We start from the raw sequence: 121896 nt of genomic DNA on the forward strand, positions 1-121896 counted from the left end.
AGTGGAGTTGTCTGGGTGGGGGATGAGGGCTGTGGGTTTCCCTAGGCTAGGGCGAGTTCCGTAGGCTAGGCCCCTCCGTAAGGCATGGCCCTGTGGCCCCCCACCCCACCTCGGTAGAGTGCCAAGTACAGCTATTCATGCCCCTGTGTCATCTATGTGTGCAGATGTCGTCCATAGCCTTGTAGGCCATTTTCCAGGAATTGCACTGTAGAGCCCAAGAGCGCGGCGTAGTGCAGGGGGCTTCTGTGTCTGTCTTGTCCGCCAACGGTAGCGGTAATCCATGTCATCATGTCTTTATTCTGTCCCCCCCCCCTTTTTGTGGTCTCCCTGTTCTTGTGTGCATTAGCATCATCAGGCAGAGGAGCAGTGTCACCGGAGCACGAGGGAGCTGCATCCCACATGGCCATGGAGGGCCACACTACGGACTCTGAATTCACCAGTGGGACGGAGGGCGAGGGGAGTTCTACGGCGGGGACAGGAGCTGAGACCAGGGACACGGACTCGTCCTCTGATTGGAGCTCCCTTGTGGTACAGCCGCCACCCCCCCCCTACTAGCACCGCCCTCGCAGCAGCCCCTCAGCCTTCGCCCTGCGCCCGCTCACCCAGGAGGGTGGGCATCACCTTCGCCCCAGGCACCTCAGGCCCTGCCCCAGTCACCCCTGCTGCCCTCAGTGAGGAGGCCATTGAGCTCCTAAGGTCCCTCACTATTGGGCAGTCTACCATTTTGAATGCCATCCAGGGTGTAGAAAGGCAGTTGCAACCAACTAATGCATTCCTGGAGGGCATTCATTCTGGTCAGGCGGCCCTTTACCGAGCCTTTCAAACTCTGGCCTCAGCACTGATTGAAGCCATTGTCCCTGTGTCTAGCCTCCCCCTCCAACTTCCTCCACCCAGACCCAATCCCCTGTACTTCTGCCTATCCCAAGCACACCATCAGACCAGCCTGCACACACCTCACCACACAAGGGAAGCTCAGGCAAACATAAGCACCACACATCCCACAGGCACTCACGCAAGCATCAGACACATGCAGACACACCAACATCCACTGCCTCCACTGTGTCCCCCTCCTCGTCGTCTCCCTCCTCCCTCCCAGTCTCGTCTACACACACCTGCATGCACTACCTCTACAGCCACTACGTCCCTCACCAGCACACCCACCAGCACACCCCACTCACGTGCAGTCACCACCCCCACTACCATTCACACGTCCCCTGTGTCCTCTCCCAGTGTGTCTGTGACGCCCCCTCCCAAGATACACAAACGCAGGCACACACCCACCCAACAGCCATCCACCTCACAACAGCCTCCAGCGCATGCACCTGCACCCAAAGTCACCAAACGTACACCTCCTACTACCACCACCTCTTCCTCCACTCCCAAACCCCCTCCAGCTACCCGTCCCAGTGTGTCCAAAAAACTTTTCCTGTCCAGCCTTGACCTTTTTCCCACACCTCCCCCCCCCCGTCCATCTCATAGGTCCCGAACTAGCACCTCAGCCACAACATCTCCGGGACCAGTGGTGCCTGTAGTCATAGGTATGTGGAGTGCTCCGGCCACCAGGACAGCCAGTGCGGCACGGAGCCACAGCACAGCCAGTCCCCCCCCTGTGAAGCATCAGAAGTTGGCCAGTGCCCGGCGGGAGAGGGGGAAAACTCCAGCCACCAAATCCGCGCCCAGCTGCCCAGTAGGCCACCGCCAGCACAAGCCCCGCTGGCCCATGAAGGACCGCCAGCACAAGCCCCGCTGGGCCATGAAGGACCGCCAGCACAAGACCTGCTGGGCCATGAAGGACCGCCACCTCAAGCACCGCTGAACAGGGCACCGCCAACTCAAGCACCGCGGAACAGGGCACCGCCAACTCAAGCACCGCTGAACAGGGCACCGCCAAATCAAGCACCGCTAGCCCCTAAGCGGCAGGGGCACTGACGCAACTGGGACCGTCACAGGATGAGTGATGCACTCTGGGCACCAGTCCCCCTCCAGAACCAGTGGAGAGATCCATCCACTACCTCTGTCCTTCACAGGACGAAGCACTCTGGGCACCAGTCCCCCTCCAGAACCAGTGGAAAGATCCATCCACTACCTCTGTCCTTCACAGGATGAAGCACTCTGGGCACCAGTCCCCCTCCAGAACCAGTGGAGACATCCATCCACTACCTCTGTCCTTCACAGGATGAAGCACTCTGGGCATCAGTCCCCCTCCAGAACCAGTGGAGACATCCATCCACTACCTCTGTCCTTCACAGGATGAAGCACTCTGGGCACCAGTCCCCTACCAGAACCAGTGGAGACATCCATCCACTACCTCTGTCCTTCACAGGATTAAGCACTCTGGGCACCAGCCCCCCCCCCCCCCCCCCCCAGAACCAGTGGAGACTGTTATCAACTTGAGAGACTTTGGCTTTGCACTCCCCAGGATTGAACAGTGGGCAAACCACCCACTGGAGAGACTTGAGAGACTGTGGCTTTGCACTCCCCAGGATGGAACAGTGGGCAAACCACCCACTGTAGAGACTTGAGAGACTGTGGCTTTGCACTCCCCAGGATTGAACAGTGGGCAAACCACCCACTGTAGAGACTTGAGAGACTGTGGCTTTGCACTCCCCAGGATTGAACAGTGGGCAAACCACCCACTGTAGAGACTTGAGAGACTGTGGCTTTGCACTCCCCAGGATTGAACAGTGGGCAAACCACCCACTGTAGAGACTTGAGAGACTGTGGCTTTGCACTCCCCAGGATTGAACAGTGGGCATGGAGCCCTCTCGTGGATCTGGCGTCATGCACTCATCCGGCTGAGGTGCCCCCCTTTTCCTTCCCCCTGAGGTCCCTGTTGTATTTCTATCTGATGCCCCTGCAGTGTTCTCTCTGTTTTGATCTGGTATCGAGTGTGGGCCTCGCCCATGCATTTTGGGCCCAGTGGTCCACGGACTATAAATGGTGCAATACCTGGACTTGTATTATTGGTGTATATATTTGTTTATAGTGTATATATATTTTATAGTACTGTATTTTAATAGATTACAATGGTTACAATCATTTCCTTTGGTCTTTGCATTCTTTCGGGGGTTTGGGGTGTGTAACTATAATATATAGCTATGTATTAGTGTGTGTGTTGTAGTGGGTGAGGGTGGGGGTGAGGGTGTTGCGTGTGTGTGTCCTTGTATTTTGCCTCCCCCTCCCCTGTGTCGTAGGTGCAGTGCTCACCGTGGTCTTCGCCGCCGGCGTTCGTGCTCCTGGTACAGTAGCAGGAAGACTATCGCAGGTAGAATTTGGAGTTCCAAGTCCATGGTGTCCTCGTTCCTCGTGGAGTGTGTAGAGGTGAGCGTTTTCCCTTCGAAATTCCTGTTTCCGCTGTGTTTTTATCCGCGGTGAATCCGTCCCGGAAAAGGTGGCGGATTGGCCTGTCATAATAGTGTGGGCGGTACATTGTCTTCCGCCTGTCTGTTGGCGGTGACCGCCGCGCTGTTTGTTTGTACCGCCGTGGCGGTCGGAGTGTTAAAGTGGCTGTCTTTGTTGGCGGTTTCCGCCACGGTCGTAATTGCAAATTTGTTACCGCCGGCCTGTTGGCGGTCTTACCGCCACTTTAACACCATCCGCCAGGGTTGTAATGAGGGCCTTAATTTTAATATTTTTTTTAGTTCAACTTTTACTTTCTATGGGAAAACCTTGAAGGATCTACACAAATGACCGCTTGCTGAATTCAGAATTTTCTCTACTCCTCAGAAATGCATATCCATTATTAGTTTCACACCCATTTCTGCCACTAACTGGAAGGAGGTTGAAAGCACAAAAAACAGAAAAAATTGACAATGCCCCCGTAAAATGCCAAAACTGTGTTGAAAAAGTCTGCCTGTTCCTGAAGCTATACTTTGTCCATTTTCTCGGTCCCCTCCACAGGACTCCACAAACCATGTGTACCTTTCGAATCTCCAGGAAGTTGGAAAGAAAGGACACAAATTTGGCGTGTATGCCTTATATGGACAAAAAGTTATAGGGGCCTAAGAGTGAACCACCCCAAATAGCCAAAAAAAAGGCCTAGCACAGGGGGGACAAGGCCTAGCAGTGACGAGGTCAATACTCTGTTGTGTATTTCTCATAAGAGTTTCAATGTCTGCAAAGTGTGATACAACTTATCACCCTCGGGGAGTGATGCGGCCTGTCTGTGGTTGAGAGAGAGTGTATTCATATCCGGGCAGCGAGGTAGAAGGATCTTCCTCCAGCTGTGCTTTTCTTGATTCTGGGGATGGCGGCAAGGGCGAGATAGGAGGATCGGAGTTGCCTGGCGGGGGTGTAGAAGGTCAGCCCATGGTTGAGGTAGTCTGTTTTGATGTTGTGAAGTGCCTTATAAGTGTGAGTTAATAGCCTGAAGGTAATGCGTTTGTTGACCAGTGCAAGTCTCTGAGGTGGGTGGAAATGTGGCTGTGGATGTCCAGGATGCGACTAGCTGCTGCGGTATGGATTTTTTGTAGTTTTGCTTTAAGCTCTTTGTGATGCTGGCGCAGAGTGCGATGCCGTAGTCCATTTGCTGATGACCAGGCGTGGGTCACTGTCCTAGTGTCAGTGTGAATCCACTTGAAGATCTTTTGAAGGAGAAGCACGGTGTGGATGCAGGCAGAAGAGACAGTATTGACTTGACGGGTCATGGAGAACGTTAAGTCCAGGATGATGCCCAGGTTGTGTGCGTGGTCAGTTGTGGCGTTTCCTAGGGCGGCTGGCCACCAGGAGTTGTCCCAGGCAGAGGGGGTGGAGCCGAGTATGAGGATCTTTGTGTTGTTCAAGTTGAGCGTGCGGGAAACTGGCTTCCATCCAGGTGGTGACTGCTCCTTGGCTGTGGAAATTTCTCTTAGTTGTTGATGGGTCGTTGGTCAGGGAGAGGATCAGCTGGGTGTCATCAGCGTAGGAGACGATGTTTAGTTTGTGCTGTCTGATGATCTTAGCAAGCAGGCCATGTAGATGTTGAAGAGGGTCGGGTTAGTGAGGATCCCAGGGGCACTCCACAGCATGTTTCTTTGAGCACTGAAGAGTACGGTAGGAGTCTGAGACTCTGAGTTCTTCCGGTCTGGAAGGATCAAATCCATTCCAGTGCTTTGCAGTGGATGCCGGGGTCTTGGAGTTTGGAGCAGAGGGTGGAGTGGGAGACGGTCTAACGCGTCGGACAGGTCGAGGAGGATGAGGGCGGCCATGTCTCCGTGGTCCAGTATGGTGTGGATGTTGTCTGTTGCTGCGAGGAGGGCTGTCTCAGTGCTGTGGTTGCTCCTGAATCTGGACTGTGAGGGGTCCAGATTGTGGTTTGATTCAAGAAACTCCATCAGTTGCATGTTGATGGCATTTTCAGTTACCTTGGCTGGGAAGGGGAGAAGCAAGATGGGTCAGTAGTTTTTCATCTCCCTTGGGTCGGCAAAGGGTTTCTTCAGGAGTGGGTTCATTTCTGCGTGTTCCCAGTCAGATGGGAAGGTGCTTTCAACAGAGTGGTTGGTAGTCCAGTAGAGCTCTGGTGCGATGGTGGTGCAGGCCAGGTTGAAGATGTGATGTGGGCACGGGTCTGAGGGTGCCCCTGAGTGGATGGAGTTCATGAATTTCCAGGGGTCTTCTGTGGAGATAGGGGTCCAGAGGTTCATGATCTGTGTAGTGGGGTCCTTGATGATGCTGGTGGGAGAGGGTTTTGGTTTTTGAATCCTTTCTATAGGTCCTGGGTTTTTCTGGTGAAAAAAGGTGGTAAGGTTGTTGCAGAGGTCTTGAGGGAGGGGATGTCTGAGGTGCCTGATCCTGGGTTCATGAATTCCTTGACTATTGTGACTAGCTCCCTGCTGTTGTTTGGCTTGGTGTTGATACGTTCTTGAGTGACAACTTCTTGGAGGCTCTGATGCGGTGGTGGTGTGCGGTGATTGCGTCTTTGAAGGCTGTGCGATCTGCAGTTGCTTTGCTGTTCCTCCATTTTTGTTCCAGTCATCTGCAGGTGCGTTTGGATTCTTAGAGTTCTGTCGTCAATCAATTTGGTTTCCTCCGCTGCTGGTTTCCGGCAGGTTTTCTGAGAGGGGCTATGGTGTTGCCCATTCTGTAATCAAATGGTGCAGGTTGTGTGGCGAGTTGTTCGCGTTTATGGAGGCCGGTGGGGGGGGGAGTGGTTGAGGGCATTGGTGAGCAGGTTTCGGTGACTTTGCTCCAGTTTCTACCTGGGGGGTGGGGTCGTGGTGGCGTGCAGTGGTCTTCGTAAAGGTGATTGGACGCATTGGTGGTCGGTCCAATGGTGTTCGAAGGTGTGTGAGATGGAGATGTTGTTTCCAGCCGAGAAGACGGGGTCGAGGGTGGGGCCTGCTGTGTGGGTTGGGAGGTTGGCAAGTTGCTTAAGACCGAGGGTGGCGAGGTTGTCCAGGAGGGATGAGGTGTCAGGGTTGTTGCGGTTTTCAAGGTGGAAGTTGAGGTCGCCGAGTAGGATGTAGTAGGTGGGTGTGAAAGCGTGTGGGCGTTGAGGTCGGTGAAGGTTTCGCTGAACTGGGGCCGTGGTCCGGGTGGTCTGTAGACGACCGTGCCATGAAGGGAGGTGTTCTGGTTGGTCTAAATTTGGAAGTGTAGGTGTTCGGTGGTGGTTGGCTGGTTTGACGTCTCAATGGTGGTTGATAGGTGGAGGATGTTCACGTAGACTATGGTGACGCCTCCTCCCGGTCCATTGATTCTGTCTTTGTGGGTGATTTTGTAGCCGTCAAGAAGGGCAGTGGCGAAAGTTTCAGTCCAGAAAGTTTCGGGGCAATTCGTCAAGCCGGCCGAGAAAAAGGGGGGAGGGGTCCCTAAAGAAAGTGCTTTCCCCATGCAATTTCCCATAGGGATTTTAGACATGACTGCAACCAGATCCACTAAACAGAATTACACCAAATTTGGCAGAAGGCTAGATCTTGGTCCAGAAAGATCTCTTTTAGTAATGTGGTGTATATCTGTTCAGTATTTCTGGAGTTATTAAAGAAAAAAGATTTATGTAAATCTAGAGGTGCAAATCAACCGCAGTGGATCCGTGGATCCACACGCCAATAGCAATGCTGTGATTGATTAGCCGAAACCTGAGAGAAAAGTTGTGGCCGCCATTTTGGCAATTGGGACACAGTTCATGGTAGATGGGTGTTTGGGGGGAAATAAAGCAGAAATAGGATATAAGAGGTCAAGATAGAGGTATACTGACCCCATGGGACTGATGGGGAGATCTCTGAGGGACCCCCCATGGGGGAAAGAATTGCAGAAAAATATTTTTTTGTACGGGTGAGGATCTGCAGATCCATCATGGTACTCAGCACGGCCCCCCAGTGTTAAATCACACGACAGATCCACAGATCCAGACCCAATCATTAAAAAAAAATACACCCACTCACAGACCAACTCATACACTCTCTCACACACCCACTTAGACACAACCACTCACATGTCCATACAGCCACTCACACACCCAGAGACCCAGAACAACACTCACAGAACCATACAGACACTCACTCACCCACTCACACAACCACTCACAGAGGCATTCACAAACCCACGTACACACCCATACAGCCACTCAGAGACCCAGAATAACACTAGCACACCCACTCACACAACCACACAGACACTTACACACCCACTCAGAAAAACTCTCCCTCAACCACGCACAGACCCACAGAGGCATTCACACAACCACGTATACACCCATACAGCCACTCACACACCCACTCACACACCCACAGTCACTCACAGACCCAGCCAGTCACACACGCACCCACACACCCAACACACACCCACAAACCCAATTACATACACCACTCACACACGACATACACACCCATCCAGCCACTCACAGACCCACACAGCCACTCATACACTCACCATTATACTCACAGACCGCCAAAGCCACTCACACAGCCATGTATACACCATTACAGCCACTTACACACCTAATCACAGACCCATACAGCCACTTACACATAAATGAGAGACCCACACATCCACTCATACTTCCACCGACCACACACTCACACGTCCACTTACATACCGACACAACCACTCACACACCCACTCAGAGACCCAGCAGGCCTTGCGGGCAAATCCCGGCAGAGCACAGCATAGGGTTGGCTGCATGCAAGGGTTGGCTTAAGGACCTGGCCACAAGCCAAGCCCTGTGGTCAAACATCACCCCCCACCGTGCACACCCAAAGGCCGTGCGCAGCAGTGGTTGGATTAACATATGGTAATTAAATATTATTTCACGTAAAAAAAGAACTAGAAAGTCACTGAAAAAGAACAAAGATTACAGGCAATTATAGTTAGGATACAGCATTACAAAAACACAGCAGTTCACTGAAAAAAACAAAGGTTACAGGAACATTATAGGTAGGAAATAGAGGTGCGCGTCCCCATCCCCATAACCTTTAATCGCCCTGGGGATCCCATTTCCAGAGGCCGGCTCACCTACTGTGTCCCAGGGAGCCCACCCCGGGACACAGTAGTTTTCCTGCTCACACCAGCATGGGCAAGGAAACGTGTTTGCTCCAGTTTGGCAGGAACATTTTTAAATCTCCCACCTACTGAGAGCAAACAAAAAGTGTGCTTCCAGCTGGAAGGAGACTTACGAATGCGCCATCCGGCTGGGAGCAGACTTGTGTTCTTTTTCCCTGCTCAAACTGAGGAGGAGAGGGAAATAAAAAGCATATTGCTCTAGACAGGAGACAACATGAAAAAAGCAGGTGCTCCCTGCGGGCAGGCGCAATGCTGGCTCCCGAACCATGCGGGAAGCCAGCTGCTGCTGCGGGGCCCTAGTAGGGTGATCAGACTTCCAGGATTTTCCCAGATGGTCCAGGTTTTTGGAGAAGTGTCTTGGTGTCCCGACACTTTCCGCCAAATGAAAGAAAATGTCCCTGTTTTTGGGTAGTGTCTGGGGTGAGCAAAGAAATAAACAGGTTTTTGGATAGTGTCTGGGTTGAGCATGCACAATGGTGTAAAATAGATGTGCGCATGCTCACTTTCCACTGCTGGAGAAGTTATGGCATGATGTCACTTACGTGAGTGTTGTAGCAGAAAGGGAAATCCTTTAAAGGGGGACATTTTCTCTCTGGATTTACCTTCTCTTTCTACAACACAGCAACAAGGTTGTTGTGCCAGCCTTTGGGACAAGAACTAATTGGAACCATCAGTGACCAGCACAACACTGCTCTGCCCACAGGAGTCAGATGTCACAGCCTGCTGCAAGGTCCAGCCATCCAGCCAGCCAGCCAGCTCCTAATTAGGCTCATGGAGAGGACCACATGCCCACTCCCTCTATTAATTACTCGGACTTGGTGGATGGGGTAACTGAGGCCTATAAAGACTCAGAAAGGTTGTGTGTGGCCCGCCCCTTTTATTTACCTTAGTTGTTGGGGCTTAGTTAGGCTCACGGCAGGGGGCCTGCACTCCTTTACTTTAGTTATTATTCATCCCTGGGGGATGTGGTCCCTGAGGCCTAATTAGACTCAGGGGAGGGCCACCTTCTCTTTTATTATATTTAGCCCCAGGGGATGGGGGAGCTTCAAGAAGGTGGGTGTCCCTCACCCTGTTTAATGACATCCCCAGACCCTATAAAGGCTTTTGGGAGAGGGGCTGCACACAAATACCCCCCCTAATATATATGGAATGTTGGTCGCAGGGCCTGGCCACCCCCCGCCACACATACAGCTGAAGGCCCTGCAAAGCATGGGGTTGGCAGCCTTTATGGTGGCGAGCTTCACGTATGGCAATAAAAAGAACTCCAAAATGTTTCTTGGTATGAACTAGTTTAGAGAAGCAAGATCACTTAGAACAATAAGGCATATTGGAATATTGTCGTAATTGTAGTGTCGGAAGCTCACCGTTCTTGAATGCCTCGCGCTGGGAATTCTGTACGCGTACCGAGGCATTCGAGAACGGTGTGGGGATAAACGGTTATTGGGATGGACAGGGCATCTGCACGTCTCCCTTCTGCGGCATACCTTAAATAAAGTAATTAGCAAGTCTGTCTAGTGTCGGCAGTTCCTTACAATTGGCGACGAGCGGAGAATCGACCCTACCGCGTTGTTGAGCGACGCTGCATGGTGAAGAGCAGCAGATCGTGTCAGTTAAGTGCTGGGAAGCACTCACGCTGCAGCCGAAGAACGTCTTTCCTGTAAGCTGTTGTGAGTTAGATGCTGGGCAACATTTACTGGCCAGCTGATGATCGTCTACATTGTGTGGGTGTGTACTACTACTGGTACTGCCTCTAACGTCATTCAATCTCAGCGGCCATTTTGGATTGGTGATGATCGGTCACACGTCACTTGAGAGCGGCAGCCATTTTAAGTTGGGACAGTTCTGCTGACAGAGGGGCAGCCATTTTAAGTCACACGTGAACAATTTGGAAGACATCTTAAATTGGGACAGTTCATTTGAATTTGTGAATTGGTTTATTAGTAGTTTCACACATCATTTAAACCATCTTTAATACTTTTAACAGTTACATTAGTCTTTAGAAGGGAGACAGTGCAAATACATGGCGGCGAACAACCCTTGGAACCTATCACCTCCACAATCATTTATTCCTGTTCCTGGTTCACCAATATTAAAATGGGAAGAATGGAGCGAATATTTCAAGAATTATATTTCTGCCATTGAGGAGGAGGAAGAACTTCCTGCTGAAAAAAAATATAGAATTCTTTTGCATTGTTTAGGACCAGGTGGTCTGAATTTTTAAAAAAATATTAATAAGAAACCTAGGCAAGCTGGTGATGGCGACCTGTATAAGAATGCACTTGAAGACTTGGATAACTATTACAGACCTAGAGTTTGCATAGCTGTGGATTGCTATAAGTTTTTTCATTGGAAACAAGGGAAGGAGGAACCAGTTGAGGATTACGTGTCTGCCTTAAAGAATTTAGCAATTAATTGCAGATTTGGCGATTTACATGACGAGCTTATTCGTGACCAGATTGTTATGTAATCGTCAAACTCGAACATTCAAGACAATCTGTGGGCCAAAGGAGAAAGCTCTTTGCAGGAAGTCATTGATATTGTAAAAAGGGCAGAATTGACGGGAAGGTGTGCGAAAGAAGTTTTAAATGAAAATAAAAGAGAGGAGACCATAATTGCAAGAGTGAAAGGAAAAAAATATAATAAAGATTCTAAAAAGAGAAGTACAGGAAGAATAGGAATAGAATCTAAGAATTATAAGTCGAATGATAAAAAGAAGTGTTATAGATGTGGCAGTTGTGACCACTTGGCAAATGATAAATTGTGTCCGGCAAAGAAACAGAAATGTTTAAAATGTGGAATTGTAGGTCATTTCCAAAAAGTGTGTCAGAGAAAGGGTGGAGGTAGCAAGATCCTAGATCTTGAAGACACAAACTCTTCAGAGGATGATGATGATTTGAACATGTGTATTTTGTGTGTAAATTCTTCTGATGAAGACACTATTCTTTGCATGAAACAAGAAGAGAAAAATAGAATGAAAAAACCAAGCTGTGAGATTATGCTGGGAGGTGTGACTATGCGCATTGTAGTAGATTCAGGGTCTCCATATACTATTATTAATCAAAATGTGTGGGAGAGGTGTCTCAAGCATATTGTAGGTGAAAAGTTACGCTCACCGGACATAACAATCAAGACTTTTACCGGTGAAATTATCGAATTGTTAGGCTACAAGGAATTGGAATTCCAGTATAAGGACAGACAAATGACTGGAAAATTGTATATTTCAGTCACAGGTCCTTCCGTTTTGGGATGGATTGATCAGAGGAAATTGGGCATAATATTGGACCCCAATAATCCTGAACCAGTTTTGTCCATAGAAACAGGGTCAGGAATTGGTCAACTAGTTCTGCAGAGATTCTCTAAAGTTTTCACGGGGAAGATTGGAAAAATGAAAGGCTTTATGCACCTTATTCATTTAAAAAAGGATGCGGTACCACAGGTGCGTAAAGTAAGAAATATTCTGATTCCCCTAAAAGAAGATGTTAAACTGCAATTGGATAAATTACAAGAAGAGAAAATTATAGAACCCATTGAATCTTCTGAGTGGGTGGCCCCATTGGTCGTGGTAAAAAAAAGCCAATGGGAGTTTAAGATTATGCATCGACTTGAGAGATCTTAATAAGAATATACAAGTTGATCAATTTCCCCTACCACATATTAGTGAAATGTTATCACGCACTAGAGGAATTAAATGGTTTTCCACTATTGATTTAAAAGCGGCCTATCATCAGGTACGGTTACATTCCAGTAGTAGGGGCTTAACTGCTTTCATCACACCCTTTGGGTGTTACAGGTTTCGGCGAGTACCATTTGGCTTGGTGTCTGCAGCAGCCATGTTCCAAAGGTTGATGAACTCAATTCTTGCAGGAATAGATAATACTATGGTCTTCCAAGATGATATCCTGGTGATGGGCAGGTCAAGGGATGATCATGATCAAACTTTATTTAAAGTATTGAATACATTGGATGAAAAGGGCCTGACGGCAGAATTTAGTAAATGCAAATTTGCTTGTGATCATGTCAATTATTTAGGGCATGTTGTATCTGCTCAGGGAATTAAACCCAAAGAAGAGTTATTATCTGCAATAAGCAAAGCACCTAATCCTCACAATAAGGATGAGGTCCGTGCTTTTTTGGGTTTAGTGGAATTCTATTCCAAATTTGTTAATAACTTTTCTACGAAAACGTATGATCTAAGGCAACTGCTTAAAGCAAAAAAACAAGTTTTTGTGGACAGACGCATGTCAAAATGCGTTTGACATGTTGAAAAATGATATTTGCAAAGCTCCACCATTGCAAGGCTTTGATTCAAGTCTTAAGTGTGTTATTACAACTGATGCTAGTTGCAAGGGAATAGGAGCAGTTCTCACTCAAATTAATAAGGAGGGAATTGAAGATACTATTGCTTTTGCCTCACGTTCATTAACTCCTCCAGAGGAGAAGTATTCAGTTATTGAGCGTGAGGCGCTTGCATGTGAATGGGCATTGGAACATTTTAGACAGTATGTGTGGGGTACTACAGTCATATTAAGATGTGACCACAAACCACTGGTGAAAGTTTTAACCACAAAGGGATTGTATAAAGCTTCTCCTAGGATTGCCAGAATGTCTGTGCGTTTGTTTGATTATAACTATGTGGTACAATACTTACCTGGAGTGAAGAATACGGTTGCAGACTTCTTAAGCTGCATGCCTTTGCCATCCAGCAACAGTGAAGAGTTTCAGAATACCGATGAAAATGGTAAAGATGACATGTGGGTGGCTGTTGTGGAGGAAGGTTTATGCAAAGGTATCATGCGAGATGAGTGGAATACAGAGCAGAATTTGGACGAGGTAATGGAAGAATTGAGTGTCATGATAACTAAAGGGTGGCCGTTAAATAAAATGATTAATAAAAATTTGTTACCTTTTTGGGAAGTAAGGGACAAATTAACCATAGAAGAAGGTCTATTTTTAAGGAATGGAAAGGTAATACCTCCCTTCACCTTAAGAAGGAAGATTCTTGAGATTTGTCATGAAGGCCATCTAGGCATTGGTAAAACTAAGAATAGAGTGAAACAGTGGTACTGGTGGCCGGGGATAGATAAGGAGGTAGAAAAGATGGTGAGGGATTGCCATGTTTGTGATAATGCAGATAAAACGCATGTAATGTTGAAACCGCCTTTACATCCCATTCCTTCTCCCAACATGTCATGGGAAAGAGTAGGAATTGATGTCATGGGTCCAATTGGTGAAGGTGAAGAGCAGACTTTCCTGTTGGTGCTTGTAGATCACTTTTCCAAGTGGCCAGAGGTTGGTATTGTAAGGAAGGCTGATGCAAGTAGTATCATCAAATTTATGGATAACATTTTTGTAAGAGAGGGTTTACCAAAATGTATTGTGTCGGACAATGGGACACAATTTACATCCTCTGCTTTCCAAGATTATGTGGGAAGAAATGGAATAAAACATCATACTACATCAATTTACCATCCTGCAGGTAATGGTTCTGTAGAAAGGTTTAACCGTGTACTTAAAGGAATGATTCAATGGTCTAATTGCAATAATTTAGTTTGGAAAACAGAGTTATGGAAAACCTTGTGGGCTTTTAGAATTACTGCATGTAACAGTACTAATGCTAGTCCGTTTGAACTCATGAGGGGTAGAACTCCCATGTCAAAAGATAATTTTGGTTGGCTCAAAGCTGCAAAAAGAGTAGAATGGAGTCCGGAGGAGGTGAAGACAAATATTGAGAAAGCTCAGGATAAATATAAGAGGTATTATGATGACATACACAAGTGTAAGGAGGTGAAATTGTGTGTTGGAGATGTGGTGAGAGTCAAGAGCTATAAACACACTATTAAAGGACAAAGTAAGTTTTCTTTCCCCATGAGAGTAATTGCTGTGTACAATAATTCAGCGCGACTCGATGATGGTAAAGTGTGGCATGTATCGGCTTTGTCACTGTGTAAGAGTACCAGAGTTGTCTCGGGAACGGACTCAAGAACGGAGATTCCGAGGAGTCATATGTGGAAAGAATGGTTAGAAGAGAAGAATGAGGGAAGAGAAGAACTTGTTCATCAATGTCAACATAGAGTGGATTCAGGGAGTACTGATGATCGCCATCTTCCATCAAATGACTTGAGGTCATCTAACAGTTCCAGAGACTTTAGTGACCCGGAGGGAATCTGCTGTAGGAGTGGAAGATGGAGTAGATTTGGCAGGAGAATTGTAAAACCAAAGAAGTTAAAAGACTATTATTCATAGTAATGTTCTATAGGAATGGGTTATTGGAATGTCCAACTGTTTTATTTGTAGGTAACTGTTTTATTTATAGGAATATATAAATATAGTGTTTTTTCTTATATGTATTGTTTGTGAAAAGAGAGAAGATATGTAGTGTCGGAAGCTCACCGTTCTTGAATGCCTCGCGCTGGGAATTCTGTACGCGTACCGAGGCATTCGAGAACGGTGTGGGGATAAACGGTTATTAGGACGGACAGGGCATCTGCACGTCTCCCTTCTGCGGCATAACTTAAATAAATTAATTAGCAAGTCTCTCTAGTGTCTGCAGTTCCTTACAGTAATCAATGAACCTTACTTTGTGATTAGGAGTCAGGTAGCCAGTTCACGTAGGAAAGAGGTTGTGGATTTATTTACAAGGTTACAGGATAAGTTACAAAGAGCAGCATCCTCTCTGGTCAGCCCACTCCTCCAGTCACTCACCAACATTCCATGACGTCACATACTGACTGAACAAAGCAGAGCAGAGAACAATGGAGGTGTGTACTGAATGCATTACAAGATTAGTAGATTATAACTTCATTTAGAAAATAATAAAAAGCAAACAGGAAACGTAAGAGAGAAAAATAAAATACAAGCAGAAAACGTAAGAGGTTCTAGCTTCAATAAGTCCTATAAATTATTCAACCCTATAATGTTATTCACACAGTGGTAGCATCCGAACCCATCCACACAAAACCAAAAGTAAATCCATGTTCATGTCCACTGGACCCATAACACACCACCTATTACTTAACCAGGCAAAAACAAACAAATGAAACACTAAACCACAAAATGGGTATCTTTAAACCCTCACTCAACCCAGAAAATGGCAATCTGTGCATAACACAATGGTGTCTTTCAAAACTTACTATAGCAGTAGACAAAGGTGTCTTTCAACCCTCATTCTAGAAATTCACAATGGGTATCTTTTGACCCTCATTCAATCTGTGGCAAAAGAGAAACTCATGAATATAGCAAAATGGGTCTTTTTCAACCTACACTCTACCCAAAACAGTAGGTATCTTGTGAACTTAGCAATGGGTCTGTTTCAGCTCACACTCATCCCAACCAACAGGGCATATTGTGAATTTAACAATGGGTCTCTTTCAACCCATACATCTCAAAACAACAGGGCATCTTGGGAATTTAACAACAGGTCTCTTTCAACCCACACTTATCCTAAACAACAGGGCATATTATAAACTATTAAGGTGCACTTTAGCAGGACCATGGTCACATTTCATACACTCACCCTCTACTGTGTAACCACCCACAAAACCATGGACACAAAACACAGACTCAACCATAGCCTCTTGCACTCACCAAAACTCCTGCACACTCTTACAGGAGCACAAACTCAAAACTAAAAAATAGTTTGGGCAACTGACATCATCAGTAAAACTTCAGCCTATCATTGCAGGAAATTGTCACAATACGACTAACCGTAATATGTAACCATTCAGCATTACATTGCATGCAACACATATTTAAAACATTCTCCTGACAACTGCACTCAAAGTGGCACAAATGAAAACATTTCCTGTGGCAGCAAAATCAGCATGACCTGTTTTAGAAAACAAATGTCAAACCCAAAGTTCTCCACTCCTGTGAGCAACATCTCACCCGGACTACACACAACACCCTGGGTGTAGATGTAAGAGTCCTTCCTAAGGGGATAAGGATTGTCATGGCTGAGATGCATCTGGTCTGTGGGATCATGTTGTGTTGCACCCTAAGTTTGCAGAGTCTTTCATCAGTGGTTAAGGAATGTTATGATTGCGAGGGACATGCTGTGTTGCACCCTGGTTTGTGAGACCCCTTCTTAAGGGGTTAAGGATTGTCATGGTTGAAATGCATGGTTGAGATGCATCCGGCCTGTCATGTTGTGTTGCACCCTACGTTTGTAGAGTCCTTCCTCAGTGGTTAAGGAATGCTATGGTTGAGAGGGTCATGTTGTGTTGCGCCCTAAATTTGCAACCGTCCTTCCTCAATGGTTAAGGATTGTTAGGTTTGTGTTGTGCTGCAGCCTGAGCTTGCTACACCCTTCCTCAGTGGTTAAGGATAGGCAGGTTTCCATGTTGAGCTGCAGTCCATCTTTGTTTCCTCTTTCAGTGGTTGAGGAATCATACATATTGTATTGGGGTCCATCTTTGTTTCCTCCCCCAGTGGTTAAGGAACCATCTTTCCATGTGGTATTATGTGTGGCTACCATATACTGTGTAATCACATATTTGTGTGTGAAGGTGTTTTTATTGGGACCTGTCGGAATTTTTGTTAGGGTTGAATAATTTTATAGGCTTTATTGATTATTTTATTTTCCATCGTCCATCCTGTTGTAATTGCATTTGTTTTTCAAGGGGAAGAGAGGTGTTGTAACCTGATGTTCGTATAATGCATCCTCTCCGTGGTCTATCAGTCCCCTGACGCTCAGCCAAGGTGTGTGTGATGTCTTGAATATTGATGAGTGCCTGAGCTGGAGGAGTGTCAGTTGGAGAGAGTGGGCTGAGCAGTGAGGATGCTGCTCCAGGTGGGGCATTTATATATAACATTTAACCTAAGAGATATCGTCAATAATAAATCCACATCTGTAACCTAGATGAACCTGCTACCTTAATTACTACAAATATGTTTTCTGATAGGAGGGAACTGGGCCCCCTCAAGTGATAGAAATACCAATACAGATATAACCACTCTAAGATTCCAGCGTTATATTTAATTCCTAAAATTCATAAGGATACCAAAAGAATCTCAGCCAGGTGAACTATATCTTCAATCGGGTACCTATTGGAGACTATATCCAAATATACGGTCTAGTCCCTTTGCCCCTTTGTACAGATTCTACTCTCATATTGTAGGGATAGTAGTGTCCTTTGAACAGAGAATAAGAAAAGGATTATCACCTCATGGCCATGGATGTAAGCAGTCTATACACCAACATAAAACATCAGCCAGGTGTAGCAGCTGATCGATACTTCATTAGAGCAAGGTCCTTGTCATTCCTACTACACACAGAAATGCTACTAGACATGATCAATTTCTTCATCTTTGATGGCAAACTTTGCAGGCAGACCCAGGGCACTGCAGTGGGGACCAGCTTTGCCTCCAACTACACCAACTTGTTGATGGGCTGGTGAAAGGAGCAGGCCGCCAGTATCAATGAGAATTACATTGAACACCTAGTGCTTTGGGTTAGTAACAGAGATGATTTATTTCAATCTGATATTTACTAGCAACATTGATGCACATAATGTGGAGTTTTTAGTAGATCTGAAGGTCCAGTTTGTGCCAAAAAGCTGAATACTATCCTGTATCAAAAGAAACCTGCAGGCAACAGTATCCTGCATGCTTCTCGTGATTATCTTAGGACTTTAATAAATAGTATCCCATATGAAGAACTATTATGTGCTATAATGAATTGCAGTTGTGATAAATCAATTCAAAGAGAAAATAAGGTAATGCTGAAGAGATTTTGGGAAAGAGGATATGGTGGAAAAGTATAGAAAGAGGTGGAAAAGATAGTTGATACTGTCAGAAGAGATGACATTTTAGTCAGTGAGTGATGTTAGCAAGACAGAGGAGTCAGAATAAATCAGATTTATCACCAATGTTGTAGTAATCCCAACAAGGCCAGGCAAGTCATGCACAAACATTTGCACGCATTACATGCTTATGATATAGTCTCTGAGAACATTGAAGATTTCCCAAAAATAACATTTTGGAAACACAAATCCTTCAAGGATATCCTTACGTAGTGATGTAGCTCTTGGTGATAGCAGCAAGGGTAACTTACAAAAAGGAGCAAACGTGTTTACATTTGTGCCAACAGCTCTTCCCATAGAGATACCACTGTTTTTAGCTAACAAATTGCTGGAATGAACAGAGCAAGAAAATGATGACAACATGCAGCATTTCAGCATATATTGCACACACTGTCAAAGTTCTGACCTGTGGTTACGTTAATAAAGGAATATATAAAAGGGCCATGGAACAGCATTGTCAAACAGAACACAAGGACTTGGGTAAAATATTGTAATAAAATAGGTTAATGTAAGTCTAAAAACTTTATCAAGAATTTTATTAAAACATTTGTTAAAAAAACAGTAAAAACATTTTTTAAAAACAACATATAAAACAAAAAATGGTATTGGCTCTTCCACACACAATTAGACATTGTCTGTAAACGGGGACTAGTTGCATTAAATGGCAATGTACATGAGTCGGTTAGCTTCCCATAGGGTGCTGGACAAAAAGCTCAACTGGACACCAAGCTGTGCTGTTAACCCCTCCGCCCTGCACAGCTGAAAGCTATGCACAGCTTTGAATTGGCTGCATATGTTAAAATAACAGAAATTCACTAAAACAAAGGTTAACTAACTTTACAGTTAGGTATAGAAAAAAGACCTTAAATTGTGTTTTAAAAAAATAACAAATTCACTAAAAGAAATCTAAAGGTTAAAGTGATATTATAGTCAGGTATGTAAAAAGCACCTTAATTTGCATTTGAAAAAAACCTTTGGAAACTAATGGTTAAAGTGGCATTATAGTTAGATGGAAAATGTCACACAGAAGTAATGTTTAGGATTTTTAAAAAAAAATTAATTATGCAAGTTCTAGTTCAGTGAACTAACTATAACTTGCACCATGACACAAACAATGTCATTTGAGATGTTTTTTAACATTTCATGAGTGATGCAATATTCAAGGTCATTAGCCGTGCATGGTGGGGTTGCAAGTTAGCTCACTGAACTTTAACTGGTGAATTGCAATGTTTTTTTTGGTTTTCCAACATTACATTGTGTTTAATATTTTCACTTAATTATAGTGTCAGATTCACCTTTGATTTCTTTAGTGAATTTCTGGATGTGTTTTCCATGTTAAGAGTTTTTTGTACATACCATTCACATTTGTTTTGTTCTGTGTGTGTGTATATATATATATTCACTAAAACACAAAGGTTACAGGAACGTTAAAGTTAGGTTCTGAATTTACACACCCAAAACCACAGAAATTCAGCTGTTCGAGTTGTTTCAAGTAACTATAACTCATGCCCTAAGGTAACTGTAACGTGCCCCCCCCATGTAGTTTTCTCATCAATAATTGTATTGCAAATGTTGCAGTGATATTATCAGTGACGCAATAGAAGATGTCATCAATGATGTAATATGTGGGGTAATTAGCTGTGCATGGCAAGGACGTGAGTTATAGTTACCTTAGGGCACAAGCAATTTGTAATGCAGGAAGGGGGTCTGCCCGGCCCCTCTCCTATTTCTGAGCCAAGACCCAGGAAGGTGTTGGTCCCTGGGGCCTTTAAAGACCTACGGAGGGGAGCAACGCAGCCCCCTTCCTGTTATTTTATTACATAATGCCCTGAGGAGGTGACAGTCCTCAGGGCTTAAACTGGCCTTGGGGAGGGGGGCTGCATGTGCCTTCCTCTCCATTTCTTAAATTTACATATGTCTCCGGAACCTGGCTCACCTGGGGGCTGAAAGAGAAACAAGTGCTTTTTTTCATTTTTCCCCAAATCTTCAGATCCTCTGTGGTTTTTCAGGAAAAAATGAAAAACAAAATGCTTTTTTAGCCCTGGTGGAGTCCCTGGGGGCACCAGCACCGGGCCTAGGAGGTCAGGGCATTCCTACCCTGCCCCCTTTCCTTTCTTTTTAAGTTTATTTTTGGGACTCAGCTAAGTCAGAGTTCCAGAATTGCTGCTAACACTTCCTGGTTTAAGTGTTGGCAGCCAATCAGATATCAGCAGGGGAGTGTTGGATCTGCAGATGTATACTTTACCTTTAAATTGCTCCAAAACTACCTAAATGATTTACACCAAATAACAAAAAGGGTGCTTTCTGGACCAATATCTACCTTTCTGCCAAATTTGGTGTAATTCCGTCCAGTCATTCGGGCTGTAGTTGGGTCTGAAAATACCTATGGAAAGTGCAAGGGGAAAAAAGCATTCTACTTTATATATATATATATAGTACAATGTTTTTATATATATATATATATATATATATATATACATATTTTAACACTTGCGAGACCAGCGTTACTATAGTTGTAGTTAGAAGTGACTTTCCATTTTTATTACTTTGCTGCCGTTTGAAGCATCTGCACAAAACTTTCCTGAAAACTGTTTATCCACGTTCATCAAGTTTCCTCCACTTTGGATGTCATGCAGGTCACTTCTGATTGGCTATGGGAGCTGAAACAATCTGATTTTCTGGCTGAAACATCAGAACAATTGTTGATGCCACCATTAAAAATGTATAAAGGGCAAGTGTATGTTGGGGGAGAGGGGCTCATAGAGACCCTCCCTTAGGTTAAATTAAAAAACTATACATATTGTTTTCGCAGGAATTGCGGTACCCAGCAAGGCCCTACTATGTGATACCAACCCAGCACCGCCGTACCAAAAAAGATAAAAAATATGGAAGTGTCAGCTGGCCATAGGGCAGACCCTGCGGCCAACCTCCATTGTGCAGGCCATAGGCCATGCATAGTGGTGCATGGCCACCTGTAGTGGGTTGTGTGCAGGGCCACCCCACATCTCTACATGGCTGAAGGCTATGTGCAACGGGGTTCAGCCATCTGCAAGGAGCACTGAGTTCGTACGACCTTGTGGCCAACCCCCTGATGCACATAGCCGAAGGCCATGTGCAGTGGCCAGTTAGCCTCCAGGGAGGGTGGCACAGGGCCTGGCCACAGAAGAGACCCTTTTCCCATTCCCCGCACGGGTTGGCTGTCTTCCTGGGGAGGACTGAGTGCAGGTCAGGCGCTGCAACAAACCCCCACTGCGCACAGTTGAAGGCTATAAGCAGCGGATGGGTTGGCCACAGGTTGCTTTGAGGGGGTGGGATGTATGGTCAACTTAGAATATGAACAAAAGAAATGTATGCTAACAGAAACAGAAATTCATATGAAAAAACTAAGTACAGTATAGAGTGATGTTAAGGCTAGCTATTAAAATTAAAAACTGAAAAAATACTGAAATTCACCAGTTAGAGTTTAGTGCACTATGTTTACCTTGTCCACGTTCAGACATGAAGGCATGTATGGTTATCGTTGATACCCTGGTAAAAATCATTTGGTTAACAGAGGGTCCTCCCAGTAGGCATCCTCCATAGAGCACTTATGCTGCTGCCATAAAGTAACTGAGAATGGAGACCTGCCCTAACAGGACAAGATGAGCCAATTGTCTCTTGATGGTAGGAGGAGTCTGGCACCTAGGTCTCCGCTGCAGAACGTGATTGATCACCTAAATGAAGAATACATGGAGGAAAAAGATACAACCACAAAGCCAGGACAAGAACCATCATGTGTGAGTAATATGTGTGACAACCAGAAAACACACTTTGAAAGCTGCCCCCTCCTTTCCCAGTTACTGCTTGGCCACCCATGAGTTCCCCCCCAATTAGGGTGGCAGACGTATATGGATAAACTGTTTCCTAACACTTCTCTTGTTTGTTTGAGTGCTCCATCTCCCCCTCTGAGAGGAAACCAGATAGAAGAGTTTTTAGGACACAGTGGGCAGAGATCTGTGTAAGGTTCCAGATTACACCTTAGGCAGAACCCAGTGTAAGGCCTAAGAGGGTAGCGCACACAAAGACTGGTTTAACATCATTAGGGATATAAGGCATTCTATAGATCAATTTGCCAGGTTGCCTTGGGATGTTCCCCAGACACAGCCTTTGTGCAAGATGATGGTTCTTACACCAAATAGCAATGAGACAGGTTCAAAGCAGAAGTATAAAAAACAAAGTCATAATGAAGTGTGGGATCTCAGCACCTGGCTCTCAGCCTTCCTGAAGCAGTAATCAGGAACACAAAAACAGGACAGACCCTGCCTAGAAACCAACAACAGAAACTGTTGTGCACCCCTTCACCCTTACCATTTTCCGAACTGCAGTGATCATGAAGAATTAATCAGCAGCCCTTTGCTATCAAGAGCCTTCTTCACTTCAGGAAATGCAGTCAATATATTTCCATTGTCTAGGGAAGCTGTTTACTGCATCCCTATTGTGTCATGTTAAACTGGCCCATATGAAATGATCCCACTAGTCCCAGTCTGCCAACACACAGAGAGCACTGCTACTCTATATGTGCCACATGCTCACTGCACACACAAGCACAATGAATGTCCACACACTGATCTTTTTACAGAGCATAAGGTCTGGTCACAATAACGATGAGCAAAAACGTGATTTAGGGAACTCAGACCAGGCAGGGACAATAACAGCAGTCCTACGCTCTTTGTGAGGATGCACTGTGTACTGTAAACCTGGGTGGAATTTCAATTACCAATAACTATGCAATTACTCCTTTTCAAGTAGAAGGGTAATTTCTGGGGGGAAAATCCTGCCGAAAGAGCACATTTAGCAAGCAGCTACTCATACTCACTCTTCCTGTTCTGCTGCGTTTAGCACTGTTTCTTAGCGCAAAATGCATCCTCACGTCCATTTTGAATGTGAGGGTGCATTTTGCAGTAAGAAAATATAACAAAATGCCAGTAAGAAGTTGTTAAAAAATTGCACCCCAGCAGAACATTTAGCAAGCCTGAGTGGATGCTGACGCTCACTATTTCTGTTCTGGTGCATTTAGTGCTATTTCTTAGCTCAAAATGTATCCTCGCCCCATTATGAACGCAAGGGTGCTTTTGCACAATGAAAATACCACTATATGCCAGTAGTAAGTTGGGGAAAAATCATACCCCTAGAGAACATTTAGCGAGTGCAGGGGGCCACTCGTGCTCACTATTCGTGTGATGTTGCATTTAGCACTATTTCTTTGAGCAAACTGCATCCTTATGTACATTTAGAATTTTTGCACTAAGAAATAACGCTAACCACAGAGGGCCACATGTACAAAGGATTTTTGTAGTCGTAAACGGGCCGATTCTGCGCATTGGCCCGTTTGTGACTAGAAAACTGCTTTTTGGAATGTACAAAGCCCAAATTGCGATTCAGGAACTTGTTACCGAATCGCAACTTGGAATTTGTGATTCGGTATTAGGAAGGGGCGTGCTCAGGGTGTCCCTTCCTAATACCAAATCTGAATGGTATGTATGATTGTTTTGTGACCGTGAATGCTGTTCCAAAACAATCTCAGTTAGCACCAGTTTCAAATTGATGTTAACCCATTTGCAAAGGGGAAGGGATCCACAAGTGACCCCTTCCCCTTTGTAAATGCATGCAAAACTGTTTTAAAGAGCAGACAGTGGTCCCACGGACTACTGCCTACTCTTAAACAAGCATTTGCAATGCAATGGGTCTCGCATTTGCTCAACTTAGAACGATTAGCATTGTAAAGTCTTAACCAGACTTTTATTGTCACATAAAATTAAAATGAAAAGTAATACAGTTTTACATAAGCGAGCCGATTTAAAGCGCAATGCCATGAGCGTGCAGGAGCACACAAAATGAAACAAAAGTTTGCTCGCAGTCAAACGTATTGGCAAATGTGCAGCAAAATTGCACTGCGTAGTAAATAAAAAGAAAAAGTAGTCCAGAAACCATGCTGAAAACATGGAGCCTCGTATGTGTTCAGTAGTTGGCTGGGGCACTCGAGGAGGGCTAAACACCGGAAAAGGCATGACGTATGCATGCCTTTCAGAAATAAAATTGTGATTTTTAAGAGGCAAGCCCATGAACTAACAAAACTGATTGGCACGTGGTGGGCGTGGTTAAAAGACCACAGAGAGATTACAGCAGGCTAGAGTGCTTTCGCACTCGACCCTAAAAATGAAACTAAAACATTTCATTTTTTTTCTTTTTAAATGCATCCCGATTTCCTTTAAGCAAAACGGGATGTGTTTAAAAAAAAAAAAAAAAAGAAAGATTGCTTTATTTAAAATCAACCACAGGCATGGTGGTCTGCTGACCCCAGCAAGCCACCATCTCTGTGATTTTAGCTATTCCCAGTGGGTCGCAAATTGGGACCTACCTCATTACTAATGGAATCGCAATTAGGCAATTGCAATTCCAAATGTTCGTACATGTGGCCTAGAATAACTCTTTTTGTGTAATTCAAGGGAAATCTTGCGGAATTCTTAGGTAATTTTGTATTATTACACTACACAGAATTAGTAAATTACACCTGCCCCTAGTGTATTTCTCAGTGGCGTAACAAAACTTGAGGGGGCCCCCCTGCACAGTACACAGAGGGGGCACCGCTCCAGACTCACACAGGAGCTCTCAGGTGAGGGCTTTATGCTAAAGGGGCCCACTGGAATTCTGCCACTCGCCGCACTATGGGGCTTGTGGGGCAGTGGCGCAACAATAGCGCCTGCAGTGCGGAGGCCCCCTGAGCTCCAGTTGGCCCCCAGGCACTGGACACGGGCCCCTGGCCTGAGAGCTGCTGACTGGGTCAAGGGTGTTGGGGCAGGGCTGGCTTAAGGGTGGTGTGACCGGTGCATTGACTTTGGTGTGGGCGCTGTATTTAAAAATAACTTATGAGTTTAGAAGCACTGAACTTGCTTGTGCCTCCAGCAGTTTTCAGGCAGTAATAAAAATGTCAGGATAACTTTGGTGATTAATGTTACTGCTGGTGAGAGATCCGAATTTGGACTAGTGGCAGTGGCGATTCCTTCACAGGAGTGCAGGGGCATTGACCCCACTACTGCTGTTAGCCACTACATATCAGGTTCATTGGTTTAACAGTTAATGTAAATATTGTCATACCTACATTGTTTTTTCTTCCTTAAGGGGCAGGGCTGGTGTTCTCACAAAAACCGTAGTTGAGTGGGATGAGCAGCTGAGGCTGAAACTCAGCTGCGCATGTCAGATTGGCCGGTGTTTTTACGGTGGCCAACCTGCCATGCGCAGTTTAGGCTTCCACACTGACAGCTAGGATGGAGCTGTGTCAGCAGACACAGCCCCATCGGTCTTCTGTGGGGCGTTGTGTCTGCATGCCTCAGCCAATCCAAGCACTGCTGTTATGCTTAGTTTTATAAGCAGCATAAGTGCAGTGATTGCATTGGTTGGGGAGCTCAGGTTTATTTTTCTGCGGTCAGAAAACAGATTAACATGTAGGGAATGCGACTCTGCATGGCGGGAGAATTAAACCTTGAGACTCGGAGTCAAACGGTTGTAAGTGTGGTAAATCGCATATTTCCGAGCTCCTTTCCAAGGGTAATATTTGCTTGTCACAGAAGTATCAGGAGAAAAATTGAAATTTACCAAATCCTGTTTCTGGCAAAATCTGATAACCTAAAACTGGTAACTAGTGCCTAAATCAACGTAGCAAATGCAAAAAGAACAGTTGATGGACGGAATGAAGACCAAATCAAACATTCACCCATAGTCACAGATCTGGGTTTAATCCATCAGTTTTTTTGCTCACCATGCCATTCCAGTTTGGACCCAGCCATATGCAAATCAGTCTTGACCCTGTTCCCCATGGGAACAGTCCAGCCCGAACTGCCAGGCCAGGTCCTCCCTGGACCAGAAACAAGCATCCTGGGACAGGTTTCGGGGTATCACCCATCTTCAGCCAGGTTAGCTTGAATCTGATGGCATAGTGAGCACGGGACCCACGTCTGGGCATACCCTTCCCACTTGGGGTGACAAATGCAAAAAGAACAGTTGATGGACGGAATGAAGACCAAATCAAACATTCACCCCCAGTCACAGAGCTGGGTTTAATCCATCAGTTTTTTTGCTCACCATGCCATTCCAGTTTGGACCCAGCCATATACAAATCACTCTTGACCCTGTTCCCCATGGGAACAGTCCAGCCTGAACTGCCAGGCCAGGTCCTCCCTGGACCAGAAACAAGCATCCTGGGACCGGTTTCGGGGTATCACCCCTCTTCAGCCAGGCTAGCTTGAATCTGGTGGCATATTGAGCACGGGACCCAGGTCTGGGCATACCCTTCCCACTTGGGGCGACAAATGCAAAAAGAACAGTTGATGGACGGAATGAAGACCAAATCAAACATTCACCCCCAGTCACAGATCTGGGTTTAATCCATCATTTTTTTTGCTCACCATGCCATTCCAGTTTGGACCCAGCCATAGGCCCAGATCTCTGTACTGGGGGTGAATGTTTGACATTGTTCAGCATTCCGACCATCAGTTGTTCTTTTTGCATTTGTCGCCCTAAGTGGGAAGGGTATGCCCAGACGTGGGTCCCGTGCGTCCCATGCCACTGGATTCAAGCTAGCCTGGCTGATGAGGGGTGAAACCCCGAAACCGGGCCCAGGATGCTTGTTTCCAGTCCAGGGAAGACCTGGCCTGGCAGTTCGGGCTGGACTGTTCCCTTGGGGAACATGGTCAAGACTGATTTGCATATGGCTGGGTCCAAACTGGAATGGCATGGGCAGCAAAAAAAACGATGGATTTAGGCCCAGATCTCCATACTGGGGGTGAATGTTTGACATTGTTCAGCATTCCGTACATCACTTGTTCTTTTTGCAATTGTCGCCCTAAGTGGGAAGGGTATGCCCAGACAGGGGTCCTGTGCTTCCCATGCCACTGGATTCAAGCTAGCCTGGCTGATGAGGGGTGAAACCCCGAAACCGGTCCCAGGAAGCTTGTTTCCAGTCCAGGGAAGACCTGGCCTGGCAGTTCAGGCTGGACTGTTCCCATGGGGAACAGCGTCAGGACTGATTTGCATATGGCTGGGTCCAAACTGGAATGGCATGGGCAGCAAAAAAACGATGGATTTAGGCCCAGATCTCTGTACTGGGAGTGAATGTTTGACATTGTTCAGCATTCCGTCCATCACTTGTTCTTTTTGCATAAATCAATGTAGCAGCACGAACTTTCCTTACCCTCTTGAACATTCTAACGTTGTTTCTGATGGATACAACTACCTGTGGATTCCTCACTTAAAGAATGTTCCCCTCGCGCCAGCTTTCAACGGAAATTTTCTTCTAGCTCTGCACGTCGACGATGACGTCACAATCGCCCGACTCCACGCGACGCTGTATGATGTCATCCAGGCAATAAGAAGCCCTCGTCGACATGCAGACGTCAGTTATCACAATTGTGTACGTGCCTTTGAGGCAAACAGGTTAACATTGACATTACAGAAGTGTTATAAGTACATCAATCAAACGTATATACCCACTTTTATTTCAACAATATGAAACTAAACTAATTGAAACAACACAAATTATGCATATAAATATATATACATGTCTACACATGTTTCCTTTTATATATTTAAATATATATACAAAGAAATACATATACATCGCATCATCATATACATATGTACAATATACAGGTGCTCACCCAAGGAATTTGTGTTAAGACCAGTCAGGCAACGGGGAGGCGGGTGGGACCGTGAGGAATCCACAGGTAGCAAGTGTATCCACCAGAAAAGGCGTTACCAAAGGTAGGTAACTTGTTCTTCTGATGGATACAACTACCTGTGGATTCCTCACTTAAAGAATAGAGTCCCAAAGCAGTACCACCTCAGGAGGTGGGTGCCTGAATTGTCAAACCAAGAAATCCTGCAGCACTGAGCGGGCAAAATGGCCATCCCTCCTGACCTCAGAATCCAAACAATAATGTTTGACAAAAGTATAGAGGGATGCCCAAGTTGCCGCTTTGTCAACCACAGGAACACCCCTAGCCAAGGCCAAAGAAGCAGCCTTAGCCCTAGTGGAATGGCCACGAAGCCCTACAGGAGGTTCTTTCTTTGCTAAAGAGTAACATAGCTTGATGCAAAGAATGACCCACCTGGATAGCGTTTTCTTGTGGACAGCTCTGCCTCTCCTCTTCAACACGTAACCAACAAAGAGTTGATCGTCTTGACTGAACTCCCTCGTCCTGTCGACAAAGAATCTCAACGCTCTTCGTGGATCCAATCGATGAAGTCTCTCTTCCTCCTTGGATGGATGAGGTGGAGGATAAAAGGAAGAGAGAGTAATAGACTGTCCCAAATGAAAGGGTGTAACAACTATCGGGAGGAAAGCCGCCTTGGTTCTTAACACCACCTTGTCCTTGTAAAAAGAAATATATGGGGATTCTACGCTAAGAGCCTGAAGCTCACTCACTCTTCTAGCAGATGTTATGGCCACTAGAAAAACAGTCTTAAAAACTAAAAATCTCAGGGAACAAGAGTGCATCGGCTCAAATGGCGATCCCATAAGAAAGGTCAATACTAAGTTCAGATCCCACTGTGGCAGAACAAACGGAGTGGGCAGAAACTTATTAGTGAGACCCTTAATGAACCTCAACACAAGAAGCGATTTAAACAAGGAGGGTTGGTCTGGAAGGCACAGAAAAGCCAACAGCGCTGATAAATAACCCTTAACTGTGGCAACTGCACAACCCTTCTGTGCCAAGGATAAAGCAAATAACAATATCTCAGACAAATGGGCCTTCAAGAGATCAATTTGGTTCTCTCCACACCAGCTGACAAATCTGGCCCACCTACTTGCATAGATCGATTTGGTGGAGTGTTGCCTGGCTGATAAAATAACTTCCACCACCTCCGGCGGGAGAGAAAAGGAACTCAGATTGCCCTGTTCAAACTCCAGGCATGAAGGTGCAGGCTCTGGAGAAGGGGGTGTAGAACCTGCCCCTGCGACTGCGAGAGGAGGTCTGCCCTGTACGGGAGATGGAGCGGAGGGCACAAAGAGAGTTGGAGAAGATCTGAGTACTATACTCATCTTGGCCAATCTGGGGCTATTAAGATCACTTGTGCCCAGTCTTGGCAGATCTTCCTCAAGACCTGAGGAATCAAGGGTATGGGAGGAAACGCGTAAAGAACCTGACCCTTCCAGGACACCTGAAACGCATCTCCCAAAGCTTCTTGCAACGGATACTGGAGGCTGCAAAATGACAGGCAGTGTGCATTCTCTCGAGTGGCGAACAGATCTATCTGAGGATACCCCCACCTCTGGAAGACGTAAAGGACCAGATCTGGATGAAGATACCACTTGTGATCGGTCGAGATGAGCCGACAGACTGTCCGCATGCACGTTCAGAACTGCGGCCAAATGGTTTGCTACCAAGCAAATCCGGTGGTCCTGAAGCCAGGACCAGAGCCGAAGAGCTTCTCTGCAGAGAAGATACGACCCCACTCCTCCCTGCTTGTTTATATACCACATCGCAGTAGTATTGTCCGTCAGGACCTGAACCAACTGACCGTGAAGGGACGGGAGGAAGGCCTTGAGAGCCAGACGTATCACCCGCAATTCCAACAGATTGATGTGAAATCTCTGTTCTTCAGGAGACCAACAACCTTTGATCTCCAGGTCCCCCAGATGAGCTCCCCACCCTAGAGTGGAAGCATCTGTAACAACTATGGCCACTGGCGGAGGTAGCGAGAACAGCCTTCCTTGCGACAGGTTGCCGACTGCAGCACACCATCGAAGATCCGCTCCAGCGTCTCTGGAGATCCTTATCGAGTCCTCGAGATCTCCTTTGTTTTGAAACCACTGCCTGCGGACGCACCACTGAAGAGCCCTCATGTGCCAGCGTGGATGAGTGACCAGCAGAATGCAAGAAGCGAACAGACCAAGCAGACGAAGGACCCTGAAGACTGGAACTACCGCTCCATTTTGAAACATTGGAATCAACGCATGAATGTCCTGAACCCGCTGTGGCGGAGGAAAGGCCCGATTCAATGTTGTGTCCAGTAGTGCCCCTATGAACAGGAGACGTTGGGATTTGGGCACGTTCACTGAAAAGCCCAGATCGAACAACAACTGAGTTGTCGACTGCAGGTGATGCCGCAAGAGCTCCGGAGACTTGGCTTTGATCAACCAATCGTCCAGATAAGGAAATACTGCTATCTCCTTTCTTCTTAGCTCCGCCGCAACCACCGTCATCACCCTCGTGAAGATTCGAGGTGCCAAAGTAAGACCAAACAGAAGGACCGCAAACTGATAGTGTTGCGACCCCACCACAAACCGGAGATATTTCCTGTGCGACTTGAGGATCGGAATATGGAAGTACGCATCCTGCAAGTCGCCGGACACCATCCAATCTCCTTCGTTCAACGCCAAAAGAACCTGTGACAGAGTCAGCATCTTGAACTTTTCCTGCTTGAGGAACCAATTCAAAATTCTCAGGTCCAGGATTGGCCTCAACCGACCATCCTTTTGGGGATCAGGAAGTATCTTGAATAACAGCCCTGACCCCTCTCCTGCTCCGGGACCAACTCCACTGCGCCCTTTGACAAAAGGGATAACACCTCCTGTTGTAGTAACAGAAGATGGTCGTCCGAACAGAAGGATGGGCAGGGAGGGATTAGAGGAGGGAACTCCCGAAAGGGAAGAGCATACCCTTTCCCCACAATATCGGTGACCCAGGAGTCTGATGTTATTGACTCCCACTTGTGAAGAAAGTGAGTTAGTCTCCCCCCCTACAGGAGATGTGTGAACAGGGAGTGAGGGAGAACTAAGGTTGCTTTCTCTGTTGCACCCCTCCGGAGGAAGAGGAAGAGGCAGAGTGCTGCTAGGCGGCCCCTCTAATGCGTACTCTACCCCTGCCCCTGAAGGACCTATAAGGGAGAGTTCCTGACGATTGCTGTCCTGGCGCATGGAGCCTGCCCCGAAAGGAAGCACCACGACCAAATCCTCTAAACCTTCTAAATGTTCTAAAAGAAGAGGATGCGGCTGCTTGCAGTCCCAAGGATCTCGCCGTGGCTCTACTCTCCTTAAATCGTTCCAAATCAGAGTCGGCTTTCGATCCAAAAAGTTTGTCTCCATCAAATGGCAGGTCCAGCAGAGTGGTCTGAACATCAGGGGAGAACCCCGACGATCGCAGCCAGGCATGCCACCTCATCGCTATGGAGGTGCCCATAGCCCTGACCACCGAGTCAGTGGTGTCCAGCCCAGATTGAATCACCTGGGTCGCCGCCGCCTGAGCATCCAACGAAAGGTTCAGTACCTCCTGCGACAATCCCGGGTGCCCCTTAGCCTCATCCATAAGGGCATAAATGTAACGTCCCTAAATGCAAGTAGCATTGGTGGATTTCAAGGCCATGCTACATGACGAGAAGGCCTTTTTAGCTTGCTGGTCCATTCTCTTAGACTCCCTATCTGCTGGAACTCCGGGGAACGATCCAGGAGCAGAACGGGAGGAGCACGACGCTTTCACATCCAAACGCTCCAGAGTCGGGTGCTTAGACAAAAAGTCTGGATCACCTGGGGCCACTCGATAGCGTCTCGCCACCGCCCTGTTAACGGCAGCCGAAGTCACTGGCTTCTTCCAAACTTCCCTAATAGGGTCCATAAGAGCCTCATTAAAAAGAAGAAGAGGCTGGGTGCAACACCTCAGTAAGGATGTTGGTCTTCACATCCGCAGCAGGAAGTCCAAAAAGTCTGCTGCCTTCTGCACCACAGCATGAAAAGAGGCCTCCTCTGTATACTCCCCCGGAGAAGCCAAGTCCCATTCCGGGGAAGTGTCTAGGCCGCTGGCAGTGTCCAAGCCTTGCAGATCCCCTAAAGGCACCATGATCTCTCCTTCCTCCAAGTGGTGCTTCTCATATTCTTGTTCCTCCAGCAGCCTCCGAGACAACCTCCTGGAGCGGACTCTGGACCCGAGCCCCGGCGTCGATAAGGCGTCAGCTGACGCCGAAGATCTCTGACGGCATCGATCCTCGGAGCCGTCTGATGTGGGATCCCCCGGCGCCACAGGAATCTTTAAAGTCGACTGGATCTGTGGTGAATCCATCGGCCCCGGGACGGTGGACGTCGTCGGCGTCACCGGTCTTCTGGGCGACGCCAAAGGCATTGGCACCGAAGCGGTACTTCCCGAAGGAAGAAAGGGCATAAAGGGTGTCGGCCTGTAAGGAGCCGGAGCACCCATGTCAAAGGCCAAAGGACCTGATGGCCCCGCATGCACGCCTCCAGGCTCCATGGTGGCAAAAATATTAAACATAGCATGAAGAAATGCTTCCGGGTCCGTGCCCGGTGCCTGGAAAGCCAGATAACCTGGAGGAGCCGGTGCCTGAGGTGAAGCCGATGACGGCCCAGGCATCTCATGCTCCGGAGAAGCCCTCGGCTCCTGATGCGGATCCACTTCATACACAGACAGCGGCGACATCAGTGAAGCCGGAGTTGTCGTCGGAGGAGGCCTCACAGTTGGGCTGATCCCCCACGTTGGTCGGCGCCGAGATGATGGTGACCCCGAACGGGGGCGGTCTCTGCTCGATTGGCGCCGTGATCCATGTCGGCGCCGATGAGACTTTGAAGATTTTGAAGAAGACTCTCTATGGTGATGCTTGTCCTTCTGGTTGGATCGAGCAAGGAACAACTTAGCCTCCCGTTCTTTCAGGGCCTTAGGATTCATGCGTTGGCATGAACGCACGACTCGACTTTATGGTCGGAACTAAGGCACCACAAGCAACTGTCATGTGGGTCTGTGACCGATATGCGACCTCCGCACTGCTTACAGGGTTTAAAACCCGACTTCCTCGGCTGCAACATAGTTACACCGAAGTGAAACTGTAGCTCCCTGGTAGCCTCGAAGAAAAAACGCTACTCAAAGGCACGGAAAAAAGGGAACTGACGTCTGCACGTTGACGAGGGCTTCTTATTGCCTGGATGACGTCATACAGTGTCGCGTGGAGTCGGGCAATTGTGACGTCATCGTCAACATGCAGAGCTAGAATAAAATTTCTCTCTAAAGCTGGCGCAGGGGGAAAATTCTTTAAGTGCGGAATCCACAGGTAGCTAGTGTATCCACCAGGAAAGGCGTTACCGAAGGTAAGTAACTTGTTTGTTACGTAGGAAAGAATTTCAGTGCCAAGGCAGCACGGTGGGTAATGTTGCCATGGCTCGTACACGGCCTGGCCACACCCGGGAGTACCTCGGATGCATGGGCCACGGCCAGGACTGACTTCTGAGGTCCTGGCCAAATAAAGCTCCGGATCTGGGTTGTACATCATCACAGCACGGCCCGCTACTAATGAAAATGCCGCTCAGGTAGGCACCCCATGTTTAAATCATTACTGACATTTTCAATTGCCCAGACTTTAGCACCCTGTTGTTTGGGAGCTGTCGGCCTTGCACAGCGCATTAAAGCGTGCCGAGAATTAAAAAATGTGGGAAATAATTGCATATGTTACCTGCAGGAGTTTAACAAGAAAACATTTATTTGTGTTATTGCTGCGGATGTTATCAAGAGAATTAAGATTTCGATCCGTGGTGTATTGAGTAGGTTTGTGAACTGGGGAGACCGGCAGATATGCTGTTAAAGTACTTTTACAGCTGGCCCAGAAAATCTGCTTTTTATGTAATATATTTATATTATTCTCGACATGTAATGTTTAGGCGCTAAAGGCCGAACGCCGCTCTCTTGTGTGCATTTCTGCTCTAAAAGCTTTCAGTCTCTGGCTGATGTTGGGGGCTTGTGTGGCGCGGGTAAGCGAGGAGTGATAAAGGGGACGTATTGACACATAGGCTATTTAATAAGCACTCCTATTGCAAACATTCAGGCACACATCGCACGGTCTCAGGCTATACTCTTGTTTTTCGTCACACTTGCTCTCTAGTTCACGTTGTTGACATTTTTATTTTTTTCCATATTTTTGTACCCATTTCTTCTGCCGGAAAGCAAAAAATAAGCACGTTTCGAAATGCTGGTGAGGTTGTTTTTGTCATCCTTTTCCAAATTAAGTTCATCTTCGCCAGTGCGAAGTTTTTCTGGGCATTGCAAGATAATTTCCACCTCACAGCAGAATCGTTTTTATTTTAATAAATCCCAGCCGAAGTGGGTCAATGTATGCAGACTTTTTTCACAGCAAGTTGTTCACATAACCATACCTGGAGTGCATTTTATTGAGTTGAATGAGTAAGGCATGGCAGTTACGAGACCTACACAGTCCACGCTCTTCTATTATTCACCCGGTATTCACCTTTTGCCCCACCACGTTCAAAGTCAGCAGCCACTACCGTCCAGTGGCAGTTTTCACTCATCATAAAGTAGCGCGGAGGGATTATGTACCTGCTGCAGAGAATGTGTAACATGCAAATCACAAAACTGTGAGTGAACTCTGAGAAGCGCTTCAAAAAAGAAAAAGACATGTATGTCAGAGAGGCGCTATGGAGAGGTGAGGAGACACTGTTGGGGCGTGGTAGTGAGATAATTTGTGGAGGAGGTCGAGGGGGGGGGGGGGGCGGGTGCCAAAAAAGACTACTGCACAAGGTGCCACCAGCGCTAAAGCCACCCAGGCGCTTCATGTATTTTGCAAGGCGGGGGTCCTTAATTTTGTTACACCACTGCTGCAGGGGCCTTTGTTACGCCAGTGGTATTACTCTAGATCACAGAACTGGCTCTGAACCTCGCATTAACAGGGACTTGGGCTTCTGCACACTAGTTAACATTAGCATGGTGCCAGGGGAAACCAAAGGTCAGGATATCAGTTTCACAAGCAGTTGGGAATATAGGGCCAGGATGCACGCCCCTTGATCGTTCCCATCAGAAACTGGTTTGCTGTTCTCCTATACCAGGTCATGAACCAGAGTGCTATTGTAATCCAGGTTACCAAGTAATAAAGGAATCAGGCAGAGCCAGGTGTAAGTTTCTACACTGGCTACAGGCACTAGCCCGCCAAGAACTATTCTACACCAAACACACAAGTACGCACAATTGCATACACGTATCGTTCCAGCACATTATTATAACGCTATTGCATGCGTGACGCTACCTTTTCGTGCGAGAAAACAGCTGTCATTATAATATTCACACAATGCTCCCACCGGCTGCAAGGATGGCTGGAGTACAATATTGCTCACATACGGCGCCATTCACTTGAGACAAAATGACTAAACTCGCAGCCCCGCCGCCCCGACTTTACATCACAGACACGGTGAGATGTAAGTTAAATGTCTCTTGCAAATATGAGGGGAAATGGAAATGTATCTGAAGGCTCTGCAATGTTAACCATGAACATATCAATTAGTTCCCCCCTGAAAGTTATATGTTGCTTGTCAGAGGCAGGCTTGGACACGAGATGGCATGAGAGAGAGAGCATCAACGCCCCCAGTGCATCTAGTACATACGAAGGTAAGTACCAGAGGGTTTCTCGGAGTGTTTGGCACACCCAGAGCACTCGCCCTATGCTACAGCAGCATTTCTTTTAGAAGGCAGCGGCTGACAGATGTGCGGTGACACAGTCACAACACTCAGCCCCTCGGTCCTGCTTGCAGAGCAAGTCACTTTACCATGAGGCCTTTGTGCCACGTTATCACTAGATACGGATGGATTTAATCAAGGCTTTTACAACTTCAGATCTTTTAGATTTTTTTTTTTTTTTAACTATATCTCTGATGCTTCATCCATGCACTTCTCCCTGGGGAACTCTCATCAGGGTAAGCTGGCATTACCAGCATGTTCCTGGTGCGCAGCCCGCTGGTGAGAGACATTGTTAGACAGACTATTTTATTTCTTATTTTTTGGGCAATTTGTTATTTTCTCTCCTTGCACACGCAGCTTCTTTAAACTCCCCATTGTAGTAATCCAGGTTACCAAGTGACACCAGAAACACGAAGCGCCATGCTCTCCTAGGACTCACAGGACATGTAAAACATATTAGTATATGTCCTACCTTAAACATACACTGCACCCTGCCCATAGAGCTACGCAGGGCCTACCTTGGGTATGTCTTACATGTAATGAAAGGTAAGCAGTGGCAGTGGCATTATCCAAGGAAGTTAAAAACCTAGGAATCACCATGGATTCCAAGTTAACTATGAATGCCCAAGTAGACAAATTAGCACGCACAAGCTTCATCACCTTAAAGACTTTACAACGCATCTTCCCCCACCTCGGATTTCCACACAAGGTGCAAGCTACTATCTCACTTGTACTATCCAAACTGGATTATGCCAATAGCCTCTACCATTGATCATCTCTATCTGTTATGAAAAAACGACAACGTATCCAGAATTACGCAGCCAGGCTACTACTACATATAATGCCGCAAGCCCACATCTCCCCTGCCTTGAGAGCACTACACTGGTTACCCGTTGCCAGAAGATGCACTTTAAAGCTGCTTTGTATCACCCACAAAGCTATACATGGAACAGGACCGCTTTTTATCAGAAAGAAAATGACCAAATACATCCAACAAAGAACCCTCCGCTCAAGACTGGCACCCCGCCTTAGAACACCACCATACAAGAAAAAGACTATAGGTGGTACATCCTTCTCCGTCCAAGCAGCCAAACTATGGAATTCATTACCCCCAACTATAAGAGCCACAGATAACTTTCTGGTCTTCAGAAAACTACTCAAGAGTTGGCTCTTTCCTTCATAACCACCTTTTTCAAACAACTATGAACTGCATATGCCTATGTGGATAAATATTTTTTTCAGATTATGTGTATATTTCTATTTATTTATAGTTTCTTTGGAAAATACGTATTGCTACTATGTCATAACAATAAAATACACACACACTCTTTAAACCTGTCTGACTAAGTATTTTTTACCCATGATTCTAATTATGTATTGTATGTGCATATGTGTGTGTGTGTGTGTGTGTGTGTGTGTATATATATATATATATATATGTATATATATGTATATATATATGTGTGTATATATATATATGTGTATATATGTTGTTTCTGTGCTTGGCATGTTCGTGGATCATTGCATGGCTCCTGGTTTTTTTGGGTTGTTATACTAGATATCTATGAATTCCTGCTCTCATCTTATCACACTTATCCACTCATCACTCTTATGTCATGTCTCTATCAAACTATCCTCCATTCTCACTCTGCCTCATCCCAAATCCCTTCTACCACTTTCATCTCCTAAATATCTCTGCCTAAGCTCTTCCCTCCACATCTAACTCACCAAACCTCACTCTACCTCTGTGACCTCCCACACAACCCTAATAAATTCTCCTGCATTCATCTCACCCTGCTACTATGCTCTCCCTAACCCTTCCACATACTCTTCCCCCTCCACCCCCTTTACTCATCCCAAGCCTTTGGGTTGAGTAAATGAAGGATATACTCCCAATTAACACCTCTGGATTTATTTCCACCTCCACCCCTCCATTACTCCAGTCTAACTAACAAACTCTCATATCCGCGGCTCAAATTAACTCATAATAATACTAAAACTGTACTCATTATTTAACGATACTAATCCATCACTAATTCTTGTTGGGTTCCGGAGTAGCGTGCTACTCATTGAAAAGCGCTTCGACGCCTCGTCAGGGGTAGTAAGCGCTATATAAATACGATTACAATACAATACAATACAATACATTCACTGGTGAAACCAAACACTGACTCACACTATCCACGCAGAATAAAATGCCACGCATTTGTACCCAGATCACAGCCTTCCTTGTTGAGTTACCAGGGCCGGAAAAGGCACAAAACAATATGTTCACTAGATTTTTATTTTCATGTAGAAAAAAATGACAGTACAGAGATGCAAACATCTTACATACAGTACATTAAATATTACAGGATCCTCGGAAGGCTCTTGTGCTATATTTTAACATGTTCGACAAAGCAACAGTAATACTGAGAAATGAAGAGCAAGGGATAAGAAACACACAATGTCTGTCTTGCACTCACAATGTGAAGTGATTCACCATTTACCACCTGCCTTGGTAAATTTGGCCATTCTCGAACACTGCACGCGGACACTTAGACATGGAAGCCAAGAGTTGATACATTATGTCCATGCAACTGTTGGCCTCGTTGCTGAGTGATACCAGAGGCTTCATTTTTTTTTTAACTCATTGTCATGGTGTTTTGGGGGATGAATACGCCTCTTCCCATAGGCTGATCAGTTCACCCAGTACAAGAGCCTCTGTGCATTGGGTTTATTCTACCTCTCATGCCAATTAGCCGGGCAGGGGCTGCTTTGATTCTAGACAGCTTGGCGAAAGTGCAGAGGAGAAAAGGCAAGTGCACAAAGATCCAGGATGGATTAACAATGTTTATGCAGCGTTGTGTCTCAATGCACCACGGGCTTCAAAATGGCGAGAGGATGAATGGTCATGCCTGAAGCTGAACTGACTGTAAAAAACTGGTTTTCATGGACGCAACACTGGGCAATATGAAAATGAAAACAATTTGAGGACCCAATACTAGATGCCAACGGCATGTACAACAACATCTTTCAACTCTGCACTCAAAACTAGATGGCAGGAGAATGCACAGTGTGTGATTCTATAACAGACAAGAGATGCAAACCTATGGGGCAAGAGAGAACGAGGGCATCTCTTGATGGAACTATGGACTGCTTGTAGCTGGTGGGCAGGTAGACAGCACAGGCTGCATAAACGAGTCCAGCCAAAGAAAGACAGAAGTGAGGAAAATTATGTGACTAAATGTTTTATTTCCATAGACATGCACTGTAAGAGCTCGTAGGTTCTGGGCCACCATGCTGACTCACACACCCTACATATGACTAACAGTGAAGTATAAAAGGCCAGAAAACTTTCCTTTTCGGCTTTTGTGGTTTTACTGTATTTCTTACTTTTAAAAACTAGTAAGTGAAGCTGTTTTTTCACAATTCCAGAATTCACGATAACAAACGCCACCTCAATTGTTCTACGTGTGTACCTCAATAACGTGGAACTAAAAATTCCAGAGCTTGACTCCTCCAAAAAAACAAAAACAAAAAAAAAAACTCACATATTCCAAATCCAAGAATTACAATGATCACAGACAGTGGAACTAGACCGTCCTATGAACTGTGGCACTGTTCTGCCAGCCATGTTACCTTGATGTGTACTTATACAGCTCTTGGTGCCTGGTTTGACATGGTTTGTGATAAACCAGCCACTGAAATGAAGTTTACTCTGAGAAAAGTCATACTTGTGAGCAAGCAGGGGCATTGGTGATTTCTGTACGTAGGGCAAGCAACAAAGGGCCTGATTTATATCCTGGCAAAGGGGTTATTCAGTCACAAATGTGACGGATATCCTGTCTGCCATATTACGTTCTCCACAGGCTATCATGGGATCGTAATACAGGGGGGAGGATATCTATCACATTTGTGACAAAGCAACCCCCTCCACCAGGATATAAATCAGGCCCAAAGTTTCTATTTGGTAAAGTTATCAAATACCTGTACCTAAAAATGCCATTGATAGAGAAGATCTGACGTGATCCAGAACACTTTCTTTTGTTAAAGCAGACCACAGTTGTCATTTCCTTTTATCTGTCTGCCTTTTCAGATCATAAAGTGGGCGGATCTTACCTGCTTGACAGCATCGTGGCAAGTACCAGCATGCATGTCATGAGTGATGTCTCAAGACGCTAGAGTTCTGAGCCTTCAGCAGCTCTGGTGAGATTAAACAAAGAGCACACACCTTGCTGCCCCCCACTTCAGTGTTCAACGTTCCTGCAGTCCTGGGACATCTACTGTAAATTATATGATTATAACAGAGTGTACCGGCATAATCCACAAGACACCGGATGAACACATGGCAGGAAAGTGCACAGTAGGTGATTTACAAAACAAGACACACATCTTTCATATAACAGCGTTTTTCAATGCCCGGAGTGTTTCAACTGGTAAAATGCATTAAACATGAAGCAAATTTGTGGTCTTCTGCGTGGACGTAGAGCTGCCACTGCCCCAGGTAGTGCATGTTTCACTAGTACGTGAGTTAGGTCTTAACGTCGAGGATTGCAGATATAACTACCCATCTCCCTCCACCTACCAGTAGATGCTCCCAAGGCTTGGAAGCACACCACCTGTATTAACCACAAGAGGTTCCTATGCAGTGTGTTGGGCAGTTGTCCGGTAATGATGCCCAACAGCTCACAAACTGCCTTTCAACCAGAGGAGGTCCTGCTTTGTGCCTCAGCTAAGGAAACCAAGCTAGTGTAGATCAGTGCGGTACTGACACAGAGTGGACAGTCAGTGTGCAACACTAACCAAGATCCTGAGGGAGGTAGTCAGACAGGGCAGTGGCAGGTCAAAGAATGGCAAAGATAAGAGATGCAGTGATACCTAGTGGTGAACACAGCACTAGCGGGGGCCGTGCAATCTTCCAGTCACCTATAGAGTGCATCTGCTCTAGGTCCTAATAATGCGGCAAGATGAAATGTGCTATAGAGTGGAGTGGGTTAATAAGAGCGGATCACCAAAAGCTTCAAATTCCCAATCATAATGAACAACCACTACAGACTTGCTCGCAGAGCACAACTACTGGTCAGAGGGAAACCTATGTCTCTGAGAATGGACACAAACACCTTCCCCCACCAAAAATAGGTTGGAAAATGTCATGCATAGGAAACAGTGTTAGATAAATTCCTCAGCTACCAATTGCATGGAATTTAAGAGATCCATAAGTCATGCCCCTTCCTATTTGTTTGTACCATCTGGTTCGCTGCCTCAAAGTCTGGGGCCCTTTGTCCAGTTCTGTGACAAGCGGGTTGTAAGAAAGGAGGTACAAGGTGTCATGCAGAGCAAGCTGGCCTCCATCAACAAGTATGTGCCACTGGATACAGGTGTAGCACAGGCTGGCTGTCCCAGTCCTACGCTCAAGATTCCAGGTACCACAGTGGAGGCTACACTGTCAGAGCTTCTCTTGAAGCATATCCTCGATCTCCTTCTCCCAGGCTTCGTTCACCTTTCCGCCATCCTCCTGGGTTCCAAACTCCTGGAGTTCCCGCTGCAGTTCCTTCTCCCACTCAGGCAAATCATCTGTAGACAGATATCAAAATGAAAATGGAGGAAATCACTCTTAATGCAAAGAAACGCATAAACCAAACATAGCCCCTGTCCGATTTTGTCTGTGCATTTGTTTAATCAGGTGACAGCAACCCTTCTGGTGAAACGAAGAGCCAGCGTCATGGACACTGTTTTTAAACATATTAAGCACAATGCTCACATATAGTCCCTGAAACTAATGTCACTTAACCCTGCATACCACAGGGATGGCCAAAAGGGCTACTGTACACCTGTCAAAGCATAAGGGTTTGACTTTATATATAATTTAATACTAAACATTTGCATTTAAAGTGCAGAAATGAATAGGTGCTCTCTTAACCAATTTAATGATACTCAATTTACTGACATCTACAGAAAGAAATGCTGCCCAGGCATGGTCAACATTTGAACTCCTAATCTGCAGCTCATAATAGAAGTCAGCAGTGAGCAAACAGGAAAATGAGTCACCTCACAGGATATATGGTTCCAGCAGATCTCATCTTGTAGCTCCCTGTAAGTGCAGTGGCACGTGGTCCAAATATCCCTTTACATGCTAAATATTTTGCAAGCAATAAGATCTTTAAACATGCAAGACATAATATTCACCCTTTTAGGCACTTGCAGATGAGCAACAGGATCTCCTCCCCTCCCTGCAGCCACTGTTGCTGTTGATTTCATTATCATATACTTTCTCCAGATCTTTCATATTTTAGTTCCATACGTTTTACAAACTTTACTCTCTCTCCTTCACAGTCACCAAACCATCCTTTAGGAAGGTAAAGTGTGGTCTGGGTGTGTTGCAGGCAAAGTGGAAGTGTACTGCATTTGATGAGCCAGTCGTCCGGGTATTGCAAAACATGAATATTCTGTCTGCGCAGACGTGCTACAACTACCACCAGACATTTGGTAAAGACCCAAGGTGCAGTAGTGTCCCTGAAAGGTAGCATCTTGAACTGGTAATGTTTTCCCTGAATAACGAACCTGAGGTATTTGCGGTGAGCTGGATAGAATGGGATGTGAAAGCAAAAGTCCTTTAAGTCTAGGTCAGACAAAGTCGCTTTGCTGTAGAAAAGGCATCACATCCTGGAGAGGTACCATATGAAAGTGTTTTGATTGGATGTAACAACTTAGTGGCCGGAGGTCTAAAATAGTGCAAAGTGATCCATATTTTGTGGGAATGAAAAAGAATTGGGAGTATAATCCTATTTCTTTCTGATGAAGATGGACTGGCTCTATGGCCCCTTTGTCAAGGAGAGCCTGTACTTCTTGATTTAGCAAATTTAAATGTTCTACAGAAAGTTTGTGAGGTGGGATGTTTGGAGGCGTTCTGATGAGCTCCAGACAATAACCATGTTGGATAATGTCTGTTGTTACGATTTTCCAAGTAGGAAAGAAATGCTGTAGATGTCCCCCAACAGGTATTAGATGGTCGGGGGGAATGAGAAGACAGTCACTGTTTAGAGGTGGAAGGGGTGGCGTGAGTGGAGGCACTCTTTCCACAACCCTTGGAGTTGTTTCCCCTACATGAACCTCTGTACTATCCCCTTGAAAGGAGGTTTGATGCCCGTAGGGCGTAGAGGCATTTGATGCTGTTGTATTGGTGTCCTGTTTGTACGTCGGTCATCGAAAGAAGCCATGAGGAGTGGGAGTTTGAAGTACCACCATGGATTTGGCAACTTCTGTGTCTTTTTCATTTTCTCAAAAGTTTGATCCACCTGGGGACCAAGGAGATGCTGTTGGTCAAAGGGGGCATTTAAAAGTGTCTGCTGTACTTCAGGCTTAAAACCAGATATGCGCAGCCAGGTGCATCTACGCAACAGTATACTTGGTTTATGCTCTTGGCAGTAGTGTCTGCTGCATCCACAGCATATGTAATCGAGTTGTTGGAGATCAGTTTGCCCTCTTGAATGATTTGGTGACCTTTTTTCTCAAACTCCTCAGAGAGATATTGGGGGAGCTCCTCCATTTCATCCCATTTGGCTCGGTCATATCTTGCCAAAATCCCTCGAGTGTTGGCAATTCACCAATGGTTAACTGCTTTTACTGCTACCCTTTTATCTGATGCATCAATGAGTTTATACTCGTTATCTGGTGGAGGGGAATCTGCTGTTTGGGAATTAGCCCTCATGCAAGCATCACATACTACTAGGGAGTCTGGAGGGAGGTGACCCCTAATGTAAAGAGGATATGAAGGTGCTGCTTTATATTTTTTTGTACATATCTTTAAAGATCTTATCTGTGTGATGACTCATCCCTTTTAACATGGGCAAGTACTGGCATGCCCTAGTGGTGGAAGAAAGTCTCAGAGAGGTAATCATCCTCTTAGGGTATTTGTGTAAGGGAACCTAATGATATGCAGCTGCGCTAGCTATAAGTTCCTGGAATGATGTGGTATCATCTGGAGGTGATGGTTTAGCTGTGTAAAGGTCTGGGTCAGTATCTCCTGGGGGATCAATTTGTCCCAGGGATCTGTAGGTGGCTGATCTAGGTTATTTCCCCCTTCTTGATCCCCTGTGTAAGATTATGGGGAGCCTTGTGGAGTAAAATCAGTTATATCAGTGAGTTAGTGGTGTGGTGAAGGAGGTTGAGGTAGTGAGGTGGGTAGAGGAGGTGATGGAGGAGAGGCAGGCAAAGGTGGCTGTAAAGGACTGGTGGCAATGTCCTTCTTCTTCCTTTTAAGAGGTACAGGCAAATCAATGGCCTCCTCAAATGAAAGCTGTTGCTTCGCTGGAGTAGGCGTCATCTTCACTACTTTTGCCGGAATTCGACTGGTAGAGGGCTGAATGTGGATTTTCTTTTGCTTCGGATTGAGCCTTTCTTTCCTAGTCTCTAGGATCTGTTCCAGAACTGAAGTGGAAGGTTTCAGTGCCAAAGTAGATTTTTGTTTTGGCGCTGAAGTGGTTGGAGCTGGGCGGCTGGGAGCCGAGGGGGTATATGGTCAGCTCAGCACTAAAAGTGTTCAGCTCGGTTCTGGTAGCTGGAGGTTTTGGCTTGACTTTCGGTGCCAGACCCGAGGGCAGGGCATCCTTAGCAAATGGCCGTGCCTGTTATAGCCTGTCGGCAGTGGTAGCACAGAAGCCACATTTTCGGTCAGTACCGAATGTTTTTTGGTGGGTTGGACAGGCACAATACGACTAGATGTTACCTCCTCTGTGTATTTGCCTAATGGAAAAGAGACAGGCCACAAGGCAATATGATGGTGCATAGGCCTGCAATTACCCTCACAGTCTACAAGTAAACCAATGGCTATTGAACACTAAATAAATGTTAACTGGCTTAAAGAAGAGAGAAGGCTAGGTGCAGACCAAGCGTGCATTCTCCTACAGAATTCTTGTTGGCTTTTAACAGAACACACTATCAAGTCTGGCATGGCCAGTGTTGCTGCTACCAAAGTCTCCATAGTTAATTTCCTCTCAAGACTGTCCACATACGAGGCACTTGTGAGTTGCAGCTACCGGATATTCTTCCACCCCTCCAGGTCCTGCTGGAGTTGCTACTCCATGCAGCCACCTTCACAGCTCACTTATATGCACTGCTTCTATCAAGTCTAGCTTCAGTCTTTATAAATCAAGCCAGGCTCTGCAATTTTTCCCTCAGTAACCACATACTTCTCTCTTTAGTACCCACCGTCCTCCGAAAGGGCAGCGTCGTCTAGCCTGCCCATACCCAGCTGCTCCATGCCCTGGGAGATATCCTCGCTGCTTAGGGATGACAGGATATAGGCGTCACTCACAAACTCACTGACAGGGGGGCTGGCAGAGTCATCCTGCAAAAAGAAAATATGAAATTCAAAGGTGGAGCTTGTTCTCTCTAACCGGTGACCCGTGGCAATTATTCTTAGTCGAACTGCCCAACGGTTTCCGTTATCATTATCTTAAGGAGGATCTGACCACGATGTTTATTAACCAAAGACTTGTGCTTAAAGTTTACCCTCCTGGGAAACAGCACGTTCTGCAAGAGTCAGGAATACTGTAGTAGGAGGAGAGTGTTGTCCAAGATAGGAATTCCAATTATTAAAGTACCAATGCTTGCAATGCATCTCCTTTTTGAACAGGTAACCCAGTATCACTGGACTCAGCTACAAGTGGCAGGTTGCATGCATGGAGTTCATCTTATTGGCAGTCAGTAGTCTCAAAGCACTGAATTACCTTATCACTCCACATCTGTAAGTGTGCATATCTTTGAGTGGACATCCTGAAGCATGTGATTGGCTATTCAGCAATTAGATCACACATGAAAATGCAAGCAGGTGCTCAGCGATTCGCAACACTCTAGACTGCTCAGCTGAGCTCCTATACAGAACAGCACCTTACTTTGACATTTGAATGTTTCCAGGCACAAACATAGTCTTGATGGTATAAGACAGGCAAGGCTACTGCATCTTAGCACAAAGAAGGCAAAAAGTCTCACCTCTACTGCACTGTCACGACTTTCAATTGGAATCGGTGGCGTCCTTGATGAACCCAAACCTAAAACGAGGCAAGCAACAGGGTCAGACATTTCACCTCAGCCCTGCTTCTGAATAATTAGTCAAGTTAACCGCCTAGGTTAGTTTGTGCTTTTGAAAAAGAGAGAGAGAGAGAGAAAGAGAGTGTTACTTGTAACAACAGCATGTATATCTCCTTAAAAAGCGTGTGGTAAAAATGTTATTGGCTGCTTGTGTCTGAATATGCAATATTGTGTATCTGCAAGTGGTTTTAAGGTTGTGTGAAAGTTAATGAAATAAATCAGATAAAAAAAGGTCGTCTTGTGATATCAAGTCAATTTAAAAAAAGGGGAAGCTAGTACCCAGGAGAAAAACCAACATGCATTTAGTCACTGGCAAAATCACTATCCACTGTAGTTTTGGAGAGTTATTAGATGTATTGTCCTATCCTGTAAATATTCCTTTAAATTACTTGAGTTTGTATTATCCCAGAGATCGGTCATCCTGACAAAAAATAGTAGTGTATTCGGTAAAGGGAGTGGGCAGGCAGGTGGAGAAAACCTCATTACAACTGCCAGTGTCCTCTGGGAATAAACTTTAAAAAAATTATTTACTACAAGTGCCTGTAACCTAGTTTTCGGCTTGCATTAAATAGTGTGTGTTAAATCTTACCTCCCGCGCATTAGAAAAAAAATCACTCTATGGAAGGTAATACGAACATCTGGGAACTGCTGCTTCTGTACAAATATCTTTCAACTCAGAAAAACAAGATTTACATGGAGGGCAAAGAAGGGAAACTGTGTTAAAGGCGAATTTGGGGCCTTGAGCCCTTTAGTGGTTTAGTGGATTAAAGTACATTCAGCACACTAAGATGAAGCACATGTCCGCAAACGACTGGTTCTCTGAATGCAAATTTTTGAGGGGAGAACAAGTCACAAAACCCCTCTAACTCATCGCAATTTTGTAGACAATGTCAGAGCCTTGGCTGAAATCAGACAAATGCACCCACAAAATACGCCATTATAATGGTCAACTAGCATATGTTACTTTCCATACCACATAGCTTGTTCCATTTATTTATTCGATCGAGGTATGACTTCCAGATGGTCCGGAAGGAATCAAAAAGTTCTCCCAATGATGTCCCTTTTGAAAGAGGGATCGTTTGGTACTTAAGCGAGACATGCAGCAAGGTACATGCCTTTTTTGTACCTGGGAGAGGCAAATAAACATCAACATTCAACAATAATCAGTCAAAACCCTCCTTTGCAGTAGGACAAGAGAACTATTCCAAAAGGTGCAGCTGTTCTTCCCGTGGTACCGGGACAATTGTCAATGTGGAGGTGTCAGGCAGCTGGTTGCGCTTGCTAACAAAGGAGTGTAACAAAGGATCAAATCACCTGCAACAGGAGAGCGGGGCAGGGCCCTCCCGTCCACCTTTGAAACAATGGGACAAGCCCTTTATTCTGAAGCACATGTTTCTAATGTAGGGGTCCTTCATATACACACAGGATGGTACATTGATGCTTGTATGTACACTGGTATTTTTGACTAAATATTCTTCACCTGATTGACTACTATCCTGACAACAAAACCGGTGTAAAATGGCTCGTCCCGTTCTGCCTTCTTTTTGCCCCTGTGTAACAATTCTGCATGAATGTTTATGTATGTATATAAAAGTCAAAATGTTTGATAAAACAAAGAAAGCATTATTGCTCCAAGCATATAAATGTTATAATTTTGTTGAAAAACATTATAACCCAGGTGGAACCGTAGGTTCAGATTATTATCATATCCAAACTCGTGCAGAAGTAGCTGTAGGAAACACCCAAACAGTTCATTTAGTCTTGTTTACATTACAGGAGGTAAAAGTACAATCCATCATCGAGTTAATAGGGGCCTCCTTTGCAGTTACAACTTTCCTTTAATGTTCTGAAATATGTGTAAATGTTGAAAGGTAGCAACTCCTTTTTAGGTTGTCTGCCACACAGCACAAGCTGTCTGGCTGCAAAAGACAAAGGCTTATCAAAGAACATACAGGGGCTTTCAGACTGCCCATTGGTTATCAATAGTTAGCTCTACTATCATTCTTACTCGCTTGCTTTCTATCAGGCGGCTTTCCTTGTTTCACCCTGTCCACCTAGTGATTGTCCCTTTCCTGGTGCACAGCATCCTTACCATCTCTTTGGCTTGCTGGCTTCTATGCTTCTTTTACTTACTTTTATAGATATTCTATTTATTTAAGCAATCTATGAGAGAGCATGCGTTTTTTCAGCTGTCTCCCTCCAATGCCACCACCCCCCCCCCCCACAGCTGCTCTCTGTAGGAAAGTACTCTCTTTTTGCCACGGTTCCCCACTTTTTACCTGCTGTCAGTGTGTTTTGACTGTGTTTACTGGGATCCTGCTAACCAGGACCCCAGTGACTGTGCTCTCTCCCTCTAAATTTGGTTGTCCCTACCTTAGTACACCCCACAATTGTCATACTGGTGCCCCCATGTAAGTCCCTAATATATGGTACCTGGGCACCCAGGGCATTGGGGCATCAGGGGTTCCCCATGGCCTGCAGCATTTATTATGCCACCAATGGGAGCCCAAGAAAAGTGTGTCTGCAGGCCTGCCATTGCAGCCTGCGTGAAAAGGTGCATGCACCCTTTCACTACAGGTCACTGCACCAGGTCACTGTAAGTCACCCCTATGGTAGGCCCTCTCAGCCCAGAGGGCAGGATGCAAGTACCTGTGTGTGAGGGCACCCCTGCATGAGCAGAGGTGCCCCTACAAACTCCAGCTCCATTTTCCTGGGCTTTGTAAGTGCGGGAAAGCCACTTTGCCCGTGTACTAGACACAGGTTACTACTACCTGTGTCCAGCTGCATAATGTTAACTCCGAACCTAGGCATGATTGGTATCAAACATGTCGGAATCATACCCCAATACTGTTGCCAGTATTTGTTGTATGATTCCATGAACTCTGGGGGCCTCATAGAGGACCCCCAGCTCTGATCCTACAAGTTTGCTGGGTTTTCCCAGGCAGCCCGCGTGGCTGCCATCCTACAGACAGGTTTCTGCCCTACTACTGCTTGACCAGCTGAAGCCCAGGAAGGCAGAACAGAGGATTTCCTTTGGGACTGGGAGAAAACACCCTCTCCCTTTGGAAATAGGTATTACATGGCTTGGAAGGGGTAGCCTCCCCAAGTCACTGGTATGCTTTAAAGGACACATTTGGTGCCCTCCTTGCATAAACCAGTTTGCCCCCGGTCCTTGCTCGTGACCACTCCCCTGTTCATCACCACCCCAGGGGTGGTACCCAGAGCTCCTCCAGATGGCCACTTAATTCCGCCATCTTGAATCTAACATGGGCAGAGGATCCTGGGAGCATCTGAGTAGCCAGGTCAGGCAGGTGATGTCACAGCCTTCTCCTGATAGGTGGTCACCATGCTAGGTGACCAATCCCTCTTCCCAGGGCTATTTAGTGTCTCCTCTTGGGTAGGTCCTCAGATTCGACGTGCAAGATTCCAGCAGGACTCCTCTACATCATTTACTTCATCTTCTGGCCACCGGGACTGCAACTGGACCCTCGAGGAACCAACAATCTGCAACTCCAACAACGACACTGCTTTGCAACATTTTTTCCCTGGCTTCTTCCAGCAACTGCAACATTTCTTTGGCTATGCATCCTCTGAGGGTGACGAGTCTTCAGCTTGCACAAGAAGCAGGAAGGAATCTCCCTTTGAGTGAAGGAGTTACTCCCCTGCATCTGCTGCAACGAGGACTGGCTGCGTGGATCTTCTCTCCTGCAAAACTGCGTGGATCCTGCATCATACGTGGTGGTCTGGAGTGGTCCCCTTGGTCTTCTCTATCAGCTGTCCAACTTGGGAGATTGTAAGCCCTTGCCTCTCCTTGCAGGACAGTACCCCTGTGCACCTCGACTCTTGCAGCTACCAAGGCTTGTTGGCTTTTCTTCCAAGGGATCTTTGAGCTCCGTGTAGCCCCGGCCTCCAGCACTTGTCCCTGCAAAGCATGGTCTCTTGCCTGCTGCTCCAGCGACGTAGGACTCACGGCGACTCCTATGCCTGCTTTGCCTGTGGGGGCTGTATCCCCGACTTCCACCTCTCCTCACTGCTGAGTGTCACCTGGGACTCCCCTCCTTGGGTTGACCCCTCCCCCCCAGGCCTTCCTGGTCCCCAGAAGCTCTGGAACTCTTTTTCTGCAACTGCTGCCTTTGCCAAGGCATGTTGGTGGTTTTTGAACAATACTGACTGCAACTCTTCTTCTAATGTTCCATCGACTGAATCACTTCTGGAACTCGTCTCCTGCTCCTGTGCTGCATAGCCGACTCCTGGTCTTCACCGTCGACCTGGTCCTGCATCTCCAGAACGGTGGGTAGTGGCTCCTGCCCCAACTGGAACTGGACTCGGTCCCCTTCATTAACAGGTCTTCTTCCGTCAGGATCCATCTTCGGTTTCTTCCAATCTTGCTTGGGTCTTTTACAGTCCTTTTACAAAATGTACCTGTGGGTTTGGGAAAACAGGTACTTACCTCTTCTCTCCTGATCGCTGGGGGGCACTCTGGTTCTTACCTTTTGGGGCTCCTAGTTCCTTCAGCTCCCTCTCGACAGATTCCACTTCCTTGGGTGGGGACCTGCCTCACGCATTCTATTTATTTAGTATATGGTTTGGTCTCCGCCTAGGGTCTCCATTCTTTTCTGTTATTTCACTGTTTTTATTGCTTTCTATGCCAATTCCTGATTACTAATGTGTCAATAGTAGTGTGTTTACTCACCTGCTAGTAGAGTATGTATTGCCTATACAGTGTTTTAGTATTTGTGTTTGTAAAACTGTTGGTTCTTTCATGGGAGGCAGCCTAAACGACAATGGCTGAACAACGACGGGCGTTGTCCACAAAAGCAGAACAACGCTTTCCTGAACATCGACCCTGTTTTCCTCTGCCTTAACCACGCATGTCTGAACAACAAACATGCGTGGTTAAGGCAGAGGAAAACAGACTCAGGATCGGAGAGGACGCGGTCAGGTAAGTGGGGCTGGCGTAGGGTTGAGGGGTAGTTTTAGGGGGCGGGGGTAGTTTTAGTTTTTAAGGGTGGGGGCGGGGTAATTTTAGGTTTCAATGGTGGGGTGGTCGTGGTAATTTTAGTTTTTAGGGAAGTGGTGCGGGGTTGTGTAGTTTTAGGGGCGGGGTCACAGTAGTTTTAGTTTTAGGGGCGGGGTGGGAGGTTGGGTAGTTTTAGGGGCAAGGGGTCTCAGTAGTTTTAGGGGCGGGGGTCGGGGGAGTTTTAGGGGTGGGTTGGGGGGGTCGGGTAGTTTTCGGGGTGGGGAGTTGGGGTAGTTTAGGTTGTAGGGGCAGGGTCAGGTAGTTTTAGGTATGAGGGGTGGGGGTCAGGGTAGTTTTAGGGACAGGGGTGTGGGGTTGGGGTAGTTTAGGATTTAGAGGTAGGGTCACGGCAGTTTTAGGGGCAGGGGTGGGGGGGGGTCGGGGTATTTTTTGTTTTATGGGGCGGGCTGGGTAGTTTAGGTTTTAGGGGTCAGGGTAGTTTTAGGGGAGGGGGCTGCGGCAGTTTTAGGGGTGGTGGTGAGGGGGGTCAGTGTAATTTTAGCTTTTAGGGGCGGGGTTGTTTTAGAGGCGGGTGGGGTGGTCAGGGTAGTTTTAGCTTTTAGGGGTGGGAGTCAAGGTAGTTTTAGTGGCGGGTGAGAGGTAAGGGGGGGGTTGCATGCTGGAACCATGCATGCCATTCCACGCATGCCTTTACCAGGAATGCCTTTGCAACGAAAAATCGTTAAGGCATTTGTGGTACAGGCATTAGTGGCAACAACGTGGTCGTTGTTCCGACCACGTTGTTCAAGCATGCGTGGTTCCAGCATGCGTCAATCCGACGTATATTCTTCTTTCATGTGTGCAAGTGCTATGTGACTATAGTGGTATTGCACAAGCTTTGCATGTCTCCTAGATAAGTCTTGGCTGCTGTAAGGAAATGCCTCCTTGGCATGGTTGCCCCCTGACTTTTTGCCTTTGCTGATGCTATGTTTACAATTGAAAGTGTGCTGAGGCCTGCTAACCAGGCCCCAGCACCAGTGTTCTTTCCCTAACCTGTACTTTTGTATCCACAATTGGCAGACCCTGGCATCCAGATAAGTCCCTTGTAACTGGTACTTCTAGTACCAAGGGCCCTGATGCCAAGGAAGGTCTCTAAGGGCTGCAGCATGTCTTATGCCACCCTGGAGACCTCTCACTCAGCACAGACACACTGCTTGCCAGCTTGTGTGTGCTAGTGAGGACAAAACGAGTAAGTCGACATGGCACTCCCCTCAGGGTGCCATGCCAGCCTCTCACTGCCTAAGCAGTATAGGTAAGACACCCCTCTAGCAGGCCTTACAGCCCTAAGGCAGGGTGCACTATACCATAGGTGAGGGTACCAGTGCATGAGCATGGTACCCCTACAGTGTCTAAATAAAACCTTAGACATTGTAAGTGCAGGGTAGCCATAAGAGTATATGGTCTGGGAGTCTGTCAAACACGAACTCCACAGCACCATAATGGCTACACTGAAAACTGGGAAGTTTGGTATCAAACTTCTCAGCACAATAAATGCACACTGATGCCAGTGTACATTTTATTGTAAAATACACCACAGAGGGCACCTTAGAGGTGCCCCCTGAAACTTAACCGACTATCTGTGTAGGCTGACTAGTTTTAGCAGCCTGCCCCAAACCGAGACATGTTGCTGGCCCCATGGGGAGAGTGCCTTTGTCACTCTGAGGCCAGTAACAAAGCCTGCACTGGGTGGAGATGCTAACACCTCTCCCAGGCAGGAATTGTCACACCTGGCGGTGAGCCTCAAAGGCTCACCTCCTTTGTGCCAACCCAGCAGGACACTCCAGCTAGTGGAGTTGCCCGCCCCCTCCGGCCAGGCCCCACTTTTGGCGGCAAGGCCGGAGAAAATAATGAGAATAACAAGGAGGAGTCACTGGCCAGTCAGGACAGCCCCTAAGGTGTCCTGAGCTGAGGTGACTCTAACTTTTAGAAATCCTCCATCTTGCAGATGGAGGATTCCCCCAATAGGGTTAGGATTGTGACCCCCTCCCCTTGGGAGGAGGCACAAAGAGGGTGTACCCACCCTCAGGGCTAGTAGCCATTGGCTACTAACCCCCCAGACCTAAACACGCCCTTAAATTTAGTATTTAAGGGCTACCCTGAACCCTAGAAAATTAGATTCCTGCAACTACAAGAAGAAGGACTGCCTAGCTGAAAACCCCTGCAGCGGAAGACCAGAAGACGACAACTGCCTTGGCTCCAGAAACTCACCGGCCTGTCTCCTGCCTTCCAAAGATCCTGCTCCAGCGACGCCTTCCAAAGGGACCAGCGACCTCGACATCCTCTGAGGACTGCCCCTGCTTCGAAAAGACAAGAAACTCCCGAGGACAGCGGACCTGCTCCAAGAAAAGCTGCAACTTTGTTTCCAGCAGCTCCAAAGAACCCTGCAAGCTCCCCGCAAGAAGCGTGAGACTTGCAACACTGCACCCGGCGACCCCGACTCGGCTGGTGGCGATCCAACACCTCAGGAGGGACCCCAGGACTACTCTGATACTGTGAGTACCAAAACCTGTCCCCCCTGAGCCCCCACAGCGCCGCCTGCAGAGGGAATCCCGAGGCTTCCCCTGACCGCGACTCTTTGAACCTAAAGTCCCGACGCCTGGGAGAGACCCTGCACCCGCAGCCCCCAGGACCTGAAGGACCGGACTTTCACTGGAGGAGTGACCCCCAGGAGTCCCTCTCCCTCGCCCAAGTGGAGGTTTCCCCGAGGAATCCCCCCCTTGCCTGCCTGCAGCGCTGAAGAGATCCCGAGATCTCTCATAGACTAACATTGAAAACCCGACGCTTGTTTCTACACTGCACCCGGCCGCCCCCGCGCCGCTGAGGGTGAAGTTTCTGTGTGGGCTTGTGTCCCCCCCGGTGCCCTACAAAACCCCCCTGGTCTGCCCTCCGAAGACGCGGGTACTTACCTGCAAGCAGACCGGAACCGGGGCACCCCCTTCTCTCCATTCTAGCCTATGTGTTTTGGGCACCACTTTGAACTCTGCACCTGACCGGCCCTGAGCTGCTGGTGTGGTGACTTTGGGGTTGCTCGGAACCCCCAACGGTGGGCTACCTTGGACCAAGAACTGAACCCTGTAAGCGTCTTACTTACCGGGTAAAACTAATCAAAACTTACCTCCCCTAGGAACTGTGAAAATTGCACTAAGTGTCCACTTTTAAAACAGCTATTTGTCAATAACTTGAAAAGTATACATGCAATTTTGATGATTTGAAGTTCCTAAAGTACTTACCTGCAATACCTTTCGAATGAGCTATTACATGTAGAATTTGAACCTGTGGTTCTTAAAATAAACTAAGAAAAGATATTTTTTCTATATAAAAACCTATTGGCTGGATTTGTCTCTGAGTGTGTGTACCTCATTTATTGTCTATGTGTATGTACAACAAATGCTTAACACTACTCCTTGGATAAGCCTACTGCTCGACCACACTACCACAAAATAGAGCATTAGTATTATCTATTTTTACCACTATTTTACCTCTAAGGGGAACCCTTGGACTCTGTGCATGCTATTCCTTACTTTGAAATAGCACATACAGAGCCAACTTCCTACATTGGTGGATCAGCGGTGGGGTACAAGACTTTGCATTTGCTGGACTACTCAGCCAATACCTGATCACACGACAAATTCCAAAATTGTCATTAGAAATTGATTTTTGCAATTTGAAAAGTTTTCTAAATTCTTAAAAGACCTGCTAGGGCCTTGTGTTAGATCCTGTTTAGCATTTCTTTTAGAGTTTAAAAGTTTGGTAAAAGTGAATTAGATTCTAGAACCAGTTTTAGTTTCTTAAAAAGTATTCCAACTTTTAGAAGCATAATGTCTAGCACAGATGTGAATGTGGTGGAACTCGACACCACACCTTACCTCCATCTACAGATGAGAGAGCTAAGGTCACTCTGTAAACTAAAGAAAATAGCAATGGGCCCCAAACCTACCAAAGTACAGCTCCAGGAGCTTTTGGCAGAGTTTGAAAAGGCCAACCCCTCTGAGGATGGCAACTCAGAGGATGAAGATAGTGACTTGGAGGGAAATTCCCCCCCTCCAGTCCTACTTAGGGAGAGCAGGGCTTCTCAAGCCCTGACTCCACAAATAATAGTCAGAGATGCTGGTTCCCTCACAGGAGGGACCAACAACTCTGAAATCACTGAGGATAACTCCAGTGAAGAGGACATCCAGTTAGCCAGGATGGCCAAAAGATTGGCTTTGGAAAGACAGATCCTAGCCATAGAGAGGGAAAGACAAGAGATGGGCCTAGGACCCATCAATGGTGGCAGCAACATAAATAGGGTCAGAGATTCTCCTGACATGTTGAAAATCCCCAAAGGGATTGTAACTAAATATGAAGATGGTGATGACATCACCAAATGGTTCACAGCTTTTGAGAGGGCTTGTGTAACCAGAAAAGTGAACAGATCTCACTGGGGTGCTCTCCTTTGGGAAATGTTCACAGGAAAGTGTAGGGATAGACTCCTCACACTCTCTGGACAAGATGCAGAATCTTATGACCTCATGAAGGGTACCCTGATTGAGGGCTTTGGATTCTCCACTGAGGAGTACAGGATTAGGTTCAGGGGGGCTCAAAAATCCTCGAGCCAGACCTGGGTTGACTTTGTTGACTACTCAGTGAAAACACTAGATGGTTGGATTCAAGGCAGTGGTGTAAGTAATTATGATGGGCTGTACAATTTATTTGTGAAAGAACACCTGTTAAGTAATTGTTTCAATGATAAACTGCATCAGCATCTGGTAGACCTAGGACCAATTTCTCCCCAAGAATTGGGAAAGAAGGCGGACCATTGGGTCAAGACAAGGGTGTCCAAGACTTCAACAGGGGGTGACCAAAAGAAAGGGGTCACAAAGACTCCCCAGCAGAAGGGTGATGAGACAACCAAAACTAAAAATAGTAAAGAGTCTTCTACAGGCCCCCAAAAACCTGCACAGGAGGGTGGGCCCAGAGCCTCTTCACAAAACAATGGGTACAAGGGTAAAAACTTTGATCCCAAAAAGGCCTGGTGTCATAGCTGTAAACAGCATGGACACCAAACTGGAGACAAGGCCTGTCCCAAGAAAGGTTCCACTCCAAACTCCCATCCAGGTAACACTGGTATGGCTAGTCTCCAAGTGGGATCAACAGTGTGCCCAGAGCAAATCAGGGTCCACACTGAAGCTACTCTAGTTTCTGAGGGTGGGGTGGATTTAGCCACACTAGCTGTCTGGCCGCCTAACATGCAAAAATACAGACAGCAACTCTTAATTAATGGGACTAGAATAGAGGGCCTGAGGGATACAGGTGCCAGTGTCACCATGGTGACAGAGAAACTGGTTTCCCCTGGCCAATACCTGACTGGAAAAACTTACACAGTCACCAACGCTGACAATCAGAGAAAAGTACATCCCATGGCAATGGTTACTTTAGAATGGGGAGGGGTCAATGGCCTGAAGCAGGTGGTGGTCTCCTCAAATATCCCAGTGGACTGTCTGCTTGGAAATGACCTGGAGTCCTCAGCATGGGCTGAGGTAGAGCTAAAAACCCATGCAGCAATGCTGGGTATCCCTGAACTGGTGTGTGTGAAAACGAGAGCACAATGCAAGGCACAGGGTGAAAAAGTAGAGCTGGAGTCTGGAAAAATGGCCCAGCCTACCAAGAGAACAGGAAAGTCAGTTGGGAAACCAACTGCAACACAGCAAAAGAAAGGGAACCTCTCTTCTCAGGAAGAAGTTCTGCCCTCTGAGGGAACTGAGCCTTTGGAGCTTGAACCTTATCAGGTTGAGCTCTTAGGCCCAGGGGGACCCTCAAGGGAGGAGCTGTGTAAGGGACAAGAAACCTGTCCCTCTCTTGAAGGCCTTAGGCAGCAAGCTGCTGAAGAGTCCAAAGGCAAGAAAAATGGAACACATAGGGTCTATTGGGAAGATGGGCTCCTGTACACTGAGGCCAGAGACCCCAAACCTGGTGCCACTAGGAGAGTGGTAGTGCCTCAGCTGTTCAGAGAGTTCATCCTAACATTGGCCCATGACATTCCCCTTGCTGGACATTTGGGACAAACCAAGACGTGGGAGAGGTTAGTCAACCACTTCTACTGGCCCAATATGTCCAACATGGTTAAGGAGTTTTGCCTCTCCTGCCCCACCTGTCAAGCCAGTGGTAAGACAGGTGGGCACCCAAAGGCCCCCCTCATTCCACTTCCAGTGGTGGGGGTGCCCTTTGAAAGAGTGGGTGTGGACATAGTTGGTCCACTGGAACCTCCCACAGCCTCAGGAAATATGTATATCCTGGTAGTAGTGGATCATGCTACCAGGTATCCTGAAGCTATTCCCCTTAGGTCGACTACTGCCCCTGCAGTAGCCAAGGCCCTCATTGGTATCTTTACCAGAGTGGGTTTCCCTAAGGAGGTGGTGTCTGACAGAGGTACCAACTTCATGTCAGCATACCTAAAGCACATGTGGAATGAGTGTGGAGTGACTTATAAATTCACTACACCTTACCATCCCCAAACTAATGGCTTAGTTGAGAGATTCAACAAGACATTAAAGGGCATGATCATGGGGCTCCCAGAAAAACTCAAAAGGAGATGGGATGTCCTCCTGCCATGTCTGCTTTTCGCTTACAGGGAGGTACCACAGAAGGGAGTAGGGTTCTCACCCTTTGAACTTCTGTTTGGTCATCCTGTAAGGGGACCACTTGCCCTTGTTAAAGAAGGCTGGGAGAGACCTCTCCATGAGCCTAAACAGGACATAGTGGACTATGTACTTGGCCTTCGCTCTAGAATGGCAGAGTACATGGAAAAGGCAACCAAAAACCTTGAGGCCAGCCAACAGCTCCAGAAGTTTTGGTATGACCAAAAGGCTGCACTGGTTGAGTTCCAACCAGGGCAGAAAGTCTGGGTTCTGGAGCCTGTGGCTCCCAGGGCACTCCAGGACAAATGGAGTGGCCCTTACCCAGTACTAGAGAGGAAGAGTCAGGTCACCTACTTGGTGGACCTGGGCACAAGCAGGAGCCCCAAAAGGGTGATCCATGTAAACCGCCTTAAGCTCTTCCACGACAGGGCTGATGTCAATCTGTTGATGGTAACAGATGAGGATCAGGAGGCAGAGAGTGAACCTCTCCCTGATCTTCTGTCATCAGACCCAAAAGATGGTACAGTAGATGGAGTGATCTACTCAGACACCCTCTCTGGCCAACAGCAAGCTGATTGTAGGAGAGTCCTACAACAGTTTCCTGAACTCTTCTCCTTAACCCCTGGTCAGACACACCTGTGTACCCATGATGTGGACACAGGAGACAGCATGCCTGTCAAGAACAAAATCTTTAGACAGTCTGACCATGTTAAGGAAAGCATCAAGGTGGAAGTCCACAAGATGCTGGAATTGGGAGTCATTGAGCGCTCTGACAGCCCCTGGGCTAGCCCAGTGGTCTTGGTCCCCAAACCTCACACCACAGATGGAAAGAAAGAGATGAGGTTTTGTGTGGACTACAGAGGGCTCAATTCTGTCACCAAGACAGATGCTCATCCAATTCCAAGAGCTGATGAGCTCATTGATAAATTGGGTGCTGCCAAATTTCTAAGTACCTTTGACTTGACAGCAGGGTACTGGCAAATAAAAATGGCACCTGGAGCAAAAGAAAAGACAGCATTCTCCACACCTGATGGGCATTATCAGTTTACTGTTATGCCCTTTGGTTTAAAGAATGCCCCTGCCACCTTCCAAAGGTTGGTGAATCAAGTCCTTGCTGGCTTGGAGTCCTTTAGCACAGCTTATCTTGATGATATTGCTGTCTTTAGCTCCACCTGGCAGGATCACCTGGTCCACCTGAGGAAGGTTTTGAAGGCTCTGCAATCTGCAGGCCTCTCTATCAAGGCATCCAAATGCCAGATAGGGCAGGGAACTGTGGTTTACTTGGGACACCTTGTAGGTGGAGGCCAAGTTCAGCCACTCCAACCCAAGATCCAGACTATTCTGGACTGGGTAGCTCCAAAAACCCAGACTCAAGTCAGGGCATTCCTTGGCTTGACTGGGTACTACAGGAGGTTTGTGAAGGGGTATGGATCCATTGTGACAGCCCTCACTGAGCTCACCTCCAAGAAAATGCCCAAGAAAGTGAACTGGACTGTGGACTGCCAACAGGCCTTTGACACCCTGAAACAGGCAATGTGCTCAGCACCAGTTCTCAAAGCTCCAGATTATTCTAAGCAGTTCATTGTGCAGACTGATGCCTCTGAACATGGGATAGGGGCAGTTTTGTCCCAAACAAATGATGATGGCCTTGACCAGCCTGTTGCTTTCATTAGCAGGAGGTTACTCCCCAGGGAGCAGCGTTGGAGTGCCATTGAGAGGGAGGCCTTTGCTGTGGTCTGGTCCCTGAAGAAGCTGAGACCATACCTCTTTGGGACTCACTTCCTAGTTCAAACTGACCACAGACCTCTCAAATGGCTGATGCAAATGAAAGGTGAAAATCCTAAACTGTTGAGGTGGTCCATCTCCCTACAGGGAATGGACTTTATAGTGGAACACAGACCTGGGACTGCCCATGCCAATGCAGATGGCCTTTCCAGGTTCTTCCACTTAGAAAATGAAGACTCTCTTGGGAAAGGTTAGTCTCATCCTCTTTCGTTTGGGGGGGGGTTGTGTAAGGAAATGCCTCCTTGGCATGGTTGCCCCCTGACTTTTTGCCTTTGCTGATGCTATGTTTACAATTGAAAGTGTGCTGAGGCCTGCTAACCAGGCCCCAGCACCAGTGTTCTTTCCCTAACCTGTACTTTTGTATCCACAATTGGCAGACCCTGGCATCCAGATAAGTCCCTTGTAACTGGTACTTCTAGTACCAAGGGCCCTGATGCCAAGGAAGGTCTCTAAGGGCTGCAGCATGTCTTATGCCACCCTGGAGACCTCTCACTCAGCACAGACACACTGCTTGCCAGCTTGTGTGTGCTAGTGAGGACAAAACGAGTAAGTCGACATGGCACTCCCCTCAGGGTGCCATGCCAGCCTCTCACTGCCTAAGCAGTATAGGTAAGACACCCCTCTAGCAGGCCTTACAGCCCTAAGGCAGGGTGCACTATACCATAGGTGAGGGTACCAGTGCATGAGCATGGTACCCCTACAGTGTCTAAATAAAACCTTAGACATTGTAAGTGCAGGGTAGCCATAAGAGTATATGGTCTGGGAGTCTGTCAAACACGAACTCCACAGCACCATAATGGCTACACTGAAAACTGGGAAGTTTGGTATCAAACTTCTCAGCACAATAAATGCACACTGATGCCAGTGTACATTTTATTGTAAAATACACCACAGAGGGCACCTTAGAGGTGCCCCCTGAAACTTAACCGACTATCTGTGTAGGCTGACTAGTTTTAGCAGCCTGCCCCAAACCGAGACATGTTGCTGGCCCCATGGGGAGAGTGCCTTTGTCACTCTGAGGCCAGTAACAAAGCCTGCACTGGGTGGAGATGCTAACACCTCTCCCAGGCAGGAATTGTCACACCTGGCGGTGAGCCTCAAAGGCTCACCTCCTTTGTGCCAACCCAGCAGGACACTCCAGCTAGTGGAGTTGCCCGCCCCCTCCGGCCAGGCCCCACTTTTGGCGGCAAGGCCGGAGAAAATAATGAGAATAACAAGGAGGAGTCACTGGCCAGTCAGGACAGCCCCTAAGGTGTCCTGAGCTGAGGTGACTCTAACTTTTAGAAATCCTCCATCTTGCAGATGGAGGATTCCCCCAATAGGGTTAGGATTGTGACCCCCTCCCCTTGGGAGGAGGCACAAAGAGGGTGTACCCACCCTCAGGGCTAGTAGCCATTGGCTACTAACCCCCCAGACCTAAACACGCCCTTAAATTTAGTATTTAAGGGCTACCCTGAACCCTAGAAAATTAGATTCCTGCAACTACAAGAAGAAGGACTGCCTAGCTGAAAACCCCTGCAGCGGAAGACCAGAAGACGACAACTGCCTTGGCTCCAGAAACTCACCGGCCTGTCTCCTGCCTTCCAAAGATCCTGCTCCAGCGACGCCTTCCAAAGGGACCAGCGACCTCGACATCCTCTGAGGACTGCCCCTGCTTCGAAAAGACAAGAAACTCCCGAGGACAGCGGACCTGCTCCAAGAAAAGCTGCAACTTTGTTTCCAGCAGCTCCAAAGAACCCTGCAAGCTCCCCGCAAGAAGCGTGAGACTTGCAACACTGCACCCGGCGACCCCGACTCGGCTGGTGGCGATCCAACACCTCAGGAGGGACCCCAGGACTACTCTGATACTGTGAGTACCAAAACCTGTCCCCCCTGAGCCCCCACAGCGCCGCCTGCAGAGGGAATCCCGAGGCTTCCCCTGACCGCGACTCTTTGAACCTAAAGTCCCGACGCCTGGGAGAGACCCTGCACCCGCAGCCCCCAGGACCTGAAGGACCGGACTTTCACTGGAGGAGTGACCCCCAGGAGTCCCTCTCCCTCGCCCAAGTGGAGGTTTCCCCGAGGAATCCCCCCCTTGCCTGCCTGCAGCGCTGAAGAGATCCCGAGATCTCTCATAGACTAACATTGAAAACCCGACGCTTGTTTCTACACTGCACCCGGCCGCCCCCGCGCCGCTGAGGGTGAAGTTTCTGTGTGGGCTTGTGTCCCCCCCGGTGCCCTACAAAACCCCCCTGGTCTGCCCTCCGAAGACGCGGGTACTTACCTGCAAGCAGACCGGAACCGGGGCACCCCCTTCTCTCCATTCTAGCCTATGTGTTTTGGGCACCACTTTGAACTCTGCACCTGACCGGCCCTGAGCTGCTGGTGTGGTGACTTTGGGGTTGCTCGGAACCCCCAACGGTGGGCTACCTTGGACCAAGAACTGAACCCTGTAAGCGTCTTACTTACCGGGTAAAACTAATCAAAACTTACCTCCCCTAGGAACTGTGAAAATTGCACTAAGTGTCCACTTTTAAAACAGCTATTTGTCAATAACTTGAAAAGTATACATGCAATTTTGATGATTTGAAGTTCCTAAAGTACTTACCTGCAATACCTTTCGAATGAGCTATTACATGTAGAATTTGAACCTGTGGTTCTTAAAATAAACTAAGAAAAGATATTTTTTCTATATAAAAACCTATTGGCTGGATTTGTCTCTGAGTGTGTGTACCTCATTTATTGTCTATGTGTATGTACAACAAATGCTTAACACTACTCCTTGGATAAGCCTACTGCTCGACCACACTACCACAAAATAGAGCATTAGTATTATCTATTTTTACCACTATTTTACCTCTAAGGGGAACCCTTGGACTCTGTGCATGCTATTCCTTACTTTGAAATAGCACATACAGAGCCAACTTCCTACATTGGTGGATCAGCGGTGGGGTACAAGACTTTGCATTTGCTGGACTACTCAGCCAATACCTGATCACACGACAAATTCCAAAATTGTCATTAGAAATTGATTTTTGCAATTTGAAAAGTTTTCTAAATTCTTAAAAGACCTGCTAGGGCCTTGTGTTAGATCCTGTTTAGCATTTCTTTTAGAGTTTAAAAGTTTGGTAAAAGTGAATTAGATTCTAGAACCAGTTTTAGTTTCTTAAAAAGTATTCCAACTTTTAGAAGCATAATGTCTAGCACAGATGTGAATGTGGTGGAACTCGACACCACACCTTACCTCCATCTACAGATGAGAGAGCTAAGGTCACTCTGTAAACTAAAGAAAATAGCAATGGGCCCCAAACCTACCAAAGTACAGCTCCAGGAGCTTTTGGCAGAGTTTGAAAAGGCCAACCCCTCTGAGGATGGCAACTCAGAGGATGAAGATAGTGACTTGGAGGGAAATTCCCCCCCTCCAGTCCTACTTAGGGAGAGCAGGGCTTCTCAAGCCCTGACTCCACAAATAATAGTCAGAGATGCTGGTTCCCTCACAGGAGGGACCAACAACTCTGAAATCACTGAGGATAACTCCAGTGAAGAGGACATCCAGTTAGCCAGGATGGCCAAAAGATTGGCTTTGGAAAGACAGATCCTAGCCATAGAGAGGGAAAGACAAGAGATGGGCCTAGGACCCATCAATGGTGGCAGCAACATAAATAGGGTCAGAGATTCTCCTGACATGTTGAAAATCCCCAAAGGGATTGTAACTAAATATGAAGATGGTGATGACATCACCAAATGGTTCACAGCTTTTGAGAGGGCTTGTGTAACCAGAAAAGTGAACAGATCTCACTGGGGTGCTCTCCTTTGGGAAATGTTCACAGGAAAGTGTAGGGATAGACTCCTCACACTCTCTGGACAAGATGCAGAATCTTATGACCTCATGAAGGGTACCCTGATTGAGGGCTTTGGATTCTCCACTGAGGAGTACAGGATTAGGTTCAGGGGGGCTCAAAAATCCTCGAGCCAGACCTGGGTTGACTTTGTTGACTACTCAGTGAAAACACTAGATGGTTGGATTCAAGGCAGTGGTGTAAGTAATTATGATGGGCTGTACAATTTATTTGTGAAAGAACACCTGTTAAGTAATTGTTTCAATGATAAACTGCATCAGCATCTGGTAGACCTAGGACCAATTTCTCCCCAAGAATTGGGAAAGAAGGCGGACCATTGGGTCAAGACAAGGGTGTCCAAGACTTCAACAGGGGGTGACCAAAAGAAAGGGGTCACAAAGACTCCCCAGCAGAAGGGTGATGAGACAACCAAAACTAAAAATAGTAAAGAGTCTTCTACAGGCCCCCAAAAACCTGCACAGGAGGGTGGGCCCAGAGCCTCTTCACAAAACAATGGGTACAAGGGTAAAAACTTTGATCCCAAAAAGGCCTGGTGTCATAGCTGTAAACAGCATGGACACCAAACTGGAGACAAGGCCTGTCCCAAGAAAGGTTCCACTCCAAACTCCCATCCAGGTAACACTGGTATGGCTAGTCTCCAAGTGGGATCAACAGTGTGCCCAGAGCAAATCAGGGTCCACACTGAAGCTACTCTAGTTTCTGAGGGTGGGGTGGATTTAGCCACACTAGCTGTCTGGCCGCCTAACATGCAAAAATACAGACAGCAACTCTTAATTAATGGGACTAGAATAGAGGGCCTGAGGGATACAGGTGCCAGTGTCACCATGGTGACAGAGAAACTGGTTTCCCCTGGCCAATACCTGACTGGAAAAACTTACACAGTCACCAACGCTGACAATCAGAGAAAAGTACATCCCATGGCAATGGTTACTTTAGAATGGGGAGGGGTCAATGGCCTGAAGCAGGTGGTGGTCTCCTCAAATATCCCAGTGGACTGTCTGCTTGGAAATGACCTGGAGTCCTCAGCATGGGCTGAGGTAGAGCTAAAAACCCATGCAGCAATGCTGGGTATCCCTGAACTGGTGTGTGTGAAAACGAGAGCACAATGCAAGGCACAGGGTGAAAAAGTAGAGCTGGAGTCTGGAAAAATGGCCCAGCCTACCAAGAGAACAGGAAAGTCAGTTGGGAAACCAACTGCAACACAGCAAAAGAAAGGGAACCTCTCTTCTCAGGAAGAAGTTCTGCCCTCTGAGGGAACTGAGCCTTTGGAGCTTGAACCTTATCAGGTTGAGCTCTTAGGCCCAGGGGGACCCTCAAGGGAGGAGCTGTGTAAGGGACAAGAAACCTGTCCCTCTCTTGAAGGCCTTAGGCAGCAAGCTGCTGAAGAGTCCAAAGGCAAGAAAAATGGAACACATAGGGTCTATTGGGAAGATGGGCTCCTGTACACTGAGGCCAGAGACCCCAAACCTGGTGCCACTAGGAGAGTGGTAGTGCCTCAGCTGTTCAGAGAGTTCATCCTAACATTGGCCCATGACATTCCCCTTGCTGGACATTTGGGACAAACCAAGACGTGGGAGAGGTTAGTCAACCACTTCTACTGGCCCAATATGTCCAACATGGTTAAGGAGTTTTGCCTCTCCTGCCCCACCTGTCAAGCCAGTGGTAAGACAGGTGGGCACCCAAAGGCCCCCCTCATTCCACTTCCAGTGGTGGGGGTGCCCTTTGAAAGAGTGGGTGTGGACATAGTTGGTCCACTGGAACCTCCCACAGCCTCAGGAAATATGTATATCCTGGTAGTAGTGGATCATGCTACCAGGTATCCTGAAGCTATTCCCCTTAGGTCGACTACTGCCCCTGCAGTAGCCAAGGCCCTCATTGGTATCTTTACCAGAGTGGGTTTCCCTAAGGAGGTGGTGTCTGACAGAGGTACCAACTTCATGTCAGCATACCTAAAGCACATGTGGAATGAGTGTGGAGTGACTTATAAATTCACTACACCTTACCATCCCCAAACTAATGGCTTAGTTGAGAGATTCAACAAGACATTAAAGGGCATGATCATGGGGCTCCCAGAAAAACTCAAAAGGAGATGGGATGTCCTCCTGCCATGTCTGCTTTTCGCTTACAGGGAGGTACCACAGAAGGGAGTAGGGTTCTCACCCTTTGAACTTCTGTTTGGTCATCCTGTAAGGGGACCACTTGCCCTTGTTAAAGAAGGCTGGGAGAGACCTCTCCATGAGCCTAAACAGGACATAGTGGACTATGTACTTGGCCTTCGCTCTAGAATGGCAGAGTACATGGAAAAGGCAACCAAAAACCTTGAGGCCAGCCAACAGCTCCAGAAGTTTTGGTATGACCAAAAGGCTGCACTGGTTGAGTTCCAACCAGGGCAGAAAGTCTGGGTTCTGGAGCCTGTGGCTCCCAGGGCACTCCAGGACAAATGGAGTGGCCCTTACCCAGTACTAGAGAGGAAGAGTCAGGTCACCTACTTGGTGGACCTGGGCACAAGCAGGAGCCCCAAAAGGGTGATCCATGTAAACCGCCTTAAGCTCTTCCACGACAGGGCTGATGTCAATCTGTTGATGGTAACAGATGAGGATCAGGAGGCAGAGAGTGAACCTCTCCCTGATCTTCTGTCATCAGACCCAAAAGATGGTACAGTAGATGGAGTGATCTACTCAGACACCCTCTCTGGCCAACAGCAAGCTGATTGTAGGAGAGTCCTACAACAGTTTCCTGAACTCTTCTCCTTAACCCCTGGTCAGACACACCTGTGTACCCATGATGTGGACACAGGAGACAGCATGCCTGTCAAGAACAAAATCTTTAGACAGTCTGACCATGTTAAGGAAAGCATCAAGGTGGAAGTCCACAAGATGCTGGAATTGGGAGTCATTGAGCGCTCTGACAGCCCCTGGGCTAGCCCAGTGGTCTTGGTCCCCAAACCTCACACCACAGATGGAAAGAAAGAGATGAGGTTTTGTGTGGACTACAGAGGGCTCAATTCTGTCACCAAGACAGATGCTCATCCAATTCCAAGAGCTGATGAGCTCATTGATAAATTGGGTGCTGCCAAATTTCTAAGTACCTTTGACTTGACAGCAGGGTACTGGCAAATAAAAATGGCACCTGGAGCAAAAGAAAAGACAGCATTCTCCACACCTGATGGGCATTATCAGTTTACTGTTATGCCCTTTGGTTTAAAGAATGCCCCTGCCACCTTCCAAAGGTTGGTGAATCAAGTCCTTGCTGGCTTGGAGTCCTTTAGCACAGCTTATCTTGATGATATTGCTGTCTTTAGCTCCACCTGGCAGGATCACCTGGTCCACCTGAGGAAGGTTTTGAAGGCTCTGCAATCTGCAGGCCTCTCTATCAAGGCATCCAAATGCCAGATAGGGCAGGGAACTGTGGTTTACTTGGGACACCTTGTAGGTGGAGGCCAAGTTCAGCCACTCCAACCCAAGATCCAGACTATTCTGGACTGGGTAGCTCCAAAAACCCAGACTCAAGTCAGGGCATTCCTTGGCTTGACTGGGTACTACAGGAGGTTTGTGAAGGGGTATGGATCCATTGTGACAGCCCTCACTGAGCTCACCTCCAAGAAAATGCCCAAGAAAGTGAACTGGACTGTGGACTGCCAACAGGCCTTTGACACCCTGAAACAGGCAATGTGCTCAGCACCAGTTCTCAAAGCTCCAGATTATTCTAAGCAGTTCATTGTGCAGACTGATGCCTCTGAACATGGGATAGGGGCAGTTTTGTCCCAAACAAATGATGATGGCCTTGACCAGCCTGTTGCTTTCATTAGCAGGAGGTTACTCCCCAGGGAGCAGCGTTGGAGTGCCATTGAGAGGGAGGCCTTTGCTGTGGTCTGGTCCCTGAAGAAGCTGAGACCATACCTCTTTGGGACTCACTTCCTAGTTCAAACTGACCACAGACCTCTCAAATGGCTGATGCAAATGAAAGGTGAAAATCCTAAACTGTTGAGGTGGTCCATCTCCCTACAGGGAATGGACTTTATAGTGGAACACAGACCTGGGACTGCCCATGCCAATGCAGATGGCCTTTCCAGGTTCTTCCACTTAGAAAATGAAGACTCTCTTGGGAAAGGTTAGTCTCATCCTCTTTCGTTTGGGGGGGGGTTGTGTAAGGAAATGCCTCCTTGGCATGGTTGCCCCCTGACTTTTTGCCTTTGCTGATGCTATGTTTACAATTGAAAGTGTGCTGAGGCCTGCTAACCAGGCCCCAGCACCAGTGTTCTTTCCCTAACCTGTACTTTTGTATCCACAATTGGCAGACCCTGGCATCCAGATAAGTCCCTTGTAACTGGTACTTCTAGTACCAAGGGCCCTGATGCCAAGGAAGGTCTCTAAGGGCTGCAGCATGTCTTATGCCACCCTGGAGACCTCTCACTCAGCACAGACACACTGCTTGCCAGCTTGTGTGTGCTAGTGAGGACAAAACGAGTAAGTCGACATGGCACTCCCCTCAGGGTGCCATGCCAGCCTCTCACTGCCTAAGCAGTATAGGTAAGACACCCCTCTAGCAGGCCTTACAGCCCTAAGGCAGGGTGCACTATACCATAGGTGAGGGTACCAGTGCATGAGCATGGTACCCCTACAGTGTCTAAATAAAACCTTAGACATTGTAAGTGCAGGGTAGCCATAAGAGTATATGGTCTGGGAGTCTGTCAAACACGAACTCCACAGCACCATAATGGCTACACTGAAAACTGGGAAGTTTGGTATCAAACTTCTCAGCACAATAAATGCACACTGATGCCAGTGTACATTTTATTGTAAAATACACCACAGAGGGCACCTTAGAGGTGCCCCCTGAAACTTAACCGACTATCTGTGTAGGCTGACTAGTTTTAGCAGCCTGCCCCAAACCGAGACATGTTGCTGGCCCCATGGGGAGAGTGCCTTTGTCACTCTGAGGCCAGTAACAAAGCCTGCACTGGGTGGAGATGCTAACACCTCTCCCAGGCAGGAATTGTCACACCTGGCGGTGAGCCTCAAAGGCTCACCTCCTTTGTGCCAACCCAGCAGGACACTCCAGCTAGTGGAGTTGCCCGCCCCCTCCGGCCAGGCCCCACTTTTGGCGGCAAGGCCGGAGAAAATAATGAGAATAACAAGGAGGAGTCACTGGCCAGTCAGGACAGCCCCTAAGGTGTCCTGAGCTGAGGTGACTCTAACTTTTAGAAATCCTCCATCTTGCAGATGGAGGATTCCCCCAATAGGGTTAGGATTGTGACCCCCTCCCCTTGGGAGGAGGCACAAAGAGGGTGTACCCACCCTCAGGGCTAGTAGCCATTGGCTACTAACCCCCCAGACCTAAACACGCCCTTAAATTTAGTATTTAAGGGCTACCCTGAACCCTAGAAAATTAGATTCCTGCAACTACAAGAAGAAGGACTGCCTAGCTGAAAACCCCTGCAGCGGAAGACCAGAAGACGACAACTGCCTTGGCTCCAGAAACTCACCGGCCTGTCTCCTGCCTTCCAAAGATCCTGCTCCAGCGACGCCTTCCAAAGGGACCAGCGACCTCGACATCCTCTGAGGACTGCCCCTGCTTCGAAAAGACAAGAAACTCCCGAGGACAGCGGACCTGCTCCAAGAAAAGCTGCAACTTTGTTTCCAGCAGCTCCAAAGAACCCTGCAAGCTCCCCGCAAGAAGCGTGAGACTTGCAACACTGCACCCGGCGACCCCGACTCGGCTGGTGGCGATCCAACACCTCAGGAGGGACCCCAGGACTACTCTGATACTGTGAGTACCAAAACCTGTCCCCCCTGAGCCCCCACAGCGCCGCCTGCAGAGGGAATCCCGAGGCTTCCCCTGACCGCGACTCTTTGAACCTAAAGTCCCGACGCCTGGGAGAGACCCTGCACCCGCAGCCCCCAGGACCTGAAGGACCGGACTTTCACTGGAGGAGTGACCCCCAGGAGTCCCTCTCCCTCGCCCAAGTGGAGGTTTCCCCGAGGAATCCCCCCCTTGCCTGCCTGCAGCGCTGAAGAGATCCCGAGATCTCTCATAGACTAACATTGAAAACCCGACGCTTGTTTCTACACTGCACCCGGCCGCCCCCGCGCCGCTGAGGGTGAAGTTTCTGTGTGGGCTTGTGTCCCCCCCGGTGCCCTACAAAACCCCCCTGGTCTGCCCTCCGAAGACGCGGGTACTTACCTGCAAGCAGACCGGAACCGGGGCACCCCCTTCTCTCCATTCTAGCCTATGTGTTTTGGGCACCACTTTGAACTCTGCACCTGACCGGCCCTGAGCTGCTGGTGTGGTGACTTTGGGGTTGCTCGGAACCCCCAACGGTGGGCTACCTTGGACCAAGAACTGAACCCTGTAAGCGTCTTACTTACCGGGTAAAACTAATCAAAACTTACCTCCCCTAGGAACTGTGAAAATTGCACTAAGTGTCCACTTTTAAAACAGCTATTTGTCAATAACTTGAAAAGTATACATGCAATTTTGATGATTTGAAGTTCCTAAAGTACTTACCTGCAATACCTTTCGAATGAGCTATTACATGTAGAATTTGAACCTGTGGTTCTTAAAATAAACTAAGAAAAGATATTTTTTCTATATAAAAACCTATTGGCTGGATTTGTCTCTGAGTGTGTGTACCTCATTTATTGTCTATGTGTATGTACAACAAATGCTTAACACTACTCCTTGGATAAGCCTACTGCTCGACCACACTACCACAAAATAGAGCATTAGTATTATCTATTTTTACCACTATTTTACCTCTAAGGGGAACCCTTGGACTCTGTGCATGCTATTCCTTACTTTGAAATAGCACATACAGAGCCAACTTCCTACAGCTGCTCATCCACATCTAGAGAGCCCTGGCTTCCTAGACTGCCTACACCTCACTTATAGGGTATACCGGGACCTGGTATAAGGTGATAACACCATAGGTGCCCCCCACACACCAGGCCAGCTTCCTACACACTCTCCCCAATGTGCTTCTCTTCCCCCACCTGCCCTCCTCATGCTCTCCCTGGCCTGTGTGCTCTTCTTACCTCCGCGCTACCCTTTGCTTGCTTTTCCTCGTTTTGAGTTGTTTCTCCTCCCGCCCCCAATCCATGTTGCTTCCCCCACGAGCGCCTTTTGTGTTGCTTGGACATCGCTGCGAGTGAGGTGTGTAACGTGTGTGATAAACTACTACTGCAGACACTGGCAGTGTGGCTTCCCTGCCCCTACTATTTAAAGATGAATGGGAACAGTGGTTACAGGAGCCCACTCTGGTCTCTGCACAGCTCGCTGAGTGCTGACATTTCAGGCATATGGGCACAGTCCAGCAGGGCTGCAGTGCCGGGGCTGTGCACTGCAACAGTCGACGTCTGTTGGCTTGTTACTGTAAAAACACGAGACGGTAATTCATAATGATTTAGCTCTATTACTCCGTTGCCCACTTCTTGACGACAGTCGTCCCTCAATGCCGCGAGCCTCACGTATCTAATGTCCGGATACGACTGGCATTAGATCTTTCAATGGCATACATTTAAGGAGATAGAATTAACCGGTCCTGTTATTCAATTACTCCCTATATACACATCCGGATTTCTTCCGGGTCAGAATGATAAAACTGTTAAATATATTGCCTGTAACACAGCAAAGCAAATCTTTGAGGTTACTGTTTTAAAACGTAAAAGATATTTTGAAATATGCTCCCGCAGTACACTTTCTTATATATACTTTGAACAAACTTCTGAAATTTGCAGAAAAGTTAGAGAAAATATCACACAAGGCGGCCATTGCTTGTGGGAATAAAGACTCGTGCGTGTTTACTCCAGGACAGCTCAGTGGGAAGTGTATTATGTATTATTCACACCCCCTTCTATTGTTTGAGCGTTCGAAACCCTTATCTGTGTCTAGGACATTTCTGAAAATTGTATTGTTTTCTTTAAAGCCCTGCCTTAGTCCTTGCGATGCCACTGGTAATTAATAATAATGAAAAGAGAAAATGGGAAAACATGTCGTGAGTGCGATTGGGTAACGTATGAGCATCCAAAATAGTGGAAGGAACAACAGGAAACGGACACCGTTGGCATGATGGGTCCCAGGCCTCCTCCACCATTTATTTTATTTGCCTAGGTTTCTCATGACTTTGGAGCAGCAAAAATGTTAATCTACTGTGTTCTTGCAATGGCATTTGGATACATAAAATTGTACTAAATGTGTTGAAATTGTAGTTTGCTATTTCAAAGCCCAGCAGCACATACACCCACACGCTTAGGTTCTGTTCTTCGATATAGATCCAGTGTCCAAATAATGTTACAGCATTTTGTGTGTTGCTAGATCGTTATAGGATCAAGAGACTTTCATTTTATTGGAACGAACCCACATCCTGCTAGCACAGCTTTAGTTAGGGGGGTACACATACATGTTTCTTGACTCGCACAATGTTACGACCACAGCACCTTGCGTTAGTTTCAGTCTGCATATTCGTGGGCACCATTAATGACGATTAACTCGTGCATCATTTACATGGATTGCGAACTCCGCAAAACTAACAGTGCTTTTCCGTAGTAAGGATCGGTTAATGTCAGGGTGAATTAGCTTTTGTCTCCCAATAGACATAGTGATAGAGAGCGAAAAATACATTTAAGACGCTGGCAAAAACAGGGTGGACAGAATCATGCTATTCTGAGCTATGGAACGTGTTTCAAGGAAACTCTGATTCAGGAGTCCACTTCAGGCAAAACAAGGTAAGAAGCACTGTGTTACCAACATGGGGGCTCACTAAGCCAAAGAAATGCAGCTTTGAATCACTGTTTGCAGTGACTTAAGGTGGAGCAAAGAAACCAGAACATTAAAACACACCTCACTTTATGTCATGCGTCTAATGGCACTGCACAAGCGGAGACCAAACCTCCATGAAAAGTTCCTTTACCCTTCCTTGCATACATCCGTCGTTTTACCCTTCACTATCCCTTCTACTATATATCTCTTTACTCATCTAGTTCACGCTTTCTTCCTTACATTCATTCTTTCTTACGTTTATCCATGCTCATCCATCAGTCCTGTCTCCATTCTTTCCATCTATCCATCCTTTCACCCATCTTACCTCCTCACATTCCATCCTTCTTCCCACCAGTCTTTTACTCTACCACGGCATCCTTTCCCGTTAGCCATCTTTTCAACGTTTCTCCTTACTTCCTTAAACCTTGTTTTCTTTCACCCTTACTTCCTTAAACCATGTTTTCTTTCACCTTAGATTCATAATCCATTCCCCCCCCCCACAATACTTAATTCTAAAATCTTTTGTTGAGGGCCTGGCAGCAGCCTATTGCTACCGGGCCACTCTGCTTTTCAAAACTGTTTTGCACACCTTTTTTTTAAAGCATTTTTTTACCGCTCCAAGAGGCATCTGCCATCTTGGAACAGTAAATTACATTTTTTAATATGAAGTCGCATCAAGCAAGGTGCATGTGTGAGATGTATCTGCATGCGTACATCATTGTGCTTGGGCGCCATGGCGCATGTGAGCGCATGCACATTGTCACCTTTTTTGTCTTTTTTTGTTGTTGTTTATTTACGCTGGCGCTACATAAAAAAAGCAAAAAGGTATTTATTTTTGCTGGTGCAGCATAGCATCTTCCAAAAACACATGAAAAGCCAACAGGTTGAAAAGGCGAGACCTACTGGCTTTGCAATACTTATTATTTTATCTTTGCATGCTGGGAAACCTTCAGCAAACATGTTTCTTTGCTGGCTGCCATCAAGCAGGTTACTACAGTTTAAGTTATAAAAGCCCACCTTATTGCAAATAGACAAAAGTAAACATATTAGAATAATTAGCAGCAGCTCCTTAAAGGTGTTTTGTGGATTCTGCTGATATCTGAATGTCTGAACTCATGCAGGATGTCGCAATAAATAAATACCAAAAGGGGATCACTACTGCCTCTACTTTGTAATCCAGTGCCACTGTGTTCTTCTGCAGGGAAAGAGGCAAACAAAACTGACACAGCCCTAGAACAGCATTGTGGTTCCGACATGCAAAGGGGTACAGTTGTTCAGCTTAAAAATGGACTCTTGTCACAGAGAATTTCAGATCTCATCTCCAGTGGCCAATTAATGACAGTGCTCTTTATATTGCACTGTATAGCTTAATGCCTCCAGATAAGTGGGTTGGATGAAATATTCTATTCCTTAAAACGTGTGTGATTATTTTTATGCTCCAAGATGAAAGGTTAGTATGTGTTGTCCTATACAGAAACATACATTTGTCACTACTACTAAACACTTCCGATGTGTGCACACCCTTGCGTGCAATGGAGCATTGGCCATCTTACTATAGTGCACCGGAACAAGATAATCAGCATGACTTGCAGCTATCATAACAAAGGCATTAAGTGATGGAGAAGGAAATACAAGACTCTAGTGTTCCTGGTAGTAATGATTTTAAGCACAATCTTTTTAAGAAATTATCTTTGCACACAACATACCACTGTAATTGTCCTCTTGTTTTTCGCATGCTTAGAAAGTCAGGGATGTGGGGTGAAGTTTCTTCCTAAAAACTGCATCTTGTAGAAAGGGACACTGAGCAGAATTCAGACTGGGTTAAATGGTGGAATTTATGGGCAGGACGGGTGTGTTTGTCGTTGACAATGTCAATGGCCGTTGGTAGCGCCAAGACCATCGTTTTTTGCGAACAACCATGCAGTGAGGGGTTTTAAGACACAAAATGGTAATTTTACTTGATAGCTGGCCTGTGCTTCCATTTCATGCTAAGTCTACTAAGCAAGTCCATTTCTATTCAAATAGATACATTTATGCATGGTCCTGTGAGCCATTGGTGAGAGTGTGTGTGTGCATTTGCTTGAAGAAGTGGTATTCTCATCCCAGCCCAGCCTCACTTTTTTCCCCTTGCTCACAGCCACCTATAAAATGCTATAAGTGTTTAGCCTTTAGGCCTTGCCAGGACAAAGACCCATGGATTTAATTCACCCAAACAGTCTCAAAGGTGGCTTAAAGACATTCTAGTTTCTGAGCCTTAACAAGGTAGTTCTTTAAAATTGTGACCTTCGTTAGTTAAGACGCCTGAATTCAGATAACCAGCTGCACTGCCAGGAGCAGAGGGAGAACTAAATTTATTTTGGGACATCTGACAGGTAACTGGATTTTGGATTGTAAAATTGCACTTTTGCTCAAGTGTAGCACTGATTAACTGCTCTTTTTCTCTGTATAACCTGTGTGTGTGTGTGTGTGGCTTCCAGTAACCCTGCTGCTTCTTGATGGCTATCTGTAATTGAGGGCAAACCACATGCTAGTAACGGAATGTAATTTATTCACAGAGTCTGTGACTCTGCTGCAAAGATGTAGAGACAAGCAGACCATATTAATTCTATCCCACTCACTTGTTAGTTAGTACTTTAAACTGACCAGGTCTCCAGTTTAAGAGGTTTCTATAGCCCCGTGCAGCAAGCAATATTAGAGCACTTTACACGGTCCTCTGCATCGAAGGAGACCACAGGCTTCACAAAGTGATTACAGTTTCTTATGTTTTCCATGAAATGACTTGGAGTATGGCCTATGAAACCCCTTTCCGAGTTGTACCCATGTGCCTCTCATTTAGGGCGACACAACTGCATATTCACCTGCGTGGTCCAGGTCGTCATCCATGGCCTCCCATCCGCTTTGGTTGCCCTCGGCTTGCAGACGCGCCAGCTGGGCTGACTGCTTTATCAGCGAGACACGGTAAAAATAATTCCTCCAAAAGTCTTCCTCTTTGATGCTGCAGGTAGGGAGGTAGCAGAAGCAACGCGGGTGAGATGTGGAAGCCCCTCTTATTATTATTACCCTAACTGGGCAGCCTAAACTTCATGCAGCATCTTTTGTGTTTTCATCAGCAATAATACATCATACCATGCACGCTGTTACAATGCCAATTCGTGAACCTGGGAAGTGCAGTGAAGTCTTTTTTTTATGTCTAACAAAACTCTCTGTAGGGAAAAAATGCAAGCTTGGTTTTCAAAAGCATTTGCAGAGACTATTTTAGATACTTGTATGGTTTTGAGATGTTACTGAGACTGTGGGAAGCTAAAAAGCTGGTGTTCTTAAGTGATTGGCAGATATGTAGCTTGTTTGCACCTTGGAATTACTCCTTAAAGTAAGGACTGTTAACGAAGGGGGCGATTTTGTGAAGAGATGTGTAGCATAGTGCAGTTTATAGAAAGCATTCATTTTACACTGGAAAGCCTGAGAAATAATGTAATTATTATAATTTCTCTTGAGTTCTGCAGCATCAGGAGTGCTGGGAGAGAGGCGAGTAAGGAGGATGGAAAGGAATGACCAGGGGAGGAAAAAGCTCATGTGAGGGAATCAGAAATGAACCTTCTGAAGAGCACAAGCTCTTGAGGAATGCTCGCAACTAACCAACTGGTAGTGATAGTGTATTATGGGTAGAAGATGCACCGCAGTGTACAGGATGGAAGGAGTGACGGAAGGCGGACTGGGAAACAGCAGTAGGTGTTGTGCCTGCCGGAGAATGAGAGATCGTAGTAGATTTCAGGAGAGAACGTGAACCAAAGTGGGGTCCTCACTGACTGTAGGTAGACATGGGAAGAGCCGGTGATTAGACCTCATGATCCAGGAGAAATGATGGGTCCAGGAGAGCCCAGAGAGATAAAAATGACAACTCACCCCTCCCCCGACCCAAGATTATGTAAAACATCCCTTTGATTTATTTTTTGTTTCTCCAGTTGAGGGCTGCTCACTCACAATGCATTGTACTAAGAAAAGGGCTGCAAAGACTATTTCGGGTGAGAAACCATTCTCTGCAATTAAACAGCAAGTGTAATGTTTAAACACATTATAGATAAAACCAAATAAAAGCACCTCATTTATCTTTCTAATAAATAACAAAGCATCACTGTTATTGTCAGCTTTTCTTTAAACTGGGACTGTTCTGTTGCCCCGACATGTCTGTGGAAGCAAACACATCTTCCTAGCCAAGAGTGTCCTGGAAAGCATGAAACAGTGAGAGGGAATGTTTTCTGCCAGCAGCAACCTGCCTATTCACACTGCTCAACATCTACTCGCCTACACGGCTACCGCCTCGTCAGCACCTCCTAAGCAGAAAGTCCCTGCACACCCAAGCCATAGGTCCTCCACTTGTCCACCCTTGCCCTCCAACATAGCCAACCCTGCTAAAGATTGCCCCGAGTCTCCTGCTCATACTCACCGTTTAGGGACCAGCTCATAGCGCATCCTGTTCAGGATCGGGTCCTCGCGCAGCATCACCATGGCAACAGGAGCCGCCTTCTCGAAATCAAAGGAAAAGTGAACACCAGGAGGGGGGTCCCGCAGTAGGTTCCGGCGGTCCTGAAACATGAGCACACTTGGGTCAACCAGCCACTAGTATTTATAAAAATCAATGTGTGTCTGCTATATTGAGCCCCAGCTAAATTTACCATTCACACTGTTTAAAAAAGAAGTGATTTTTAAGTCAACGCTAACATTTTATCAGAGCCAGAAAATGAAAAGGCTTAATCAGTTCCCTGACATCGAAATGTGTGACTTTCAGGTCACACGCAAACATTTGAAGCACATGGTTCACACAGCTGCCATGTCCATCTTGGTGTATTTTATTGTAGCACAATCTGCTGCGAGGTCACACAGAGTTGGTCCATATGCTCCAGATCCTCACACATTCAGTGTTGAGGGAGTTTAATTGTTCATGTCAGTCTCTTCCACATTACTTCCATGCACCCCTTGCCCCGTCCTATAACGTCAGTCTGTCTGCCTCCAGCACCTCACAATGTTGCTTTGTGCGTACCCGACTAGTCACTCAGTCCACGGACCCCTGCTCTTCTCCATCCTTCTGTTGCTTAGACTTACATTATGCACTTTCCTGGGAATCATCCGCCTAATGTCTACCCATTACCAGTGAAGTACTCGGTTTCAACAATTCTAAGTGCTCAGACAACCACTGTGAATGACGCTCGCCTCGTACAAACCTCCTGGGTAAAACATTTGTCGCTTTTTCTAAACCATCCTGGATCACCATATGTCCAAACATGACTCAACTACACAAATCAGGATGGATTAGAACCAGTGGTGTAACAAAACTTGAGGGGGCCCCCTGGCAAAGTGCATGGAGGGGCCCCTCCCTCCGCCTCCGGGCACAATCAGGAACTCAACAAGAACATCAGAGGCACACGCTCAAGTAAAACATTTAAATCGTATTACCCATTGTAGGTTTTTAGTACATATAAATATCCTAATCGAAGAAAAATAAACCCCAGAGTCCAAATCGCAATATCATGAAGAGGATCCGATCACAAATGAAAATAGCTTTTCAGTCTTTCTGTATGGTTCAATCAGTTATTTTTCTATGATTAGTATATTTATATGTACTAAAAACCTACAATGGGTAATATGATTTAAATTTTTTACTTGAGCGTGTTCCTCTGATGTTGTAGTTGTATTGTCTGACAATAATTAGATTTTCAGGTTTAGGGAGGAGGGTGTTTCCCTTAGGAGCGCACCGCTTAGTCGCTATTTGTGCAATTGGACGATTGCCAATTGGGTCTTGAGCACCGGTTTCTCCATTGCCAAACACCCCCCTTTTGTATGCAGTCAGGGACCCTCAGGCCAGGGGCCTGCTGCTCGTGCCCAGTGCAGACTGTGCTGAGGGGGGCTCCGTGGAGTTCGGACCCACACATAGCACCGCAGGGGCTGCATGGGCTAATGTTACACTACTGATTAGATCCCCATTGTTCACCCAATGCCAAGTCACTGACTTCATCTTCAAGAAACATTGCCATGAAAACCAATATGGTCTAGAACCAGCTCTCTCTACAGAAGAAGATGAAACCATATCTCCCCAAAGGAAGTTCAGAAACGTCACTCGCAGGTGGCATAGCCATGCTCTACACTCTTCTAGGCTCCACCTTCATTAGCATTCTGAATGCTGCAGCATATCTCATCAAAAACCTGAGAAAATATGACCACATCATCCTGACCCTGATGGAATTCTACTGATTTCTACGGATTTTCCTTGCCAGCCCATATGTTGCATCATGCCCGGCACATCTAACTGGCTTGCAAGCTCACCACCTGTGGTGGCACTCTGTAATCCAGCAGGCAGGACATCATCCGAATGGAGATGAAGAAGCACACAAAAAAAGAAAAACAAATTCAACGCAACAGGTCTTCTACATTTATGCACCCGGGATCTGGAACAGCAATCCTGTATTTATCAGGCCCACGCCAACCAAATACTACATACGTACACAGGGGTGTGGAATTTATTAAAATATCTACTTGTCCACGGGACAGGTTGCTTCTCAAATCTACTTGTCCTGTAAAAAGATCTACTTGTCCCTTTGGTGCCATGTAGTGTGGCGCCAAATTATGGCAGCAATCTCATTATGTAAGAGCTCTGATAATAGCCTCTCTGATTATGCCAGGGCTACTACCATAGTAGGGCTTGAATACTTGCAGTTTCAATCCCTACTGTAGCAATTTCCTTATTTTTCCACCTTTCTGCAGATCTGCATACTGGGGCTGGAGGAAGCAGTAAGTAATAGTTCCAGGGCTGGAATGCCTTTGAGTCTGCAAACCTACTAACCTGCATGTTTTAAAGATCTTCACCAGCTTCTCTCTAATATTTTCCCATAATAAGAAAGGTTGGACATTTACTCCTGACAATGGCAGAATTAGAACTTCTTCCAGGGTTGGGAAGAAAGTGGCTGGAGGGAAAATGAACTTGCAAATGCTCAATAGATTTTCACATGAGCAAATCTACACATGCGTATTTACCCATGCTAAAATACAGTTCACAAATATTTTATAGGGGTACGACATATACCATGGGTGCACTTTTGTGACTTTCTTTAAGAATTTGGGGCCACATGTAGGTAGGTTCAGATTGCGACCCCTCAAATTGCGAGTCGCAAATCCGAATGTAGGATGGTGTCCCTGACACAATCTGTGATTCGCAAGGGCTTCGCAAATGCACACCTCATGAATAATCATGAGGTGGGTCGCAATTTGCAACCCCCCTGCGAATGGCGGCCTCACAGGGATGGTGGCCTTCTGGAGACAGCAGACCACCATGTCTGTGACTGCTTTTCAATAAAGCAGTTTTTTTTTTTTTTTTGTAATGCAGCCCGTTTTCCTTAAAGGAAAACGAGATGCATTACAAAAACAAAAAATTAAACGTTTTCGTATCATTTTTTCAGAGCAGGCAGTTTTTATTTGTACTAGAACCAACGTCAGTAGTTAAGTGTGACCTTAAAACATTTATTTACAGCACTCACCCTAATAATGAAGGTTTTCAAATAATGAACCATAAATACAAGTTCGAACAGCATTATCTTTTGGAAACACATTACCTCAACTGTAGAGAGTTCCACTCTCTGTAAACATGCAGCCAAAGGGTTTGTGCTGCAGAGGGTTGGGCCTACTTGTCCCAAGGACAAAGTAAACATAAAAACTTGTTGCCCTTGACCTCAAACAAGATGTCCCGGGCGTCGGGCGATAGGAATTCCACATCCCTGAGTACAAGACTACTACCAAGTGACATCAGTTTCTGGACATCAACCTTATTTAGCTTATGGAAGTCTTTCGTGTACCAGCTCTTCTAATGAAAGCAATGTGATACCATGTATTGCATGGCCAGGAGACCACAAATTCCAGGGAGACTGTCACCTTTCAGAGGTGATTTATAAACCAGAATAAAGTAAAAAAAAAACATAAGGGTAGTTGGAGACCCCACATGTAATCCTGTTGTGATACTGCTCGTGGCGTTAATGTGGAGTGCTTACTGATGCAGAATGGTGGCTCACCATTTAAGTCTTTTAGCCTTTATATATCCTTAATTTACCTAACAATTAGTGAGTTTGCAAGACCGTTAAAATAGCATCCTCAGACAGATCAGGCAAGTCAAAGAAACAAACAGGTTACTTTTATCCGGTATCTGGTTACAGAAAATGAATATGGCGCTCCACCACCAAAGGGTAATCTCCATGATCAGCCTCCAACAAGTCCTCACATGCCATGATTCTCTTCATACTCTCAGTCTGAGGCGGAAGTACAGAAGAAAAATACACACACATACACTTATCTTATCCCATCTTATTTCCTTTTAAAGGATCTGCAAGTACAGATCCTCCAGCGTGACTTCATCACCTACCGAAGATAGTGCTAGAATCTGCTGCTTCATCAATTCTTCTTCGCAGAATCCGACCCAGGGGGGCTCTGTCCTGTCTGCGGAGGACAGAACCAAAATGATCATCAATACAATTTGTATGTTCAGGATTTTTAATAGCATTAGCATGCCACCTTATGGCTGCCTTTGAGCAATCTAAGTAATTTTGCATGAATATCAAAACAAAGCTCTATCCAGTCAGAGTGAATAAAAAGACAATTGGGCACCAACGGGTAAGCAGAGGGATGCAATAATCTTTCTTGGTTGCCGCGGAAGTGCCCCTGAAACCCTCAAAATGCCAATAACCATGTTCCTGTGCCAATATAATGTTCTATGGGCAGGGGAGCTTTGCTGGGCCAAGCATTCAGATAAACCTAAGCTTAAGTTTGAGGATTTTAGGAGTCCAAGTGCCTGACCTGGCATTTTGACAACACAAAAAAGATAGCATTCTTTGGGGCGTGACCGCCTATTTTGGGGCTACAGTGATATTAGGTGGGAGTCGGGAACTTATAAGAACATAAAAACACTTGTCCACAGCAACAGACTTCAACTGGGCATTCTAACACAACAACTACTGTTTCTGTAAAGGTTTTTTAAAATTCTTAAAATACTAACCATGGGAAAACAAAACCTTTTAATTTCGTGAGGAGTGACCTTCATATGTTATTTTACGGAAGGGCTGAAGAGCATTATTAGATTAGATGTACATGCTCCTCTTATAGCGGCAAGAGCGACTGCCACCCTCATGCCCTCACTGCGCGCCCTTGAATGGGTTCTGATCTGTTGCAACCAGACTGCTCTTAATCTCTGTTTCGAGTCAGACTTCCCTCCCATCTTCTGCACCTGTTTCTACTGGGGCGTAGCATCACCACCAATGGCATTGACCATGCTCTCTGCTAGTGTTGCATTGATCCCTCCCCCATGGGCATTTGCTCTCTTCTTTATCAGCAACTGGTACCTGGAGAGGACTGACTACACTACCTGTAGTGCTAGCACTTTCTGTGCTTAAGCTCCCAGGCCCATGTTGTGGCCCCTGACACACAACTACCTTGCACACTCTATACTGCAACACTCCAGCCACCACTGGTAGCCGCTGTGCAGGTCTGAGCGCTGGGAGCTGTGAGGTAAAGTGACATCTGACCTAGAGGTAGCAGCATAATGAAACAGAAGCCAGAGCCCTGTAGTCGAGGATGCAGCTGTGCTGTAGCCTGGGACATTCATGGCGAGTAGAGCAGCACAGAGAAAGCTATTAATTGCCCTGCCTTAAGGAGTGTTTAGAAACTTGAAGTCAATCTTTGGAAGTCTGAGGGTAGTTGAAGATTCCAGGTGTGTACTAAGAAGAAAAAGGAGCTTTGTTCTGCATTTTCTTCGGAGCTGTTCTCCCTAGAATCAAAATTACAAATTATTATATCTTATTCTTAAATAGGCAACGTCCACTTGAGAATGGAGTTTACCATTTCTTTCTTAAGATGGCCACAAGAAACCTCAGTTCTGGAAAACTGAAGACCTGCACAATGCTGGTGGCAAAATCAAAACTGACGCTCCTTAATTCATACTAATGGAGGTCAATCTAGTTCACAAATTGCTCACACTATTTGACCCTTACATCAGCTAGTTCTCAGTCCATTAAAATAATATTTGCTGAAAGTTTCAAATGGGACATCTCAATGTGTATATTCAAATGTAAAACACATTGAACCCAGTGAAAAATGTGAAACTGTTCATGTTTGCTTATCTAGAACAGTAAAGATTGTTTCCTTACATCATGCTTTTAACCAAGGACCGTTATAGGAAACAGTTCCTCCCAAAGGTACATATGACCCAATCTGACCATTTGCGATGCAATAAAGCCAAAAAAGGGGCTTTTGAAGGAATTTACTCTACTGACCCTGCAACTAATACAATAAGGCACATTGCAGAGAAGAACTGTGTAGCTAATCTTGGTGTCAGCACCTCCATTGTTGTTTTTCCATGATGTCTTTATTCAATGTATTATTTTATTCAGGTTTTCCATTGAAATTACGTGAACATATGTACTGTTTGCCATTGTTTTTCATTGAGTGGTGTTTTAGCAAAAGTACTAGTTTTAAGAAAGTTTCATCTGAAAGTTATCACGTTTTGAAGCATGTATAATGACGAGCAAACAACAGGAAGAGGACCTGAACACTCCAATTGTTTTGCTGCCAAACAAGAAAACTGGATCTTAGAGCTAAAACTTCTGCTAGCAGGCTTACGAAAGGTTTTGGGCAAGAGGAGGTGGGAAAGTTATCTTAAACTGTAGAATCAATAGTGAGACAATACTCCTTGCAAATTCTTGGTCACACAATCTTGTCATGATGTATGTAAACTAACAAATACTCCTACCAACTGAAGTGATCATTCTGTTCTTGATATGTTTTTACTTGTGAGTACAAAAAACAAGACACAAATAGAATTAGCAGCTCCATAATTTGAGGCACTCAAAACACCACCAACACTCTAGATATGCTCACCTTAAGTGTCAGTTTTTCTAGCAGAATATTTAAGCACAGGATACGCCCAATGACATCCATGCCGAGCTACAAAAGTGACAAATCTTTTTGCCATTTTTTAAAGTAATGTCATTAAGCATAGATTCATCAAGTGTTATCAGCACCCAGACAAAAAATGCTAAAGGCATTTTATCATTTCAGACACAGTATGAACAGCTTTGGATTGACAAACTACCATCAACGCCACCCTGGAATAAGTAAAAGCAGGTCCTGAATCAGCATCAACTGCTGATTTGTGGATCTTTGATCATTCTTTTTTTCCAGGGTGTAGAGTCTTCGAATTGAAGGAAAAAAGGGAGTGCAGGGGAATAGCACTTGGGTTTATAGTTTCCAAAGTTTTTGTGCGCAGAATGTTTTGTGGTATCAATCATATTCTGCAATTTTCAGTGTTTTTTCAGTTTTAATTTATTTCCTTAAGTGCAATTGAACAGTTTTTAGGTAAATATATGATCTGCTCAGTTTTTTTTAACTAATCTTAGACCACCGGATCAGTGATCAGACCTTACACTGATTACTTTAAGCAGATGGTTTAATCATTTTAGACAAAAGACTAATTTGTGGACAAGGAGTCTACAAGCACTATTCTTGTATCAGATTATCAATTTTAAAAACAATATATTTTGAAAAGAGCAAACTAGTGGTTTCTTCAAAATGTAAAAGAAGGGGAATTTTAGATGGAAAATTGTGAAGGCAGCTATGGTAAGGTTAGTAGTTACACTTATCTGCGTGTAGCTTTCACCAAACAGCTGTCTCCTAATTTTTACAAGGTTTGCCTCACAGGCAAAGTCAGCGCCTATGGTGCTACCTTAAGGGTTCTATGCAATGTGACTGAGACACAATATAAACGGTACTTAGGATTTAGACCATAACAATATGGCCTTGAATATTTTTGGGTTAAGACATTGTTATTTCAGATTAAAACTGAGGGTAAGATACAGATACAGATATATTTGCTGTTGGTCAGGCTAACATATACATTTGCCAGAGCAGTCAGATCCATGATCTGCAGAGGCTTCTGTTTAAAGTATGCCTCAAACAAATCTGTGAGAGAACAAGTTAAGGTGGAAATAAGACTCTACACAATTTAATTTTACAATCAAATCAAATTTCGAGCTTACACTAATGTTTTTCAAATGTCATTACTTCATTTTTTTAAGTTGATCAATTCTAAATGATGTTAACAGTTTTACAGCAGGGATCGAATGTTTAAGTTTTGATTTGGACCTAACCCAGTGTATTATTATCCACATTACAAACTCTAAGAAACCCGCAATGCAATTGTACATGATAAGCCTCCAGAAGCATTCTATACATGGCGATGGATTACCACTACTTGAAAAATGGAATGATCTGAAAGAACATTGTCCTTGCAAGATGCATTAGTTTTTTTCTGTCCATAAAAGAAATTGTTCTAATTCTAGAGAAGCATGTTAACAAAACTGATAAAAACGCCTATGTTGCACTACTGTTCATTTTTTCAGTACCTTTAATGAAATATCCCTAGATATTTTATTTTTATCGAATTTTAGATCGCTATTTGTGGATGTTGTTTTGGCATCATACTAGCTTTATATAAATACACATTTTACTGTCAAATTATACTTTGTAGTTGTATTCCAATTCATAAATGTTTTTTTGTCTATCACCTTAGGTAGTTTATATAAAATGAAATACATTTTGAACCGTTATCAGATATTAGTGGGCTCCAGCACCGTAATACAAGAGTTTTGTTTTTCGGAATTTAGATTTATCAGCAGGGCTGTGTGCTTACCTCAGAACTGTAAAATCAGGGTTGCATTGGTACCGCAATGTGTGATTACCACACCTATAATAAATGGATGCTGGATAGCTAGTAAAGGGATTGTCAGAGAGTTATTTATCAGTTACATAACTAATAGAAGGGGTGATGCAAGCACGGATTGATTACACTGCCAATGCGATGACCATTCTCAAATCTAACAAATCGGGGACAATGGAAGGCAGGACTCAAGTACATCAAGAGTTGTCTGTGGTTCATCATGCTCTAACATGAGAGTGCTTATGCTTATAGTGCAACAATATAACTTTATGCTGGTTGTAAATTTGAAATATCAGAAGGCAGCAGCCAAATATGTATGCATTAAATGTATTAAGTCACACTCTGGTTTCTCGGTGCAATAACCAATACTATTCACATGTATTGTAAGGCCTCTATGCCACGTTTTTTAATAGGTGGAAGATATTTTTTGGGCCGGCAGATGCTAAATCAACATCAGCCAATTACACTTACCTGCTTTCTTAGACTTCTTCTCCCTCACAAACTTCTCTTGCTCTTTCTTGAAGTCGCCCAATATTGTCTAAAAGAGATAGAGGTCCCTGAGAAGTAAGAGCACTATGACGGCTATCTCCACATACACGATCAGCCATGACTCTAGCTTCAGTCTCTTCACACACACACACACATAGCTGAACTCGCCTCCTACCCGACACGCTTGTTGCAGAAGAGTATGGTTGAGGCAGTGCTCTCTACTACTCTTCAGTACCCTTGGGTTATCCAGAAGGTGCACTATTGAACTATCTGTTCTTTGTTCAGTCATTTGTTGAATCACTTAGCGTGAATTACATTGGATTCAAGTTAAATGGTTTGAAGGGCGAATTAGTATTTGCATTAAAGTGGACATTTATTTGAATCTTCTGAAACAAGACTACATTTAGCTGGCTGTCTTGCTTGTTAAAGCAGGGGTACCCTCATATGCTTCTCTCATCCTCTCACACCCCCTCTTTATCCTGCACATCTGTCTATTGCTTCGCTTCATCTCCTCCAAGGGCAGTTTGGGGGGATGCCACCATTACTCCTAAATTACAGTCTGCATCCACACTTGCCTCTTCATATCCCTTTTTCCTTTACTACCTATCCTCTCTCATATCTTCAGTCCACTTCCCGTTTCTCCCTGTCCACATTATCACCAATATTTTTTTTAATTTCACTCCAATGATGTGTAACGAGAAGTATTTTCTATTATGTGTGCATATGCTCAAAATGCAGACACCTCTGTCCCTGAATCTGAAAATGGCGTACACAGTGAGTAGGCGCAGAAGGGTGGAGGTAACATGGCTACGTGTGTGCTATGAAGGTTTTCTAATTGCATAAACTAAGATGGCTACTACTACAATGTCTGTTTAATGTGCCTATAGAAAGTGTACCTTTTACTCAGTCTTTACCTGAACATTCAACTGCTGTTCATATGACATTCCCTCTGAGGTTAACTATTGGGCCCAAAGCAGCTTGCAGACTTGTGTCATATACATTTTAACTAATAGTGGTAAGACATATGTACTGCACAGAGTGGCCATAGCCCCAGAGTTCAAAATGGCCCCATTTCATTTTTCTATTAACGGTTATGAAGGAGAGATTCCGCTACCCTTCAAACCTGGCTATGAAAAACGCAAATTCTGCTTGGATAGATGTTCTTCGTTAGGATAAAACCACCCCTCAATATTCAAAACGTTCTACTTCCCCACTTCCCACCAACCAGAAGTTCATCTACCTTGTCCAGAACCTTGTCGATCAGGTGAGACTTCTTGATGCTCTGGGTTGTGACCCGCACAGACTCTGCCATTCGCTTCGAGGCAGATGTAGCAACAGTAAACAAATAATCTGCATATTAAGAACAGAAGGTGTTGGAAAAATGTTGTCTCTTTTTCTCATAATTACAGATAATATAATAACACTTTGAGCATGCATGAACAATCACAGTTCTAGTCCCAAATTCAGAGGAAGCTTTTCTAATTTGAGAGAGATTGTTGTGAGTATTGTGCACATACGTTATTAGTAAAATCGATTATAATCTTGTAGGATTATTGGGACTGGGAAAAGGGCCGGGCTCCGTCAAGTATAGAAAGCAGGTGGCTGGGAGCAAAGAGGTCTAGATTGGTTTTGTGTCAGGATTTTCACGTAGTGTCCCGTCTGCAAACAGCCCACAAAGATACAGCTTTGCAAAAATAGATACTGACAAAACCTTGCCATACATATATGTCTCCCGAAAGAAAATTCAACCTGGATTTAATTCCTAAACTCAGTTCGCACATGTTTGAAGACGGGGTTATTTTAACTTTAGCCCTACCAGATTTGAGAATCAACTCTTGCATGGACGAAAGATTGAAATTTCTCTAGGGAGGTAGTTATATGGATTCTGATTTTAATAGTCTCTGCCAATGAGTTTATGTTTTTCCAGTTTCCCTAACTATGAGAATCAGGTCTTTGGAGCTATGAAGTTTCTGATACAGACCATTTGGTATTGAAGTGCTGTAAATAGTACCACTTACACAATGACCACAGCATAAGTAAATGACTTCAAAGAAGGCAATTAAAATTATACTCAATATCTCACATCGATGTACTGAGTATGTGGCAAGGCACCCATCACTCACCCAAGGCACTTGATACTGTGCCATCTACGACATTCCAAAAGGCATCAAGAGGTCAATAGCTGAATGAAAAATAACAAGATGACAGTGGCAGACGTACTGCTTGCCCGATCTTCTCAAGAAGTACAACTTGCTCACAAAATTGCTGAAGGAGCATATAAGTCAGCATAGAGCTTGTTAGACTGGCATCCTTAGTGTAGTCTCCCCTACCTTTTTGCCCCTGCTTCCCAGGTTGTTGACTGTGTGCTGGACTCTGTTTTTGTTACTCTGGGCACTTTGCCACTGCTGATCACTGCTAAAGTGCAAGTGCTCCCTATGTAAAGTTGTATGTGTAATTGGCTTTTCCCTGATTGGCCTATTTGACTTACTAGTAAATCCCTAGTAAAGTACACCAGAGGTGCCTAGGGCCTGTAAATCAAATTCTACTAGAGGGCCTACAGCACTGATTGTGCCACCCACACGAGTAGCCCTGTAAACATGGCTCTGCAGTGTCTGTGTGTGCAGTTTTAAACTGCCAATTTGACCTGGCAAGTGTACCCACTCGCCAGGCCAAAACCTTCCCTTTTTATACATGTAAGGCACCTCTAAGGTAGCCCCCTGGGCAGGGTGCAGTGTACGATAAAGGTGGGACATGTATGAATGTGTTTTACATGCCCTAACAGGGAAATACTGCCAAATTCGATTTTCACTGTTGCATGGCCTCTCTCATAGGTTAACATGGGGGCTGCCTTCAAATATTCTTAAAGTGTAAATTCCCTTTGAGAGCAGATGGAAATATGGAGTTTGGTGTCTCTGAACTCACAAATAAAATAATACATACTTTAGTGAAGTTGTTTTTTAGATTGCTAGTTTGAAAATGCCACTTGAAGGAAGGAGGCATTTTCTTGCTTTAACCTTAACCATTCTGTGACTCTGCCTGTTTGTGGATTCCCTGTCTGGGTCAGACTGACAGTTGGGCTGTTTATGAATCTTCTCTTGACAGTGACACAAAGGGAGCTGGGGTGTCACCTGCATATCCTTATGGGCCATCTGAGCTGAAGTATAGGGAGAAGTGGTTACTTACACCTGAATGGGCTGTGCCTGGCCTCACACAATGCAGTCTCGAACCCCCTGGTGTTTGTCTGGGGCCTGGCCTGGGCAAGGCAGGATCCTGTTAACAGAGACTTTCCTTTGAAGTTTGCCTACTTCAAAGGCAGAAAGGGGTATAAGTAGTGGACCCAAAACCCCAGACTTTTATATCCCTTCTTGAACCAAGAGGAACCTCTGCCAAGGAGAAGAGCTGAGAAGTGCTGCCCCTGCCTGTGACTGCTTTGTTGGGCTATCCTGCCATTGCCGCTTCTGCCAGTGAAAGGGGACAAAGACTAGACTTTGTTGTGCCTTCCTGCTTGACGAAGAATCTCCAAGGGCTTGAACTGAGCTTGTCTTTTGTTTTGAAGTCTCAGGGCCATCAAAGACTTCCTCTGCCAGGACCGGGATTCTCTGCTGAGACTCCTGCCCTTCCAAGTGGTGCCCTATCCAGTCCGTGGGCACTTGCAAAGTGAAGTTGGCAGAACAAGGACTGAAATCCACACACAGAACTCCATGTGGGAAAATTTTCAACGCACCATCTGCACTGCGGCTGATAAACGACGAGCCACCTGCTTCGCAGCTGAAATCGGTGCTCCACCTGCATGCTGGAGAAACGACGAAACACACACTAGCAGCTGCTGATAATGATGCAAACTCCATGCAGCCGGTTTTCTAACACTGTGCGACCGGATTTCTCACGCATTGTCGCTGGGCGTCAGAGTCATTGTGAACCTACGCAGATCTGAAGTGCCCAATCTGGAAACAGACGCATCACTCTCTTGCGAGGGAGAAAAACGGCGCATTACCTACCCGACCGGAGAAGAAACAACGCACAGCTTCACTTGCAAGTAAGGAAACGACGCATCGCTGACTTCTGACACACGCTCACCCATGCGGCTTTATTTTTTACGCAAACCAGGTACTTTGTGTAAAATCAACATTTCCATTGTTTTCTATGGAGTAAGACTAATATTATTTTGAAAATTCATATCTTGACTTGTGTATGTTGGATTTTTGTTATTTTGGTCTTGTTTGATTTAGATAAATATTGCCTATGTTCCTAAATTGGTGTAGTGTCCGTTTTGTAGTGTTTTCACTGTATTACTGTGTGCATTGGTACAAATACTTCACACATTGCCTTTGAGATAAGCCTGACTGCTTGTGCCAAGCTACCAAGGGGGTGAGCAGGGGTTGTCTTAGGAGTGTAACTCCTTTACCCTGACTAGAGCGAGGGTCTCTGCTTAGACAGAGCACAAACTGACTGCCAACCAGAGACCCCATTTCTAACAGAGGTGAAAAATGGAAACCTGACAAAGCTAACCTGTATGACCCTCACAACTCTACCTGGAGAACGACTGGCGTTTGACTGGCAAAAAGGGGCTAAACCCACCAATACACTGTAAAACTCACCTTATGTGCAGCATCAGGGACAAGGCAGAGTTCTTTGCTGATACATTACAGCTCTAGAACTTGACTCCTATTAAGCTGTTCGATGTGGATAACTTTGTGGCCAGGGGCAGGTAATGTGAAGAGAATTCCAGCGCTGCACAAGAGCCAGTGAAGCAGTAGTTGACTAGAAGCTGAAAGCAGCCCTTGAAAATATGCTCATATCAGCCCTCTAATTTACTTAATATTTGTAGCAAGTGAGTGAAAGTACCTCGAGGAAGTTTCTGGAAAGGAGGGTGGCCATTTATTTATATATTATGCTAGAGAATTGTAAGTGTTTCCAAGGTCAGTTTACCAGACTAACTAGACAGTGAGCTCTCCAATATTCCCTAAAGTAGTCCTCAAGTCCTCAGCTACAGGTAGTTTTCTCTGTCTCCCATATGGCTAGTTCAGCCTCAAAGTGAAGAGAGAAAAGCGACCCCGGTGATGTGGTCAGAGCACAGTAACATATGATGAGGCCTGATGGAGATCTAGTGAGACATTTACAGGTAATGTTTGAAATAGTAGCGAACTGCTAGCACAGCATCTCACAGTGGTGTGAAAATCTTTTGCAGAGATTATTCTTTGGCTTTCTTTCGAAGGTGATATTACTTTAAGGGCAGCACGACAATCTTCCAGATAGGCTAAGTGAAGGGCAATCCACATTTAATACAAAACCAAGGGGTTTTGCGGGAACGGCAAGGGTGATGTGATTCATCAGGAGGCCTGTAAACTACATTGCCCAGCGACAGCAGATAGTTTTTTTTCTATTATTCAAAGGATTTGGGTCTGCAAGCAATTCTATTATAGGTCTTACAAAACCTCCAGCCTTAAATGGCGACTGAGAAGGCTTTCAAAAGATATAAATCAGAAAATTGATGTACAGGTTACATACAACAATAATTAATATTTGTCACCAAAATACCAAAAGAGACAGAGATACTTATCACTAAAGGAGGGGGACCCAGCTATGAAATAAAAGAAAACCTTCACTATATAAGGGTGACAGAGCCTTTTTATAGAGGGAAGGTAAAGACAGATCGCTAAGAAGAGGTTAGATGATTAGCCAGGGATATGATGAGGAGCAACTAACCCGGACATAAAAGAATGAAAGAGTAATCTCTAGCCTGAGCGTGGATCTGAGCGAGAGAAGACCATGTCCGGATGCAGCAAAGGAGGATTCATTGATGATTGAGATTGCATCTTTGGCTTTACTGGATGATTAATGGGTGTGCAGTGTTCTCCTCGCATTTGGATATTTTCTTATTGATTGGAGACTCAAAACAACTACCTTGAGTGCTGGGCAGAATACGGAGGGATTTCTCTGCAACGTGTCTCCTTGGCGTGTTTACTACTAAAGGATGACATTAGAGAATACGGATAGGTGGATGGGAGGCAGGATGCACGAGTGCACAATGATATCTAATTCATATCTCAATGTACAAGGTCAAGCAGCGAGGTAGGCTTGTTTCTCTCTGCAATGTTTGTGTCTCTATGTTCACAACTGAGATAATTTTTCCTTCTTGTATACCTGTAGGCCAGCTTGGCCTACTTGTCACCATGACACTTAATAAAGGTTGTCATGAAAATAAAAAAACAGATTGGTAGGGCCAGAACAGCCAATATGAAGTTCCTGATAAGGCTATGACAGCCAAATTGGAGCTCCTTTTGCTGCCGCTTATTGGTGAGGTGGTGCAAGCTTTCCAGCATCTTAGGCATCACTTTGGGAGGGATAATTTTCCACAGGGAGACTTCAAAGAATAGATGTTATAGAGGAAATGTGATAGCATAGATAAGAACAAAGAGGACACACAAACTCTGACTCCAAATTGTGCCCAACTACACCAGCAAAAGTGACAAAGCATTCCCATGTACCAACCAGCAGTATTTAGACTGCGAGCCGCTTTCAAGATGGCAACAACTGCGCTGCAGATACTGGAGATCCTAGAACCAGTGGCGCTGAATCTACTTTACACCCTGTAAGGCGAACACGGATCCCACCGATCATCTTGCAGAACATGTTGAGTCATGAGGATCTTGTGAAACAACAGCAGCAACACTGTACTTCCAGCTCCACTATCAATCCTCGACAGAACCAAGCTAAAAATCATGTTTACAACACCAAATTTACATGAGCATTACTAAGGTGCTCACAGAGCAGCAACTTGAACATCACACTTTTTCAATGATATCAGTGGAAGTCCTACATTTTTGTAATCTGTGTGCTATCAGTCACTCATCCCTGGGACAAATCTCCCAGGGCTTGCTGGAGGTGGGCCTTTCAGTGAAGAACATTATAGCAATTGCTTCACCAGCAGATAAGTACAAGAAGTCCCCATTGTTTATCCTAAACCAATCAGCAATGCAAGGAGGGAAACTTGCAGACCTTTCAGGGAGGTCACAAGACTCTGCAGTTACACCACTGCTATAGAAGCATCTAAGGGAAGACTACATCCTGTCGTGCTGAAACTGTCAGGTCATAAGGCACACCTCCACTTGCAAAAACAATAATGTGTACACAGTGAAAAACATGCACTGGACACAGAAATACTAAATCAGTGACGTACAAAATGAATTGAAAATTATGGGATAGTAAGAGATGCATGACAGAAACAAGTGACCAAATCAGACCAAGCATGGATGGGAAGACCTATGCACATGTTACAAGACCTAAACAAAGCAATTAATCAAGGATGACTCCTGCATCCTTTCGTGGAATGAGCAATGCCATGAACTGACAGGAACTCATTGTTAAAATCGAAAAGGTTGTTGTAGAAATTAACATTCACCTTGCGGTGATAACAGTTGCAAACCTCAATGTAGTCTTTTCAATGATAAGGAAATAATGGCAGCCAACACTAAACACAACTCTGCATTCCTGAGAAATTCTTAGAGCATTCATAACAAAACTGTTGAACTTTTGCACCTGATGGAAACTAAGGATGTGAGTCTAACACTTGCCTCAGAGACCCATCACCAAGGATGCCAGAATCATAGCCTTGCAAACCACAGTATCCTGCACAGAACACTCAGCAGAAGCCAAGGACAGTGGAACAGCAGAGATCACAAAAGTAAAACTAAATGGTTGTCCTACCACCAATGGGGTACATTGAAACAACTACTGTACAATTTGATACGTGCAGAGATGTTTGTTTGATTGTGGCCTACTGCTTCTCTAAAGCAAAGATATTCACAAGCAAAATATAAGCTTTATTTGACTCTGGCATCCCAACCATGATTGGAGGTGAACTTAATGCCAAAAACACTGATGAAACAACACTGATGAGACAACAAGCTGCAAATAACATACATTTCTCACTCATTCAAGAAGAAAATGACCATATAGTTGCTGGCCCAACTCCACCAATACAGGACCTAGACACAGCAAGTCATAAACCAGATGTTTTGGATACCTTAGTCATGAAGAACCTTTTCCGGTCTTTGGAGAGCGAAGCTTCAACAGCACTAACCTCTGACCACAATCAAAACCATATATTGACCTTGGTTCTCAAGCACAACCCTGAATTGATTTCAGTTGGGGATGAAATCCAAAACCAGCAACAAGGTGCCAGGTATAACTTTAAGAAGGTAAATTACTGGAGTCTACAAGCAAACTGAGCAAAATATTGGTTATTTGCCTTTGGCAGCCATTCACTGAAGACATCGACCAAGCTGTAACCACAGCTGCTGTCCACAAAACTATTGAAAGCAGTGTCCCACAACTGAAACCCACACACTGTGCCAAATCCGGCATTCCAAAAGGCATCAAGCAGTCAATAGCTCATGTCCTTATAAACCAGTTTGCGCGACGGTGCGAGATAGAAAGATTCGGAGGCGGATTATTAGTCTGTTCCAGTAATATGGAAGGAAGTTGCTACTAACAGTATGGGAGATTAAATTTGAAGAGTCTAAGAGACGGTTAATTTGGTTACAAGCAGCTCCAAAGAAGGACACGAGTGTAACTGCCAATTAAGTGACTGAAGCCTTGAAGAAGTCCGGTATGGACGAAACACGTGTCGGCTGATGGTTTCTGTATTTTGTATCCATATATGTTCTCCTTTCTTTGTTTCTATTTATGTGGACATAAAAAATGTTTATGTATTTTATTTTATTTTTTACTTTTGGATATTAATGTTTCTCTACACATGTCTTCTATTTGGTTATGTATTATTCTTTTGTTATGTACATCAACACCGTGTCAAGAAATGGTACAATATTGTAATTTATTGACATTTTTCAATTTGATATATTAGACACTACTTGTCTTTAAATTGTAGATAAATTGATCATTTTGGAGTGCTCCACTATTTCGAGTTTTGTATCAAGCAGTCAATAGCTAAATGAAATACAACAAGATGACAGTGGCAGACGTTCTGCTCACCTGACCTTCTCAAGAAGTACAACTTGCTCACAAAGTTGCTGAAGGAGTAAATAAGTCAGCATAGAGGTGAAAAATGAAAACCTGACACAGCTAACCTGAATGACTCTGGCAATTCTATCTGGAGAACGACTGGTTGATTGATTGGCAAAAAGGAGCTACACCCACCAATACAAAGTAAGACTCCCCTTGTGTGTTGCAACAGGAACAAGGCAGGGTTCTTTGCTGATACATTAGAGGCATATTTCAAACCTAACTATGCCAGCAAAGTAACAAAAAAGAGAGGTTTACCCATCTGAAACAGAAACTGTGAACATTAAGGAATCTCAAAGGATTAAGGGCCAGATGTAGCAAAAAAGCAATTTGCGACTTGCAAATTGCGAGTCCCTGCGACTCGCAATTTGCAAGTCGCAAATTGCTATGCAGTACGGTGTCTCAGACACCGACTGCAACTCGCAATGGGGTCGCAATGACCCACCTCATGAATATTCATGAGGTGGGTCGCAAATTGCGGCCCCATTGCGAGTATAGGCACTCGCTAACATGGAGGCCTGCTGACGTCAGCAGACCTCCATGTTAGCGACCTGCTTTTAAATAAAGCAGTTTTTTTTTTTTTTAAATGTAGCCCGTTTTCCCTAAGGGAAAACGAGCTGCATTTCAAAAAAATCCGAAACCTTTTGTTTCGGTTTTTTCAGGGCAGGGAGTGGTCCCTTGGACCACTCCCTGCCCTGAAAAAATGTTTTGGGGTCCAGTCTCAAACTGGAAGGGGTCCCATGGGGACCCCTTCCAATTTGCGAGTGGGTTACCATCCACTTGAAGTGGATGGTAACTGCGACTTCATTTGCGACCGCGTACGCGGTCGCAAATGGAGTTGCATACCACTGCGACTCGCAAATAGGAAGGGAACACCCCTTCCTATTTGCGATTCGGAAATGCATTTTGCGAGTCGGTAACGACTCGCAAAATGCATTTCTGCATAGGAAACACGCATTTGCGAGTCGCAAACGGCAGATTTTGCTGTTTGCGACTCGGAAAATGTTTCCTACATCTGGCCCTAGGTGTTTAGTCCTGAAAATAAACTGAAAGGCACCAAAATGAACTGGAATACCTAATCTGGCCCTCGATATGCTCTCAAATGCAGCAATCTTACTAAGGTGCTCAATATATGTGTGTGTGTGGCACCAAAACATACCAAAGGCCTTAAAAGAAGCCCAGAAACCACTGACAGATCCTGCAAACTACAGTCCAATAAGTCTACTATATGGGGGGAAAAAGGATTTTTTGAAATGGTCCTTCTTCCCTGTGTCAGTAACTTTACATCTGGTGAAAATCTTCTCTCATAAGAACAATTTGGGTTCTAGAAAGAATACTTAAGGAGAGTATCACAGTTCTGACACTGTGAGCCAACTCACCTGTGAAAATGTGTCACAGATCAACAAGGAAACAAAACACACCTGGACAATTTTCTGTTCACCAAGACTTGTAATTTTGAGTCAAGAAGTTGACAGGCATACAATTCCCACCCAAAAGACACCTTCTGTCAGGCCCTATGTCCAGCCCTCCATAGTTTAGTAAAATACACTACACACCGTCCTAAGATAAGTAGAATGTTATACAACCTTACAGACATGCTCACACACCAGTGTGAGATAAACTACTGCTAGGTATGACACCCATATATTATACATCATTCAAGAATGTGCAATGCCGCAAAATCTTTGGCAAAGTTCTGGAAATAAACATGAACAACTTATAAACATCCTAGAATGTGTCCATAGCACTGTAATACAACTATTTAACAAGTGCATGTGCCCTGATATCCACTAGTGGATAATCTATTATCAGCAGAACCTTTGGCATTTCTCACCAATTTTTTGGAACATACTTCAGACATGGAACCGTCAACGATCTTCTAAACATACCTCTGAACACTACATCAGGTATAATCAACTCAGTCTTTACCTTGTTTCACATGGAGTAATGCTTGAACCTCAAACTTTAGTTCTGTTTACACATAACACCATATAACTTTCTACAACCACAATCACACTTACTTCCAGAGCTTATACTATTTACATGCTATGGACCCACACATGTAAACTCAGTAACACTATGCAGCATATAACTGTGCTGTAAGTGATGTCATTTAACATCACAAGTGATGTAGTAAGTGAGACAATAAGCAGTGCATGGCGGGGACACAAGTTATAGTTAGCACAGTAAACTATAACTAGTGAATTCCATTGTTTTTTGTTTGTTAAATGTTACATTCAGTAAGGGGATTTTAGGGGTTAGGGTTGAGTAAATGTAAGGGTGGTAAGGTTTTTTGGGGTTCAGAGATGGGTAGGGGTAAGGGACTTTTAAAGTTCATGGACAGGTAAGGCCAAGGAGTTTTTAGGGTTCAGGAGCAGGAAGGGGTAGTAGTTTTTTTTTGCTTCTAGATGGGTAAAGAATATGAAGAGATTTTTGGGCTTCAGGGATGGGTAGGAGTAAGGGTAGTGTGTTTTTAGGGTTTGGGAATGTGGATAAGGGTCTATATATTTATATAAAAAGGGAGCATGGGGTTGCCCCCATCTTAAAAAGTAAAAATATATATTTATAAAGAACCCTCTCCCCCATAAAGCAGCTGAAGTATATACATGTATCTCCCAGCAGTTTTTCATTGTAAACTACAATAATGTAATACAATGTGTTTTAAAGATAAATGTTTTGGATTACTTGCGTTTTAAGGCACCACTGTAGTAGGGGCATGAGGGGTAATGACATATTCCAAAGACGCATCTCTCCAAGTCAACTCAAGTTACACCTATTGTGTTTGACTGCCACAGTTTGGAAAAGTGCCTACCGCTTGCCGGTATCAATGGTCTTGATTACATTATTTTATTCTGTTTGTGGGTATTTGTAGAATGCCTCGCTATCCATTAGGGCCTCCCAGAGATAAGAGAGCCTACAGGTAACGTTTCAGTCTGACCACTTTAGTTGAATAGGGTAAGTTTTCTACATTTTAGCTCAGACTCTATTTTCCTTATTTGCTGTGGGAGGAATTTCCAGGGCTTTGGGGTCATAAACACAGAAGAGTATCCTCCACTTCTTGATCTCTTTATTCTTAGTATTGCAAACAACTGCTGACTGCTGGAGTGCAGCGTTCGTGTTGGTTCATAGGCTGTTAGTAGTCTTTGGATCAGCTACGGCCCTTCTTATACGTGGCTCGGTGAGCCGCGCATAAAGTTTTGAAGTTAATTCTTTTAAGTACTGGAAGCCAGTGCAAGTTTGAGTGAGGCTTGGTTACCGACTGGTGTTTGAAATTTTCAGTAATATACAAGCTGCAACATTAGGTATGACTTGGAGCTTTTTTATGACTGTCTTGGTCTTCCCATGTTTAGGGAGTTCCCATGGTCAAGTCCATAATGGACTAGACCTTGCACCACCACTTTGCGTGACAGTTCAGGTAGCCAGTGCAATAGCTTTCTCAAAGGCCAAAACATGTTGCCACTAGTTTTCTTCCTGTGTTGCCATTGAGAGCATGTTGTCTAGCCAGAAGCCTAGACTCCTGACCTACACTTTAGGTGTAAATTGGTAGCCCATAAAATCATACTGGTGGAGGTACTATGTCGGCTAAGATGTATTTCTACATTATGTTTCACCTCTAGGAAGTTGCCTTTTCCCCTTGCATATAAAGTAAACTGCATAATCTGCATAGATCTATTATTGTTTTCAAACCTGGAGCTAAGCACTGCCCAAGTTTCAGCTCCTGCTATTCAAAGCACGGTAATATGTAAATGGAGGGGCACTTACTTCCCAACCCCCTGGCCTGGCCATGAGGAGGATCATCCCCCTCTCTAGCCTCCTCATCATCATCATCATCCTCCTCTTCGTCCTCCACCTCATCCTCGTCCTCCTCTTGGGCTCTGCTGTAGGCAGGTCTCCCATCTCCCCCCAGCCAACTGCCCAGGGACAAGGACCTGAACATGGCAACAGACTCCGTGCACCACTGCGGGTAAACACACGTCAAAGACCACCGGGCATGCGCAGCAGCAAAGCATTGTGGGGACTGTTGTTCTAGGGGTTCGAAATGAGTATGGAAAGAAACGAGAGACAATAAATTCAGAGAATCGCCTCCATCCCTAAAATAACCAGTTTTAATTTTAGTAACTTGTATTGCAAAAGTTGCGGTGGCTAATAAAGAACGCGGGCAATTGTTGCTTAGGTAATAAAATGTAATGACACACATTTTAATATAAATAAAGCGAATTATTTGTTTTAAATGTAATGTGATGTTAATACATATCGAGCTGCCATTGTATTTGACTTTGAAGTGTTTGACAATGCTTACTGAAAATGTACTTTAAAAATACCCTCTATATTTTATTAAACTGTGTCTTCACTTTGAGTATAAGACATTTTGCCCACGTTTAACATGTCTGCCGCTTTTACGTTCTTAGTGTAGTCATACTATTTCATTTACCACTAATGGAGTCATGAACCACCTAAGATAGTTTTAAGTATTTGACTGTACAAATAGATGTAGCGAATTTTGAGGGTGGGGGTAATTAGCCAAGTTATGAAAACTTTGGCAACAGTTAGATTTTTAAACTGCAAAAAACAACATACATTCCGTGGGTGGCACAATCTCGTTACTAGGGAAAAAATGTAAAAACGATAGTCGCGAGTCTCGGACACTTTAGTGGAAAATACGAGATTATCATTAAAACGGGAATAATTAGATTGAGAGATAATAAGATTGACTAAAACGAGGAAAACGAACGTTAAAAGAAATATTTTTTTTGATAGGTCTAGGGATGAGGGGGGCGGATTTATTGGCGACACCCACAGCTAAACGGACCAATGAGAGGCGGGTCTCTGGGAGATTCCGCCTTTAAAAGGCCCTGGCAGCTCACGTAGTTCCTTTCTGTCTGCAATCTCTCGGGTAGAAGCGGTTTCTAAAGGTAATCTGTTGCACAGTTTAACCGTCCTCGTGTTTTTTTGTGGTTTTCAGTTTAGTTATTTTGTGTTTATGAATGCAGTGTGTTCGTGGGAACGCTTGTAAAAGAAAAAATGCGTTTCCAGTTTTTAGATTTATAATATAAAAAAAAAAAAAATCGTTTTTCACTTCTTTGGTAAACCGTGCCGTCGATCACAGATTCTTAGCGAGTGATGGGTGATTCGTAAATTATTTTACGTTGTCAGGCCTGGAACAAGAAACGAGTGCTTAGGTGTTGCTGGACTCGGCGCATAGTTTCGTGTGTATGGTGTGGTTTTTTTTTTTTGCACAGTCTTATCACAACTGACTTAAGTTGTGGTAGTATTTTTGGACTAAACTCTGTATACTGTGGGGCATGTTGAGGCCCGGGGGGGTTGGTAAAGGAGTCTTGTTTTAACCCGGAGCCACGTGGTTCTGCGACAAAGGCGCCTTCTGCACGTCCATGGCGCGTCACAGACCTGTTAAACACTAAAATGTTTAAATATTTTCTGGACTCTACATGAATGCGCTCTTGCTGGGCTTATTTAATTCGGTGGTATGTTTAATACCGATGTCTTCAAAGGGGGCACGATCTAATAAGTCTATTTACTCAGTTGGCTGTTTCTAGTGGTAATGGTAATTGCGGTAAAACCAAGCGTTTTCCGCAATTACTTTTTTATTTTTAACATGCATCTGCATTTTAACTAGCCACAGGGTGTGACGTGACACGGATAGATAACACTTCCTTATTTTGTCTGTTGCCGTGAGTTTAGTTAATCTGTTCACGTTGTGGTTTTTGTTCAAGGCCCTGATCGAAGCCATGCTAGCAGTAAAATGTCTGGCTAGTGTGGTCAAACAGGTGCCAAAAGCAAACGTTTCTTTTGACGGTCGCTAGTTTCCACTTGCTGTGTAGTGGACTGGCAACATTGCAGGGAAACACAAGCCTATTAAATAATTTGTATGTATTTTTTTGTACTGGTTGACGCAACACTGAGAGCCACCAGGGGGCGTGTCTATATGACCCGCATGTATTTGCATGTCATATAGGCACTGACCAGGCTATTCCCATGAGGGAATCTTGTCAGACCAGTATTATGATGCATGACGGTCACAGATGGCTAATTAACCATGCCCTTTAACTTCTAGACTTGTATTTCGAAAGGCTCCTTGCAGCTGAAGATGAATTGGACTGAAAGTACTAGGTAAGACCACACAAGCAGAGCTACTTTGCCGTATTTTCAGTGCCAGGGGGTTCCGAGGGGTTTAGTTGGTATCCCTAGTAACTAATGCGCAGGCCCTACAATATGTGAGTTAGTGGCAATATATGGTGGAACGTCTCGATTCAAACGAGGAAGCCTTGTGTTTTTGCGTCCAACTGCGGTGCGCCTACACCCTGAACAGCGTCTTGACTATTATAGCGTACCACCCCATTACGAGTCTAGCACACCCGGTTAAGATAGCGGGGCAGTGGGACACAGCATCCCATTCTATATGTACTAATCACTCGGTGTGCACACATTCCCCGGACCATCAATCTTGCTTATACCTGCAGTAAAGTGAGGGCGTGTATTTCTAAGCTATTGGGATAATGTTGTGGCTTTTATCCAAGCCATGTAGACTTGCTGTGGTTTATGTGGATAGAATTAAGCCAAGAGAATCGCCTTTCCTTGACGGTCGCTGCTCAGTGTGATGGTTACCGGGGAGCAACATTTCAGGAAAGTACATAATTGACTTAAAATAGTGCTTATGGCCATCAGTCAGGGTGGGCTTTGTGACGTCTAGGGGTGGTAGTTTAATGCTGTGCGCTTTATTTTTTTTTGCAGGCAGATGCCTAAAGGTGGTACCAAAAAGGAGAAAACAATATACTTCCTTAACTTCGGTAAGGCTTGAATTGCATGTGCTGAATAACATTTTCCAGTTGGTATAGAACCTGTTGTCCGCCTCGAACAGTTAAAACCACGATAACAGAACCTACCGCCGACAAGTTTAATGACAAACAATAAAAATAACGAAGCATCCTTTATTAAACAAATGACAGCACATAAATGCAACGCCTTTCTTACTGCATAATTTACTGAACTTTGCTACATTATTCTGGCTCTCACCTGGCACGTAATTCCTGTGGCCCTGCCTATTGCTTTAAATTTAGATCCCTAAGCCTAGACTTGAAGCAAGTAGCGCTGTTTGTGCTGACCTGCATGATAACCGAGGAATTTAGCTTTACGGTAGCTGACGCTCCTCCAACGTCATGCAAAAGTAAGGTGGATGGTCTTTGGCAGCTCAAACTATATTTGAAGCAGTCACTCTACTCTCCTACAACTGCAATGAATAGTTGCATATAGTCCAGGAAGTGAATAACGTCTTTACATCGCTATACGTTGGGAAACATTCCCGTTTCTTAATATTAAGGCCTCTTACCTCGTTTGGAACAGTTGTGCCTCTTAAGCATGCTGTACTGCTAAAATACTAGGTACATTGTTTGCCTGTGTAACTACATGTGGTGGGCGTGGATTCTGATTCTCTACATGAGCCTTTAGATCAGATATTAATTACAAAATCTGTTGACCACTTTTAGGTATTAGGAGCACCACGTGATGAGACTTGCCTTGCAGTGCCTCGCGGCTGATAAGTGAAGGTGAGTTGATCCCGTGCTCCGGTTTACCTTGCTGTTGGCTCTTCAGGAAGGGCCATAGTACCGTAGCTGGGTTAGTATAGTTTCCAATTGTTGGATCTGTAAATTGCTCCCTTCCAGTCCCTGCTACAAGGCCACTAACAGAATGTTCTGCCAGGTTTTGGTGTCTCATGATGACAAGTTCATGCACCACACAGAATATGTTGTGTTGATTATGAAACTCTGAAGGCACAATGCTTCCATTAATCGTTCGGTGCGGATGAGTGTTCGTTAGCCTGCTCTAGTGCGCTGCCAATGACTACAATGAGTTATTGACTTGTGTTGTCCGAACGTTTTAGTTCATAGGTGTACTGCGACACTAGGTCATTGTGCCCTGCGTGTTAACCTTGGTAGTTAAACCAGACAGTTTAATTTGAATTGTTTTTATTTTTTTAGAAGACGGGTCTTCGCCTACGCTGGTCTGCTAGCCCAGGTAAGGCATGCTAAGATTTCTAAAATTTAATTTTGATAATGGTGTTAATGACGATACAACTGAACACAGCTGGAATTACCGGCAGATTGTTTGTGGTGAAACTGTTTTTCTGAACACTGTCGAGCACATTAAATGGTGGTCTCATGTACTAACTGCACATATTGACAGTACTTTGTTTTTTTTGTAGCCCTACTAGAGTCGCAATGATTCGGAAGACAACGTTTGGAGTAAATGGTAAGTATTTTAAGTGGATTGCATTGCTTTAGGCCAGCGACTTTATTATTGAAAGGCAGGGGTCGGGTACAAGCATTTTCACTGATTATAACTGCAAAAGACACAAACCAATTAAAATAAACGTTAAACCATGTCCTAATGCAAATCCATAATATATTGCGTGCACTTCCATTCCTCCCTCAAACAGTTCTTTTCCTGACTTAATGTATGCACTTCTGCATTCTTGTTAACCAGATGTGGTCGTCCCGTCAATTTCAGGATGTAAAACCTAGGCTGGTTGTGCAAACCATGAAATGACCAGGGGCTTATCTCATCCGCCCCATCTCTTCATTCCAGAACTGTCCTGTCCTATTTACCCCAATACAAAGTAAAACCTGGACTATATAATTTACCCCACATGCAAATGGGGAGACATTCTCACATAAACATTAGGTGCAGTGCCTTCAGGCATAAGATTGCTCTTTCTGAAGGCAAAATCCGTCCATGGGTCTGTCGTAATTGTTCGGCAACTCTCACAAATATAAATTAATGTGGCTTATCCAAGGATCTGCCCTAAAGCTGAGGATTTGTTGTGAGCTGTCATTACCAATTAAGAGCATGGTTGTCATTGCTTATATTCATATATGCCACTTTATGCGCTGATCGTGTCAATGCTAAATAAAACCAGAATGTTAGCAGCACTCTCTCCAACTCAATTACTTTTAGCCTTTCCTAAATGTTCCAGGACTGGAATTAGAATAGTAAATTTAACTTTCCATTATCCATCACGCCCACTGCTGCCCTTAGAACACTTTTTGAAAGGCAAGAATTAAAACCAACATTTTAGATCACCTTTGCAATACTAGTTGACCCTATTCTAAAGCTTTAAATCTGCTTTCCCTAGCTTTATATTTTTCTAGACCTCGTTAAATTTACTGCATTGTTGCTTAGCCCTCTAATCCTCGCCTTTTTGCACATTGCTTGTCTGCCCCGCCACAAAAAATCACCCAAATGGCTCCTGCATAAGCTTCGGAGTATATGTAATGGACAACATGACGGCGCATGAGGACGATTGATTAGCATGTATCCAATTCAGTTTTAGATCACGTAAGCTGAACCTCTCGGGAAGTGAACGAGGCTGGGGAAAAAAAAGGTCCTGAATACATAATCTAAAAGTGTCCCTTTTCCAGTTGTAAAACAAGGGGTTCAAACTGCTTTTATTTTATACAATGAAAGCATGTCTAAATACTAGATCATTTCAGACCTGCAAGTAAAATTGTTCTGGCTTCCTTTAACCCCCACAGTTTTGTACGCGAGTCATCTTGCCTATTTAGTAGCTGTGAATGGTCCTCTTGCATGTGAATTGTAATTTTTCTCTAAAATCGGGCTTTCCCTCGAACCATCTAATGGCTTTGAAGTATTTCCATGATGAAACCCAAACTGAAATAGCTGGAATTACCGGCAGATTGTCAGTGGTGAGAAGGTTTTTCTGAGATATCTTAAGGTGGTGAATCATAGCTTGCAACAGTCTAAAATTATAGTAGCTGAACCTTAGTTTTGTCTTTACAGGGTTCGAGAACGTGGGATTCTGGTGAGTTGGCATTTCTCAATTTTTTGGGGGGTCTCCAGTGTGCAGAATGATGACTTGGAAAAGCCGTCAGATGCGACAACTGACGAATTTTCAGTTTCTGACATTACACAGCTAAACTGCCATAGGCTCTCTTTGAATTAAATGTAACTCACTCTCCTCCCTTTCTATAGGAGGAATACCTTGGATGACTAAACCGTGCCTTCCCCGGGTCTCACGAGCTTCTTCCGAAATGGTAAGGGGGCCATCTTTAAATAGAACTAATCTTTAAATTACTGATGCTGCATCAACATGATGAATCTGAAAGGATATAGGAAAAGCCGACAGATGCGATAACTGAAGATTTTTTTTAACTTCTGACATGATGCTGTAAACAACTTAAGTTGTGTTGTATTGTCCGTATTCGCTTCTTCAAGTGATGTTTGTTATTTTAGGACTCTTCTTGGAGGCGAAGAAGTAACCAACACTAGAGCATGCCCACCAGAAAATGCACTATGTAAGTCGTAACAATGTTGTATGGTGCGTAATCCCCTTTTGATGTAGTTTAACTGCTAGGTCCGAACTTGCTCGCTACTTAAGCGGCAAGGAGTATGTCTAATGATCTAGAACAAACTTAAAATCGCTGGGATCTTTCTCGTCAGACCTTCGCTAATAGAACCTGGCTGGTGCATAGGCTGTTCTAAGGAAGCATTTTGTAACTATAGACTGAGCTGAAGATCTAGCCTATGACCCAGCGTTTAATGGGCGGGTGGTATAAATCGTGCCCAAGAGACAATTACTGTTTAATCTTTAATCTTATCCGAAGTTGTGTACTTAATGGTCTGGTCTGTGATGACACCAATTGAACGTGCTGACTCACTGGATGAGGCTTGCGGATATGGGACTGAGACCAGCTTGCTTGATATAACTTTGTGCTCATCCTAGTGTTCTGTCACCTAATTTTTTTCCCCTCCTCCCTTGCAGGTCTGTCGGCCATGCCAACAATAAAACATGTTTTGGACTGCTTTGCTGAATTCCAATTTGAGTGCGCCTGGTGTTCTGTGTGAGGGTAGCACAAGTAGTTATTTATAGCTACACTGTATTTTACTATATATTGTCATTCAGTTTTGGTCAGCCCTCCATCTTCGATACTGTTATTGCAAGTTGAGATCTGTAAAACTGTTTTGTCACTTTCGTGCCACATCTGTCTGTGCAGAATAAAATACACTTATTAGCAAATCTCCAGTTCCTTTTTTTAATTTCTGAGGAAGTTCATTTATTCCTTGTATGGTGTGGTACCACTGGGCAACTTCTAACAGTCACTACTTAACCCCTGCACTCTGGTCACACCAAGGTGTGCTGGGGAATGTGGTATGAGATGTAAGGCAATCGGACCAGAGTTTGCTTCACTAGCGTGGGGCAAAATAAAAGTATAACTTTAACCAACAAAAGCATTTGTAGTTTACACTCTATCCACGAACTACCTTTTTTCCTCTCCAGAAAGAGGTAAAGATCAAAGGTCAATTAGAACATAAGTCACTAGCAACAGGTGCAAACCAACCCCTTTAATTTTTTCTGCAAGCAATACTTAAGTGAATACTCAAGAGTACTAACTGTATGAAATACACGTTGTGCTCTTAAATAGAAAGAGGGGGGGTGGGGTAACTGTTCCTGGAACAAAAAAGGGGGAAACCTGTTAGTTAAGGCGCAAGAGCACTCACTCACCCATCCATTTAGATGTCATGCTTTATAGCTTGTTAGTTCTTTCTTTAAACATCTAGGTTCTACATTTCACAACTTGTAATAAGTGGTGGCCTTCAAGTCCTGGCCTACCATTGTCCTTGGAATTTTTAGGCAGTCCCACCTTCAGTTTATTGGAAAGGCTTGCTCCGTTAGCGTTTGTTTTACCAATGTTTATTGGGGGGTAGCCTTCCGTTCTTGGAATTAGGCCCAACTTGATACCTGGTGTGTTCTATGCCCTGCCATCTGACTTAGTGGGTCTGGGCTGCGAGTGCCATGTTCTGCTTAGTCCCCTTACTTTGCCAACTTAAACCCTGCCATGTGGGCGATACACAGCAGCCTTAAGATGGATCTTCTGGCAGCTGCTAACCAGTGTTACGTACCTATTTGGTGTTTGACTTCCACTCCTGAATACAACCTATTCTGTCCCCCTCTGGTGTTGCTAAGCTGTGATCAAGCCCTTACTTAATGAGGCAGCCTTAACTAACCTGCTTGTTGGTAGGTCCGTCCGTGGGATTGATACTGAGAATCCTATGTGATCGTCTTATCATCCCACTTCATGTTGTAACTATTTGTAGTGCTCACTACCCCTGACCAGGCATCAAAGCACTTTTCGGTTTACCATGCTACTCTGGAACACTAAAGGATTAGTGGTGAATTAGTATGAGGAAAAGAGTATAGTGTTGGTACGATTTGAGCAGTGGATCTGTTAGGTTTGAATGGGGTTAAAGGCAAGAATCCTACTTAATTGGGAGTTTATAGTAATTAGGCTTGGGGAGGGTAAAAGATGGCTGAGGGAAGTCTGTAGAAAAGGGTTGGGGATATTGGGGTTTTAGATAAGTCAAAAGTGAGGAAGAATTTAGTGGGTTCAGGGTGAGCCAGGAGCAGTAGAAGGAATAGCTGTGGCAGGGTTATAATGGAAATCATACAAGACTGGGGGATGGGTGATGGGGTGATGTGGAGACAGTGAAGCTTACAAGAGTTTTATCTTATGTGCTGTTGGACCAAAGTAAATACATAGAGAATGTGTAAGGAATATAATGGCTATCACTTGAGATTTAAGCCAGTTGTATAAACCCTCAATTTGCAATATTTGAGTAATTTATTTGTAGACTTTTCTAACACCTTAATTGTAAGTTACTTTTTGCTCACTGAGGGGAGAAAGCGCGAAATAGTATATAATCTAACTTATCTAGGAAATATGCAATGATCTATCAACATGTTAAGCATAGAATATGCACACCCATTGTATACATTTGTATATACATATGCGCACATTTAACTGTAAATATGCATTTATTAAACCGGCTTAAAGACTACTTAATTTTAATTGGTAATACATCTCAGGCACAATGTTTACCGACACTGGCATATGCAGTCCATTGCGGCTTGGTTATGGTGGTTACAAAGAAAAGAACCAACTCTTGAGTTAAGATACTTATCTGTGGGTCTTTATATTCGGGGGGGGGGGAGGTGTTTTGGCAGTCCCAATCTTGAGCAGTTCCCCCCCCCCCCCCCCTGATAACTGTCCCTTTCCATGTATTGCTTTGTGGGTGATACACAGCAGCCTTTAGGTGGATCTTCTGGCAGCTGCTAACCAGTGTCCTGCCCTCAAGGCAGGAGAGATGTGGGCTTGTGGCTTTACATGTAGTAGTAGTCTGGCAGCAGAGTTCTGAATGCATTCTAATTTTTTCATACTAGACATGATCCATGGTAGAGGCCGTTGGTGTAACCTAGCTTGGGCAGTACAAGAGATAGAAGCCTTGAACTTGTGTGTAAATCCGAGGTTGGAAGAGGTGTTGCAGAGTTTCCAAGGTTTTCGTCTTGCTGGAGAGCTAAAGGGCCCTTATTTGATGTCTCCCACCATTGTCAAGTGCATCTGACACTTGCCTGCACTTAACGCAGTGCATTGCCAAAGGGCTGTCTGCGCATAACTACTTGCAGTGGCCTCTGCATATAAAGCAGACCTGAGGTAGGTGTTTGATATAGCCTTGCCTCATCCTGTGATAAAGGTGCATTCATTTGAGGTTTCCTTCAATGACATCACTTTCTCCCCATGTTGCATTGCAAATGAGTGCTTTTGAGTTGCTCTCAATTGTGGCTGCACCTGCTTATTCCTCTCCCATTCCCACCCACCCATTTAATTTCTCATTTTCATCAGAGTTCCTTTTAATGGGTTTTTCTTGGAAGTTACCATGATTAATAGCTAGGACACAAAGGGATGTTGAGTTTCAGCATAGTCTTCTGGTTTGGTGCAGTCTCCCTCGGCAGTGGACCTATTCATTGCTTCACTACCTGTTTTCAATGTTGCCATCACTTACCAAACTGAGATCGGAGTGGGATGTTGCTTTGCTTTCATGCATTGTTGCATAATGTTGCCACCTCTGTTGCTCTTGTTTCGATCCTCTTCCTTTGGAACACAGCACCACCTTGGCACTAGGCTCGCTCTGCAAGCAGATGCTGCAGGCACTTGTCTTTGTGCAAATTTATGATGGCACTTGTCAACTCTGATCTTGGTATTTTTGGGACATGTCCTCTTAAAATTGAACCAACGATAAGTTTCCTGTGAAACTAATCAGCTTGCCAGAACACGCAGAGGTGACCAGCTTTTTTTTTAACAGTTTTGGCATTGCGAAGTTAACTTTTCCTAATTGTTTTACTTTAGCGTTCTTCAGTTTATGGTGGAAAAGCAGTGTGAATGCAAAAAACAGTTGGTGGAAGGAATGCAGAACGAATCATTCACCCCAGTCACAGATCAGGGTTTAATCCATCTGCATTTTGCTTACCATGCCATTCCAGTTTGGACCCAGCTATATGCAAATCAGTCTTGACCCTGTTGTAACCACAGGTGATCCCAGAAAACAAGATTCAGAAAAGTAAACAATTCTGATAGCAAGTAGCGATTTTTGTGTCAATCAATTTCCTTTACCCCAAGAAAATCTTTCAAAACTAGTAGAAAAAATATCTGGATGCACGCATCTTAACTTATGATGCATGACTTGCAATATTCTGACTAGACTGCTGGAGCTATATCAAGTTTGTAGGCTTCAAGACCCTGAGCTCTTCAGAGCCAACAACTCTGCTGCACCTTTAAAAAAAAAAAGAAAAAGGGCTTGATCGTTTACGAACTATACAGCAGTTCATATGGTAAAATGGGTATGAAGGAAACTCCTACATTATCAGATCCTGAATTTAGAAGTACTGGTTTTTAGCTCATATCTGAATTTGTAGCTACCCATATGATTTTTTTTTTTACATTTTTAAACATGGGCTTACATTTGGAAGGGACACAGTAGCCTGATAAATGGTATCTCACTTGTGTTTGGTAGGTTTTCTGCCAATGGCAAAGATGGGCCTAAAATGCAACACAAATAACACTCTTCCACTGAAATGGCTTTTTTTCTCAATGCTAATAACCAGTTTGGGCCCTACCTCGGCCAGTGCCTACAAACGAGCAAATTTGCATATTTTTAAAAAAAATGTCCAAAGTGGGATGACCTGCTTGAGTATTCCCAGGTTTTCTTACACAGAAGGCCTTTAAACCTACGTTTTGACTAAAAAAAAAAGTCTGTTACCAGATCACAATGGTACCACACTTAATGGGTAGGTAAGGTGCCTGTGAGGAAAGGGCACAGACAAACATTTAAGTCTGTATTTGGTAGTGGGGATAGTTGAGCATTTTGGCGCCATGGGCTCAGTGGGTTGCTTAGGGAAGCTTGCCAAACAACTTTCTGAAAACTTGACACCCAGGGAAGTGTGCCTCGTGGATCCCACAGTGTTGTGCAATCCTTGTTTTATTGCTTGTAAGGACCTAATTGACCCTGGCACTAGGCCCAGCCTCACAAGTGGATTAGCGGTTTTATCGAGACAGATGGGAACTCAATTTCTGTGGATTCCATTCATATTCCTGATAACTACATCGCAAAATAGTTGTAGGCTGGTTTTGCAGGGCATTGTGGGTAAGAACCTTGACTGATGAAAGCCCACCTGACTGGATTCCCCGTGGGGTCTAGTTTTCAGGAATATCTGGGTTTGGTATGTTTTCTCAGGTGGCTGGTGAGCCTAGCCCAATAATCCAGAGCAACCCCTGGTGTCTAGATAACAAAATCTAGGGATTGTAGGTTTTCCCTACAATGTATACTCTGCCAGTGAAAATCAGAAAAAATCTACTGCACACCGATATTCTACTCAAGCATTCAATTAAAATATTTAACACTTGCAGAAATGTGTTAATTGCAATTTCAGAATACCAAACCAGTGATTAAAAGCTCATAAGCTGTAAAGCCACGACCAGGCACCAGCCATGTTACAGGCTGTTCACTCATGTATCCTGCACAAAAACCACTTCACACCACCAGCCCAACACATTAAAAAAAAAAAAAACTTGCTCCAACAAATGGTGCCATTGTACAGGGCTGATATGCTGGCTAGGGGAGTGAGCAGCAGCAAGTTACTATACACTGTCAGCTGCCACTGTTACACCAGCTGCAACTACACACTACCAGTTGGGTGCTAGTCCACACAACACCAGCCAAAAGCCACTTGGACATAACCATGAAGCGCCAACTCATTTTAATTTCTAAAACTCATAATGAACAGATTATACACAAGTATGCACTAAAAAAAACTAACCAGCACATTAATTTGTTTCCAAATTTAACTTGACACCTATTGGAAATGGCCCTTTTTGCAGGGTTATCCCCAAACATTTTGCCTGGTCTGTTTTTGCTGGTTTCTCTGCACACTTTACCACTGCTAATCAGTGCTAAAGTGCAAGTGCTCCCTATGGCATATTTGATTTACTGTTACTTCCCTATTGAAGTACACTAGAGGTGCCCAGGGCCTGTAAATCAAATGCTACTAGTCAGCCTGCAACACTGGTTGAGCCGCCCACATTAGCCCTGTAACCATGGCTCAGACCTGACACTGCAGTTTTAAACTGCCAATTCGACTTGGCAAGTGTACCCACTTGCCAGGCCTAAACCGCCCCCTTTTTTTTTTTATAAATACATGTAAGGCACCCCCTAGGTAAGCCCCAGGGGCAGGGTATGTTTAAGGTAGGGCATATGCAAGTGTTTTATATGTCCTAACAGTGAAATACTGCCAAATTTGGTTTTCACTGTGCAAGGCCTATCCCTCGTAGGTTCACATGGGGCTGCCTTTAAATATCCTTAAAGCACAGATTCCTTTTGAGAGCAGATAAAGTGAAGTTTAGGGTCTCTGAACTCACAATTTAAAAATGCATCTTATTGAAGTTGGTTTTTAAATTCTGTTTAAAATGCCACTTTTAGAAAGTAGGCATTCTTTACTTAAACCATTCCATGACTGCTTGTCTGGATTGTCTGTCTGGGTCAGTTTGACTGAGCTGTTTTGCACCTCTAGACAGTGACCCAAAGGGGGTTGGGGGTGTAGCCAGCATATCCTGATGAGCCATCTGAGCTAGAGGGGAGGGAGTTGTCATTCACACCTGGAAAGACTGCCTACCCTCACACAATGCAGTCTCCAACCCCCTAGTACAGGGGTGTCCATAGGGAGGGCACCTGTGGGCTTATTCCATGGTGTTCCACCATAGAAATAGAGCCACAGGTCCCCTCAACGCCTGCCCTGACCCAATAGTTAAATGGGCCAAAGCTAGCTTTGCACCATTATTTTTTGCCCCCTCCTCCATCCGGTGCACCACTTTTGCACTGGAGTATAAATATGGCATTAAGGCCATAGTCTTTTTTTTTTTTTGCACTGGAACGCCTACCGTGCATCTCATTAAGGCAAGGTAGGTTTTCACTTCCAAAAATGACTAACTCCTTAAATTTGGCGCTATACAGGTCTAGCGCCAACGTATAAATATGGAGTTAGTTTTGCACCGAATTAGAGTAAAAAATGCAGCTCATTCTGTGAAAACAGTATAAATATGCCGCTTGGTTTCTAAGGGGGGGTGACACACCAGTGAGCTCAGGCATATGATGTAGCTCCAGAGGTGGACTGGGGAACTGGCATGGGGAGTCTTATTTCTGGTGGTGGGAGGGGCACACTACTGACTCTAGAAGGGAGTGACAGGGAGAGGTATACCCCCCATGAAGGAATCCCTGGTATGGGAGTATGGAGTGTTCCCCCCCCCCCCCCCCCCCCCCCCCCCGAAGGCGGTAGGGTGAGTTTGAAGGGCAGTCAAATACTGTCTCACCAAATGAGTGATGATGTGGGGTACTTTTCCAGGCACTGGATGGTTGGGTGAAATGTACTATAGTTAGCACACGAGGGGCTGTACAATTTGATTGCTGGAGAGCATATGCTCAGTCACAATTTTCCAGAGGTACACCAACACCTGGTGGAGTGAGTTCTCTAACCCCAGTTAACTTGCACTGGAGGCAGACCACTGGGTGAGTGCCAGAGGGTCTGAAAAGGCATTGGAGAGTAATGCTAAAGGGGGTGGCTCAAGTTTTCCCCCATCAGAGAGATGGGGAGGATTTCAGTACCCCAGACAGGTCCCAGTGTAGTAGAGGGCAGAAGGTCCCCAAGTTCTTACCAGGAGCAGTAGAAGGGGGGTGGACAGAGGCCCTATCGTCAGCCCCAGTGCTTGGTTTGCTCTGAGGGGGCACAGGCAGGGGGACCCGGTCTGTACCAGGAGACCATTCACTGATGGGAGTCCCATAGTGTCAAGAGAACTTGGAGGACAACTGTCACAAGCGTCCCACCAGTTTTGGTGTCTGGCAGCTCCACTCCAGAGAGGAGGGTGTAGAAGCCCAGATGGAGTGGTGAGAGGAGGAGACAGTCCCCAGTGTGAGGACAAATGGGTCAGTGGTTGCCCGCTCTGAGGTCCGAGCACCCCAGGAATGACCCTGGTGACACCACTTGTGGCTTGGGAGGGCTTGATGCTCTGTCAGATGGACAGGGGTCAGGAGTCCTGCACCAGGTCACACAGCACATGAGGAATGTGTTTCCCATGGGGTTGGTTATAATCCCCTGGAACTCTTGGCTTGCCAGACACATGTTCAGCCACTGGACTGGGGGGGGGGGGGGTGAGTTGCAGGGTAGCACTCCTGAAATGGTGGGAGAATTGTGCAGGCTAGCTGCCACACACACACACCCAGACAGTTCTGAATTCTGAGGACACCACTCCCAAAAGTTGGGTACAGAGCCCTGAGAAAGGGAGCAGGGGGGGGCAGAGGGGGCTCACGTCTGACTCCTGTCCTGCCTAAATATACCGACCCTGGGCTGGAGGACCAGTCTCAGGATAGACTGGGCAAGGAAGGGAGTGGACTAAGGGTGCCAGCCATCTGAGCCTGCCATCCACCACTGTGAGAAACCACAGAGGTTAGAGAGCCCTGGACGGGCTGAGGTTTGGCTCTCATCACTGACAGCTGTCAGTCGCCACAGTGGGTCGCTGTCCTTGTGAGTCCTTGGGTTGGGAACAGGAGTCCCACACCAAGGGGGGAATGGGCTACACCACTATTTTGGCCAATGTGGTACTGTCTGCCTATCTGTGAGCAAAGCAAGGTTAGGTGCTGCGGATAGGGTCTACATGTGGGGAGGAGAATTCCCTGTGAGTTAGCTTAGTGGTTCCTGATATTATGGACATAGGAATCTCTGGCCTGCCTAGGGCCTGTAAAACAAATGCTACTAGTGGGTCTGCAGCACGGATTGTGCCACCCACATGAGTAGCCCAGTAAACATGTCTCAGACCTGCCACTGCAGTGTCTGTGTATGCAGGGTTAAATTGCCATTTCGACCTGGCAAGTGAACCCTCTTGCCAGGTCCAAACCTTCCCTAATCCTACTTGTAAGTCACCCCTAAATTAGGCCCAAGGCACCCCCTTGAGCAAGGTGCAGTGTATTTAAAAGGTAGGATATATACTGGTGTGTTTTACATACCATGGTAGTGAAATATTGCTACATTTGTTTTTCACTATTGAAAGAATTATCTCTCCAATTAGGTAAAATGGGGATTGCCCTGAAACTAAGGTGTGCCCTGCATATCCTAAAGGCCCGTCACCAGGCTGATGGGTCTTCCTGAGCTACAGTGGTGGGAGGAGCTGACACTTGCAACTGAATAGGGCTATGCCTATCCTCACACACAGCAGTCTCCAACCCACTGGAGTGCATCTGTGGTCAGGACAGGGAAAGGCAGGGTCTTGTGCAATACACATACTTCTCTTTGAAGTTTTCCTACTTCAAAGACAGTAGAGGGTATGAGTACTGGACCTCTGACACCACACAGAACACTTCTGGACTGAGGACATTCTGCTAGGAAGAAGAGCTGAATGCTGTAGGGGGGGCTGTCACTCTGTCTATTGCTTTGTTGTGCTGGCCTGCTGCTTGTTGCTTCTGTCCTGGGAGTGAAAGGATTGGACTTTCTACATTCTGCTTTCCAAGGTTCTCCAAGGGCTTGAGTTGATCTTGTCTCCCGTTAAAAATGCTCAGGGACATCCAAGACGTAGGCCCATATTTATACTTTTTTTGCACCGCATTTGTGTCATTGTTTGACGCAAAAGCGGCACAAACATACAAAATACAATCCTATTTTGTAAGCTTGTGCTTCTTTTGCGTCAAAAAAATGATGCAAATGCGGCGCAAAAAAATTATAAATATGGGCCTTAATCTGCCAGCACCTGGGCTCCTCTGCTGAAAGCCCTGTCCTGGCAAGTGGTGCTAAATCCAGTTCTGAGGTTTTGCACGCATCGACTCTCAGCGTCATTCCGAACTGACGCATCGCTGTAAGGATTCGATGCATTACCGCTGTGCGAACTGGAGCGTGGTCCCCGCTTGACGCATCAACTACGGTTTTCAACTCAGGCTCCAACTTTCAGTCACAGTATGTCAGAAGAAACGCTGCTGCATGAGTTTTGAGCATCACATCGCTGAAGTCTGTGATGCACTGCCCTGATTCTGACGTAGCCTCTGCTTCATCACTGTGGGATTGACGCACAGTGGCTTAACTTCCGATGCATCATCGCCCGTGCAACCGTAAGAAACCAATGCCTCACTTCCCTTGCCTAGCAGTAAGGAACCCATGCATCACGTCCCTCAGAGGGGCCTTACTTGTACAGGGTGCAAACCACTTCCAACTAGATATCCTATTTCTAACAGAGGATATAAGGAACGTCCCCGAGTGAGGATGTAGAGACACGTCAACCAGCGATGGTCCATGAGGCCTGAGCTGAAGGTCTGTGTATGGTAGAGATGCTCACCTGATGCTGCCTTCCAGAGTACCACCTCATCCTCCATTGTGCATGCAGCACCAAAAAGATACACAAGGCAGCACACCTTCAGAAATGAGAACTGAACTCCAGAAAAATCAGCATCTTCCAAAATGCCTTGGATCTTCAGAGGTGTAGGAAAGGTTCTCATGCAAGTAGTGCCCAGAATCGCTCTAATGCTGGCCGTCGGCTGAGCTTCACCTCAGCGATATCCTTGAGATCGAGGGACACCATGCAGTCCTGATTGATCAATGACCTGGCTCAGGGAGGTACTCTAGCAATCCATGATGAAAGTCTCCAGTTACTAAAACAGCTGCAGCACTTTTTTTGTTATCTAGATTAACACTGTTTCGTTTTCAATCACTTGCACTCGAAACAGAGTGAGGTGGATGCCCCAGGTTGTTGCTCAATTTTCTTAACATCGCTGGTATTACAGCTAGGGACTTGTACCATGTGTGGTCGCGCAGAAGTGGGCTAGTACACGCTTCAGCTTGTGCTTTGTGTCTGGGGTGTGCCATCCAAAAGGGAAGGCACACCCCAGTGCCTTCCACTGTTCATGATTCAGTCTTTTTCAGGAGTACTATTATGTGGCTACACCCATCTGGAAGTTGCATTACTCATATGAGACAAAAATGGGTGTCTTTCTGTTTATATGGGCATTTTTCATCATTTCATTTATAGTTAGTGGATCAACACCTGTCAGAGGGACACCTTAAGGCAGAGGTCCAGTGCACACTGTTAGTAAAAGGTACTGTACTAGACATCTGTAGACCTGTACTAATTCCTTTAACACAGCGCAGGTAAATTGCTAGTTCTGGTGGACTAAATCAGGCTGAAAGGTCTACCCGGTCATCTCCTGCCCTAACATCATAAGCAGACCGATTCCTACAGGTCATGTAGTGGCAGAGCCAAAGCAGGAAAAAATGGCTGCTCTTCTTAGAGCTCCCAATGACTGCTCCCTCTTCTCACATCTTTGCACTCCAAGGACCAGCAAGGCCCTTATGACAGTAAGTAGGGGGTGGTAGCAAAAAGGAGAATTTCAAGGGAAGAGTTTACTCTCCCACATAGCCTCGAGTGTAACCATGGCCAGTAGGCTCAATGGTAATACGCCCCAACAGCAGTGCGGCTCATCAGCACTGAGATATACACTGGTGACAGACCCCATGAACAAATGCATGCGGACTACTGTGCATGTATGTCGCAGTGAGTCCCATGCAACTCTACTCCCATTTATTTAAACCCTTGGCCACGCCTGGCTCAAAGGATGCATGATGACTGAAGTAATTAGGCCGCACACAGGACACAAAATAACCAAGAGAAGTTGAAGGTTTATTCTCATATGGACAGGCGTGGTCCTTCCATAAGCCAGCCACAAACCAACTGACTTCGAACGACCAATGCTGTCACAAGAACACATTCCACTAGAAAGTTAAAACGCGTACTTTGTTAAAGAAGTACCACACCTTTACAATATAACAGTGACAGAATTCAAACACGAGTAAAGGCTGGTTGATCCCCCACAGGCAGTGTCTAGGACATGTCAGGCTGAAGCTCACCCATACACTGCTTTGGCTGAACAATGGCTGCTCAATATAATTAAGCAGCAGACATCTTTGACTAGTACACCGAGTTACAACACCTTGTAAAAAGGAGTAGTTTTTATAGACACCACACCCCCCAGATCCCAGATACAGGACATTGCAAAAGTCAGTGAGGTCCCCTGAAACCAAGATTGGAGTTGGTCATGGCAGGGTGACGAATGCGGCTGTGTTAAAACGAGGACAACCGGGTAAGAGAAATACTTTATTTATATGAAATGCGCTAGTTCAATACAGGAGCGATGTAAACAATCCGAATCGCCATTAACCGCCGACGCTAGAATCCCAGGTTCCCTTCCTTGCGACGTAGATCGAATGTAGATCTTCATTCTACATTCGATCCACGCGCCACACATCTTTCCCCTTACTAAACAAACAAAAGGAAAAAAACACACAACAATATATACATGTATACAATTTCAATTTCCAAATAGATGTACATTAACCATTTCTTATTTACTTCCCATCACAAATTCATTGAAATGCCTTGGTAATTTCCATTCCCTCTGACTTTTCCGAATAGGTATCATACTATTCTCACAATCCCTAGATTCACTCCCTTCAGCCCCCCCAGAACACACCTCCTCTGATTGCAATATGAAATCATCTCCCCACAAATATCCATTATCTTCATCTGAATCATTAAACACCTTGCTTTCGTGTCACTCGCTTTAAACAAATTCATATGCCGCAAATTGCGTATTCTTCCATCTTCAAGTTAAACAGCACCATCCAAAACCCTTACAACCTTCACAGGACGTGACCATCTAGCATTCCCCTTATTTATCAATCCGTGATTTTTCACTCGCACATACTGTCCTACCACCAATTTCGGCATTTGTTTACCATTGTTAATTCTTCTCAGTATCTTATTTTGATACTCTTGCACAAGTTCCCTCACAGAGCTGAAATCATTCCCATCTAAACTCTTTTGTTTTCTGTTCCTTAACCACCAATAATTTAATCTAGAAGATGGTTTCCAACCCCTCAGCAACTCAAAAGGTGTTTTGCCAGTAACTGAATGTGGTGTAATCCAGTAAGATAGCAACACATTTTGGATAGCTTCTTTCCAGGATAAATTAGATGCCAAAGCTAATTGTATAGCCTCCTTGATTACTTTATTAAATCTCTCGACCTGGCCATTTACCTCTGGATGAATCAATGATACTCTCACATGATTTACACCACAATTTTTCAGAAACATTTGCATCTTATCAGAGGTAAGTTGCACCCCATTATCTGAAACAATAGTTTCAGGTATGCTTTCCCCTCACAAACACATCCTTCAAAACTCAACAGTATCAGTGGTTATATTGCCAACCATACGAACCTCTAGCCATTTGGAAAAATAATCAACTAGAACAATAGCATACGCTTCCTTAGCAGGTAAAGTAATGCACGGGCCCAAAAAAATCAATCGCAACTTTTCGCCATGGACCATCTGGTAGTTCAACCATCTGTGATGGCACCACTAATGGGTTCACTGTTTTATCACTCAATACACACTTGCTGCACTCTCTTACCAAATGGTCCACCATACAATCTAGACCCGGCCACCAAAAAACTTCTTTAATCTTCCTCCTGGTACTTGCCATGCCACCATGACCTTCATGCCCCAACCTGACAATAGTTTCACGCTTACCATAGGGAAGCACAATTTTGTCACCTCTTAAAATAATATAATTTGACACAGACAACTCCTTTTTAACCTTCCAAAATTGTCTACACTCACCTCGCAAACTCTGTTCTGATGGCCACCCCTTCAAGATAAAATCCTTCACTTTCAACAAAATCTTATCCTTCTGCATTTCCCTCATCCACACATATTCAAATATACCACCATCCACACCCTCGTTTTGCAGAAACATCACATCATCATGAGTGCACGCTACATCACATTCACCATCAGCTTCTTCAGCACTACCATGACATAGTGGTAAACGAGACAACCCATCTGCCACACAGTTACTCTTCCCCAGAAGATGAAAAATCTTGGAATGATACATTTGTAATTTCGAGGCCAACCTTGCCAACCTAGGAGTAAGGTTCTTTCCCCCTCCCGTACTCAAAATGTTAACCAGAGGCTTGTGATAAGTACAAATTTTGAATTTGCCCCCCACATATACATTCTAAATCATTGTACAGCCCAAGTAGTAGCTAACAACTCTTTCTCAATTACAAAATAGTTCCTTTCTGCTTGAGACAAAGTACAAGAAGCATATGCGACAACCCACATGTTTCCTTTCTTTTGTTGAGACAGTACTGCTCCAATACTATATCCTGAAGCATCCACTGATATAGTACCTTCAGTAGTTTCATTAAACGATTTAAGGCAGGATGCATTCACAATTTCCTCTTTTATAGATGCAAACTCCTTGGCATGTGTCTGATCCCAGCAAAACGTTGCATATTTCCTCAACAGGGTGCAGAGATTCTCCACTTTAGGTGCAAAGTTTTCCACAAAACGAGAATAAAACTCTGCCAGTCCTGTAAATGATATCAATTGTTCCTTGCATTTAGGTTCTGGAGCTTCAAGAATAGCCTTCATATGACTAATCTTAGGCTGAATACCATCCTTAGAAATGATATGACCTAAATATTCTACTCAACTTTCTCCAAATGTACACTTTTGATCTTTAACAGTTAGACCAATGCCAGCAATACTGCCTTTAAGTGACTGTCATGCTTGTTTTTGTCCTTTCCATATACTAATATATTGTCCTGTAATACATTTGCACCCTTAACATTTGAAAGTATCTTAGATAATTCTCTTTGAAAAACTGCAGACGCCCTAGCCAAACCAAATGGCATTCTTTTATATTGGAACATTCCTTCTGGTGTAATAAATGCTGTACAATGTTTAGACTCCGGATTCAAATGTATTTGATGATATGCACTCGCCAAATCGATAGTTGAAAATATTGTTGCATCTCCAATGGACGACATCAATTCTTGAAGATTCGGCAAAGGAAATGCACCTACGAATGTGGCTGAAATCTATAAAATGCACTCATACCTAAAGTCTAAAATGGAGAACATTTTGGCAAATGTGAAAACTTTTGAAAATAAACTGCGTGAGTTGTCTTGGAGTAGAAAGAGGAGAAAAGACCCAAGAGTCTACATGACTTTTACTCTGTTTTAAAGGAAGCTGAGACATTTAAAAGGTGACTTATAGGAAGGTGGAAGCCAAGATGGAAGTATGCATCTGCTAACTCAGGAACAAAAAGTGACTTCAGATCCGATTTAGGAGCTTACATGCATCAACTGGGATTTCTCCCATTTTTTATTTGGAATTTCCTGTCCTGTTTTCAATTTCCATCGTAACGTTAGTTCTGTGTCATTACTAGTATAATGAGGGTGTAATGCAATATGGAGTACTGTTAAAGCTTTTCTATTACATCACAGTTTGACACATGGCTTTAACAGGTCTGACTGACTTCAGGGCTTGCCTCTCTCGCTCTCCATTCTCTATAATATTTTTTTTCCACTTGTTTGCTAAAATCATAAAGACTTATGGATTTAAAGTCATCTCTTACTAGCAAAACTCATTCTGAGATGTAACAATTCAGTAGGGGGCATCCTTTAGCAGACTGTTGGAAGCCTATCTGCCATTTTCATTAGATGACATAACTTCCTCAAGCTCAGTGCCTCCAAAATGGAGGGGCTGATGCTGAGACAGGAATTTCTCTGGTCATTGAAACTGTAGCCTCAGTCTGGGGAGGTGCCTTCTCTAGCAAGAAAACGTATAAACCTAGGGCTTTTTCCTGGAAAGGAAACTACATTTTAATCATCAGATTAATCCTGTTATTTCGTGCAGCTACATTCAAGTAAGTATTCTGTAGACCTTTTGTCCCAGTGCATCTGAGAGCACTTGTGGTGAATGCCTTTCATCTCCCATGTAGCCTGTTCTAAAGCCTGTTATTTTGGCCCTCATAGCTGCAGAACACAGCACTCCAGCCATCTTTTGACTTCTGGAAATCTGAGAGGGACTCCCAGGTGCCTTGCAGATTATACTGGTTGCTAGTCTCTAGTCGGATCCATTGAAAGGTCCAATGTACACACAAACATTCTTCAACTGGATTGCTTTTCGTTGTTACAGAAACTACATCCCAGACACTCGTCCTGAGCTTTCAGAGCCCCACCTTCTATTGATTGCCCCCCACTTTCAAAAATAAGCAATTGGGAGAATTAACGTTTTCCGTCATTAAACTCCCCACTCCTTTGAAAAACTCTCCCTCTTCGTCTGCGACAAATAGAATGTCATAAATGTTTTGTGTAAGTACTTAAGTCTATATTGTTCTGCTGAGTCACCCTGAACAGCTTCGGTTCAGTGCCACAAAGCCTTCGCCAGTACAAGTACTTCATTTACTTAGAAAGAGGAGGGGGTGGGAGACGTCTGCCATACACATATGCCCTAGGCATTACATTCTGTGGGAGAGACGCTTCATAATGTTCTGTGGTGAGAGAACGCCCAAGCATTATTTATTGCAAACACATTCCTTCACAAACCCTCATTTAATACAATGTAAAGCAAACCTTTTTTCTGATACTATGGGGCAGATATATTACGATTTTACATCATGGTTACGCCATTTCTGTGGTGCAGGCTTGAAGCAAAATCATTGTTGGCATATAATAGGCCACGCAAAGCCACTTTGGGTGGCCTATTAAATACAAAGTAACAAAACAGTGCATAGTGCTACATTATGTTACTTTGCGTCACATGGGTGGAGCATGGGTGTTCCAAAGACTTGTAAACCTGGTTTTGTACCAAAATGGTGCACCTATCCGATAATGGCTTAACAAAGAGAAATATGGTTATTTCTGCCATTACTTCCTCTTTCCATATGTGCTACATTCTATAGGACACACAGAAAGAGGAATATACTTCTAAGGATTATTTTTGTGCAGGAACTTGTCTCTTCCTACACAAAAACAATCCTGCTCATAACGCAGGTATCTTTACACCCTGGTGCAAGGGTGTCTGCATTGGCACTAGGTGGCACACAGTGCGCCAGCATTCCAAGACAGCATAGTATAAATGCAAATAATCTTAAAAGATTTGGTGCATTTCTCTACTCGCCCTTTTGCGTAAAGCAGCAACTTTGTTTGCTGCCCTGCATTGCATGAAATTTTAGTAAATATGCCCCAATGTTTTTTTGGGGATTTTCTGTCCACATAAAAATAAGCAGATCAAAGGAAACATAGAAACTCAGTTTTTTTTTTTTGCTCTTAGGTCGCTTAACCAAATTCGGAATGTTACTAAGCAAAAAGCAAATAGTTGACTAGGGCCAAATACTAAACCCTCTATTTGGTATTCACCAAAATACTATGGGCACATTTACTATTATTTCATGCAGTGCAGCACACTGCCTGCTCCCTAGCACCAGTGGAGGTACCTTTGCATCATTATGCAAGGGTACATGTGTTAAGGGCA

General features: G+C 45.2%; 1 protein-coding gene, 1 long non-coding RNA gene and 7 other non-coding genes across 9 annotated transcripts; 8 read left to right on the top strand and 1 right to left on the bottom strand.

Moving 5' to 3' along the window:
• Positions 1-38039: 38039 nt before the first annotated feature.
• Positions 38040-98101, bottom strand: LOC138284897 (synapse-associated protein 1-like). Its single transcript, XM_069224152.1, has 9 exons — positions 97883-98101; positions 86337-86446; positions 85079-85145; positions 80264-80337; positions 76307-76446; positions 74721-74857; positions 45746-45804; positions 44963-45101; positions 38040-41329 (listed from the first exon to the last, which is right to left on the bottom strand). The coding sequence occupies exons 1-9, from the start codon at positions 98055-98057 to the stop codon at positions 41202-41204; spliced, it is 1029 nt and encodes a 342-aa protein (XP_069080253.1). The 5' UTR covers positions 98058-98101; the 3' UTR covers positions 38040-41201.
• Positions 98102-98965: 864 nt separating this feature from the next.
• On the top strand, positions 98966-105170 carry LOC138284898 (uncharacterized). Its single transcript, XR_011201470.1, has 10 exons — positions 98966-99033; positions 100194-100249; positions 100871-100926; positions 101623-101682; positions 102115-102151; positions 102339-102385; positions 103934-103955; positions 104126-104187; positions 104387-104448; positions 104916-105170. It is a non-coding gene; the product is annotated as an uncharacterized lncRNA (long non-coding RNA).
• On the top strand, positions 99849-99991 carry LOC138286264 (small nucleolar RNA SNORA16B/SNORA16A family). Its single transcript, XR_011201925.1, has one exon. It is a non-coding gene; the product is annotated as a small nucleolar RNA SNORA16B/SNORA16A family (small nucleolar RNA).
• Positions 100640-100774, top strand: LOC138286263 (small nucleolar RNA SNORA16B/SNORA16A family). The gene has a single exon (XR_011201924.1). It is a non-coding gene; the product is annotated as a small nucleolar RNA SNORA16B/SNORA16A family (small nucleolar RNA).
• On the top strand, positions 102197-102266 carry LOC138286299 (small nucleolar RNA SNORD65). Its single transcript, XR_011201952.1, has one exon. It is a non-coding gene; the product is annotated as a small nucleolar RNA SNORD65 (small nucleolar RNA).
• On the top strand, positions 103788-103859 carry LOC138286297 (small nucleolar RNA SNORD65). The gene has a single exon (XR_011201950.1). It is a non-coding gene; the product is annotated as a small nucleolar RNA SNORD65 (small nucleolar RNA).
• LOC138286267 (small nucleolar RNA SNORD49) lies at positions 103998-104058 on the top strand. The gene has a single exon (XR_011201928.1). It is a non-coding gene; the product is annotated as a small nucleolar RNA SNORD49 (small nucleolar RNA).
• LOC138286266 (small nucleolar RNA SNORD49) lies at positions 104240-104314 on the top strand. The gene has a single exon (XR_011201927.1). It is a non-coding gene; the product is annotated as a small nucleolar RNA SNORD49 (small nucleolar RNA).
• LOC138286307 (small nucleolar RNA SNORD99) lies at positions 104773-104847 on the top strand. Its single transcript, XR_011201960.1, has one exon. It is a non-coding gene; the product is annotated as a small nucleolar RNA SNORD99 (small nucleolar RNA).
• Positions 105171-121896: the final 16726 nt, after the last annotated feature.

This window comes from Pleurodeles waltl, chromosome 3_1, assembly GCF_031143425.1.
Source record: "Pleurodeles waltl isolate 20211129_DDA chromosome 3_1, aPleWal1.hap1.20221129, whole genome shotgun sequence".
NCBI lineage: Eukaryota > Metazoa > Chordata > Amphibia > Caudata > Salamandridae > Pleurodeles > Pleurodeles waltl.

Bases quoted from the DNA above. Each gene is read 5' to 3' on its own strand.
- LOC138284897 (XM_069224152.1), bottom strand. From the start codon at position 98,057: ATGTTCAGGTCCTTGTCCCTGGGCAGTTGGCTGGGGGGAGATGGGAGA. The intron at 74,858-76,306 runs GTGAGTATGAGC...CCCTACCTGCAG, and splicing joins TATGAGCTGGTCCCTAAACG to CATCAAAGAGGAAGACTTTT. The intron at 41,330-44,962 runs GTGGGTACTAAA...ATCTGTCTACAG, and splicing joins CGCTGCCCTTTCGGAGGACG to ATGATTTGCCTGAGTGGGAG.